At 53.6% G+C, this 119,798-nt stretch overlaps 8 protein-coding genes across 31 annotated transcripts; 5 read left to right on the top strand and 3 right to left on the bottom strand.

Annotated features, from left to right (window-relative positions):
- Positions 1-15,393: 15,393 nt before the first annotated feature.
- Positions 15,394-39,706, bottom strand: NUMBL (NUMB like endocytic adaptor protein). Of its 3 annotated transcripts, none has more exons than XM_045891564.3 (10): positions 39,381-39,706; positions 35,891-35,975; positions 34,155-34,294; positions 33,173-33,247; positions 33,010-33,084; positions 31,924-32,064; positions 25,158-25,347; positions 21,764-22,066; positions 18,586-18,708; positions 15,394-17,297 (listed from the first exon to the last, which is right to left on the bottom strand). In XM_045891564.3, the coding sequence occupies exons 1-10, from the start codon at positions 39,402-39,404 to the stop codon at positions 16,684-16,686; spliced, it is 1,770 nt and encodes a 589-aa protein (XP_045747520.1). In that variant the 5' UTR covers positions 39,405-39,706; the 3' UTR covers positions 15,394-16,683. The 3 variants fall into 3 exon arrangements, with proteins under 3 accessions (XP_045747520.1, XP_045747521.1, XP_045747518.1); XM_045891565.3 differs by having other exon boundaries at positions 15,395-17,297; positions 21,764-22,069; positions 34,155-34,291; XM_045891562.3 differs by having other exon boundaries at positions 15,397-17,297; positions 21,764-22,069; positions 39,381-39,704.
- An 816-nt stretch (positions 39,707-40,522) lies between these two features.
- On the bottom strand, positions 40,523-57,158 carry COQ8B (coenzyme Q8B). Of its 3 annotated transcripts, none has more exons than XM_045891566.3 (15): positions 57,064-57,158; positions 56,543-56,647; positions 56,287-56,406; positions 56,075-56,141; positions 54,430-54,507; positions 51,700-51,822; positions 51,470-51,555; positions 50,067-50,207; positions 49,891-49,972; positions 49,023-49,116; positions 47,013-47,154; positions 46,781-46,888; positions 44,659-44,724; positions 41,806-41,892; positions 40,523-41,381 (listed from the first exon to the last, which is right to left on the bottom strand). In XM_045891566.3, the coding sequence occupies exons 2-15, from the start codon at positions 56,642-56,644 to the stop codon at positions 41,100-41,102; spliced, it is 1,578 nt and encodes a 525-aa protein (XP_045747522.1). In that variant the 5' UTR covers positions 56,645-56,647; positions 57,064-57,158; the 3' UTR covers positions 40,523-41,099. The 3 variants fall into 3 exon arrangements, with proteins under 3 accessions (XP_045747522.1, XP_054367393.1, XP_045747523.1); XM_054511418.2 differs by having other exon boundaries at positions 57,060-57,092; XM_045891567.3 differs by lacking the exon at positions 57,064-57,158 and adding an exon at positions 56,942-56,986.
- A 3,424-nt stretch (positions 57,159-60,582) lies between these two features.
- Positions 60,583-76,754, top strand: ITPKC (inositol-trisphosphate 3-kinase C). 2 transcript variants are annotated; one of them, XM_045891568.3, is made up of 7 exons: positions 60,587-61,841; positions 66,242-66,341; positions 68,809-69,022; positions 69,601-69,805; positions 72,499-72,600; positions 73,228-73,299; positions 75,278-76,754. In XM_045891568.3, the coding sequence occupies exons 1-7, from the start codon at positions 60,756-60,758 to the stop codon at positions 75,479-75,481; spliced, it is 1,983 nt and encodes a 660-aa protein (XP_045747524.1). In that variant the 5' UTR covers positions 60,587-60,755; the 3' UTR covers positions 75,482-76,754. The 2 variants fall into 2 exon arrangements, 1 of the variants encoding a protein (XP_045747524.1); XR_008507343.2 differs by lacking the exons at positions 73,228-73,299; positions 75,278-76,754 and adding an exon at positions 72,164-72,298 and having other exon boundaries at positions 60,583-61,841.
- An 8-nt stretch (positions 76,755-76,762) lies between these two features.
- ACTMAP (actin maturation protease) lies at positions 76,763-83,724 on the bottom strand. Of its 14 annotated transcripts, none has more exons than XM_045891570.3 (6): positions 82,526-83,711; positions 80,607-80,675; positions 80,063-80,187; positions 79,656-79,785; positions 79,491-79,561; positions 76,763-78,729 (listed from the first exon to the last, which is right to left on the bottom strand). In XM_045891570.3, the coding sequence occupies exons 1-6, from the start codon at positions 82,819-82,821 to the stop codon at positions 78,392-78,394; spliced, it is 1,029 nt and encodes a 342-aa protein (XP_045747526.1). In that variant the 5' UTR covers positions 82,822-83,711; the 3' UTR covers positions 76,763-78,391. The 14 variants fall into 14 exon arrangements, with proteins under 14 accessions (XP_045747526.1, XP_064436854.1, XP_064436856.1 ...); XM_064580784.1 differs by having other exon boundaries at positions 83,454-83,705; XM_064580786.1 differs by having other exon boundaries at positions 83,270-83,705.
- A 32-nt stretch (positions 83,725-83,756) lies between these two features.
- On the top strand, positions 83,757-99,197 carry SNRPA (small nuclear ribonucleoprotein polypeptide A). 4 transcript variants are annotated; one of them, XR_010408079.1, is made up of 8 exons: positions 83,757-83,911; positions 84,367-84,461; positions 88,287-88,459; positions 90,491-90,670; positions 92,505-92,678; positions 93,037-93,125; positions 94,873-95,107; positions 99,179-99,197. XR_010408079.1 is itself a non-coding variant. In XM_045891574.2 (7 exons), the coding sequence occupies exons 2-7, from the start codon at positions 84,389-84,391 to the stop codon at positions 95,030-95,032; spliced, it is 849 nt and encodes a 282-aa protein (XP_045747530.1). In that variant the 5' UTR covers positions 83,757-83,911; positions 84,367-84,388; the 3' UTR covers positions 95,033-95,255. The 4 variants fall into 4 exon arrangements, 2 of the variants coding, with proteins under 2 accessions (XP_045747530.1, XP_064436857.1); XR_010408078.1 differs by lacking the exon at positions 99,179-99,197 and adding an exon at positions 96,536-96,677; XM_045891574.2 differs by lacking the exon at positions 99,179-99,197 and having other exon boundaries at positions 94,873-95,255.
- Positions 96,877-99,973, top strand: MIA (MIA SH3 domain containing). The gene is made up of 4 exons (XM_045890381.3): positions 96,877-98,480; positions 98,566-98,699; positions 99,179-99,289; positions 99,622-99,973. Exons 1-4 carry the CDS (start codon positions 98,354-98,356, stop codon positions 99,643-99,645), a joined length of 396 nt encoding a protein of 131 aa, XP_045746337.1. The 5' UTR covers positions 96,877-98,353; the 3' UTR covers positions 99,646-99,973.
- Positions 99,974-100,500: 527 nt separating this feature from the next.
- RAB4B (RAB4B, member RAS oncogene family) lies at positions 100,501-111,784 on the top strand. Of its 2 annotated transcripts, none has more exons than XM_064580788.1 (8): positions 100,501-100,665; positions 101,846-101,926; positions 102,145-102,259; positions 103,646-103,708; positions 103,796-103,950; positions 105,010-105,105; positions 105,210-105,344; positions 111,647-111,784. In XM_064580788.1, the coding sequence occupies exons 1-7, from the start codon at positions 100,650-100,652 to the stop codon at positions 105,323-105,325; spliced, it is 642 nt and encodes a 213-aa protein (XP_064436858.1). In that variant the 5' UTR covers positions 100,501-100,649; the 3' UTR covers positions 105,326-105,344; positions 111,647-111,784. The 2 variants fall into 2 exon arrangements, with proteins under 2 accessions (XP_064436858.1, XP_045747533.1); XM_045891577.3 differs by lacking the exon at positions 111,647-111,784 and adding an exon at positions 108,666-109,037.
- A 98-nt stretch (positions 111,785-111,882) lies between these two features.
- On the top strand, positions 111,883-119,287 carry EGLN2 (egl-9 family hypoxia inducible factor 2). Of its 2 annotated transcripts, none has more exons than XM_045891578.3 (5): positions 111,883-112,719; positions 117,443-117,562; positions 117,952-118,088; positions 118,305-118,372; positions 118,634-119,287. In XM_045891578.3, the coding sequence occupies exons 1-5, from the start codon at positions 111,883-111,885 to the stop codon at positions 118,687-118,689; spliced, it is 1,218 nt and encodes a 405-aa protein (XP_045747534.1). In that variant the 3' UTR covers positions 118,690-119,287. The 2 variants fall into 2 exon arrangements, with proteins under 2 accessions (XP_045747534.1, XP_064436846.1); XM_064580776.1 differs by having other exon boundaries at positions 118,518-118,755.
- Positions 119,288-119,798: the final 511 nt, after the last annotated feature.

Below are 119,798 nucleotides of genomic sequence, written 5' to 3' on the forward strand. Positions count from 1 at the left end.
CTCTTAGCCAGAGGAGACCCTAGATTTCCCTACTCCCCAAAGTCAAGAGCTATTCTGGGACAAGTGGGACTTGGGGAGGTGGTGGAGGCAGGAGTCCCTGGAGGGATGAACGGAGACCTGGGCCTCCAGCTAGGAGCTGGCTGTGGCTGAGCTGGGAGTGGCAGTCCTGGTGGGTGACCTGTGCAGGGACGTGCGGAAGCGACCATGAGCTGTGTGTGCGATGCTGAAATGTCGAGCACAGACCTTCCTACCCCAGTGACCCCTGCCTACTTCCTGGCCGTGGTGATGGTGGTGGTGGTGGTCAGGGGAGTCCAAAATTCTCCTCCCCACAAAAAGAGCAAAAAACAGCCTGGAAAAGCATAAGCTTAGGGTAGGGAATGGTTGGGAGTGGAAGGGCTCATTGGCACCAGAACAAAACAGAACAAACGTCTCTCTGCCTGTCATTTGTCACCCACCTACTAGTGTTAGTGGCTTTTTTTTTTTTAAAGATTTTATTTACTTATTTGGGACACAGAGAGAGAGAGAGGTGGGGAGGGGCAGAAGGAGAAGGAGACTCTGCACTGAGCACAGAGCCGGATGCGGGGCTCAATCCCAGAACCCTGGGATCATGATCCAAGTCGAAGGCAGACACTTAACCGACTGAGCCATCCAGGCGCCCTGATAATCCATTCTGGGATAGTGCAGGCACTGGTAGAGGGGTCAGGACCCAGATGGGGAAGATCAGAGGCTGTGGATGCCCAGAGAAGGCATCTGACCCAGTCTGAGAGAACATCAGGGAAGCCTTCCTGGAGGAAGAGATAGGGTTCCAAACAGTCTGTTTGGGGTTGTAGGTCCCTTTGAGAATCTGTTGAAGCTCTGGACATTCACAGAAGAAAAACAAACAACCGTGGGCAATTCCCATATTCTCATTCCCTCAAGCACCTCTGCCTGGAAGCCCACGTTCATCCCATTTCCTCCCATGACCACCTTGCGGTATAAATGTCCCAGGAATGGGGATAGGGGTTGCCAACAATGCTGGAAAACTTTGAGGTCGAATTCCAGCTTCCCTCTCATCCCACCCCCTGGGGCCTGGAACGTGTACCTTATCCTGTCTAGATCCCCCCACTAATCCTCAGCCCCGGCGCTATGAGGCCCTTGGCACAAATCGGGGACCAACGCATTCTCGTCTGGAATGTCCAGAGGGAAACAGTCCAGGTGGTCGCCGCGCTCACGGGACGAGCGCCACCGCGCCCCCTGACGGTCACTGCGCGCCGGCTCATCCCAAGCCGCTCGTGCCCCCTGGTGGCCGGTGCTCCCACGGTCATCAGTGAACACTCACCGTCAGTTCCAGCCTTTGGTCTGCAAGGATTACTACTAAAAAAATACAAATGATGCATAAATTGCAAACTAGTGGAGGGAAGAGAAGGAGTAAGAAAATGTAAGACAAAACCAAGCCAAATATGCAGCTAGCCACTTCAAAGAAGCCTACATGAGAGGGGATGGAATGCATGGCAAAAAATGGGGACAACGGAATCACAAAATAAGATGGTAGAAGTCAATAAAATATATCCCTAATCACATACACAAAGGTGTATTCTGAGTCTAAACACTTCTGGCTGCCTCCACGGCTTCTACGCACTCATCACCCCCCCCCAACCCCACCCCCAGCTTCCCCCTCCTGCCCCTGCCCCTGGGCTCTCTTCCCTCACACAGTTAGTGGAACTCTGAATACCCAAGTCACATCAGGTCCCTTCCCTGCTCAGAAACTTCCCTTGGCTCCATTTCACTCAGAGTAAAAGCTAGACTCACCACTGTGGCCCCTAAGACTCTGCATCATCTGCTTCTTTCTCCCTGTCTGACCTCATTTCCCCCCCACCCCCGCTTGCTCCTCTCTAGCCACACGGATCTCCTTGTCCTTCCTCTAAAATACCAGACATGTTCTCACCTCAGGACCGTTGCACTGACTGTTCCGTCTGCCTGGAGGACTCTTTCCATTTGGCTCCCTCCCTCATTACCAACGGAGAGTGGATAAATAAACTGGGTATAGTCACACAAGGGAATCCTCAGTAAGAAGGACCTGTAACTACCTGTGACCTCTAACTACCCACACTAATGAGACTGAATTTCACAGTGTGTTGAGTAGAAAAAGCCAGACACTAAAGAGAATGTATTTTCTGATTCCATTTACATAAAACTCAAGGCAGGAAAAAAACCATCTATGCAATCAGATGTCAGAATGATGGTGACCTTGAGGGGAGGGAGCATGGACTGAAAAGAGCCGCGAGGGTACTTCTGGGGGACTGGAAATGTTTTTTGGTCTGGGAGCTGGTGGCACGGGTGTGAAAATTCACTCCGCTGTACACTTAAGGTTTGTACTGTTTTGCACTACTTCAATAAACAGTTAAAACAAATGAACCTCTGGGGCGCCTGGGTGGCTCTGTCGTTGGGCGTCTGCCTCCGGCTCAGGTCGTGATCCCAGAGCCCTGGGATCCAGTCCCACATCGGGCTCCGTCCTCGGCGGGAAGCCTGCTTCTCCCTCTCCCACTCCCGCTGCTTGTGTTCCTGCTCTTGCTATCTCTGTCTCTGTCAAGTAAATAAATAAAATCTTAAAAAAAAAAAAAAAAGAACCTCTGCCTTCCCACTGCTCAGGGTAGGAAGCAGGCCATTTCCAGCTCTCAGGCCCTTCTCTCCCACTACAGGTGCTTTTATATCCACATACCTGCCGCCGCCTCAGCTCCCCCCCACACCCCCCACTTTGCTAAGCCCAACTCCCCGCACTTTTCAGGCAGGCCCCGCAGAGAACTCAGGCCCCACGGAGAACTCAGGCGGCAGGTGGGGGCCGGGCCCAACGCTAGGCGCTGGGGGTGCGAAGGGGAGGGATGGAGCTTCTGGAGGAAGCCAGGGCCCAAGAGGTAAGGTTTCTGCGATGCCTTTGTCCTAAGTCTCGGGGTGGGGGTGACTTTAAAGGGCGCCCCCCAAGTGCTTAGAGCCCAGAGTCTGGAAAATAAGACTCAGCTCTGAACCTTTCCTATAAAGTAGCCATTGGAAATGCAACCTGCTTCTTTGCATGCATTCTCTCTCTCTCTCTCTCTCTCTCTCTCTCTCACTCTCGTCTCTGTGTTTCTGTCTCCCTCCCTCTTTCCCTCCCTCCCAATCTCGCTCTCAAGAAGAAAAAAACCTCACAATTATTTACCTAAAGCTTTATTACATCAGACTGTAACCAAAGGACCCCAGTTCAAACTTTGAATCTTGCCATAAACTTTGAATAAATAATAGTGGGTTTTTTTCTTTTTTGTACTGTAATGTTTATTTTTAAATTCTTTTTTACTGGCATGATTTTATATATATGAGGCTCAAGAAAAGAAAATGTTCACTCTGCATTTTTTGTGTGGCCATTAATATTGTTCGTTTCATTTTCTGATTATTACTGGAAATAATTTTGTCATATAAGGCATGAGGGCACTTGGCAGGCCTCTGTGATATCCTGTTGGATCCGGAAGGGTGTGGTGTGATTTAGGAATGGGGGGAAGGGGGAGTGGGTTCCAGGGGAAATAGGGGGAGGCTGGAGGCCAGGGCAGGGACCCAGGTGGGACAGGCCCTGGGGTCCCCACCACTGAGAGTCTCATTAACAGTGGACACCACAGAACACAGTGTCTGGTTGGCTTGGGGAGAGAGAGGGGAAAGGCCCAGGAGAGCTGGCTGAATCGCAGGCCTTGTGTCTGGACCAGATGACTCAGTCTAAGGGGTTGTGAATAAAGAAGGGCAGGTCAGACCGACCCCCTGCTGTTACTGAGAGCTTCCTGAGCACATTCCTAACTCACTGGGTCCTCAGAGCACCCACCTTATTGATGGGAAACTGAGGCCCAGAGAGAGGAGGCCCCAAGCTGGAGAGAGTGGGACTGGAGCCCAGGTCTCCTGCCTAACCCCCTGCTTGGAAATCTTATTAAGTAAGTTCAGGGCTTAAATCACCTCTGATTATCGCTTTCTCTTCCATTAGGGAAAAAAAAAAAGTACAGAAACATAAAAACCAAACACACATGACTACAAAGCCAGTGGCATTTTTGGAGTGGTAGAAGTCTCATGAATCCTACTTCTGATGGTCATTAACATGACTCTCCTTCTGTCAAAACTCAAAGAACTGTATACACACACACACACACACACACACTCGACTTTCACTGTTTGTAAATAAGAATATTAAAAAACCAAGAACAGAGGTGTGACTCTTGATCTCAGGGTCCTGAGTTCAGGCCCCACCTTGGAAGTAGAACTTATTAAAACAACAACAATCAAGAACAAATACAATGAATGGCTATAAGAAATGTATCGGGAGAGTTGGAAGAGCAAGCTACTCTTATCATGGCGTCCTGTGTTTGAGCCCCACTTTAGGGGTAAAGATTACTAAAAAAAAAATAAACTTAAAAAAAAGAAATATGTTAATTTTCTTAGGTGTGATTAGGCATTGTAGTTATGTAAAGAAATATACCCCCCCCCCTTTTTGATGCTCATTGTATCATTTAAATGAATGTGATGTCTGTCTCTTGTATTTTTTTTTTTTAAATATTGGAAACAATGGGGAGGGGAAAGAGGATGAAACGTCAGAATGTTGTTGGTTCTTGAAGCTGGGTGATGGGCCCATGTGGGTTTACTGTCCCTCTGTTTTTTTGTATCTGGAAATGTTCATGATCTCAGTTACAATTTTTGAAAATAAAAAAGAAGAGCTTCGGGGCACCTGGCTGGCTCAGTTGGTGGAGAGGATCTTGGGGTTGTGAGTTAGAGCCCTATGTTGAGTGTAGAGATTACTTAAAAATAAAATCTTAGGGGTGCCTGGGTGGCTCAGTTGGTTAAATGACTGCCTTCGGCTCAGGTCATGATCCCAGGGTCCTGAGATCGAGCCCCACATCGGGCTCCCTGCTCCGCGGGGGGCCTGCTTCTCCCTCTCCCACTCCCCTGCTTGTGTGTGCGCTCTCTCTCTGTCAAATAAATAAAATCTTTAAAAAATAAATAAAAAATAAATAAAATCTTAAAAAATAATAACAGTTAACATTTCTTTAAAAAGTTTGCTGTCCATTAAGCATACTTTGGAAAATATAGAAAACTAGAAAGACAAAGATACTTTGCCTGCAAATCCCACATCACTATTGTAGTTAACATTTTGATGTATTTCCACTGAGCTCCTTTCTATTTTATTCAGGCTTTAAGAAAATGTGTGTGTGTGTGTGTGTTTTACATAACTGTGTGAGTGAATTGTTTATACAGCCCTACTTTTTCCCTTCTTAAAACGTAAGCTGTTCCCCTGTTAAAACATCTTTGTATAAACACAATTTCTAATGTTTGCACAATGTTTACTCAACGAGGCAGCGTTGCCAGACATTGAAGCTGTTTCCAATTTCCTCCCATTATAAATAATGCCGCGATCCACATCCTTGTACATCCCAGAAGCGGGATTCCTGGGCCAAAGGGTGCGGACTCTGGCAGCTCAGTCAAAATCTCCGTAGTTTCTGCCTGACCCGAAGCTGAAATGACCTCATTCGGTTAAAGTGAGCTCTCACTGCTATTTGTTATTTCCTAAAGGTTTGATTCATGACTCAGGTTCATGAAAGGATGTCTTTTTTTCCACTTGCAGGAAACAGAAATCCATTCACACTAGCTTATGTCAAAAGGGGGTTGCATCAGTCAGCGAGTAAAGTGAACATTCAGCCTGGACTATCTCGCCAGGTCGATTGCTGAGATACAAAATATTTCTGTTTTGGTTGGTAAATCATGCTGCCTTGAGGCTTGCAAATGTCCCTCACGATGACCACTCCAACTGCCCTGGTCCGTCCCCCAGAGCTTCCCAGACCTTCCCACAATGCAGCAAGAAAAGTGTCACTGTCTTGCACAGCAGTGAACCATACTGACTACTCAGTGCCCAAAGTACTGGTTGTTAAAATTTTTTATTAGTCTCATGCAAATAACAGAAAAGCTGACTCAAACGGCTTACGCTATAGAGGGAACTTGTAACTGGAAAATCCCACCCCTTGGGCTGGCTACAGCTAAAGTTGAGACAATAGTTCAGCAATGTCACCGAAGACCCTATTTCTTTTCATCCCCCTGCCCCCGTCTTTCCCTGTGGCAGCTCCCAAGATGGCTGCCAGCAGCCTTCCAGCCACTGGGAACCTCGTTTCTATTCCGAAGGTAAAGGAGAGCACCTCTGGCTCAGATTGCCCTGCCCAAGTAATGAGGCTGACTCTGACTGGCTGGCCGAGGTCACATGACCCTGCCAGATCTAGTCACATGCCCCTCTCACAGCCAATCGCTGTGGCCCGGGAGAGGCGGGGAGCGGAACGCCCAGATTGGCTGAGCCAAGTCACATGTTCCTCACTGGCAAGGTGAGTGGTTAACCCCAGCTGCCGAAGCAGCTGCCGGGGTTCAAATTCCCTTTTTTAGCCAATTCCCGCTGTTTTCTGTGCCCTGTTTCCCATCTGTGAAACGGAGATAATAATGAGGTTCTCCTCCTACGGTTGTTGTGCAGATTAAATTAGTTGGTTAATGCCAAGCACTTAAAATGGTGCTCAGACAGAGAAAGCACTTAAATGTTATCTGCTGTTGCTGTCATTATATGATCATTTTCAGCTCTGGAGGCTGCAATTCTCTGCAAGCTACTTATTTTCTGCACTCCACCCTCTTTCTAGTTACTATTGCTGGGTAACAATCACTCCAAAAACATAATGGCTTAAAACAATAGTCAGCCTATTATCTCTCACCATGTCTGTGGTCAGATTTGGGGGAAAGATCCAGCTGGGCAGTGCTGGCTTGGGCTCTCATATGGTTGCAATCAGTTGGGGGCTGAAGCTGGGACAGAGAAGCAGCTGGGGGCCGGGTGGGCAGCTCTCTCTCCCCATGTTGTTTCAGGGCTTCTCCACATCATCTCTCCGCATGGATGGGTTTGGGCTGCCTCACAAGGTAGTGGCCCCAGGGCATTTGGAATTCTGACCCAGCATCTCAGGCCCCGAGGGTGAGTGTTTCACAAAAGAGTCACAAGTCAGAATACAACCCTCACGGGCGCCTGGGTGGCTCAGTTGGTTAAGCGACTGCCTTCGGCTCAGGTCATGATCCTGGGTCCCGGGATCGAGTCCCGCATCGGGCTCCTTGCTCGGCGGGGAGCCTGCTTCTCCCTCTCCCACTCCCCCCTGCGTGTGTTCCCTCTCTCGCTGTGTCTTTCTCTGTCAAATAAATAAATAAAATCTTTAAAAAAAAAAAAAGAATACAACCCTCACTTCTCAAGGAGAAGGGTGTCGGGGTTCTAGGGAAATATGCCCGATGGAAAACCTTGTTACAGCCATCTTTGGAAATTACAGTTTGGCTCCCATCTTGGTACTAACTTAAAACCCACCCCTGTCCCAACAGTTCCCAGTACCGTCCACTGGGGTCATGGCCTCCACCTCCCAATTCGAAATGGAAATTGTTTATTGAGAAGTTTCAATGCCTGGGGATCAAAACATGACAGTTTCCTTTTGTTTTTTAGTTTCTGCCCCCACCTACTCTCCATGTTAATTTCTTTTTTTCCTGCTGGATAAAGGCTGTAGGGAACCTTAATGACAATTTCACCAGACTCTACTGTTTCTCTCATTTTTGTTCATTTCGTTTTTATAGTTTTTCTTGAGTGTGGCTGACACACAATATTCCATTAGCTTCAGGTGTACAACATAATGATTCAGCATCTCTGTAGGTTACACCGTGCTCACAAGTGTACCTGCCGTCTGTCACCCCGCAACGTTATTACAGTATCATTGACTACATTCCCTATGCTGTATCTTTTATCCCCATGACTTACTCATTCCCTAACTGGAAGCCTGTACTTCCCACTCCCCTTCACCCATTTGCCCATCCCTCCACCCCTCCTCCCCCTGGCAACCATCAGTTTGTTCTTTGTATTTATCGGTGTGAGTCTGCTTTTTGTTTTTTTGTTCATTTGTTTTTTAGATATCACAAATGAGTGAAATCATATGGTATTTGTCTCTATCAGTCTGATTTATTTCATTTTCATTCATTTTAAAACAGAGCCTCGGATACTACATCTTTGTATGGAATGATCGCTCAGGGTTTTGGGTGTGAAAATGGTATTATCATTCTGGGAGCGAATATGCTTGTTCTTAGAGAATACATAGTCTTTAGGAGCCAAGACTCAGGATGGTTCAGCAAAGATCCTGTGTGTGTGAGCATGTGTGGGTATTGAGAGAGAGAGAGGAAACAAATAGCGCGGAATGTTAGCAACTGCTGATTCTAGGTGGAGGATAGGTGGGAGTTTGTGTACTATTCTCTCAACTTTTCCATAGATTTTATCTTTTTTTTTTTTTAAGATTTTATTTATTTATTCATGAGAGACAGAGAGAGAGAGAGAGAGAGAGGCAGAGGGAGAAGCAGGCTCCCAAGGAGCAGGGAGCCCGATGTGGGACTCGATCCCAGGACCCTGGGATCATGACCTGAGCCAAAGGCAGACGCTTAACCATCTGAGCCACCCAGGCGCCCAACTTTTCCATAGATTTAAAAAAATTTTTTAAGATTTATTTATTTATTTTAGAGAGAGAGGAGAGAGGAGGGGCAGAGGCAGAGGCAGAGAGAGAGAGAATCTTCAGCAGACTTCCCACCGAGCATGGAGCCTGAAGCAGGGCTCAATCCCATGACCCTGAGATCATGACCTGAGCCAAAACCAAGAGTCAGCCAGCCGCTTAACTGACTGAGCCACCCAGGCACCCCTAAATTTTTTCATAACAAATATTTAAGGGAAAAAAAAAACAAACTTCTGCTAAAACCCTCAGAGTTCATGAGGGGAGAGAAAGGTCTTGTTACTCTAGGGAACTCGGCCTTTTCCTTTCCCTCCTTCCTTACTCTGCTCCATCTTTTTTTGGGGGGGAGGGGGTTTGCTGGAAGTTGGGCCAGACTTGTGTCCACTCAGTGAATTCTTTGGGTAGGTGGTGGGTTCCAATTGTGGAGACCTTGAACTTAAGCTAATGGGGTAGTTGGCCACTTTGGGACTTAGTAGCAATTCTGGTGGTCCTGGAAAAATCCAGTTCAACATCCTCTTACAGAAGAGGAAGAAGGACAGAGACTCTAGCTGATTCTCTGTAGCCAATGGCTGTGATTCTCACCCAGGGGCAGTGGCTGGGCAACATTTGGAAATTTGTGGAATCATTCTGTGACTCTCACAGTGACTTGGGAAAGGTTTGCTGTGAGCAGCTGTTCTGGAACTTTCTCATCTCAGGATCCTTTTCTTATAGGTATTGAGGATGCCAAAGAGCTTTTATTTACGTGGGCTACAACTACTGATAGTTACTGTATTAGAACTTAGAGAATTTTTTTTAAAGATTTTTATTTATTTACTTGACAGAGCAGGAGTGAGCACAAGTAGGGGGAGCGGCAGAGAGGGAGGGAGAAGCAGGCTCCCCACTGAGCGGGGAGCCCAATGATGCTGATGCTGGGCTCGATCCCAGAACCCTGGGATCATGACCTGAGCTGAAGGCAGATGCTTAACTACTGAGCCACCCAGGCAACCCAAAACAGAGAATTTTAAATATAAGAACCTGAGGCGGAGTGCCTGGGTGGCTCAGTTGTTAAGCGTCTGCCTTCGGCTCGGGTCATGATCCCAGGGTCCTGGGATCCCGCATCATCTCCCTGCTCCGCGGGGAGACTGCTTCTCCCTCTCCCACTCCCCCTGCTTGTGTTCCCTCTCTCGCTGTGTCTCTCTCTGTCAAATAAATAAATAAAATCTTTAAAAAAATAAAAATAAATAAATAAATCAAAAATTAAAAAAAAAAGAACCTGGGGCGCCCGGCTGGCTCAGTCGGTAGAGCATGCAACTCTTGATCTCAGGCTCATGAGTTCAAGCCCCGTATTCCATGTAGAGATTACTTTAAAAAAAGAGGTAAATAAAAATAAAATGAAATCCTACTTCTAAATAAATAAATAAATAAATAAATAAATAAAATATAAGAACCCACAAGCACACATTCCATGAGTGAAATAAGCTAAAAAACATATTGATATTTTTATGGAAATAGTTTGAACTTTGTGAATATGATGTCTCTGGGACCTCCCCAGGGGACCCTGAACCAAACTCTCAGACCTGCTCTAAAGGTCTTCAGATGCCTGGGATGGCTAGGAATACTGGATGTGCTGTAGTGTGTGGGACGGTGCCCCCCCAAGGTCAAAAGTGCTCCTTTGGATGGTGTCCCTTTGGTCCAGTTACCTGTGGCCTTGGTCCCTTATGTACAAACAGAACTGGGGGGGTGGTTCCCTGAACACCCTGTCTAAAATCACACCCCATAGGGCACCTGGGTGGCTCAGTTGGTTGGGTGACTGCCTTCGGTTCAGGTCATGATCCCTGAGTCCCGGGATCAAGTCCCACATCGGGCTCCCTGCTGGGTGGGGAGTGTGCTTCTCCCTCTGATCCTCCCTCCTCTCATGCTCTCTCTCACTCTCTCTCTCTCAAATAAATACATAAAATCTTTTTTAAAAAATCACACCCCATCACTTTTTTTAAAAAGATTTATTTATTTATTTTAGAGAGAAAGAATGCAAGAGCAAGGGGGGTTAGGGTCAGAGAGGGAGGGAGAGGTTTTTTTTTTCTTTTAAGATTTTATTTATTGGGGCGCCTGGGTGGCTCAGTCGTTAAGCGTCTGCCTTCGGCTCAGGTATGATCCCAGGGTCCTGGGATCGAGCCCCGCTTTGGGCTCCCTGCTCGGCAGGTCTGCTTCTTCCTCTCCCACCGCCCCCTGCTTGTGTTCCCACTCTCGCTGTGTCTCTCTCTGTCAAATAAATAAATAAAAATCTAAAAAAAAAAAAGATTTATTTATTCATTTGAGAGCGTACACACACACACACACACACACACACACGCGTGAGCCCAGGGAGGAGGGGCAGAGGGAGCAGGAGAAGCAGACTCCTGCTGAGCAGGGAGCCCTGGTGCGGAAGCTCAGATGTGGGGCTCACTCCCAGGACCCTGAGATCACAACCTGAGCCGCAACCAAGAGTCTGATGCTTAACTGGTTGAGCCCCCCAGGCGCCCCTCACCCCATCACTTTCTATCCCTTCCACTGGTTTACTTCTTTTCATAACACTTCATAACTCTCAACCAGCCATTGTATCACACATCTACTTGTTTATTTCTTTATTTTTTATCCTCTCATTAAAATATCAACTCCAGCAGAGCAGGATTTTTGTTCTCCCCCCGCCCCCCACTGCTCTATCCCTAAATCCTAGGGTAGTACCTGGCACTTGTTTTTTTTTTTTTTTTTTTAAGATTTTATTTATTTATTTGACAGAGAAAGACACAGCGAGAGAGGGAACACAAACGGGGAGTGGGAGAGGGAGAAGCAGGCTTCCCACCGAGCAGGGAGCCTGATGCGGGGCTCGATCCCGGAACTCCAGGATCATGACCTGAGTCGAAGGCAGTCGCTTAACCAACTGAGCCACCCAGGCGCCCCACCTTTTTTTTTTTTTTTATTTTGTTTTTTGGTTTTTTTTTAATTTTTTATTTATTTTGAGAGAGAGAGAATGAGAGAGAACACATGAAAGGGGATAGGGTCAGAGGGCAAAGCAGACTCCCCGCCGAGCAGGGAGCCCGATGCGGGACTCGATCCAGGGACTCCAGGATCATGACCTGAGCCGAAGGCAGTCGCTTAACCAACTGAGCCACCCAGGCGCTCTTTTTTTTTTTTTTTAAAGATTTTATTTATTTATTTGACAGAGAGAGATAGCGAGAGCAGGAACACAAGCAGGGGGAGTGGGAGAGGGAGAAGCAGGCTTCCCGCTGAGCGGGGAGCCCGATGAGGGGCTCGATCCCAGAATCCCGGGATCATGACCTGAGCTGAAGGCAGACGCTTAACGACTGAGCCACCCAGGCGCCCTGAGTACCTGGCACTTGGAAGGCACTCAATAAACATTAAATAGTTTTGAATGAATGGATGAGCACATGGACATATTTTCCCATTAGCCATTGCCCCAGCCAGACTTTGGCTTCCCTGAGGGCAGAGCCTGTGTGTGTCATTGTGTGTTCTCAGCACCTAACATCTGATGGAAGCAAGTATTCAGAAAATGCATGTAAAATGAAGAAAAGGCTACATACGTGAGGGAAAGGAGATCAATGGCTGCCTGGGGCTGGGCGTGGGAATGGGGAATGACTGCAGATGGGCCCAAGAAATCTTTTTAGGATGATGGAAATGTTCTAAAATTGAGGCGTAGTGATGGCTGTACAACTCTGTAAAGTCAACCCCAAATCATGACAGCACTTGAAACGGGTGAAATTTTTGATATGTAGATTATACTTCAATAGAACTATTTTTAAGTATTTTATTTAATTTTTAATTTTTTTTTATTCGAGAGAGAGTGGGAGGGCATGAGCAGTGCGGAGAGTCAGGAGGAGAGGGAGAAGCGGACCCCCTTCCCCCCTCCCCTGCGGAGCAGGGAGCTGGATGTGGGGCTCCATCCCAGGACCCCAGGATCATGACCTGAGCCGAAGGCAGACTGAGCCACCCAGGCACCCCTCAATAAAGCTATTAAATCAAAACAAAGCAAAATGTGTGTTGCGGGAGTAAGTGAATGCTCCCTAAGAGGTGCCTCGCTGGTCATCTGAGCCTTACTCTGTGCCCTGATTGTGGAGGCACCGTGGTGACCCAGATGGCTCTATCCTTGCCTTCACAGGCCGACAGTGACAGCCCGGGGGGAGGAAGGGGTGTAGAGAGCAAAATGGAGTCTCTCATGTCAAGCAGCAGCCTGTGTCAAGCCATGACACAAGCAGTTAAGGTACCGCAGCTAGGAGATATCGTGGGGCCAACATCAGCTGGCACCACAGAACTGATAAGGAGCAGAACCAGAGCAGGTCTGCAGAGACCCAAAACCAATTAAATCCCTTTAAAAAGGTTAGGATTTTGGCAGCAAACTGTCAGACTCTTCAGACCTGACCCCTCTATGTTTGACCACTTAAAAAAGGCAACTGTCACCGAAGGCTCTTGCCCGACAGAACCGAGACCCTTCATGGCTTGAACATCAAGCAGTTAAGTGTCAAGAGCTGACCTGGGCCAGACAGAGGCCTTATCTTAGCTGCGCGCCCACAGACTGACTTTGCTTTTGGTTCGTTCACTTCCTGCACCCCTCTGTTATCTTGTTTGTTGTGCGGGCTTGTCTTCTGTCCTGCTTTGTGAGCTGTGTCAGAAGCCAAATTTAATCACATGGTGAATTGTCATTGAGTTTGGAATCCTGAACCTGCTCCATAATTGTGATTTAACTTTGCTTTATGATTGAATAGAGCTGACACTGCGGAAAGGCACACCACGTGTGTGCGCCTTCATAGGTGCTCAGGACAGGGGGCCAGGCCCGGGAGGCACCCGCAGGGTGGTCAAGGAGGGGCTGGAGGAATGGATGATGGGAGGAGTCAGGGAGCACTTCCTAAAGGAGCAAACGGCTGATCCAGGGCCTGCAGAATGTTGTTCATGACTGCGACGCCAATTTTTTTTAATGCATGCATGCATGTATGTCTGCATTTTAACGCCTTTTCTGCCTTAGCATAGGTCCTGCGGGTCTCTCCTTCCGAGCCCGGGATCGGGCTGGCCGCGAGTTCCCGAGGACATGGCCACCAGGGGGAGCTGCTCTCCCGCGCTCGCGCTGATCCCCGCGGCCTTGCGGGAGCCGGAGATCTGGCGGGGGCTCTGGAGCGCGGGGGTTGCTTGGGGGTGGGGGTGGGGGCCTTTCCGCAGAGACCCCGGCCGCAGAGGCGGGAGAGGCGCGGGGCCCCGGGGAGCCGCAGGGCGCCGGCGCGGTGGGGTCTGTTCCCCCGGCTCGGGGGCGGGGCGCCCCTCGGCTGCGGCGCAGGGCGGAGCCTTCCAAAGAGCCCCGGGGCAAGGGGCGGGGCGCTAGGCACTAGCGCGCGTGGAACGTTCCGAAACAGCCCTCGCTACCCCCCTGGTGCCCGAAGAGAAGGCATCGCGAGGGGAGGAAGCCTCCAGAAAGCAGGGGGAGGAGCACACGTGGCTTATTCCCCGAGGGGTGCGCGGCGGGGCGCGGGGAGCCGCGGTGAGGCTAGGCCGGCCTTTCTAGACAGAACTGGAAAGGGGGCGCTGAACCAGCCTGGGCCGGATGATCCCCGCAAAGTGACCTTGGTGGCAGTGGGGTGGGGATGCCGCACGTGGCGTTAGGTGGGAGGAGGTTCCCAGATAGGGCGGGGGCGTTAACTCTGCATCTCTAGGTCTATTCTGAGAGAGCCCAAGCTTGCAGGAAGTGAAGAGTGGGAGGTTAACCCCAGATCTACGGTCTCTGTGGAGAGAGAAGCACCATGAAGAGCCAGTCTCCGTCGGGTGTGGGAAGATGGGGAAATGGGCCGAGAGGAGCCTGTGGGAGGTGCTCGGGAGATAATGGGCCCGTGGAGCCCGGGGGACCAGAACATCTGCATCTCCGGGGACTGTTGGGGCGGGGGCAGCTGAGAAAGACTGCTCTGGGCACAGGAAAGCGTGGTTTTGGGTAAAGATCAGCCTGTGACAGGGAAGACGGTTTTGACTCTGTCCCGGATTTTCTGTGTGCTGCGTGGCCTCAGTTTCCCCATCAGTCCGAACGCTCGAATCATCTCTGTCCGAGTCCTAGGCCCTTTCTAACCCCTCTCCCTAGTCAGCAGATTGCAGAGTTGAGTTGCTGAGATTGCCCCTTCTGGGCCCGGCCCTGTGCTGTAGCATTGAAGTGACTGAGAGAGATCCACGCTCACCGGTGACCTCACTCACAGTCCAGTGGGGGCCCAGATAGCGACAGCCCAGAATGGGGCAGGGCTAGGACTGAATTAGCTCCAGGAGGGGGGAGCAGGGGGCCCAAGTGGGGAAGGGTGCTCCTGACTCAGCCTGAAGGGGCAAACTTTGAAAGGATTTGTCTAAACTTTACAAGGATTGGAGGGGGGAGCAATGGAAGAGGCTTCCTTTCTAAGAAGAGGTGATATTGGAACCAAGGCCTAAACAATGAGTAGCACTCTCTAGGCAAAGGTGCTGTCAGGAAAGGTGTCATAGGCAGAGGGACCGGCATCTGCAAAGCTCAGAGATGAGAAAGCATGGGTCATTTCCAGCAGAGTCCTTTTTCCCTCCCTGGGGATCCCTGGGTGCCCTGGCAGAACCATCTGGCATAGGTCCCAGAGTTCAGGGTCCACACCTGCTTGATGGGCTGGAAACCCTTAAGGGCGGACCTTAAGCTTATTCCCTTGCAGCCTGGTGGTTTAATGATTGGCCTTGAGGTTGGCCAGGAGCTGGGTTCATCACAGCTTCCCCCGCGGATCAGGTGTGTGGCCTTGGGCAAGTGACTGAACTTCCCAATCCATCAGCTGGGGGTGTAACACTGGGTTTCACAAAATCAGACACCTCATTTTCAAGAGCTATAAAGAAAGCTATATAATTTGTATGTTACCTATTTTAAAATATATAACTTGTAGATGATATCAAGGGACCCAAGAAACAAGAGACTTAAAAAGCAACATGCTGCCATGTCAGATGACACTTTGGCCTAAGTTACAGAAAATGCACTTGACCAAACAAGAATTTTCCAGCTCAATCAAAGATCTGTTCCAAACCTGGTTATTGAAAATTTCCATACTGAACTAAAAAAAATACATAAAAATAGCGTTTCAATACTGAACTGATTAGAAGCATGTTATAATTTTTTGAATTCCTTGGTTCAAAATCTGTAAGAATTAGAAATTGGGGTGATTAATTTTGGGTCCCCTTTAATACCCACCTCTCAAATGCTGGGTCAGCATTCCCTGCTATCATGTTATGACTCAGAGGTTATGGTGCAGGGAGACCCTTTTTACTCCCTCTTGTTTTAAGAGATGGCTCAGGAGGTAAGGTTCTGCCACCACACCATTCCCCCCCACCCCGACACACACCCCGCTGTCCCGAGGGCCATCATTATATTCTTCCTTTATTGGCTGTCCTTGTATAATACAAATCTGTAAGTTTAGATACAAAAAAATCTGGAAATAAAAGATAGAAAAGTACCCGCCAGGCACCCCCCCATTCGTCCCGGACCCCTCCCCAGCGGGCACTGACGTGAGGTAACTGAGCATCTCCTTCCCCTTCCTCCTACCCCGCCTCCTGGGCCCCCAACTTGGCCCCCGCCCCTATGAGACCTTGGCCCAAGGAAGATGTGGCCCCCCCCCCGAGTGGGGGAGAGGGGTGATAGGGGTGAGCACAGCATTGGCAGTGAACGCAGCAGGTGGGCAGAGGGAAGCCCTTTGCTTGTGCTGTGTATGGGAGGGGATGACCAGACTTGGGGTGGGCCCTCGTGTGGGGCCCAGAGGAGTCCCAAAGTGGGCATCCCTTTTCCATCCCACCCAACACTGGAAGGTGGAAGGTCAACAACAGAAACTGGGATGTGTCGCTTGAACCGAGGGCACTCAGTGGGACTGTGGCCATCCCATTGTGTCTGGGGTGGGGGGTGGGGGGAAGGGCATTGCCAGCTTAAGTCTGGCAGTGAAATGGGTCCCGTAGGCAGGCCGGGTCCATCCCTGAATTCCATCCTGTCGCAATCTGGGCGTACAACGTCGGTTCTGTAGTGGTTGTGGGGGGTGATCAAGAGAAGGGGCTAGAGGGGGTGTTGGGGGGGCGCAGCCCCAGGGACCGGGACTAGGGAGAGGTTGGGCCTCCATGCCCATGTGTGGGGCACCCAGAGATGCTGGGGCGGGCAGGGCGGCGCGGGCTACAGTTCAATCTCGAAGGTCTTCTGCAGGTCGCCCGAGAAGGGGTTGGAAGGCTTCTCTACAGCTGGTTTGCCTTCTAATGCTGCCCACTGGGCCTCAAAGGGGTCCAACTCAGGGGCCGGGGCAGGGGCCGGCTCCGGGGGCCAGGGTGCCCCATTGGGGCGTGGGCGGGCCTGGCCCCCGGGGGCAGTGGGCATGGCCGGGGGCGGGAAGGCTCCGGCTTTCCCGAGCAGGGTGGCGGGCTGGGGCTGGAGCTGGGCGGCTGAGCAGAAGGCGTTGGCCACCATCTGTGAGGGTGTGATGCCCACCACGGGCACCCGGGGCATGGGCGGGTAGCCCAAGCCCGGGTAAGCGGGCACAAAAGGGGGCTGCATGTGTGCGGGCGGCAGGAACACGGCCACCTGGGCGGGCGCGGCATCGAAGGGCCCCACGGGGGCGGGGAAGGGCTGCAGGGCGGGGGCCATGGGGGGCACGGAGGCCGCTTGCTGCTGCTGCGCCTTGGCCACCTGGGACACCTCCTCTAGCCACCTCTCGGCCTCCGAAGGGGTCCGCTTATGCCCGGGCTGGAAGGCCGCTGCAGGGGGCACGGAGGACTCACCCCAGGCAGAAGTTCCTAGAGAGAGGAGAGGGGACAGTTGAGAGATCCCTAGGCTGGGGGTTGGACCCTGCAGCTGTGTGCCTTGCATCCAGCTCCACTCCTCACTAGCTGTGTCGACTTCAGGGCAAATGGCTTAACCACCCTGCACCACAGAATGGTTCCGAAGTGCTCAGAAAACATAGTTCTGGGATTCTCAGGTCCTAAGATGGAAGAGTATGGGCGAGACTGACAATCACCAGCCCAGCTTCCCTTCTGATTGGTCAGTGCCAAACTTGTTACTAAATTTTTTTTTTTTTTTTTTAGATTTTTATTTATTTGTTAGAGAGCACGAGCAGGGGGAGCTGCAGGCAGAGGGAGAAGCAGGCTCCCCACTGAGCAAGGAGCCCGATGTGGGACTCGATCCCAGGACCCTGGGATCATGACCTGAGCCGAAGGCAGCAGATTAACCAACTGAGCCACCCAGGCATCCCGTTACTAAATATTTTTAATAGCACCCTTAAGTTCTGATTATTTTGACAATGTATCGTTTTGGGAGGCTAGGATTCTAAGATTGCATGGATCTTTCTCAGAGTGTACTGTACCGTTCCAACATAGTGAGCGAGGTTTGGTGGTTTTAAGGTTGTGCTTTCGAAGATTCTAGAGTTCTCAATTTATACTGTAGTTCCAGGTGCTTCCGTGGTTCTAGGATAAGCTCATGGCTCTAGGGTGATTCCAAGGTTTCGTGGTTCCCAATCTGGAGGTTCTAATATCCTGTGATTCTAAGGCTGTAGGTTTCTAAATTTTATGGTTCTGAGACAGGAAGGTTTAAAACTGATCCCGTGGGGGGCGCCTGGGTGGCTCAGTCATTGGGTGTCTGCCCTCGGCTCAGGTCATGATCCCAGGGTCCTGGGATCGAGCCCCGCATCGGGCTCCCTGCTCAGCGGGTAGCCTGCTTCTCCCTCTCCCACTCCCCCTGCTTGTGTTCCCTCTCTTGCTGTGTCTCGCTCTGTCAAATAAATGAATAAAATCTTAAAAAAATAAAATAAAATAAAATTGACCCCGTAGTTCTAAGTTGACCCCGTGATTCTAATGTTACCTCCTGGTTCTAGGATGAACCCATGGCTCTGAGATGACCCTGGCATTCTAAGGTGATCCAAGGCTCGAAACGGACTCCATGGTGCTAGGATGGTCCCATAGCCCTTAGATGATCCATGGTTCTAAGCTCGTGGGATTCCCAGGTTCCCGGCGTCCGGGAGGTAGCCCGGACCGGGGCTGCAGGCGGGGCACTGCCGGGCGGCTGCTGCAGGAGCTGGGCTGGGCTTACCTGCTGAGGCCGGCGGTGGCCCAGGTGCCGGGGCTCCGGTGCTGGCGAAGGATGAGCTGATCTGTGTGCACAGAGCATTGATGCTTTCACTGTCGCTGCCCCCGGGAGGCTCCATCTCGGGCACTGGGAAGTCAGGGAAGGGTGGAGGTCAGCGAAGAGCCCCGTGCCCTCAGGCGGCCCCCTCTGACGACCTGGGATCGTGGGGTGTGGGGGTCACGGGTCCACTCTGCGGTAACCAATCGGCCATGGCCATACATAGGCTAACTCTGTGCAGATGTTACACCTGAGGGACACAACAGCCAAGTGGTATGGGACATGTGCTGGCCAAGAGTCACAGGGACCCCCACACCAAGGAGGACCTCGAGATCTGGGTATGGCTACAAACCAGAAGAAATATTTTATTTTATTTTTTTTAAAGATTTTTTATTTATTTATTTGAGAGAGAGAATGAGATAGAGAGAGCATGAGGGGGGGAGGGTCAGAGAGAGAAGCAGACTCCCCGCCGAGCAGGGAGCCCTGTGCGGGACTTGATCCCGGGACTTCAGGATCATGACCTGAGCCGAAGGCAGACGCTTAACCATCTGAGCCACCCAGGCGCCCCCAGAAGAAATATTTTAAATGTTTACCAATATATATTAGTTAAAAATATGTCCAACCACATAGACGGCAAGAGGGCTGACTTGTCAGGATGGATGTTGGTCCCATTGTTGTGCACCGGCTGGGGATCACTTGTCCGGCTTTGGGTGGAGAAGCGGGGCCCTGTCCACCACACCTGGCCTGGCCAAGAGCATACATCATGAGGGCAGAGATGCACCTGTTCCAGCCAGCCAGGAAAACCTGAGCGGGTATGGTGGCCTCACAAGGGCTTGGGATGAACAAAGGTGTCATCTGAATAAACAACAGAGGGGCGCCTGGGTGGCTCAGTCGGTTAAGTGTCTGCCTTCGGCTCAGGTCATGATCCCAGGGTCCTGGGATCGAGCCCCGCGACGGGCTCCCTGCTCAGTGGGGAGTCTGCCTCTCCCTCTCCCTCTGCTTCTCCCCCCACTTGTGCTCTCTCTCTCTCTCAAATAAATAAAATATTCAAAAAATAAAATAGTGTCATAAATGCAGAATATTAAAAAAAACAAAAACAAACCACACCAAACAAACGACGGAGAAATACCAGTGGGGTGTGGTGTCTCAGCAAGCGGTTGTCTCCAACGGAACCTGTGTGATGCCCTGATGAGCATCAGAAAGAAATCGGCTGTAGGGCTTCACAGGTGTGATGTGGGGGTGCCCAGGTGGGAAGGGCAGCGGTTTCCAGGTCAATTCTAGGATGACCGGATTAGTCCAAATGCGTGTGCAGCTTTCTGAGGGTGTGACATCTCAGGGTGACCAAAATCCAGGCACGTGGCATCTTGCTTGTGCTTCCCTAGCGTGAGCCAATCCAGCCACCCCCGTGTGACACACAAATGTTTTTGCAAGCGCGTGTGAATCTGAGATGTGACTTTTGAGTTTGCGTGAATCCGGGTGTGTGGTTTGTGAGTGTGTGTACCTCCTCGTGGGCTATCTGGATACGTGCCCAAGTGTGTGGCAATGGAAACATCGGCTTCTGTGACTTCCGAGGGTGTGTGACTTCTGAGTGTGGCGCCTGTGACTCCTATGGATCTGAAAGTTCTGGGGGGCAGGTCACACCCAAGCAAGTGTGCCACTGGTTCCAGGCGCATGAAGCTTCCAAATCAGGGGCGGCCAGGGAGCGTGCTCGTGTCAGGCTGCATGAGGACAGCAAGCGCGAGGGTGTGTGACTGCCGAGGGACGCTGCAGGACAGGGAGCGCTTGTGCGTCACTCTCGACCAGCACTGGCATCTGCTTAGCAGTCACCTTTGGGAGCGGCCCAGCCTTCCGGACACAGATCAACACCTCCCACGCCAGTCCCCGAGGCCATAAGAGGTGGGCGTCTCCGATCTGGCATATGGAAGCAGGAAAGCGGGCCAGACCCCGTGACTTCACGGACAGCTGGGAGGAAAGGCAGCCCTCTTGCCTGTCTCCCTCGGGCAGAACACGGCCCTGGGCCACCTCTCTTCCCCCTTTCCCACGCAGACGTGGCTTTTAGATCATGACCTATGCCACCTCTCTCTCCTTTTTCTGGCCCGTGGCAGACATGAGTAATCAGACACGATGCTTTTTTCCCCACTGAACTCTGCTCGCCTTCCCCCTCACCTGGCCAGACCTCATGGCTAAGAGAGAGCACTGGTCCTTGCAATTCCATCTCCCCTTTAAGAAAAACAGAACAGCTCCATTGCCTCTCCCAGCAGCACCCAGAGCAGACATGGCTAATCGATGATGATGTGTCCCCTCTTTCTTCAGCACTGTCCCTGGAAGACATGGCTGGCCAACGATGATGGGTGCTGCCTCTGCCTGATCCTTTGCCTGCCAGTGACATTGCAAACCCGTCACTGTGCGCCTTGACCCCTGACCCCCATGCTCATGTGTGCTCTTCACCTCCTGTCTCCACTGGCCAAATTCTGGGAGCCCCTCCTTGAGCTAACATAACTTCTGCTGCTCTCTCTTCTCCCTTATCCATGGCAACCTTCACTAATTAATCATACGGTGTGCCACCTCGCTCCTTTTTCTTGCTCATGGCAGACCCTGTCAGGAGATCGTGCCATATGCCGTCATTCTATTCTCCCTGCCTCAGGCAGACATTGTTAACCCGTCGCAATCCTCCCTTTGTCTGAGCCTGTATCCTTCATCTAGCAAGATCTTATGGCTCCAACGGCCAAATGCTTGGAGTCTCAGCCTCCTCCTGAGCAAACAATGGCATCTAGGCAGCTTCTCCCCTCTCCCGAGCCCCTGGCAGACTCTGCTAATCAATCGTGATGAAAGCCACCTCTCTCCTGTCCCTAACCACAGCAGACATTACGAATCGATCGAGGCTTGTGCCATCCTTCTGCTGTTCCTTGCCAACAGTAGACATTGCTAATCAATCATGATTTCTACTACCGCTCTCTCCCTTGCTGGCGGCAGATGCTGCTAATCGCCAATCGACCGCGATGTGTTCCACCTCTCTTTCCTTTCCCCTGGCAGACAGTGCTAATCGATCAAGGTGTATACCACCTCTTCCCGCTCTGGTGTTCACTACGGACGGCGGTATGGGATTGCTCCTGATGTTCCTTCCCGCTGAGCCCCCCGGGCTCACCTGTGCCCTTCACCTGGAAGTCAGTGCGGCGTTGCAGTGTGGATGGCAGCTCATTCAGCCGTAGGCTCAGCTGCCGTTTGAAAGGTGAGTTCTTCTGGCTGAGTGCCGGGAACCCACGGAAGGAGCCCTGGCGAACCAGCTGTTCCAGGGGGGCGTGGCGTCGGGGGATGGCGGCCGCACTGGTGCCTGCAGCCACTGGGGTGCCCGCCTCACCCTTCTCACCGGGGGATGTGGTGGCCGGTGTCGGGGACACGTGCCCAGGCTGGGCAGGGCCGGGCGCCGCAGTTGGGGCAGCTGCTGCCTCTGCTGGAGACATGGGGGAGACAGGTGGTTAGATACCCCACCTAGGCATTCGCTCCTCTCCCACCAAGTCCCCTTGATCATCTTCCAGTGCTGCCTTCCTCACCCACTGTGTCCTGCCTGTCCTCACGACAGGCTGGTCAGAGCCCTGAAATGTCTCTCATCCCCACCACGCCAGTACCGCCTGCCCCAGGAGGCCCTCGGGGATTCCTCCTCCAACCTCACCTTCTGGGTATCTCTCGCTTTCTGTCCCCAGTCTGGCTTTCTTTGCTGCTTCCGCTGTTTTCCCTTCTGAGACCTTCTGTCTCCCTTTCTGATTAATTTAACGAACACGTGTTTGGTGCGTGACGCATGTATCAGGCATTGTTCCAAGTGCCTGGCAAGTATGGAGTCATTCGATTCTCGCAACTACCCAGTGAGGCTGATATGAGCATTATCTCCATTTTACAGATGTGGACACCGAGGCCCAGCAATGGTAAGTGACTCTGCTGAAGCCACAATGCTAGGAAGGGGCAGGCTGACTCCAGTCTGTGTCCTAAACGAATACCCTAATCCTGCCTCTCCCTCTGGCCTGCTCTCTCCACATCATGCTATCTTCCTGTCATTCTGTCTGCAATTCTTTCTCTCCACTTCCCACCATTCTTCCCAACTCAGGTACTTTGCCCCTTCCTCCAGCTGCTACTTAGCATTCTAGACCCAGCTTGGCACACTTCTTCCTCTGGGGAATTTTCCAGATTATTGCAGCCCCTCCATTCTTTGTGGAAAGTGCGCACTGCTCCGTCACTCCTAAATTGGAAGGAGCTCCTTGTCGAAGGGCAAGCACGGTGCCTTGAGGCTGTAAATCAGCGCATCTACAGCGAAATGCTGAGTGTTGTGTTCAGCAAATCATACCACACTCTGTAAACTCTCATTTTGCTGTGTAAGCTGTGAATGCCTTCTACATTGCAAAGTACCTAGAGATGATCACATCCTTTGGAAACAGCAAAACCCTTTGCAAACTCTAAAGTGAATGCACGTTCCTTGTAAATGCCAACAGCCTCTATAAACATCTGTACACTGTGAAGAACTGTGGACCCAGTTTGTTCTTTTGTAAGCACTAAAACATCATATACTCGATCAGGCCCACTGTTAACTTCATTTTGTCATCTGCTTGGCAGATGGTAAAATACTTTACAAATTCGAATAGATGATGTAAACAGTAAAATACTTTGTAATCTGTGAAAAACTTGTAAATTTGTTAAGAGGTATGTAAATGTAATTTATACAAAGAAATATACTCTGGATGCTCTAATATTCTAGTGATAAAAACTTGTTTTCCTAACTTTTTAGTTAGAAATATTTTATTTTAATTTTTTATTTTGTTTTGTTAGAAATATTTTAAACTTACAAACAAGATGTAATCATGGAACACTGAGCCCACATGTTCTCCTAACTTATGCTCCCCACAGTTAACTCATTTGATCTCTCTTCCCTTCCACAATTTTTTTTCCTGTACCGTTCAAGTGCAAATTGTAGGCAACGGCCTTCACTCTAAAACCTCCAGCATATACCTCCTAAGAACAAGGACGGCCTCCTCCAGAACCACAGTACAATTAAATCCAACGTGGGTACAAGACGATGAGCTAATCTGTGGTCCGTGTTCCAGTGTCCCCAACTTTCCCGATCATGTCCCTTAGAGATGCTCTTTATAGATGGAGATCATCTAAGATCCAATTCAGGATCACACCGTGCATTTATTACTACTTGTCAAATCTCTTTAGTCTCCTTTAATCTGGGTCAGTTCACCACTGTAAGTTCTTTGTAAATTTTAAGCAGTGTTTTCCAAAAATTTAAAAACTAGAATCCACATTAAAAAAAAAAAATACTGTGACTCAGAACATAGTATACTTATATTTTAAAAAACACACTGTTTTAGGGGTGCCTGAGTGGTTCAGTTGGTGAAGTGACGGACTCTTGATTTTGGCTCAGGTCATGATCTCAGGGTTGTGAGATCGAGCCCAGTGGAGCCCGCTTGGGGTTCTTTTTTTCTTTTCTTTTTTAAGATTTTGAGAGAGGGGCACCTGGGTGGCTCAGTTGGTTAAGCATCTGCCTTCAGCTCAGGTCTGATCCCAGGGTCCCAAGATCAAGTCCCCAATCAGGCTCCCTGCTCAGCAGGGTGTCTGCTTCTCCCTCTCCCTGTGCTTCTCCCTCCCACCCCGCTTCTACTTTCTCTCTCTCAAATAAATAAATAAAATCTTTTTAAAAAAGTTTTTTTATGAAGCACCTAGAATTTTTCAATTAAAAGAATATATTCTCTGGGTTCTGCTATGGCTCAGACAGTGTTAAAAAATTTTTTTTTTATTTGAAAGAGAGCACAGGCAAGAACGAGTGGGGGAGGGGCAGAGGGAAAGGGAGAAGCAGACTTCCCGCTGAGCAGGGAGCTTGATGCGGGACTCGATCCCAGCACCCTGGGATCATGACCTGAGCCGAAGGCAGACACTTAACCGACTGAACTACCCAGTCACCCCCTTGCTTGGGATTCTGTCTCTTTCTCTGTCTACCCCTGCTCACACTCTCTCTCTCAAAAAAATAAAAAATAAAAACCACACTGTTTTAGAATTTACAAAATATTTGCCACTAACCTAGAATGTTAGAGATTACCAGATATTTTTCTTGATGGCAACCCAAAGTAAGAAAAACCTTTTACACAGTAAGCTGTCTCACACACACAGACACACGCAAAGACATACACTGAAATAAAAGTATCATTGAACTACATTTACCTTAACACATTCAGCTAATCTGATATTTTCTCTTCTTTTCTATTTCGGTTTTTTTCAGTGCCAGCCAGCCACAATCCACCAAGCTGACTTCACAAGCCATTAACTGGCCTTGATACACAATTTGAAATGCCTCCGAGCCTCCCTGACTTAGCAGATAATGGAGCGCTGGTGAGTTTTGCTGGAATCTGTGGCCTGCGCACTATTGCCCAATAGAAGTGAGCTCTGTAAACTGTAACCAAACCCTGTGGTTGGTGCTGTGCTTTGTAAAGTGCAGACTCCCCGGGCTTCTGCCGCTCTCCCCCCAGACTGGATGCCCTCTGGGCAGCACCCACCTTTCTTTTTCTCGGGGGCCTCTCGCTCAGTGGGCCGCCCGCCGCCGGACAGGCGGAAGGAGCCCTCGCGGGCGAAGCTGGTGCGGCTGGCGTCGAAGGCGGCCGTGACCCCGCATTCCTTCTCCCGCCGCTGTTTCCGCTCTAGGCAGGCCGCAAAGGCACAGCCCACGGCGTGGCTCAGCCTCTCGCCCTGTGGGAAGATAGGTCAGGCCGGGCGTGGAGAGGCGGCGTTGTGCAGGCCGGACGCCAAAGCCCTGGGTGCCACCCGCTCGGTGTGTCGGGTGATCCTGGACAAGTCCCCCGCCCCCACCTCGGGCCTCCGTGTGCATCTGCACCCGGAGGGACACAGATGACAGCTCCCAGTGAAAACAGCCAGAAACAAGAGTGCAGTGCTCTATGGCTCCCTTTATATGAAGTTCTAAAACCAGCAAAACTAATCTATGGTGAAAAAAGTCCGAAGCGTGGCTGTTCCTTAGGGGGTAGGGGTGGGGGTGGGAACTCACTGCGAAGGGGCAGGAGGCTTGGTTGGAGTGGGGGAATGTTCTAGGTCTTGATGGGGGCTTGGGTTGCACAAGTGTATGTAGTTGTTAACATACTTGGGTCTGTGCACAGCATGTATTTGACTTTAAAAGAAAATGAGTGGGAAATGAATGAATTCTACTTCACGGTATGCATGCTCGAAATGTCTGGGGGAAGTATTCTGATGTCTGCAACTTTGAAATGCGTAAAAATGGGACGGACAGATGAGCGATAGAGTAAGCGCAGACAGACCTAATGGCAGGATCTGGGTGGTGGGTGTACAGGGGACTGGTTACCATACAAGTCTTTCGGCTTCCCTGCGTGCTTGAAAACATTTTGTCATAAAACGTTGGGGGTGAAAACAACAGGCCCCACTGAGTGCCTACTTGAGAGGCTCCAAGGCCACAATGATGCTGGCTTCCTGCTTTCCATCTGTGTGTTCTCAAGAGATCCACGTCACCTCTTGGTGCCCAAGCCTCCTTGTCTGTAAAATGGGGGCCCTAACGGCACTCACTTAACAGGGTTGTTGCAAGATTTATCCATGAACTAATATATGCAAGGCATACAACACAGGGAGCCAGCCCAAGAGCCAGGCACAGGGAAACACCACAAAGGTGTCCCAGTAAATCTGTCCATCCTTTGTTGGAATCCTCACAATCATCCCAGGAGGTGGATATGCTTATGAACCCATTGTATAGACAAAGAAACTGAACCTTAGTCAACACACCCATTACAATAAGCGAGTGGCAGAATTAGGATGAGAATGAGATTGATCTGACTTCTGTTTCCTAACCACGATGCTCAGCCACCTTTTAAAGATAAACTTGGGGACAAAAGTCCTCAACAAAATACTAGCAAGCTAAACTCACCAGCACAGGAAAAGGGTTATGCACCATGATCAAGTGAAATTTATCCCAGGAATGCAAGGTTGGTTCAACATATGAAAATCAATGAGCATAATACACCACATTAACTGAAAGATGGAAAAAAGCCACACGATCATCTCCATGAATGCCGAGAAAGTATTTGACAAAATCCAGCCCCCTTTCATGATAAAATAAAAAAGTTCAAATAACTTGGAATAGAAGGGAACTTCCTCAACCTGATAAAAAGTCACAGCTAACATCATACTCAATGGTGAAAGAGTGATAGCTTGTCCCTAAGAACAGGAACAAGACAAGGATGCCCATTTTCATCACTTCTATTCAACGTTGTACCAGAAGTTCTAGCTAGAGTAATTAGACAAGAAAAAGAAATAAAGGCATCCAAATTGGAAAGGGAGAAATAACATTATCTCTATTTACAAATGACATAGTCTTATATATAGAAAATCGTAGAGAATCCACGAAGGAACTATTAGTGGTAATAAATGAATTTGGCAAAGTTGCAGGATACAAGATCAACACACAAAAATCAGTTATACCTATCTACACTAACAGCGAACAATCCAAAAATGAAGTTACAACAATCCCGCTTACAATAGCATCTAAAATAATAAAATGGGGGCGCCTGCGTGGCTCAGTTGGTTAAGCATCCCACTCTTGAATTCGGCTCAGATTATGATCTCAGGGTCATGAGATGGAGCCCTGGGTCAGGCTTTGTGCTGGGTGTGGAGCCTGCTTAAGATTTTTCTCCCTCTCTCTCCCTCTGCCCCTCCCCCCCATGTGCATGCTCTCTCTCTCTCTCAAATAAATAAATAAATAAACAAAATAAAATAAAATAATGGTTAGGAATAAATTTAACCAAGGAAGTCAAAGACATGTATGCTGAAAACTAACAAACACTGCTGAAAGAAATTAAAGAAGACCTAAATAAATGGAAATACATCCCATGCTCATGGATTGGGAGATTTAATATTGTTAACAATAGCAATATTTCCAAAATGGTCTATAGATTCAATGCAATCCCCACCAAAATCCCAATAGATTCTTGTAGAAATATAAAAGCTGACCCTAAAATTCACATGGAATTGCAAAGGACCCAGAACAGCCAGAGTCATTTTGAAAAAGAACAAAATAAAAGAACTCACACTTCCTGATTTAAATAGCACTCCAAAGCTACCGTAATCAAAATAATGTGATACTGCCATAAGGATAACATATAGATCAATGAAATAGAATTGAGAGCCAGATATTGATCTACACATCTATGGTCAATTGATTTTCGGTAAGGGTACCAAAACTTCAATGGAGAAAGAACAGTCTTTTTTTTTTTTTTTTTTTTAAAGATTTTATTTATTTATTTGACAGAGAGAGACACAGTGAGAGAGGGAACACAAGCAGGGGGAGTGGGAGAGGGAGAAGCAGGCTTCCTGTGGAGCAGGGAGCCCGATGCGGGGCTCGATCCCAGGACCCTGGGATCATGACCTGAGCCGAAGGCAGACGCTTAACGACTGAGCCACCCAGGCACCCCAGAGAAAGAACAGTCTTATTAGCAAATGGTGCTAGGACAACTGGATATCCATATGGAAAAAATAAAGTTGGACCCCTACTTCACACCATTTACAAAAATTAACTCAAAATGGACCAAAGCCCTAAATGTAAGAGCTAAAACTATAAAGCTCTTAGAATAAAACATGGAGTAAATCTTCATGACCTTAGATTTAGCAATGGATTCTTAGATATGACACCGAATACACAAATGACAAAAGAAAAAAAGATAAATTGAACTTCATCAAAATTAAAAACATTTGTACATCAAAGGACACTATCAAGAAAGTGAAAAGACAAACCACAGAATGGGGGAAATTTTTTGCAAATCATAAAACTGATAAGTATCTAGTATCCAGAATATATAAAAAGTTCTTACAACCCAACAATAAAAAGACAAACAACCCAATTAAAAAAAAAAATGGGTAAAGGATTTGAATAGACATTTCTCCGAAGATATACAAATGGCGAATAAACACATAAAAAGAGTCTCAACATCATTAGACAGTAGGGAAATGCAAATCAAAACCACAATGAGATACCACTTCACACCTACTAGGGTGGCTATAATTTTTTTTTTTTTGACAGAGAAAGTACAAGCAGGGGGAGCAGCAGGCAGAGGGAGAGGGAGAAGCAGGCTCCTGGCTGAGCAGGGGGCCCAATGTGGGGCTCGATCCCAGGACCCTGGGATCATGACCTGAGCCGAAGGCAGACGCTTAACAACTGAGCCACCCAGGTGACCCTAGGGTGGCTATAATTAAAAAAAAAAAAAAAAAAAGGAAAAGTATTAAGTGCTGGCCAGGATGTGGAGAAATTGGAACCCTTGTCCTTTGCTTGTGGGAATATAAAACGGTGTAGCCTCTGTGGAAAACAGTTTGGCAGTTCCTCAAAAATTTAAACATAGATCTAGCATATGATCTAGCAATCCAGCTTCTAGGTATAGACCCCAAAGTATTAAAAACAGGTATCCAAACAAATACTTGCGCACCAATATCCATAGCAGCACTATTCACAATATCCAAAAGGTAGAAACCACCCGAATGTCCATCAGTGGATGAAAAGTTAAACAACATGTAATATATCCATACAATGGAATATTATTCAGCCATAAAAAAGTACTGACATGCTACAATGAGGATGAACTTCAAAAACATGATGCTAAGAGAAAGAAGCCAGTCGCGAAAGACCACATACCGTATGACTCAATTTGTATGAACTATCTAGAAGAGGTAACTCCAGAGAGACAGAAAGACGACTAGCCATTGCCAGGCTTGGGGAGGAGGGTGTGGGGCACAGGGAGTGACGGCTTAATGGGTCTGAGGTCCCTTTTAGGAGCGATGAGAATATTGGCAACTAGAGAGAGGTGATGAACAAACAAGGTTGAGAGCGTACTAAATGCCACTGAAGTGTACGCTTCAATCTGATGAATTTCATGTGAATTGCACCTCAAAAAATAAAGTTACACTTGGGGAATGCTGGGAGTTCTGCTGCTTAATGCTTCAAACCCAAGGTTCAGACGTGGAAGGGAATACAGAGAAGGTCACGCTCTTTACCCAGAGGAGATGGCCTTGCTCTTTTCTTGCTTTGATTCTTACCCCTAAGTACTTTTCAAGATTTTATTTTATTTGAGAGACACAGAGAGAGAGAGAGAGAGAGAGAGAGCACAAAGAGGGGGAGGGGCAAAGGAAGAGGGAGAAGTAGACTTCCCACTGAACGAGAAGCTGGATGCAGGACTCGATCCCAGGACTCTGAGATCATGACCTGAGCTGAGGGCAGATGGTTAACTGACTGAACTACCCGGGCGCCCCCCATCCCAAGTACTTTTCAAATGACAGCAACTGTTCCTCGTGACTGAACACATGTTATGGGATTCTGTGTAGAACTTTCTGGGTGTGATCCTAACGAATGCTTCCCCAACACACCTGTGAGCAGCCACTGCTAACACCCCCATTTCATGGAGGAAGAGACTGAGTTCCTGAGAGGAAAGTGACTCGGGCTTCATGTCCCACAGCTAGGTGGTGTGACACTGAATCCACACTAACCATGTGGCCACATGTTTTCCAAAAATAGCCACAACAAATTTCTGGCAACCGCCCGCTCTTCCAGAATTTTGTCACTCCCCTACCAGAGGTGGAGTCTGTGTTCTCCCCAGTTAGCCTGGGAAGACCTCTGCGAACATCTGGACAAAGAGAATCCCACAGAAGCAAGGCTGTGTGCTTTCCAAGACCAAGACCAAGCAGGTGCGAGCTCTCTCATCTCTCTACTCACTTTGGAGCCGTGTGCCACCGTGTAAGAAGTCCAGCTCTCCTGAACCCCCCTGCCAGAGAGTCCTTGTGGAGAGGTCCTGAGATACGTGAAGAGTGGGGATATCCAGCCAGACTCCTGGGGTTACAGCTCCAAACACCATCGGATTGTAGCAGCAATAAGAGACCCTGGACCCAGGCCCACCCAGCTGAGCTGCATCCAAATCCCTGACCTACAAAACCCCTGAGAGATAATAAATGACTGTCATTTTAAGCCACTAAACATTGGAGCAATTTGTTATGCAGCAACAGATAGCTGATACAACTTAGCCTGCTATGCTCAGGAAACACGCAGTTGCTCGAGGCTCTGGTTTCTGAGATCTCCATGCTAGCCCCTGGCAGGCACTCACCAGTACTGACTAATCCATCCCGACACTCTCACATTGGTTTTCCACATCTGGTTTGAGGTCTGAGAGTGTGTGTATGAGTGAGGAAGTTGGGAGTACTGACCAGTTTTGGGAGTTCGGAGCTCTTGGGGCGGGGATTTCTGAAATACGAAGGAATCCCGTGAAAATCTGAGAGGGGTACGTGTTGTTTTACTTGCAAAGTATCCATTCCCCTTGCTTTTGATAACAGCACCCCAAATTCCCTTTGGGGAGGTCCTCCTCCATATTGGATGTCAGTCTGTGTGCTCCATGCTCCCTGGACCAAGGGGAGGCCTGACCCAAGCCAGGTCAATCCCATGCCTTCTTTTCAGAATTTTAACCTGGGACACTGGGAAGCTGGATTTATCTCTGCAGCAGTGCAGTGGAAGGATCCTCCCTCCTTTATGTAGCTGGAATGAAGATGCGAAGGCTGGAGCATGTGCACCCATTTTGGATCATGGAGTGGAGGCCACACTCCAGTGCCACGACAAGATAAAGGAGCTGCAGTTCTTGATGGGCAGAGAGGAGCCACACCAATCCTGCACTGCCTGCCTCTGGATGTCTTTCACACGAACCAGGGACAAATATCTATCTCACTGAAATGACTGGCAGCTGGGGGTTTTCTGTCACAGCCTCAGAATCCTAACTAAGAGAATGTTTCTGAGAAGACAGTCCATTTGTGGCTTCCATCAGATTCTCGGCAGGGACCTTGATGCAGGCACAGTGAATCGAGGCTAAAAGAAGAGTGCGTACCCTGGGGGTATCATTGAGAAGGGCCCGAGGGACCAGCTGGGGGCAGGAAGCTCTCCAAAACTTGGCCTGGCTGGGGTTTTTATGTAAGCACGAGTTTATGGAGCCCTGCCCAGACCACCTGTGCATGTTACTATATGCATACAACCCTCATAAAAAACAAAAATAAGAAACATGCAGAACTATGGATAATGAGGAAGATGATAATTAATGTTTTCCTGGGCACTTCGGATGTGCCAGCCGTCATTCCAAATACTTTGTATTAACTCCCTCCAGCCTCCCTGAACTCTAAGTTAGGAGCTGTGAGGACACGGGGCACGGAGAGGAGGGGTGAGTGGCTGGCTCGACGCCGCAGGACAGAAGAGTCAGCCAGCTTCCTCCTGGCTTCGGTGATACTCACAGAGTCCTTGAGCGCCAGGAAACAGTGGCAGATCCAGCGGCGGGTGGTCCCATCCCGACAGATGTAGGAGAAAGCCTTGTCCAGGTTGCGGTCAGGGGCACAAAAGGAGACCTTTTCGATGGTCTGGTCTACCAGCAGGTCCTGGATGGTGGCCAGGGAAACCAGGAGAGGAACTTGAACTATCTTTCACGTATTCATTCAGCACTCCCTTAGTGTCTGCTCTCTGTCCTGTCCTGAACGGGGTTGGGGACGCTGCACTCATTGAAACAGAGGTGGGCCCTGCTTGAATGGGGCTCCCCCGTTAGTGTGGGACTCAGGCCCATCACCAGAGAGAGACACGGGCAAGGGGTCAGGGCCGGGACGGGGGAGGCACAGGGACCAGTGGGAGCCATGGGGAGGTGCCCAACTCAGCTTGCTAAGGAGACGGGCCGAGCTTCCTGGAAGAGGTATTAACTAGGCAAAAAGGCAGGGAACGGTCTCTCTGCGCTCGCCTGTGCGAGCTGCCTGTGCAAAGGCATCAATCCTGTTTAGTTGCTAACCTAACTCTTGTCATGTGCTTCTGCCTCCTTGGGCAGTCTCTGGGCCGGGAAATCAACGGTGAGCAAACAGGTGCTCAGATCCTGGCCGCGTGCACTGACAATAAACCCAGAACAGCTAACATCCACTGATCTGAGCACAAATACTGCACCAAGCACCGTTTTACACTGCGTGAACCTACCCTCTCATTTAGGGCAGGCTCCATGTTTATCCTCATTTCACAGATGAGGCAACTGAGGCCCGGAGGGGTTAAATCTCATACTCTGGGTCACCCAGCAGATACGTGGGTGAGCTGGGATCCGAGCTAAGACGGCTGCTCCACAGCCTGTGATCGCACCCACTATCTGTGCCAGCTCATAATAACTGCAGGACTCAGTCCTGAGTTATGACTACGAGGTGTGCCAAGATGTTGTGGGAGCACATGGTCTAGAAGGCCCCGGAGGGAGGGACATCCTGGAGGTGGGTGGGAAGGCGTCCTAAGCCCCGATTCAAGCGGGGGGGAGGTGAGGGGCCCACCGGTGCCCCCTACCACCCCCTCAGGCCTCCTACCTTGGTCTTGTCATCCACCACTCGGAGCCCGTCGGCTGACACCCAAAGGACAGACTTCACGGACTTCCGGCCCATCTGGGGCAGGGGAGGAGGATAAAGGGCCTGGTCAGGGCTGCCTCCTGGGGTCTGAGCTGGCCCCCTCCCGGCTCCACCCCGCACTCACCGCCTTCAGCTTCTTCACGGCATCTTCACACACATGCATCCCCCGGGACTCTTCTACCTCCACATGGCCCAGGTACTTGGCAGGGAGGAGACGGGAGCATGGAAATCAGCACAGTAATCAATACCTTCCCAGTGTCCCCTGAGCAGCTGTGATGCGTAACGCAAGGTCCCTCGCCCATCATACATATGAATCCACTCTGCACCTCAGCCCTGTGAGGCGGGTACTCTGCTCCCATACCAGATATACAGATGAGAATGCTGAAGCAGGCGTTCTCAGATTCCCATCTTGCCTCTATTCCTGGGCCTTAACATGTTACCCTCTTCCTTCTGGACGCCAGTGTCTGCATCTCTGGGCCTCAGGACTGGCCCACCGATGACCGATGGGGTGAGCGTACCCCAGCTCCCTCACCCTGTGGCTGGGATGGCTCTATTTCCCAGCATTCTTCCCTAGGGCTATTGGGGTGCCCACAGCTGCAGGTTAGTGACACACCCTTTATGGGCTGCCTACCCTTCCTCAGCCCCACCAGCATCTCCCACACCTCCAGATGGACCCCTCACACTCCATGTCTGCTTCTGGGGGAAGGGAAACACAGTGGTTGTGACCAGAGCTGATGGGAGCTGAGTTGGGATTTGAACCTGAATCCAGCTGTCTCCCTCACAGAAGCGCAGTGTGTGTTGTGAAGAGTCGTCCAGTGCCTTGTGGAAATGGTGAGCTCCCACAGACTAGGGTGACTCCAGGAAGAAGGTACCCCCCACTCCCCAGGTAATACCTTCCTGGTACAAGAGAATATGTGTTGGGTTTTGATCCCGCCTTTGAGGGGCCCAGACCTTGGGGTCCTGCTCCAGCAGGCTCCACAGCTCTTTGGGAATGTGACCTGTCTTCTGTACAGAACGGGGCCTCAGCCAGCCCGCCCAGCACCAGGGACCCGCGAGCTCACAGCTTCTGCCCGCGCCCCGCCCACATCCCCGCCCCGCCCACTCACCCTGACCGGGAAGCTGCACGTGCCCTTGCGTACCGCGTCCTCGTCTGCTTGCCACTGGTGGGGGCGCGACGCCTCGGGCACGTAGGCTGGTTTCCGCCGCCGCAGGCTCTGTCGTAACTTATTCATGGTGCCCGCCCCTTCTGGTAACACAGGACAGGGGCATGGGGGTTAAGGGCGGGGGCTGGAGGCATGGGCTCCAGGGGGATGGATACAGTGCTCAGGAAACATGGGGTCAGATAACATGGGATTTGGGTTACAGGGTTGGGGGGAATCACTGGGTCAAAGGACATGGCATTCAGGGAACATGCATCAGCAACAGTCAGGGGACAGGGTAAGGCAGGGGAATGCCAGAGTCAGCAGTGGGGCTTCAGAAGAAAAACTTCAGGCCAGAGTGCACGGAGGTCTGGGATGGGGGGGTCATGAATCACAGCTTTTAGCAGTCTGGAGATTAGGGATGTGAAACAGGAGGTATGAGGATCCAAACTAATGGGGAGTCAAGACATTGGAGGGCACAGGGGTTAGAAGGCGTAGCGGCCACGAGTCATGAGGCCAGGGGTTTTAGGGGTAGGAGGTCAGGGGATGAGAGGGTCAGAGAGCATGAGAGTTGGGAGTTGCATGGGTTCGATGTGGGGAGACTCAGAAAGTCCAAGGATTGAGGTCCAGAACGCAAGCCAGAGGGTGTGGGGGCTGGGGGCTTGTCTCTGTCCCTCTGAGATCCGCCCCTCAGTCAACTGTGTCTAGTCGAAGGCAGGAGCCCCCAGGGTGGTGTGCACCTGTGAGCATCAGATGAAGGTGGGGGAGTGGAAGTGGCCACAGTGGAGGTGGGGACAGTCTTCACTGACTGATAAGCCATCCTGACAGTCCCAGGAGGAGCATGAGGGGCCAACCAGGATAGAGCACCACCAGCAGATGGGGCCTCTGTGTGTGTGTGTGTGTGTGCAAGCAAGTGTGCAACTAGTATATTCCTGAATAGTGTCTAGATCTGAGCATACAGCGATAATCTATGAGTGTATTTCTGAAGACTGTATGTACAGAAGGACACAGGTCTGAGAATGGTTGTCTGTGAAAGTGTGTCTGGGAGTGCTGTCTGTGAGGGGGTCAGTGTCCAAGAGTGTGGTTGTTGTCCGTAAGTGAAGGTGCCGGAAGGTTGTTGCTGAAGGGTATCTAAGTATGAGAGTGGTCATGGACTGTGTGTCAGGGAACATTGCCTGTGAGCATGGGTCTGAGCACGAAGCTGTCGTCTTCGAAACGGTGTGTCCATGACCGTTGTTTTTGCAGCTGTGTGTCTGTGTGCGGGTGTGGCTATTGTCTTTGATAGCTGTCGCCTAGGACAGTGTGTGACTGAGTTATCCGAGAGTCCGTGTCTCTGGCCAAGAGTCCCGCTGTTGGTGGTGAGGCCGTGTGTCTGTGGCTTTTGTTTGGGAGAGTGTGTGTGTCAAGAGTGTGTAGCTGTTGTAGAGAGCGTGGGTTCATGCGTGTTGTTCTGAGGGTGTGTCTCTGCCACCGAGTATCTGGGTAGATGTGTGAGAGCAGGAGGTTGTTGTCTGAGAGTGTGTTCATGAGTGTTATTTGTGAGGGTGTGATTGACGGTCACTGAGTGTGCAGGGAAGACATTCGAAGGTGTCCACTCATGAGTGTGATTAAGCCCGTGTGAGCACAGGGACAGTTCCCCCGGTCGTGCGAGGCAGACCCACGCACTCACTCAGCCCTTGCCCTGGCCCCAGCTGGTCACTCACCTGGCTCCGTCCTGGAGGTTTCGGGGGGCCCCGGGGCCCCACAGGGGGCTGGGGGCAGATGCAGCTCAGGCCTCCTGGGTCCGCCCTGCCCAAGGAAGGGAGGAGAAGGTGAGAAACTGGCTTGGGTTGGGGCTCAGTCCCCTACCTCACCCCCTCTTTGGACAACAGCCAACCCCCCCCAATCTCAGGTTCCCTGATGAGAGCCCCGGTTGTCATAGCAACTGTTACTAGGGAGACCAGCCACCTGGTAGCAAGGGCCCAGGAATGAGTAGGTGTGTTTCGGGGGGCATGTGTTGGGGATGTCGTGGCCTCAGGAGGCCCTCAGTACCCAAGGGGATGGTGTGAGGAGGGAGTGGCCTTGACCCCTAGACACATGTCCGGGCTACACATAAACATACTGTCACATGCGTGCATGCATGCAACTCAGGTCTACAGTGGTCCCCGGCCCCTGGGCACAGGTCCGCACGTGTGACTATGCACAGAAACCACCCAGCCGCACACGCCGCATCACACAGACACACGTAAACGGCGTCTGCCACAATCACCAGCTGGTCACACATCCGTGTTCACAGACACAGACGTTTGTCCATGTGAACAGCAAGCCCCAGCCTGCCTGCGCGCTGCCACGAACATCTGGTCACATCAGCTACTGGATGTTTGGTCGCTTCTTGTTTTCTCAGCCACGTACGGAGAGCCGGGCCCGGGCACACGCACCGGAGCAGGACTCCCTCCCAGTGACATCTCCTCAGGCCCCCGCCCGACGCACTCGTGTTGCAGCACCTAGAGTCACACCGGTCAGAGGTCGCCCATGAGCACGGAGTCACGCACGGACACGGTCCCAGCCACACACACCTGTCACACGCGGCTCCACCGCTGCCTGATGACATGTGGTCATGGGTGCACGCAGACACACCGACACGCATTCGGTCCCACCCCGCCACAGCCACAGGTGCTTCACGGTCACACACACCCGGTCACAGGGACACACGTGTGGTCACAGCACCAGCCACACCTAACATGGGGAGTCCTCCCCAGCCAACCACACACAGAGACACGGATGGCCCTGGCCTGTGCGGGAAAGAGGACCAGGCACGCACACTGAAGACATGCATAGAACCACCCAGAAACGACTGTCCCTCGGGATGGCCACGCTCAGGTATGGCCAGACGGTTGCTGGCTCAGAGTTCCAGCCATACGCGTTTCAGAAATGGCCACATGTGCCAAGCCACACAGCATCAGTGTCCACGTTACCCAGCCATACACCCTGGCCATGACACAGTCCCCCAGTGTCCCATCCCCGGCTGCACATGTCGCCGCATCACAAACACACAGCCTCTCTTCACGCAAACACACAGGTCACAGGGAGAAGCCTGTGGCCACATACAGTCGCAGCGCCATGTGGACAGACACACAGTATCTCACACACAGAGACATCAGCACACAATTTCTACGTCACACGTCATAAGCACACAGTGACGAAGAGACAGAGCTCCGAAATGCGGTGACCCGGACATAGGGCTCATAGCTGCGTCTACACAGAAGACACAGTTTCTGGTAGAGCCGTGTACGCAGTCAGGAGAGTCACCCGGTTACCAAATCACCTAGATGGAAACCCATGTGGTCCAGCACGCACACAGGGACACACACACACACCAGAGAGCCACACAGCTATAGACACGCCTACTCTCTCGGGCCACGACATACACTTACGTACATAGAATCACCCAGGGTCGCAGACACGCAGGTCACACACAAATCCAGAAGCCACAATCACCTAGACACCCCCCCCCCACACACAAACACAGTACCTGGTGCCACCACACACAGACACAACTAGAGCTTGAGTCACACACGATGAAATAACCCTCAGTCAGAGGTTCAGACCCCTACTCCAGTCTTTCACCTAAATCCCACGCAGACACAACTATAAATGCCCACAGTCACTTAGTATCAACACACAGAGCTAGATGGAGACATAGATGTGACCATGAACACACAACCGTTGTCCTACACGTCACAAGGCCATCACACAACCGGGCACCATGTGTCTTCATATATAATGGCAGGCACATACCCAGAGTTGCAGGGACAGTTGTGTGTCACATAGACATACGTGTGACCCACGTATACAATCAGTTATAGACGCAACCCACAAACACTCACAAATCACCGGGAGAGTGGCACATGGCCACAGTCATAGACACAACTCCATGTACACAGTCCCAACTCCACCCACAGCTTGTCGCCCACACACTCGCCCAACCCCAGACCCAACACGCACACTGTCACAACCCAGTTAGAGTTACCAAAGCACACACCCAGGGTCACAAAAGACGTCATCACAGACACAACCACACGGTCGCAACCATGCACACGCACACCCAAACGCAGACTAAAAAGTACAGGGTTCTGCACAAGGAGTAGCTGTCACACACACAGAGTCACACAAATGCTGGGGTCACACACAGACACCATCGTACACATTACTGGACACAACCACAAAACACAGACACACGCACAGGATTCCTCAGAGTCACCAGCTCCAGCGCACACACACACGCACACACACACAGCCACGGTCACACAAACACCGGGTCACACTCTTAGCCATCTCCCTATCGCTTGCTTCCCCCCTTCCCCCCAGGTACCACACACAAAGCCGCCGTCACCCGCAGACGCTGCAGACAGACAGGGCTGCACTGGGTCCCTGGGGAGCCGCCCCCCACCCCCAGCCTGAATCTTGGAGCCTGGGGGGCCATACCCAGGAGAGGGAGGCGGCACATTGTCTGCGGGTGGGGCCGCTCCCAGGCAGCTGGGCAGCCCCAGGGACCCTTGACCAAGCCCTTGGGGGTTGCCTGAAATTTCCCTATTTTATTCAGGCTGGGGGGCGGGGAGTGGAGTCCCAGGCACAGGGACCTTGTTTTGAGAAGGGGCTATTCCTGGGACGCCGCCCAAGGATTGGGGGGGATGCTGTGCTCAGGACGTCTCTGAGGCCTGGGTACAGACTGTGCCTGGAATCCCCCCCAGGCCTTGGCTTGGTGGGGAAGCTGTGCCCAGGGACCCCCATCCTCAGCACCTTGCCTAGAGGGTTGTTGTGCTCAGAGACCACCTCAGGCAAGGGAGGGGTAGGGATTGCGTCTGCTCTGGAACGGCCTCCTGGAGGCCTTGGCCTGATGTGGGGTTGTGTCCTGGACCCCATCCCCAAAACCTTGCCCAGGGAGTTGTACCTAGAATCTGTCCCCCTGTCCTTGATTTTTTTTTTGAGGGGCAGGTCTATGTCCAAGGGCCTTGGCAAGAGAGGGCCCGTGCCCCGAACCCCAGTCTCTCAAGCTTTGGCTTTGAGGGGGCCTGTTCTGGACCCCCACCCAGGCCCACCCTCCCCAGCCTTGGCACCCTCTCTCCATCCGGGCGCCGCGGCCGCCTCCCACCCTCCGCCACATCAGCAGCGGCGCCGCCCCCCACCCCAGTCCCCCTCTCCCGCCCTTCTCACGCTGGCCGCCGCGCTGCGGGACATCCAGGGCCCGGGCGCCCCCGCCTCCCGCGGCCCCGGCTGGGCCCGGATCCCCGAGCGCTGCTGCTCCTGTGGCGGCGGCGGCGGCGGCGGCGGCAGCTCGGTCTGACGCCGGCCGGGGCCGGGGGCCGGGGGATGGTGTGGGATGCACGCGCGCGAGCCTGCTCCGCTCCCCGGGAGGATTCCGTTCCGGGGGCGGGGGAGCGCCCCTCCTGCCTGGGCTCCCCGCCCCAGCCCCGCCCATTGGCCCGCCGCCTGCGGGATATGCAAGAAAACCCCGCCCCGGCCCGGCGCCTGGCCGGCGCAAGCCCCACCCCCTGGCCTGCAGGCCACGCCCACACGCAGATATGACCCCGCCTCCCCTGGTGCGGCCACCGCCCCGCCACGCCCATTGGCCAGTCCCTGGCTGAGCCAGCATGTGAGCCTCGCTGAGACCTTCCCCCAGGCCCGTCTAGGCGTGGGCTCTCTTCCCCTCCGTGACCCTTGACCTCAGGTCCCCTTCTGTTCCATGTCCGTAAAAGAGCTGCATCAAGAAGCCCTTTGCCGCCCCACATACCCAAATCTTCCAGCTAACCCCACGGTTCTCCCAGCCCAGCGGGGGCGGGCAGAAGCGGTGACGAGGCACTTTTTGCAAGGAAGGGGAGGGGGAATGAAGAGACCCCGGCGTTCTAGTGCGTGAGCCGTTCGGCTTCGGCGGCGGGGGCGCCGGGGTGGGACCAGGGCGCGGTTCTGGCCACTACTGCATCCCCGCTCCCACTCAGTCCTGTGGGTGGGTTTGGCAAAGCAGCTGGCAGGGGCATTACGGCCCATTAGCGAAGGCGAGGTTGCGAGGTTGCCGGGAGCCGAGGGGAGGGAGCGGGGAGCCTGGGAGGTTGGGAGGGGGGGCAGGCCTTCTCAGCTGCCACAGCCTTTCGAGCAGGTGGTCAGCACGTGCGGGAGGGGCGGGAGGGGGGGGCGGGTGGGAGGGAATGGGTAGAAGGAGGTTCCCGGCAACAGATGGCCCAGGCTGGGCTGGGGCTTTCAGACCAGAGGATGGGAGGGGGCTGGCCATCTGCACCTGGAGGCAGGCTGAGAGCTCCTCCCCCCCAACACCCCCCCTCCCCCCAGCGCAGAGAAAGTAGCCGGGAAGGGGAGCCGCTTTTATTCCCGTCTGAAGTTTCAAACACCCTCCCCAACACATAGAAAAGATGGAGCCAGGGAGAATGGGGAGAACGCAGCTGGTGAAGGGGTGAGGGCAGCAAAGGTGAGGGCTGCCTCCACCAACCACCGCCCCTCCCCTTTCACTGGCCAGATCCGTGGGAGACCTGAGGCAGAATTGAGGGGCTCCCCATCTACATGAGTCTGGATCTGCATGCTGGTGGGCAGGGGGCCTAAGACTCTTAAATGTTGGCAAAAATAAGTTAATCCCTGGCGCAGAGTTCCTGGACGCCCACTTTGGAGTGGGGAGAGCAGGATATGGGGGTGTGAAGGTGGGGGTTCCCTAGCCCGAGGGGTCCCCAGAACCCAGGAAGGGAGTTAGGCAAGACTGGGAAGCCCAAGGTGGGGGGGGGGTCCCCGACCTGCAGGAGAATGGAAAGGAGGCATCACAGCCGGGGATGGCCTGCTTTGGGGCCAGAATCCCGGGATGCTGTCTAACGGGTCTGACCACACGTCCCTTTTGGCCAGGAGGCCACGGGCAAAACAGGCCGCGGGCAGTGGCTACGCCTGGCGACTGGCCCAGTAGCGGTGGTAGGTGTCCTGGAAGAGGTCCCGGCAGGCGATGTGGGCATGGAGGCGGGCGCAGGCCAGGAAAGCCCCTGCCAGCTTGCGGTGCAGGGCGTAGGTCTCCTCGGGCGGTGGGCGCAGCCGCTGCTGTAGCAGCACAGGGATGAGGCCCTGCACTCGGCGGGCGGTGTCACCTGCCCCGAAGTCGTAGGGGCCCGGGGTGGCGAAGGGCTCCCCCAGGATCATCACTGCCTCCACGTGGGCATCCGAGAATGCCTATGGATGGGGGAGAGCAAGAGGCACGCGGCGTGGAGGTACAGCCCTCCACTTAACCTAGAAGGGATGAGCACCCTCGTCTCCCTCATACCCTCAAGTATAAACGCAGGCCCCCTACTCCCTCCGGAGTCATAAGCAGCCTCCACTCCTTCCAGAGCCCCCAGGCCTCCCCAAAATGGCTCTTTACTTCCTCTCAGAGCCTCCAGGAGACCAGTAGCCCTCACTCTAGAACAGAGAAACAGCCTCCACTTCTCCACCCGCAGGACCCACTAGCAGCCGCCTACTCCCTCCCTCTAGAAGAGATAAATGGGGCCCATTTCCCCATAGTTTGTGAGTAGCCAAGCAGCCTCCATTCCCCCCACTCCTCCCCAGAGCTCCCCCCAGGAGAGATAAGCAGCCCCCCAACCCCCACAGTGTTTCCCACCTTGGTTTCAAAGCCCGTGAGGAATCTGAGGTCCCGGGATTTCTGCAGGACCCGGTGTCTGTCTCCACTGGCTGCTGCCATCACCACCTGGGAAATTGGGTGTTTGGCAGAGGTCAGAGGCCAAGGGAGTGGGGTTCAAGGCGGGGTCTTGAAAACTGGCCTGGCCCTCCCTACATTCTGGTCTACTTAAGTCCTCTCCCCTAGGAGCCTCTCCCTCCTCACCTTGTCCCTGTCTATATCTCCCTCAGGACTGTTCCAGAGCCTGGGGGGGGGGTGATGATGGTGGGGGGTCAGGGGGTAGTCAGGGGCTTTTCCCACCTGGCCTAGAATGCAGAGCCTGCCTGGAGGAAAATAAATGTCAAGTGCTATTCGTGGGTCCAAGCACTCAACTAGACAAGGATGAGACCATGGCCCAGAACTCCATCTGAGGTTGCCACCGGGCCGTCTCTGTGATTGCCTGGTTCATGTCTGTCTCCTATCCTGGGCTTGGAGCCCCAGGACAGCAGGGATGCCGGCTGGGTTTAGTCCCAGTCGGACTTGCAGCTCAAGGTCTGGCATTCGGGAGGCCCTTGGTGAACCTCTGTTGGGCGAATGAGCGTGGGGAGAGCAGGAGTTGAGTTGAGGGCGCGGACAGACAGAAGCGAGAGCCAGCCTGCTGGGGCCCCATCCCAGCTCTGCCACTTGCCGGCTGAGAGATTCCGGGCAAGGCGCTTTGCCTTCGGGCCTCCGCTTTCTCATCTGTGAAGCGGGGATGATGAAAGGATCTTCCTCACGGGTGGCTGTCGGGAGGCAGGAGGAGGTGTCTGCGGAGTGCGTAGCACCGGGCCTGCATGTGGGATCCGCCACAGCCACAACCGGGAGGAGCTACCGTTATTAGGATGCGAAAGTCCCTACTTCATGGAACAACAGCAAGGCCAGGCAGGAAAACCTTCACCACTTTCTCGGGAGGAAGGGAAATACAGGATTCAATCTGGCAGTTCTAGTCTGTCTCTGCTCCCCCTGCCCGAGCCTGTCTGGCCATCTGTCAGGCCTGTGGTCCTCAGGGACCGGTGTGGCGGGGCTTTTTTTAAACTGGAAAAGGGTGGGGAGACCGGAGGAGAGCCATGCCAAATAGGCCTGGGGGGGTGCGGTTAGGGGGACACACAAGATGTCCCACCTACCCAGAGAGAGAGGCCTTGGCTCTGTGCCTCAAGTGGCCTGGAGAGAGGGCCCAAGGAGCCTGTGGGGGGTGTGGGGGGGTGGAGGTGGGGTTTGCCAGCTGGTCCTTCCTGCCCTATGTCAGGGGTGGCCCCACCATCCCCCAGTTCCCAAGCCAGAGCCCTGGGCCTTGTCTTCTCTTCCCTTCCCTGGGCTCCCAGCCCCCAGTCTCAAAGGCTACCTGCTTTCCTGAGGGAGTTTTCTACTTCTCTGTCCTACCCCGCTCAAATCCCTTCTGTGGGTCCCCACAGCACCTGGATAAAGTACAGGGTGCAAAGCATGGCTTTTCGGACTCAGAGTGGTTCCTGCTCCACCCCTCACCTGCTGGCCCAGTCAGAAATGAACTTCCTTTTGGTCCTCCAGGACTGATTACTCAAAGTGTGGTCCCTGTACCAGTCGCTTTGGCATCACCTGGGAGTGTGTTAGAAATGCAGCATCTTATGCCGGACTCCAGACCACGATTTGCATTTAATAGGCTCATGTCGGTAGTGGGGGCGGGTGGGTGTCTCATAGACACTAAGTTTGAGAAGCGTTGCTCTAATGGGAATATGCCTTCTCTCCTCTTGGCCTTTGTATGTTTATCAGTCGGGAATACCCTCTTTGCCTCTTCCTGGTTGGTTTCCTCATCCCTCAGGTCTCAACTCTTGATGCCTCTTCCTCCAGGAAACTCTCCCTGACCCCCTAGGCTGGCCCAGCCTCCTCCTCTGGGCTCCACAGTCTCCTGTGCTCCCCCATTCCAGCCCTGACAGCGTCTATCCCTGTCCTGGTCTGTGAGCTCCGTGAAGGCGGAGACTGGGTTGGATTAGTCACTGGGTTGGTATTGCCCAGAACAGGGCTGGGCACAGGGGGTTGTCAGAGAATGTTGGAATTGATGAGTAAATGAGTAGAAGACCCACATCAAATAGTCAATCTCAACAAATTAATGAGATGCCTTAGGTAGGTGGGTGGGAAGGACGGACAACAGATGTTCCTGAGGAGAGAGCTGCCCCCAGGGAGCATCCAGCCAGGGAGGTATGTGAGTGTAAGGCTGAATACCAAGGCCTGGGACAGCCTGGGGTGTGGGGAGGGGGCAGGATGGCCACTGTGGGCCATCCGGGGCTAGTCAGGGTTTGGGAGCTAGGCTCCCTGAGTCTGGATCCCAGGTCTGCTGTGACCTAGAGCAAGTGACTTAACTTCTCTGAGCTCCAGTAACTTCATCTGTAAAATGGGACTAAAAAATGGTCCTAACCCGGGGTACCTGGGTGGCTCAGTCGGTTAAGCATCTGCCTTCAGCTCAGGTCATGATCTCTGGGTCCTGGGATTGGGCCCCTGTGTTGGGCTCCCTGCTCAGCGGGAGTCTGCTTTTCCCTCTGCCCCTCCCCCCACTTGTGTGTGTGCGCGCGCACGCACTCTCTCAAATAAATAAATAAAACTTTTAAAAAATGCTTAAAAATGGTCCTGACCCCATACAGTTGCTCTGTGGTTTAGATCAGTTACCACATGGACAGTACCTCAAACAGTACCTGACATCATATTAAGGGCTTTTTATTTATTAGTTATTACTATTACTATTATATATGATTTCTTAATTCCAGATACTATATTTCTCCTTCTCACCCTTGCCTCAGTATCGGGCTTGAGGCCCTTCAAAGACCCCAGGGTTGGGGGGGGACTCACCTCGATGTAATGGTCTGTGAATTCGGTCCCAAATTCCCGGCTTGCACCAAAGTCCAACAGGGTCACCTGGGACAAGAGATGGTGAAAGGGATGCTGGGAGTCCACCACCACTCCCCACTGTCTGAGGTGGGGGGGACCCAGGTCCATTCCCACACTGTGCCCCTCGTCAGAATCCCTGCCGTGCTGCCTCCCTGAATTCCTGGCCTCCCATCTCCACACTTGCTATCCACCCCCATATGAAACTGAAGGGACCTGGCTTTTATATTGGGTCCTATTTTTCATAGCAATATGTTTTAGGCATAGAAAAAAATCTAAATAATAAAATATGTGGAAAAATAAAATGAACACCTACAAATCCCAGCAGCCCGCTTAAAATATTAAAAATTACCAATCCAGGTGGAGCCTCCCATGGACCCCGGCCTTTTCCAACCTCCCCCTTCCTCTCTTCCAGGGTCACCACTTTCCCGAGATTATCATTACTAAACTATTATTCACTGAAATTCCCATGTGTGCATTTCCACATTCTCTACATATGTGTGCACCTGTGAACAATAAATAGGCATGCTTTGCGTGTTTTAAAACTTCATATAAATGGTATTTATGATAGTTATCCTGCGGCTTGTTCTTTGTGCCCAACATGGTTTTGCAACTTATCCCCATTGCTATGTTCAGCTCTAGCTCATTCATTTTTTTCACTGCTGTGTAAGGACTTCATCGTGTAACTATATCACAGTGCATTTATCTGGCCGATGGACACTGTGGTTGTTTCTGGGTTCTGCTATTAAAAACAGTGCCCAATGGGCACATGTATAAGAGTTTCTCTAGGGCAGTGGAGTTCACACTATTGGTCACAACCCACAGCAAGAAATACAGATTTTATTTGGGCACCAGTACCCAGGCACACCCAACTATAAGGTCAAACAAAAGCATCCCAAAATAATATGGATCCCTCCCATCTGCGACACACTGGCACCTTTTATTCTATGGCTTTAAAACAAAAAATGCTGTTGAGACCCAATAACCTGATGGCAGGACTCATATCACTGCCCTCTCACCCTGAGTAGAAAAATACTTCCCTGTGGTGTGGTGTGAGCCTAGCAGGGACACAAGCTATCTGTGCACTTGGCAGGGAGGGGGTGGCAAGGGACTGAGGCTGGAGACTCAGTGGGTCCACACTGCACTCAGCAAAGGGCTCAGACTTGATCCTGAGGTGGCTGGGGAGCTATGGAAGGGACAATTTGGCCAGATTTGTGTTTTCAAAAGATCCCTCTGGGGACGGAATGGGTACAGGCCACTTTAGAGAGCCATTTGGCAGCCACGCTCACTGAGTCTTTCAGTCCGAACCCTTACCCCAGGCCTTTGGCTACCTGTGTCCTCTGCCGGGAACGCTCTCTCTTTCCTGCTCTTCAGGTGGCTGTCCCCTTCTCACCTCTCTGGTTTCAGCTTTAAGGGCACTTCTTTCGAGAAGGCTTCCTTGACCTCACTGACCTGGTGCCGGGTCAGTCACTTTCCCTGGCTCCCCACGGCCCCCTGTGCCTCCCCCGTCACTGACCACTCTGGCCTGTGCTTCCCCATCATGGTACTAACTGCTCAGTCATCACTGTCTGGTCACAGGTCCCTCCACTAGACTGGGAACTCTGAGAAGGCGAGGATCAGGGTTGTCTTGGTTCCACTGCCAAGAGGCAGTAGATGCTTGGTGTGTTAAATGAATGACAGGTGTGGCAGTGATGACCAACTGGCTTCCAAAAACTGTGCCCCTAGGGAACCACTGCCTAGCGGAGATTCCATTTCCCAGCATCCCTTGCACCTCAACCAGTTCTTATCAATGTGTGACCCGTTCTTATCAATGGAACAATTGTGTCACTTCTGGCCAAAGCAATTAGGCAGGGCGCTACCCTCTTAACCTCTCTTTCCCCTTTCACTGGAAGGAGAGCATTGCAAGCCTTAGGGGATGGCACAATCACAGAAGGGAAGGAGCCTGGGTCCCTGCGTCACCATGTGGAGGAGGGCCACTCCGGCCTGTCATGTGGGTAATAACTACTATTGTGTCGAGCTACTGAAACATAGGGAACTATCTGTTAAAGCAGCTAATGTACCGTGATCCACATCATAAGGAACCAACCTGGTGGCTGGAAGCATCATACAGGAAGTTGGCCCAGTTGGGGTCTGTCTGCATAAATCGGAACTCAAACAGCTCCCGCAGACACAGCCTCAGGAGCTGGAAGCAGATCTGGAGTGGGGAGAAGTAACAGACATCTCAGAGTCATCCGCCCCTATAGAGCCCTCTCTGTGGGTCTGGTCAGCCCTACCAGCCTGGGGACAGTGCCCTCCCTACTGCCCCGAGACCCCCGTACCTGGTTCCGGGTGTCTTGGCTCAAGCTCTGGCACTGGTCCAGGGGGACCCCTCCGGCCAGCTCCATGCCCAGCACCCGCGTTGTGCACAGCTCCTTAATCACGGCGGGCACCCGGAAGAAGGGGTCATCTGCCAACAACTGCCTAGGGCAGGAGGGGGAGGGGCGGGACCTCATGCTTCAGGCCCCTGTGGCCCAGCTCAGGCCTCCTCCTCTTCCTCTGAGGAGTGCTCCAGGAACATGGAGTCTTGCCTTCTATGTCTTGCCTTCCCTCCTCGTGCCTCTCTGTCCTGAGCGATGGCCAACTCCGGGCCGGACTGATATTCATTCAGACATTTCATTCATTCACCCATTCACTCATTCATCAAATATCTCCGTAGTGCCTACTCTGTGCCTACCCCTAAGCTGGGTGCTGCTGGAGCCCCAGTTACCACTTCCCTACCGGAAATATCTCTATGACTTCTGGTTGCCCCAGGATAGAGCTCGATGTATTAAACTTGATGAGCATTACTTTTTCATCAATTTATTAATTAACCCGTCCAAAAAAAGCGTTGCTGATATACAAATCTCCAAGTCTATAGTGATATTCGTTGGCCAATCCTTGGAGTCATTACTCTGAACACCGGTTAGTACTGACTCCTTCTTGGTGTCTGTCCCTGTGTGGGATGATGCTGGGGGACAGAGCAGTGGATGAGCTCTGGGCCTGCCCCTCAGACACCAGAGACCACACTCTTAACAAATATACAAACAGACCAATAATAGATTGAGTTAAGAGTGTCAGTGTAAGACTTGGGAGGCAAAGAATATGAGCAAGATCCCTGGTTGAGACCTGTGGGATGGCTGGGGCTGGGGGCAGTGAGATGGGGCAGGCCAGGGGAATGATCTGGGTTTTATTCTAAAGGCACTGGTAAATCCTGGAGGGATGGGGGCTTCCAGATCCCATACAGGAGTGCCCTGGCCCAGCCCACTTCATACTCTTCTCTTCAGGGTCCCACTTTGGGGCTTGTTATTTTTGTCCTTGTTTGAACCATTCCTCCTGGGCCAGGCCCTGTGCCAAGCATTTAATTAACACAATCCCTTTTGCCCCTCACTCCCCTATGAGGATGATGCTCTCCCAAGGGTGCGGATCCAGGCCACCCAGCCAGTTAAGGGCTGACCTGGGACTGGATCCCACATCTGAGTCCAGGGCCCATGCCTGGAACCACTGCCCTCTGCCGCTGCCCCTTCTCTTGCTCCGTATCTACACACCTTAGCCCAGGACACCCATGGGCCATGCAGTAGAGGACCTCACTGGGTGTAATTAACTGCTGCACACCACGATGCTTCTAAGATACAACCTCATTGTTCCCTTGCAGCTGAGTTCATTCATTTTCGCTGCTGTGTGATATTCTGCTGGTGAATACACCGTCATTTATTTATCTACCTTGCTGGGTGAATTTGATAGATTTGGGTTGTGTCCGGTTTAGGGCGATTGCTGCTCTGAGCATTCTGGAAAAGGCTGACGGCGTATACCGGCCTAAGCGTCCCTACAGCATTTGTTTAGCAAGGAGGGTGGTTATCGGGTTGTAGGAGAATACTGGGCCTTGGTGAAGCCAGACTGTTCTCCGAAACGCTGATCTCAAAGCCCCCTCCTGCCCACAGTGGATAAGGGCATGAGGGATGACCTGGAGCCCTGTTCTCTCCCACCCGTGACAGTGTCAGACCGTTAATGCTTTGCCCGTCCAGCGGTGTGGTGGTATCTCACGGCGTGACGAAGTGCCTGCTGACAAGTCCATCTCCCCCACCAGACTATAGTGGTTGTGCATCCCATTTGCCAGATGAGAAAACTGACAGGGAGAGGAAGTGACATGCCCAAGCTCACAGAGGACACGGGTTAAATCAAGTCAGGAGTGAATGGAGGGAGGGGTGAGCAAATGAGGAGGAAAAAAAGAGTTTGCTGGCTCCACCCCAGGCCTCCACTTCCTGCTCATCCTGGGAGGGGGGCCTGGGGGGCCTGAGGGGGGCTCAGCTCACCTGAAGTTCTGGGCACAAGCTGCCTCACGACGGTAGTCACACTCCCAAGCCAGCTCCTGCTGCAAGGCCTGCAGGCTCTGCTCAGCGAACAGGCCTGAGGGGGCAGCCGTGTCAGGCAGGGAAGGCCACAGCCTGGCCCCAGCATGACAGCCACCCCCCAGGCTTTCCACTCAGGGCTGTCTTCTCTTGCCAGTCAGGTCTCTCGCGGTCTGTGCGTCACAGCCCCTCACACCTGCTCCCTGCCTTTTACCACATCATCTGTCCACACACACCTCCCCTCCGGCCTTCACAGAGCCGCGGCCTCCCCTGCAGTCTCCCTCCTGGGGTCCCTTTCTCAGGCACGCGCACCAGGCCCCAGACATCTCGTTCATGGTCACACGTGCCACCTACCCTGTCTCTTTTTCATAGTCTCTCACACTGTCCTCAGGGCCTCAAAATCTTACTTCCAAGCGCCACACACACACACACACACACACACACACACACACACACACACACACACACACGAGGTCCGGCTTACACTCCCTTCCTGCTTCTGTGGCTCTTTTCCAGACCTCCAGGCCCTCTCTGGGCATCCCGTGTGTCTGTTTCCAAATGTCAGTGTGGGTTTCTGGCTCTGGGTCTGTCAGAATCTCTAAGTTTGCCTTTTCTCACACGTTCAGACTCTCTGGGCTCTCCCTGCCTTGGTGTCCCTTCTTTCTGTCGCAAACACACGGACTTGCACAGCCGCCCACGCTCACACACACACACACACACACACACACAAACGGGCACACCCTGCCCCGAGCTGGCCTCTCCCCCTCCATCCAGCCCCACTTTCTCCCTTCGAGGCATCCCTCCCACGGTCAGGGGTGGAGTGGCGCCTCACCCTCGGGCAGGGCCACGCTCATCTTGAGCACCGCCAGCAGGTTCTGGATATCACTCTGGATGCTCTGGGCCACGCCTGGGTACTGTGAGCAGGGAGGGACAGAGGGCGGGAGTCACGCCTCTGGGACAGCAAGGGGCCCACTCCCACCCCTGCCCCGCCTCCCCGCGCCCCCTCACCTGGATCTTCACAGCCACCTCCGTCCCATCCCTCAGCATGCCCTGGTGCACCTGCCCGATCGAGGCAGCAGCAAAGGGCACCTCCTCCAAAGAGGCCACCTTGGCCTGCCAGTCCCTGCCGAGCTCCTCTTCGAGAACTTTCTGGGGACAGTGGTTGAAACAATCATCGTTGCAGTTATAGGCAGCTGAGTTCACTCCCTGTGCCCAGCGCTTTATGTGAATAAGCCCATTCACCACATGCCGGGCTCGGGGCTATGCTCCTGGCTACTACCCAACTTCACAGATGAGGAGACTGAGGCTCACAGAGAAGTCTCTTGGCCGAGGTGACAAGCCAGGTGCCGGCAGACTGGGAGGCCCAGCCTCAGCCTGTACTCCCAAGGCTGTGTGGGCCAATTTGGGGACTGCTATTATGTACAATCAAGACTGATAATCCTTCATTATACTCCTAGACTGTATTATCAACTCAAAGTTAACGTGATGAAGAAGAGCTAACATTTACAGAGGGCTTCCTGTGGGCTGGGACCTGTCCATAGTGGCTCAGAGAGGGACACTAATGATCCAGGGCCACAGGGCAAGTGAGCAGAGCAGAGATCAGAAGGAAGGCAGCTGGATCGGGATTTCACACCCTTGCCCAGTCACTAGAAGAACAGTCATGTCTTGGGCACTTACTCAGTGCCAGGTGCTGTGCCAACCTATTTACAGACACAATCTCCTTTAATGAAGAAAAATTAGTACTGGGGCGCCTGGGTGGCTCCGTCGGTGAAACGTCTGACTCTTGATTTCAGCTCGGGTCATGATCTCAGGGTTGTGAGATGGGAGCCCCACTTTGGCGCTCGGTGCGGAGTCTGCTTGAGAGTCTCTCTCTTCTGCCCCTCCCTCACTGCCCCCACTCACACACACGTGCTCTCTCTCAAGTAAATAAATCTTTAAAAAAAAAATCTAGTACTAATAACAGCTAGAACTAGGATGTCACTCATGGTGTGTCAGGGGCCCTTTCGAAGTGCTTTACATATACTAATTTATGTAACCCTATGATGTGGGTGTTGCTCTCAGTATGGCCAGTTACAGATGAGGTAACTGAGGCACAGAGAGGTCAGGCCACATGTCTGAGATCACACAGGCAGTATCCGGCAGAGCCGGGATTTGAACTCACAAAGTCTGGTCCCCTAACCACTGCACTCCCAGCCTCTTCAGTAGCCGTGACAAAGCCCTGAGCCTGCCAGGGACTGGTCTAAGCACTCCGCACCATTCTCTCATGTCATTATCTCAACAACTCGCCGAGATGTGTGCTTCAGTGATCCCCATTTTACAGATGGGGAAACTGAGGCTTCAGCAATGAAGCCAGGGGGCTCAGGCAGGTGGAGCCCGCCTCCCTCACCAGCCTTCCCGGCCAGGGCACTCACCAGCATCTGCCAGCGAGGCATGAAGTCGGCGCTCTGGCGGACACGCTCGAAGATGCGCTGCAGCTGAGGGCTGATGAGGCTGTTGTCTGGGGAGACAGGGGGACAAGGGAAGCAGTGAGGGAGGAGGCGAGGAGGGGCCCCTGTGGGGATATCTGAAGTTTGCGCTGGCGGGTGGGTGGGGGTGCGGAAGGAGTGAGGTCAAGGGTCAGGAGTTGAGTGTCATGCTGTACCCTGGATGCTGAGCATTTGGCCAACCTTGAGGGCGGCCCCCCGAACTGTACACAAGGTCTGCACAATCCGCTCGGCATTGGCCTCTGACAGGAAAGGGCTGGAGCCTGGCCGGGAGCTGCTCTCTGGGGTGGCGAGAATAATCATTAGTATTACGACCACACAAAACATCATTATAGCACCACTGCATAACCCCCAGGATGGCTAAAATGAAACTGACAATACCAAGTGTTGGCAAGGATGTGGGGCAGCCTAAACACCCATATTGCTGATGAGTGTCGTGGCACAAGCCCTTTGGGAAGTTTCCAGTAGAGCACACACCTACGGCCAACATAATTTCTCTCCTAGGTATATACCCAGGAAAAGGCATATGTGTGTCCATTGACAGTTATTCCAAGATGGTTCACAGCAGCACTATTCACAATGGTCCCCAACTGGAAATAACCCAATGACTGTCAATAGGATGAACAAAGGCATGCTGGAACGGTCACACAGGGACTCCTACAGCACTGAATAAACCCCTCCATCTACCCGCAGCAACATGGCGGCATCCCGCAGACAGAATGTTGAGCAAAAGCAGCCAGACATGTATGAGGACACGCTGTCTGATTACGTTGGCGTAAAGAGCAAAACCAGTCAAAACTAATCTTGGTGGTCAGAAGCCAAGACAGTGGTTTCCCTTGGTGGGATGAGAAGCCAAGACAGGGCAGATAGAAGCTTTTGGAGAATGAGGGCAGTGATTCTCAAAGTGTGGTTCCGGGAACCCTGAGGGTCCCTGAGACCCTTCAGGAGGCTCTGTAAGATCAAAACTATTTTCATAATCATATTAATGTTAATTGCCCCTTTTTACTCTCATTCTCCCATAAATGCTCAGTGGAGTTTTCCAGAAACTCCATGACCTGTGATGATATCATTGCTCTGACAGCTGATGGAATGCACGTGTGTGTGTGTATTCTTGTGTTCTAAAAATTTGTTTTCTCCTGAAACTAATATTACACTATATGTTAACCAATTAGAATTTAAATAACACTTGAAACATAAAAAAAAAAATCATTTTAATCTCTAATGCAGTAAATATCCACAAATATAACCCCCAAATATAATCCACAAGCAGGTTCTTTGGGGTCCTCATTCTATTTTTTATTGAGATGTAATTCATAAATCGTGTAACTCACCCATTTAAGGTATACAGTCCAATGGCTTCTAGTACATTCAGAGTTGTACATCACCATAAGCAATTTTGAAACATTTTCACAGCCCAAAAAGAAACCCCATACCTATTAGCAGTCGCCTCCCATTTCTCCCAACCACCCCCCACCCCGAGTCTCCGGAAACCATTAATCTGTGGTCTCTATGGACATTTCATATGAATGGAATCATACGGTATGTGACCTGTTGTGTCTGGCTTCTTTCACTTAGGATAGTTTTCAAGATTCATCCACATTGTAGCATGGATCAGTACTTCATTCCCTTTTATAGCTGAATAATATCCCATCGTGTGAATATAGCATGTTTTGTTTATCCATTCCTAAGTTGTAAGGGTATGCAGGGATCCTGAGACCGAAAGTTTGAGAACTGCTGTCTTAGGGTTTCTTGATCTGGGCACACAGATGTATCCACTTTGTGAAAATGAACCAAGCTATACGCTTAGGATATGTGCCCGGCTCTACATGCAAATTATAGGATTATTCAATCAAGTGTTTATTAAGCTTTTATTTATTTGATAAAAAATATTATTGAGCTCTTTATCTAGCTAGGGCTCACCCTGTGCCAGGCAGAATTCCAAGGGTCTCTGGATTCTCTGGCTGAATCCCCACAATTAGCCAAAAAGTAAGAACTACCAATGCTTTAATTTTCAAGGTGAGGAGGCAGGACATTCAGAGAGGTACTGTGCCTGGCCCTGGGTCACACAGCATAGAAGTGGCAGAGCAGGGTGTAGACTCAGTTTGGTCTTACCTCAAGCCTAATCCTCCACTTACACCCACCTTTTTATTTGGAAGAAAAAACAATCCAAATGAACAGAAAAGTCACACGCACAGCACCACGGACACCCGCATATCCAATTCAAACTTTTCACCTTCGGCCTCACCTACATAATTTATCTATGTGTATGTGCCCAAACACTCGCCCTTATTTTTTGCAGACCCATCTGCATGTAGTTGCACACAACCTGTGCTAAAAATAAGGATATTCCCCTACTCAATCACAGCGCCATCATTGTGCCTACGAACATGAACGCGAATTCTCTCCTATCTGCTCTTCAGTCCAAATTCAGATGTTCCCAGTTGTCCCCAAAGTCTTTGATAGTTATTTTTCTCAGGGTGACATTCAATCATGGGTCACACATTCCATTTGTCAGTTACTATGGCCTTAGTCTCTTTTTTATCCAAAATATCCAGACCCATTTTTGCTTCCGGACGTGGGCTTGTTGGGGAATCTTAGCCACCAGTGCTAATCTCCACACATGTCTTTCCATCTCTGTTGTCCACAGACACCCCCCCGCCCCCAACACTCCTATTCTCAGCTTTCCTCTCCTGCTCAGAGTTTTAGGAACTCAACTCCAATTATTTTTTTCACACGATAGGCTTCCACCCATCACAACCGTGAGAGGTGGGTACATGATCATCCATTTTCCAGATGAGAAAACTGGGCTCGGAGAGGTGAAGCCACTCAGCCTAGGTCACACAGCAAAGCCAGGGTCTGAACCCAGGTAGTGTGACACACCCACTCACCTGATGGTAGACGTCCTCCCAGCAGGGACTTCTTGGCTACCTCAGCCAGCGCTCCCAGCCCCAAGCCCACAGCCAGTCCTGGGGAGTGAGAGAGGAGTCTGGGTGCCTGCCTGCCTCCGGGCCTTGTCCCCCGACCCCCTGTTCGCTCTCAGCCTCTCCCTAAGCAACCTGTCTCCCAGCTTTCTGTTGGCAACTCTCTGCTTCTCTCTGTCCCCAACTCCATCTCTTACTCTCTCCCTGCTTGCAGTTCCCTTTGAGGTGCGGCTCCCTCTTGCTCCATCACTCTGTTCACGTCTGTCTCCCGGGTCAGTGGTTCTCACCCCTGGCTGCACATCTGAGTCATGTGAGGAGCTTTGATAAATAAGAGGCTGAGATTCTATGGTCTGAGATGAGCCTTGGAATTTACATACATATTTTAAGCATTCCGGATGATTCTAGAGTGCAACTAAGGGTAAGAAGGCCCCGAAATGATCCCCCTGGGTCTCTGTCTTCCTGTGACTCCCCTTTCTCTGTCACACTTCGTCTTCTTCATGCTCACTTCTCCTTGTCTATGTTGGTTTTTCTCTGTCTCTTCCCCTCCCCCCATCTGGCACATCAGTTCAGGCCTCTTTCTCTCTGTCCCTCCTTTTGATCTTATCTTTTGGCTTTGATTTCCCCTCCCTCCTCCGTCCCCTTGTCGCTAAAGACATCTTGAGTCTCTCTGCCTCTTCCACCGTCACCTTCTCTGCAAATCATCATACGGACATTTTCTGGGTGCTTGCTACATGCCAGGAACCATTACTGATGCCTTATATGCATTAACTCATTTCATCCTCACAGAAGAGAAAAAGAAATTGAGGCTCAGAGAAGTTAAGTAACTCGTCCAGGGTCACAAAGTGAGAATGCGGCAGAATCACCCCTTGAACCCTGGGCAGCCTGGTATCAAAGCTCTTACCAGTGCATTTAACTCCCTCTTTATACTGTGAATTGGTATCTTTAAAATTTGAACCACGATCCACCCTAAAGAAGACATATGCATTATAACAGTAGATATATATATATATATACACAAGATTTTCCTTTATTCTACGTGTGCACCATTCTATTCTTTTTTTATTTTTAGGATTTTTATTTATTTGAGAGAGAGCGAGCACAAACAGGGGGAGAGGCAGAGGGAGAGGGAGAGGCAGACTCCCAGCTGAGCCTGGGGCTCCATCCGAAGACCCTGAGATCATGACCTGAGCCAAAGTCAGACGCTAACCCACTGAGCCACACAGGTGCCCCCCATTCTATTCTTTTTAATGCCGGTTGCAACCCCCCGTATTATTTCATGCAGACTGTGACATGAAGTTTGAACAATCCTGCTGCATAACCTGGGGTCAAGTCACTTCACTTCCCTTTGCCTCTATTTCCTCATTTATAGAGTGGAAATTAACACGCATCAATTCAGTGCAGAGAGATGGAGTGTACATGGGGCCTTCCACATTCCAACCGCTCAATAAATGTTACCTTCCTCTATTTCTCTTGGCTTTGCAGGCCTTTGCCTTCCTTCTCTTTTCCACCTCTCACTCCTCTCCCTGTCTCTGATTCACCCTCTCCCCCTTGCTTCATTCTGTAAACGTGGCCTCCCCTGATCTAGGTCACAATCTCCCACAGTCACACCTACCCCCAAAGTTGGCCAAGCGGCTGACGCGGGAAGCGGGCACCTTGCGTTCTCGAGAGCGGTCGCTCAGCTGGGAAATGGGGAGAAGGTCTGAGGGTGGGAAGGTGAACATAGCGCCCAGGGAGTCCAACCAACCTGCCGCCATACCCTTCCCCAAGCTTGGGAGGCCAGCTGCCTTCAGGGGGTGCTGCTGGGTGGGTGGGAGACAATGATACCTGGGGCCGGGGTGTCTTCCTGACCCGGGCCTCCCGTATCCTGCGAATGTCCTCCTCACCCAGGCCTCTGCCAGGCCCATCCTTATGAAACATTTGGGCCTGAGAACCCCCACATGGCCCCTGCAAGAAAAGCAGATATTGGTAAGGAGTGGAGGACATGGGATCTGCCTGGCCCTTTTGGACCCCTCCCTGTCATTTTTATACCCTAAAACCTCCCTCAGCCTCTCCCCGGGGAGACTCCTCTCCAGCCTCTTACCCACCAGTGGGGCCCAGGCCCCAGGGCCCCACAAGGCAAACCAACAGTCCGGCCCAGCTGTCCACAGGTCCCCCGCAGTAAGCACCCCACCTCCAGCCACATCGCCTGAGGGAGAAGGGGAGGGATTACTCGGGTAGGAGTTGGCACTGACCTCCCTGCTTTGCCCTTGTCTTTGCTAAGCCCTCACATTCCTGTGTGTCCACCCTAAGATTCCCACCCACCAATGACTTCCTTTCCTGTTTAATAGTTCCCCCAGTTTCTCCTGGTTCCCTCTCTGGTTGCTAGGAACCCATAGCTCTTCCTGCGCACCTCCCAAAACCCACTTTCGCCCTGTCCCACTCCCCGCCCTTGTTAGGGTCCTCCCCCGTTGCTAGACACCCACAGATCCTCCAGGGCTACCTCTCCACTCCTCTGAGCCCCCCTCGTTGCTAGGCACCGCCTTCCTCTCTGTTGCTAGGCACCCACAATACCCCCCCCCCCCGCCTGTCCCTGGGCACCTCCCCCCGTTGCTAAGCACCCACTGTTCCCAGGATCCGGGTCCGCTACGAGCCGGAGCCTCTTGCGCTTCCGGGAGTCTCTGCACGCCCGCCCCCTCCAGTTAGCTAGCCAATGGCGGAGTAGAAGCTCACTGACTGGAGCATAGCCCGCCTCGCTGTGCGTGAGGGGCGGGACTAGGGGCGGGGCCTAAGGGTGGGCGTTGAGGGCTGCTGGGATTGTTGGGGCACCGCGGGAGCCGCGCACGTGCCGTTTTATGCCTAGTGGCAGACCTTTCTTTTTGCATACAGCCTTTTTTGCAAACATCCCTTACAAACTCCGCATCTCTTCTCTGCACGAACACCTTGCCAACCTGCTTTCTTATTTTTATCCCCAGCAGACTGGACCTCTCTCCTTTGAACACACATCTTCCCAGCAAACATTTCCCTTGCACTGGGATCCCCTTTGCACATCAACCCTCTGCTTCAAACACCCACATCCTGGCACACAGCTTCTTCCCTTGCACATGTAAACCCCCATGCCTTGCTTGCCAACTGTCTCCCTCTCATATTCTCAACTATCCCGTGTACATAAACCTCCTTACACTCAGCCCCTTGCACACTGGGTCCCTGTTCTCTCATACACCCTGCTCTCTCTCCGCTCCCCGCCCACCTGCGGGATGGTGTGAGTGGGAGCCCTCTGTTTCCTGTAGGCCTGACATTTCCCAGAACACACTCAGCCAAAATTCCCAGTGCTGAGTCAGGAGCCCTGGCATCCCAGAAAACCAGCTCCCAGCCCATCTGGATGTGTGTTTGGGGGCCGGGGGGAGGGCAGGCAAGCCTAAACCCTGCTCCCCCCACAACAGGCTGACTCACCCCTCCTCACAGTCTGGAATAGAAGCAGCTGGCTGGGGCATCTCTCCCACCGCTGGGAGGAGGGATGTGACGCTTTCCTTACAGAACCTCCCCCCTCCCCTCACTGTCTAACCCCTTTTGTTGGAAATCAGACCTCCCTGTCTCTGTCCCAGTGCTATGACCTCAGAAGAGCCCCAGCTCTCTGTACTTCACTTCCCAGCCTGTATGATTTGTTAGGGGGCTCCTGCTATGATTTCTCACTGGTCTGTGAAGAGATGACTCACTTTAGAGCCCTGGGGCTGTGCCCAATGCCCCACCCCCAGATGACTCAATTTCAGGACAAAACACCCCCTGTCACCCTCCAGACATAAGGGTCTGACTCAGGAGCTGGGTGACAGCTCACCCTTGGGGGCAAAACTATATAAAAAGCACCTATGACGATAATTAACCCTACAAGACTGTGGCTGATAGTGCCAAGCCCAGTGCCACATGCTTCCCCTTTATGAGGTCATATCAAAGGCTACAAGCAAAAGCTAGAGGCTGGCAGATTTCTGAGCATCAGTGTTCCATCTGTAAAATGGGGCTGTGGCATCCTGCCTTGCTCAGTGTTAGTGAGAGAAAGAGGTGCAGTGAAATAGTGTCTGTAATGAGCTTGGCACAGGACCTGGTACAGAACAAGAGCTCTATACATAAGAGAAATTTCTTATGGAAAAGTCATTCTTCCCAAATTTCCTACTAAGCACTTATCATGTACTTTTCTAAGCTTTTCTAGGGGACACAGCAAGGAGTAATCCAGGCAAAAACATTCCTCTCTTGGTGCTGGCTTCCAATGAGGGGCAAAATAAACAAAATAAATAAGTATATTTAATAAGGTGACATGTGTTAAAGAGAAAAATAAACCAGGGAAGGGGGGTAAGGAGTAGAGAGATTTTGAGTTTAAACAGATTTTGAGTGGTCAGGGAAGACCTTGCTGAGGAGGTAACATTTGAACAAACACCTGAAAGAGGCAAGGGAGGGAGCTATTGGAATATCGGAGGAAAAAACATTCCAGGCAGAGAGAACAACCAGTGCAAAGGCCCTGTGGTGGAAAATATCTCACAGAAATAGCAAAGCGGCCGATGGGCATAGTGAGTGAGGGGGAAAGACAGAGAGGAGATCTGGGATGTAACTAGAGGCAGATCACTTAGGGGATAGTGAGTCACAGAGAAGACTGTGGCTTTTACTCTGTGGGATGGGAACCATGGAGGGTTGGTTATTTATTTATTTATTTACTTATTTGACAGAGAGAGACACAGCGAGAGAGGAAACACAAGCAGAGGGAGTGGGAGAGGGAGAAGCAGGCCCCCCGCCGAGCAGGGAGCCCGATGCGGGGCTTGATCCCAGGATCCTGGGATCACGACCTGAGCTGAAGGCAGACACTTAACGACTGAGCCACCCAGGCACCCCAACCATGGAGGGTTCTGAGCAGAGAAGGACATGATCCGATTTAGAGAAAATACTCTCAACTTCTGGCCCCTTCTCTCACACCCCCAGCCTCAAAAGCAAGTTATATCATCCTGTAGGGACCAAAAGCCCAGACTTAGATTAATTGGGCCCGAGTTCAAATCTATCCAACTTAGATTTATGATCTTGGACTCACTGCTTTGTCTTTCTGTGCCTGTTTTCCTGTTTGTGCAAGGGAATGATGATGATCCCTACCTCACAAGAGTTGAGGTATAAACTGGTAAGTACAGCACCTGGCACAAAGCAAGTACACAAATGTAAATGCTGTTGCAAATTAATAAAAACTCCCATTACGGTCCTGTGAGGAAATTATCCCCCACTATCCCCTTTTTACAGATGAGAAAACAGAGGCTCAGAGGAGACAAGTCTGCAGGGAAAGAGCATCCCAGAAGTGCGTGCTGGAGCCAAGATTCGAAGCCAGGCATCCTAGCTTCAGAGTTAAGTTCCTGGCTTGCCCCTTATCTAACCTCACTTTGCCTTTAGACAAATTCTTTCACGGCTCTGGGCCTCAATATCCCTGTTGGTAAAAAGGCTTTGCTCTTGGGGCGCCTGGGTGGCTCAGTTGGTTGAGCGACTGCCTTCAGCTCAGATCATGATCCCACGGTCCTGGGATCGAGTCCCGCATCAGGCTCCCTGCTCTGCGGGAAGCCTGCTTCTCTCTCTCCCACTCCCCCTGCTTGTGTTCCCTCTCTCGCTGTGTCTCTCTCTGTCACATAAATAAATAAAATCTTAAAAAAAAAAAATGCTTTGCTCTTGGAGCATCGAACACACATTTTCTGAAACAATAAAATAACATTATGTATCCTCATTTTACAGGTGAAAAATTGAGCCTGGGGCTGGAGCAGGAGGGAGGGAAAGTAAGTCACACAGTGCAGGTAACGCTGCGAGTAAATGGTAGAGGCGGGTCTTGAACCCAGGGCGGTAGGATTTCCAAGTCTTTGGAAGTCAGTCCCTGCTCCGTCCGAAGAATGGGCGAGCTGCTGGACTCCTCATCGAGGGAGGCTAAACTGGTCACTCGAGGGTGTAGGAAGGTCGGATTAGTTGCGGGGGGTCTAGGAAGGGGCCCCACTGGCCCGCAGCCAGGACACCGGCGGCTCACACCCAACCCGGACCAGCTTCGAGAGCTCGGAACGCACCTCCTCCAACAGAAGCGGGCGGGACCAGGCAAGGCCCGTCCCCCCTGCGTCACGTCCGGGGCGGGGCTTCGGGGCTTTCCCGGTTTGCGGCGGGAGGCAGAGTATCGGTTAACCCCTGCGTGGCCGGGCGGGCAGGACTCCGCGGGCCGGAACCCGCGAGTCGGGGCTCCCCAGCCACACCCCTCGCGGGATTTAAAGGGGCAGGAGGGGCCGGGTCGGGTCGAAGCCCGAACCTAGGGAGCGGGCATGAGGCGCTGCCCGTGCCGGGGGAGCCTGAGCGAGGCAGAGGCCGGGGCGCTGCCGGGAGCGGCCCGCATGGGGCTGGAGGCGCCGCGAGGGGGGCGGCGGCGGCAGCCGGGGCAGCAGCGACCTGGGCCCGGCGCAGGGGGCCCGCCGGGGCGGCCGGACGGGGGCGGGCCCCGGGCCCGGACCGAGGCGTCCAGCCTCCACCACGAGCGCGAGAGGGTCGGCCTCGGGCCTGAGCCGGGGACAGACGGACTGGTTGAGCCTGAAGCAGCTGGCCTCGGAGCGGAGACAGAGCGGCCCGGCCAGAAGACGGAGCCAGACATATCCAGCCTCCGGACAGGCCCAGAGAGGAGCAGCCACTGGTCAGAGCTGGAGACAGCCGGTCCCTGGACGGAAACTGGGACGGATGGCTTTTGGACTGGGCCACACAGGTCTGACCTCCAGTCTCAGCCAGAGAGGGCCAACCTCCGGACGCAGCCCGGAGTTGATGGGCCCCGGACAGAGGGAGAAATACATGGGTCACAGACCCAAGCAGAGAGGGCCACGACCTGGGCTGATAACCTCTGGACCCATAAGAACAGGTCCAGCCTCCGGACTCAGCCAGAGGGGGCCGGTCCCTCAACAGAGCCAAGTGCTGATGGCTCCCAGATACAACAGGATGCGAAAACAGCCTGGGAACAGGTTGGCGCTGATGGTTTCCCAACACGGCAAGATACTGTTGGCTCCTGGACACGGCCTGGCACTGATGGTTCCCAGACACAAGATACTCACGGACCCCAGACAGAACCTGGGACAGACTGTTTTTTGGGGGAGTCCCAGCAGGATGGCCAGTTAGAGGAACCAGAACCTGGGGAGTTGGGGACTCACCTATACTCTCACCTGGAGTGTAGCTCCCTGACCCCTGTGCCCCGCCTCATCATCACTCCTGAAACACCTGAGCCTGAGGCTCAGCCAATGGAGATGGGACCTCCCTCCCGGGCTGAGGGGGGCAGTGGTGGCTTCTCCTCTGCCTCCTCTTTCGACGAGTCTGAGGATGATGTGGTGGCCGGGGGCGGAGGTGCCAGCGACCCCGAGGACAGGTCTGGGGTGAGTGGGAACCGTCCTGCCCTTGAGCCACATCCCCACAGGCCCCTTAGCCCAACCCCCCTGCCTTTGCTTTGAGAAGTTCTTTAGCACCACAAACAGTTTCATCTCCAGGTACCTCTTCCATCTGCCGACCTCCTTCCTCTTACAGCCACATTACCAACCCACTCCCAGCACCCTCCTAATCCTTCCTTTTCTCCTCCCCGACTGACTCCAGTCCTGGGGTCTAAAATAGACAGCCACTGGCTGACTTAATGGTGCCCAGGAACTCCTGAAATTGGGTGATCGTGTGAGTCTCTGTGCATATACACATTTTTGCAGTGAGTGTATATGACTTCTGTCGGATCTTCTAGAAAGTATGTAACCTCAGAATCTGGAGAGCTCTAGTATAGGAGGACAGAAAGGGTGGCACTTTTTTTTTTTTCTAAAGATTTTATTTACTTATTTGACAGAGAGAGACACAGCAAGAGAGGGAACACAAGCAGGGGGAGTGGGAGAGGGAGAAGCAGGCTTCCCGGGGAGTGGGGAACCCAATGCGGGGCTCGATCCCAGGACCCTGGGACCATGACCTGAGCCGGAGGCAGATGCTTAACGACTGAGCCACCCAGGCGCCCCAAGGGTGGCACTTTTTACCCCCAGTTTTTAGTCTAGGGCCTGTGGCTATCTTCAGGGGTCATGAACCTTTACCACCCTTTAGCCATTCGCTTTTGTAGGGAGTGAGCCCCCCAGCTTTTATCAGATTCTCAAAGGGCTGTGTGAGCCCAAAATGCTAAGGACCCCCAGCTTGGCCAGGGAACTTCTGGTCTCCCCATTGCCCCCCAGCTCTCCAGGGGGCTCCTTGCAGACTCTTGTTTACATCCTCTACCCTCACCCCCAGCTTGGGTGTGGTTCTTCCCTGGTGAATCAGGAGGGCTGGGCAGTGGGCAGGTTCAGGGAGGGTCAGCACCGAGGCAGGTGTGAGAGCCTCGAGTGGGTTGGCCTGCTGGGTCCTCCCATTCTCCTGGGGCCTCTGGCCGGAGTTGGCCCTGAGCCCCCTTCACCCTACATGCCTCCCTTAGGAACGTGCTTACACATGTGGCCACAGGTGGAGACAGACCTGCCTAAACCTGCCTGTGCCAGAGCAAAGGAGCTGACCCTCTGGTCTTTCTGCCTTAGCTGTTTGCTCCACCTACTCTCTCACATTCTTGGCATCTCAGAACAGCTGATCTGGAAGGGAATGGAAAAAAAAAAAATAGCAGCTAGCACTTGCTTATACCCAGCTCTGTACTAAGCTCCTCGCTCATATGAACTCATTTAATCCTCATGGCAGCCCTATGAGGTAGATACTGTTATTATTCCCATTTTATAGATGAGGAAACTGAGGCCCAGACAGGTCATGACACTCGTCCAAGGTCACACACTTTGGAAGACACAGAGCTGGGGTTCAAACCCTTGGAATACTAGGCACTTTTCTAAGTGTCGTATATGTGTTAACCCCGAATCCTCGTAACAGCACTATGAGATTGGGATTATTATCGTGTCCATTTTATAGATGAGGAAACCGGTTTAGAGAGGTTCGGTCACTTGCTTAGGGTCGGTCAAGCTTGGTTGGAGCCAGGATTCTAACTCTGTTCTGGCTGAGTTTAAAACTCAGTTACTTCAACCTCGGGGGTGTATGGGTGGATCCGTCCCTCACTTGCTTTCCTCCCAGACCTCCCTGTCTCCAGTTTTTCTCCATCCTTCCAGAATCTGCCTCCAAGACCCACTTCTGATCAACTTTTGAAACTTCCCTGCTTCCAGTGCCTTCCATGGCTCCCCGGGGCCTTCCAGATAGCCATCAGTAATTCAGTCCAGTGTTCAGAGCTTCCTGTCTCCAGGCTGCTTCCCATGTTCAGCTTCCCTGCTCCCCTCCTGACCACCTCCGCCGCCATGAAGCCCAAGGGCACAGCATCCTGCCTCCCCTCGTGTTCCTGCTGCCCAGAAAACAAACCCTTGCTTCCTTCTCGCTTAATTTTGAAATCCCATCCGACCTTAAAGTCCTACTACTTTCTTCCTTTCCTCCCCCTTTCCCTTCCTTCTCATGTCCATCCTGTCCTCCTAATCAGACAACCAACAGTCCCTGCGCCTCTGTTATGTGTCCCCCCTGTGTTGGCTTTTCTCGGCAGTGACTGAGACATTGCCCTCATGGGGCTCCCAGGCCAGTAGAGAAGACAGACCCATTGCCATACAGAGAGGTCAGGGCTGGTATGGGGGAAACCGAGTGTTGTAGGAGACCATGGCGGGGGCGGGGGTGTGTGTGATTGGCCGCACCTGGGGTATCAGAGAGGGCTTCCTGGAGGAGGAGGATGGGAGAGGAGACCATCGTGAAGCCATCTAAGAAAGCCCAGATTAACCATCAGGTCTAGGAAAGAGACAAGCTACTGAATCTGCTTCATGATAAAAGACCATTACAACTAACCTTCTTCTTTTTATTTATTTATTTATTTATTTATTTATTTATTTATTTAAAGATTTTATTTATTCATTTATTTGAGAGAGGGAGAGAGAGAGGGAGAGAGAGAGAGCGAGCACATGAGAGGGGTTAGGGTCAGAGGGAGAAGCAGACTCCCTGCCGAGCAGGGAGCCCGATGCGGGACTCGATCCCGGGACTCCAGGATCATGACCTGAGCCGAAGGCAGTCTCTTTAACCGACTGAGACACCCAGGCGCCCAACAACTAACCTTCTTCAATCCAAACGTTTCTGGCGCAGCCATGGTGTGCTAGGCCATGGGCTGGGGACACAGGCATAACCATGACAACCCCAATCCCTGCCTTCAGAGTTCATAGTCCAGCAGGGGGTATAGCATGTAAGCCCAGGGCAGTGGGTTCCGAGTTAGAACCCCAGCACTGTGCTGTGTGACTTAGGCAAGTGACTGCATCTCTCTGAGTCTCTGTTTCCTCTGGAACACAGAGGCAACAATCCTCCCGGGGTTGTGTTTTTAGGATTAAGTAGGTTATGGCTCACCGAGTCTTTGTCATTGTGCCTGGAATGTTCCAGGTGCTTAGTAAACAGGAACCTTTATTAATCACCTCCTCTCCCCGGCTGGCAGCTGGAGGATGGAAGGAATAGCCTTTCCTGAATCCTGCAGTCCCAACACCCTGTGTCTGCTTGACCTTCCCACCATCAATTAGATGTCTGCTGAGTAGCTGGGCTCTGAGCAGGTGGGAGAGAACATGGCTTTGACCCCAGGGTAGTGGGGGAATGGGCCACACAGCTTCCTTCTCTGGAGAGGACCCCTTCTCCTAATACCTGCCTAAGGGCCTGCCATGTGCTTGGAGCAGAGAATGTATTCATGTGTGTGCATGCGTGCTCATGCATGTGAATCAGACGTTGACCTGGTCTCAAGAACCTCTTGACTGAGTCAACCTGATACAACTAAATCTTTGTTTTCAGTTTGCTTTATTGGTTTTCTATCACTTGTTCTCTCTCTCTCTTTGCTTCTACTTATCTTTTTCTTTCCTGGCATTACTTTGTATCTGTGTCTCCCTTTCTGTCTTTCTATTATTTTCTTTGTCTTTTGGTAACCCTGTCTCTGTCTTAGTCAGGCTAGGTCAGGGTTTGCTGTAGTAACAAACAACCCCCAAACTTAGTGACTTGGAAAAACACATGATTATTTTTGTTCATACTGCACATGGACCATGAGCCACTGGTGGGTGAGGGAGCTCTGCTTCATGCTGTCTTCACTCAAGGCCCAGACTGAAGAAGCTTCTATTTCTTTTTCCACACTCCCCACCCCCTTCTACAGCAGGGCAAAGGACACACAGAATCACGTACTGGCTTTCACGCTTCTGCTCACATTTCATTGGCCAAAGCAAGTCAGTAACCTAAGGTCAAGATGGCAGGGATGTCCCTGGAACGGGGAGGGGCTGGAGCCATTTGGTGAGCAGCTCTCATGACTGTCCCACTCTCCATCTCCTGTGCCCATCTCTCTGTCTCTGTCATCACCTTGTCATCTGCTTCTGTTTCTGTCTTCCTCTGTGGTTCAGCCTCCGCTCATCAACTCCTACCTCTATCACCTTCTCCAGAAGGTCTGACTTGGTTTTGGGATGGAAGTGAGGTTTCCAGGTGTTTGGTGTGTGCCTGTGGAGGGGAAGACCTGGGGGGCTGCTTGTTACTGCAGCAAGACCTGGCCTCTTTTTCCTCCTTTGAGAAGGACAGAGAAAAATGGACAGACTCCTCCCCACCTTTGCTGGGGCCTTTGGGGGATCTTGAGATGGCTGAAGTAGTGGGCTTTGCTCACCCCAGTGAGCTTGGGAGCAGTGATCCCAGGAAGCCCCCTGGCCCTGGAAAGACCCCTAGTCCACCTGGTTCCCCTCAGTGCAACACCCCACCCCCTTCCCTCCCCAGCCTTGGCACTGACCCCACCCTGCTCTGCCTCACACAGAACAAACCGTGGAAGAAGCTGAAGACGGTTCTGAAATATTCGCCCTTTGTGGTCTCCTTCCGAAAACACTACCCTTGGGTCCAGCTGTCGGGACACGCTGGTGAGAGCAGGGGTGCGGGGGACGGCAGGGGGCAGACAGGCTGGACAGACACCTGGGCTGGGGAAAGAAAGCTCCAGAGACATTCTCTGTAGTTCAGGTTGCCCCATCTGTCAAATGAGCTTGAGGACAGTCTCCACCTCATGAAGCTGTTATGGGACATGCTCAGGCCTTGGCCGGGCCATCTGTACATCAGGGCTGAGGGCTGTTCCCTATTGTCTCAGTGCCAGGGGAATGGGGAGCAAATCCTCAACCCTGGGCAAAAAATGGTTCTGGGCCCAAATCCTCTTTCTGCACTTTCTTTATGGGGGATCCTGGGCCAGTTACTTTCTCTCACTGGGCCTTGGTTTTCTCACCTGTAATATGGAGATAATCATACCTCCCTTGCAGGCTTAACCGAAGGGTTAAAATAAAAATGTATATAAACGGGGATACCTGGCTGGCTCAGTCGGTAGAGCATGCGACTCTTAATCTCAGGGTTGTGAGTTCAAGCCCCACATTAGGCATGGAGCCTGCTTAAAATAAAAATAAAATAAAATATTTTAAAAAATAATGATAAGCCAAAATGTCTATGAAGATTGAGACACGGCCCCTCATTAATGGAAATAATCATTCCTTGTTCTCTCCTCATGTCCAGAGTATAGTAGGCCCTCAAACAACAGCTCTAATGGTTTTCCCCAGGCCCTCGCATGATGTCTGTGGCACGTGGTAGCACAATGCCCAGCACAGAGCATTTTCTGTAAAGGGCTGGATAATAAACATTCTAGGTTTTGTGGGCCGTATGGTCCCTGTCACAACTACTCAACTCTGTTGTTCTAGCATGAAAGCAGCCATAGATAATACATAAACACGCGAGTGTGTCTGTATTCCAATAAAACTTTATTTACAGGGGCGCCTGGGTGGCTCAGTCATTAAGCGTCTGCCTTCAGCTCAGGTCATGATCCCAGGGTCCTGGGATCGAGCCCCGCATCGGGCTCCCTGCTCAGCGGGAAGCCTGCTTCTCCCTCTCCCACTCCCCTTGCTTGTGTTCCCTCTCTCGTTGTCTCTCTCTCTGTCAGATAAATAAATAAAATCTTAAAAAAAAACAACTTTATTTACAAAAAAGGCTACTGCTGGGGACTAGACAAATTGGGTGGGTCCACCAGCAAAGGAAGACAAAAAGGGAACTTACCTACCTTGTTCATCCCTAGATCTGAGTCATTGAAAAGCCAGGCCCCCCGCCCCAGGGCTGCCATCTCTGTGCGTTCTCATTACTCTAGCTGAGTTAAAATACCAAAAAACCCCTCAAAAGTTAGTGGTGGTTAAAAGAAAACTTAGCGGAATAAAAGGACCATTTTATTACACTCACAGGTTTGGGGTCAGGAATCCAGACAGGGCATGGCAGGGATGCGCCATGGTATCTGGGAACTCAGCTAGGACAACTCTTTTGAATGCTGCAAGGTGGAAACTTTTGAGATTCATTCACTCGCGTGCCTTGCGATCAATTCTTGGCTGGCTCTCAGCCGGGGCTGCCTCTGTGTGGCCTCTCTGATGCTGCTTGGGCTTCCTCACAGTATGGTGGCCTCGGACTAGTCCGCTTTCTTCCAGGGCTGCTCAGGACCACAAAGGCACGCATCTCTGCCAACACAGTGGAAATCACATCTCCTCTTGTGACCTAGACTCTAAAGCCCCAGTGTCACTTCTGTCATCAGCCCTCCCAGATTCAAGGGGAGAAGAAGAATTAGATTCCACTTCTTGATGGGGAGTGGTGAAATTCCAGAAGAACCTGTGGGGCAGCAGCTATTGTTGCAGCCATCTTTGGAGAATATAATCTGAAAATACAATTTGCCCCAATAAGAATTCGTAATTCTAATCTACACAGTCTGCAGGGTCCAGGAAATGCCAGATTTGTCAGTTAACTTAAATTGGCCCCAGGCATCAGCACTGTGGGACTCCAGGCAGAAGCAAATGCAAATCTTTTTTTTTTTTTTTTTTTTAAGATTTTATTTATTTATTGGAGAGAGAGCAGGAGCAGGGAGGAGAGGGAGAAGCAGACTCGCTGCTGAGCAGGAAGCCCGATGTGGGGCTCAATCCCAGGACCCTGAGATCATGACCCGAGCCGAAGGCAGACGCTTCACTGACTGAGCCACCTTGGCGCCCCAAAGCAAATGCAAATCTGCTCTGGAGCGTCATGCTCTGGACTTAGGTTGCACAAAAATTCCCACAGCCGATCATGAGCTCACAATCTAAAATGAAAAGACAAAGGAGGACATAACGTGCTATGAGCAGGACTCCGTTTGGACAAGGAGCAGCAGCAGATCCTGCCCTTTCCATATCGTGGCCAAGACTGTGAGAGTTACAGGGAGGGGGAGAAAGCCTCTCAGAAGGGTCAGGCAAGATGAGGGCAGCCAGGATCTGATGCATCTGGGAGATGAGGCGATTCTCTGGCTGATCCAGCTTCTGACCCTCTTGTTGACTGTGCTGCTTGTAGGGAACTTCCAGGCAGGAGAGGATGGTCGCATCCTAAAGCGCTTCTGTCAGTGCGAGCAGCACAGCCTGGAGCAGCTGATGAGTGACCCCCTACGGCCTTTCGTGCCCACCTACTATGGCATGGTGCAGCGGGATGGCCAGGCCTTCAACCAGATGGAAGATCTCCTGGCGGATTTCGAGGGCCCCTCCATCATGGACTGCAAGATGGGCAGCAGGTAGGTTGAGGGGCAGCCATGGGGCAGAGGTGAAGGGTCAGGGGATGCTCAACCCACTGGGCCACCCAGGCGTCCCTCATTTCACTCTCTTAATAGTTAATCTTTTGACAAACAGAAGCACTTTTAATTTAGGCCAGTGTGCCATTTTTCATTCTGATTAGTGGCTTTGTGTTTAAGAAATCTGCCTACTCCAAGATTGTGTTATCTCCTATGTTTTCTTCTGCAAGCTTTGTTGGTTTGACTTTCACATCTAGATTTGCAATCCATCTAGAATTAATTTTTATACATGGTGTGAGGTAGGGATGGAAGCCACCCCCCCACCTCAATATGGCAGTCCTATTGACCCAGCACCATTTATTGAGAAGACTTCCCTTTACCCACTGAATTGTTGGGCCTTCTTTGTCATAATTTGGGTGAATGTACACACGTGTGTCTGTTTTTAGACTCTGTTCCGGTCCATCGATCTAATTGTCTATTCTTGTGACATGTTGTGGGTTTATAACTTGTCTTGATATCAGAGAGTATGTCCTCCATCTTTGTTCCTCATAGTTTTCTTTGTCACGTCCTCTGTGTCCCAGGACCTACCTGGAGGAGGAGCTAGTGAAGGCCCGAGAAAGGCCCCGGCCCCGGAAGGACATGTATGAGAAGATGGTGGCTGTGGACCCCAGGGCCCCCACCCCTGAGGAACATGCTCAGGGTGCTGTCACCAAGCCCCGCTACATGCAGTGGAGGGAGACTGTGAGCTCGACCTCCACCCTGGGCTTCCGGATTGAGGGCATCAAGGTGAGGGCCAGGAGCTGCTAGCCTGTCGCCAGAGGGCTGAGCGCTAGATCAGAGGCAGGGCCTCTTGGGGAACATGGGTGTCAGGGAAAGCTGGGAAGAAGCAGGATGTCGAGAAAGAGCAGGAGACTGTGGAAGATGAATAGACAGGGGCTCAGGGAAGTTCTGCTGCTTTCTCACCCCTATCAGTGACCAAGTTTTGTTTATCTGTCTCCCTGAGTAGCTCTGATTCTGTCTGCTCCCCTCCCTACGGCCCTGCCCTAATCCGCTCATCTCTCCTGCCCTAGCCTCCCTGGTCTCTCCTGCCCTAGCCTCCCTGGGCTCTCCTGCCCTAGCCTCCCTGGGCTCCTGGGTCCTTGTCTCACCCCCTCTGATCCTCATCCAACATGGTAGCTGGAAGGATCCTTTTTCCCCCATATGGGGAAAGATTTTCATTTTTTCTTTCGTTCCTTTCTTCTTTCTCTCCTTTTTTTGCAAAGTAAACCTAATTGCTTGAAGAGGTATTCACACAGTTCAAAAATCAAAATAATATAAAAGGGTATAGAGGGGAAATCTCTCTCCTAACCCTGCTGCTGTCCTTCCCTCCACCCATGCCGGCTCCTGGAGAACCACCTTATGGTTTCTTCTGTTTCTTCCTGCAGATACAAACAAATGCAATTGCATATCCTAAATTTTCCTCCTCCCACTCTTACGCAAAAGGAAGCATAGCCCTGGAGAGTTTTCCATATCATTCCATAGAAAGCTGCCTGCCTGCCTTCCTTCCTTCTTTGCTCTTCCTTCCTCCCTTCCTCCCTTCCTGTCTTTCTCTGGATGTAATAGCTCTCTCTGGGTGAGACACAGTCCCCTAAAGATGGCCACCTGGGTTTCCACTTTTTGCGATTATAAACAGTGCCTCAGTGAATCACTTTGTACACCAGACACTTTGCCAGTGGGTAGGTTTGCTGTAGACGAGATTCCCAGAAGCAGGAGGACAGTGTCGAAGATGAGGTGCATTGGGGATTTTGCTAGAGATCGTCAAACTCCTTTCCCAGGAGTGGGACCATTGTGCACCCCACCAACGATCCATGAGAGTACCCATTTCCCCACGGCCTCGCCTGAGCTGTCTTTCTGATTTGTACATCTGACTGTCATTCTCCTATTCAAAACCCTTCCATGGCTCGCTAGTCCTCTCGAGAGAATTTCCCTGGCCTAGAGGGCCCTCCAGGGTCTAGCCTCATCTCTCCCCCTCTCTTCCTCCTCGTCTACCTCGTCTTTCATTTGCTTGAAAGAGTCCTGCTCTTTCCTGCCACAGGACCTCTGCACATGCTCTTCCCCCTACTTCCCCCTGATTGACTCCCAGTTGTTTTCCTGTCTCCTTTTATTTTATTTATTTATTTAATTCATTTGAGAGAGAGAGAGAGAGAGCATGGCAGGGAGGCGCAGAGAGGGAGGGAGAAGCAGACTCCCCCACTGAGCAGGGAGCCTGACACGGGGCTTGATCCCAGGACCCAGAGATCATGACCTGAGCCAAAGGCAGATGCTTAACCATCTGAGTCACCCAGGCACCCCTATTTTTTATCCATTATTTATTTATTTATTTATTTATTTTTATTTATTTATTTGAGACAGAACGAGAGAGAGAGAGCACATGAGAGGGGGAAGGGTCAGAGGGAGAAGCAGGTTCCTTGCTGAGCAGGGAGCCCGATGCGGGACTCGATCCAGGGACTCCAGGATCATGACCTGAGCCGAAGGCAGTCGCTTAACCAACTGAGCCACCCAGGCGCCCTCCATTTTTTATTTTTAAGGATTTTATTTATTTATTTGAGATAGAGTGAGAGAGAGAGAGAGATCACGAGCCAGGGGGAGGCGTAGAGGAAGAAGCAGACTCCCCACTGAGCAGGGAGCCCGATGCAGGGCTGATCCTAGGACTCTGGGATCATGACCCCAGCAGAATTTCAGATGCTCAACAGACTAAGCCACCCAGGCGCCCCTCCTGTCTCCTTTTAAATTTCACTTCCTCCAGGAAGCCCACCTTGATTTCTGTCCTGCCAGATCAGGGCCCTCTCTTTACTTCCTCATTATTCTTATTTCCCTTTGTGATGATCTTTATTCCATACCTGCCTCCTTCGCCCGACTGTGTGTCTGTCCTGTCACCTCCGTGTTACCAGCACCCACACGCATCTGGTGCAGTGTGGCAGAATGACTCAGGTGGCTTTTCTGTGCCCCTTTCAGACATAAAAAAAAAAATAACATTAGTGTCATTTACGGAGTGCATCCTTAACTGTGTGCCAGGCACTGTGCCATGCATCCTACACATCCAGTCTCCTCTGATTCTTATACCAGCTTTAGGTGGTAAATATCAACACAATCCCCATTTTCCAGATGTGGGAACTGAGGCTGAGGCCGGGAAAGCGGCTTAAGGCTGCCAGCTAGGAAGTGGCCGAGTCACTGTTCAAAGCCAGACCCACCCCTCTCCAGAGTCCACTTGGCTAGACTGGCTCAACCAGGGGGTTCAAGGTTAGCCTGGGAAGGACCGGTGGCCCAGGAGTGTGCCGTGGGGCTGGGTGGAGCTGGGCTGGCAGGTGGGCTGGCTCCTCCTCCTGAACAGCCAGGGGCTTGGGGATAAGCAGGTGGTCCCAGGAGGTGCCTGAGGCTGCTTGGGGTCAGGCACGTGAAGGAAAAAGTATGACGCTCTGCCTTTGCCCCTTGTCCTGCAGAAGGCCAGTGGGACCTGCAACACCAATTTCAAGAAGACCCAGGAGCTGGAGCAGGTGACAAAGGTGTTGGAGGACTTTGTGGACGGGAACCGTGGAATCCTGGTGAGCGGGACACCCATGCCCCGAATTTAGCAGCTTAAGACCATTGCCATCATCATTGCTCCTAAGGCAATGGTCTTCTGCTGTAGGCCCAGGCTGGCCGATAGTGGCCTGCCTTGCTTACCATCTGCGGTCAGCTGGTGGCTTGGCCGGAGCTGGCTGGACCAGGAGGGTCCTGCTCACATGTCGGCTCACGACTTGGCCACTTGTCTCTCATGCTTCAGCAGGCAAGCCTGGGCGCGTTCTCGGGTGGAAGCAGGTGGCCCAGAGAACGAGTGAAAATGCAAGATGTCTCGATGGCTCAGAATGGCCACCATCATTTCTGCCTCGTTTTTTTGGCCAGAGCAAGTCCTCGGACCAAGCCGAGGTTAAAGGGACTCAGACTCCACCTCTTGGTTAGAGGAGCTGCTAGGAATTGTAGATATTCATGTAATGTCCCAACCATACTCTGCTCTGTGCCATCCAGAGGCATCCAAGCCTCCGCCCACCTTGCATTTTCCCTGCGGCTCCCCTGATCCCATCCTGGCAGGGTTCTGCCCGCTCCTTTGGGGGTATAGGATGTCCGTTCTCGAGGCGGGGAAGGACCCACAGAGTCCCTGTGCTAACCAAGAAGTGCTCCTTCTCACACAGAGAAAGTACGTGGCTCGCCTGGAAGAACTCCGAGAGGCTCTGGAGAACTCCCCCTTCTTCAAGACCCACGAGGTGCGAGCCCCAGGTGTTGTGGGAGCCGAAGGCCCTGTGGGGGGCTGGGGGGGCAGGGGGGTGTCAGCATCTGGGTGGCACTGAAGAGAAACCGCTGACAGAGTTACAGGGCAGAGCTATTAAGAGGAACCCCCATGTTTTGGGGTTTGCTTTTTAGGGTAGGCAGCAGAGTGGGTTTTAGGGAGATGGGATAGTTCAGAACATGGGCTCGAGCCAGGGGGTCTGCAAAGAAGGCTGTTTGTCACTGGGCACGCGACTTACCCTCTAGGGCCTCAGCTTCCTCCTAACACAGGGAAAAAATGGTTTTTTGTTTATTTATTTGAGAGAGAGAGTGTGAGAGTGAAAGAGAGAGCATGAGCAGGGGGAGCGGCAGGCAGAGGGAGAGGGAGAAGCAGTCTCCCCGCTGAGCAGGGAGCCCGACGTGGGGCTTGATCCCACGACCCTGGGATCATGACCTGAGCTGAAGGCAGACACCTAACCAACCGAGCCACCCAGGCGCCCTAACTTCTTGCTCTTAAGATTACTTTGTAATCGGGCGCCTGGGTGGCTCAGTTGGTTAAGCGACTGCCTTCGGCTCAGGTCATGATCCTGGAGTCCCGGGATCGAGTCCCGCATCGGGCTCCATGCTCGGCAGGGAGTCTGCTTCTCCCTCTGACCCTCCCCCCTCTCATGTGCTCTCTCTCATTCTCTCTCAAATAAATAAAATCTTAAAAAAAAAAAAAAAGATTACTTTGTAATCATAATTATTTCCAGTTACCAGTGTCTGCCTTCCTGTTTGGTGGCTCTCACCCCCTCTGCAGCCTGTGTCTCTTTGGAAACATTCATTTCTCTGGGCTGTCGCAGGAAGTCTGTGAAGTGGTGACCTCAGTGCGTGTGGGTGTCCTCTCCCTCCTCTCTCCAAGCTCTTCCACCACCCCCGCTCAGGTCCCCCTCACTTTTTTTCCCGGCGTCCCCGACTTCCCGTAGATCCCTGATCTGGGAGTTGGGCCTCCGGGTTCAAACCGCGGTCTGCACTCCCCAGCCCCCTGAGCCTGGGACCTGTCTCCCGACAGGCAGGATGGGCTAGCAGAGCCCCTGCCTCCTGGGTGGGGTGAGGATAAGGCGGGTTAATACATGGAAGGGTGGCCCATGGTCCACCCTCAGTATTCGCCAGCCGGGACTATCCTGTTCATTATCATCAAATGGCACCCTCATGGTCCTCGTCTCTGCCCTTGGGCTCTAAGCGCCACGTCCCGAAGAGGAGGCCCAGGGATCTCATCTCTTCTGTGCTCCTGTTCGGTTTCACCCACCTGGTGACTTAGCATTTTAAAAAGTGAGTTGCCAGCACCTAAAACATAAGACTTGACCCGAGTAGGGACATCCGGTTTCCCGGGCCCGCTGGGAGATGTGGCCCCAGCTGGGCCGCTCGCCGTACGCCAACAGCCAAACGGAGTGGGGCAGCGACTGCCTCTCCTGACAGCCACCTGCTCACCTGCCCGGTCACCTGGGTTCTCTGGGAGCAGTGGGGTTTGAAACCCGACTAGAAAAGGGGAGGGCCTTGCACACCTGGAGTTCCATGAAGGCAACGAAAGTACTATTTCTAATTTTAACCCTACCCGCCCCCACCAGCATCTACCGAGGGCTGTGTGTCCAGCACCGCAAGGCACTTGGAGAGCGTGTGTGCGTCGTGGAATGCTGCCAATGACCTTAGCAGCTAGGGGAGGGGGGCTCTTAGCATCCGCACCAGCAGCAGTCCGCGGGGGCTGAGCGCTTCTTCCACGGGGGGAGGCGTCGGGCGCTCTTGACCCATGCGAGATCCTGCAGGCACCTGCGTTTGTACCCCAGCGTGAAAAAGGGTAAAAAGGCAGAGCCGGGATTTGAACCCAGACAGCCGGGCTCCGGAGTTCATGCTGTCAAGCGCCCTGCTCAGCTGCCTGTTGGGGAGGGGGCCCGAGCCGATGCCCGTTCTCCCGCTAACCTCCGAGCTCTTTCCCTGCAGGTGGTGGGCAGCTCCCTCCTCTTCGTGCATGACCACACCGGCCTGGCCAGGGTCTGGATGATTGACTTCGGCAAGACAGTGGCCCTGCCCGACCACCAGACGCTCAGCCACCGGCTGCCCTGGGCCGAGGGCAACCGCGAGGATGGGTACCTCTGGGGTCTGGACAACCTGATCCACCTCCTTCAGGGGCTGGCCCAGGGCTGACCCACTTGCCCACTGCCAGGTTTATTTATTGGATGGTGCCTGTCTGGCTGGCGGTGCCCCGAGACTGGCCACAGGGGGTGGGGTGGGGGCTGATCGCGGGGATGGGAGAGGTTGTGTTTTAGAGCACGCGAGACCAGAGCGGAAGGTCCGAAGGGCCTGGGAGACCAGGTAGCGTCCGGCCCTTTCATGGTAGGGAGGTTTTAAAGACTGGAGCAGGGGTGTGACATGGCCACATCCCATGGTGAATCAGAACCAGACTGGGTCCTCCGACCAGCCAGGAAAGTTTCTGAGGGGCTGCTGGAGACCGTAACTAAACCGTGAGCCCTGACAGAACACAGTTCAGATGCCACAGGGCACCTGCGTGACATGGTGCCTCTCGCCGTAGGAATGACTGTTATCACGGCCTCCTTGCCAGCCCCCTCCGGGCCGCAGGCTGGCTCCCGGAGGCCTGGGGAAGGTCAGCTTCATCCCTGGTGCGCCGGAGAACCAGCCCTCACCGTGCACAAAGGCAGGGGCCACCTGTCTGCCTGGGAGAGTTCTGGCCCCATCCGTTCATCCGGGAGCCATTCCAGCGCTGACACTCGGGGGAGGGTGTGACGCCATGGGGCTGGGCTGAGAGCTGCTGCCGTGGGGCGGGACCCGGTTCTCCCTGTCCTGCCCTCCCCTGGCCCCATGGGATCCTCCCTGCTCTTGGAAGAACTCTGCTGACCCCCCTGCAGAAGCCAGACCATAGCCACGTTGCGTGCCCGGCACTGTGACCGGCACCACCTCGCGCCTCGGGCACCAGCCTCAGCCTTGGGACCTCCTCCTCCCACCCCTTACCCCCTTTCCCTTGCTATCCTAGCCGGCTGGTGGCGGGAAGGGCTTTCAGCCACGGAAAAGCAGGTTTGGGAAGCAGAGCTGCCTTCCTCCAGGGGTGCAGGGTAGGTGGGGCCGCTGGCTGTGGCCCCGGGGCTCGCGGCCTGCTCCAAACCAGAGACCCTAGCGCCGCCATGCGTGGGTGACGCCCCTCCATCCCCCTCCTCCTGCACCTCTGCCTTTGGCTTCCTAGCTTCAGAGGCTGGGAACCAGGCACCTCCCTCTTCCCTAAGCTGAAGCTCGAACGTGTCTTCCAGGCCTGAGGAGGTGTGCTCCTTTTCTACTGACCACCTTTATACTTACTTATCCGAGAGAGGTAGTCGTTAGCTGGGGCAGCGTTCCGAACAGGAGGCAGAATCCCTTCAAGTGCTTTCCCCTCCATGACGACGCCCCAATAAATCGCACAGTCGGTCAACTTTATGGACTTTTTTCTTTCTTTCTTTTTTTTTTAAAAATATTTTATTTATTTATTTGACAGCGAGAGACACAGCGAGAGAGGGAATACAAGCAGGGGGAGTGGGAGAGGGAGAAGCAGGCTCCCCGCAGAGCAGGGAGCCCGGTGCGGGACTCGAACCCAGGACCCTGGGATCATGACCTGAGCCGAAGGCAGACGCTTAACGACTGAGCCACCCAGGCGCCCTGGACTTTTTTCTTTTATGTCTGGGGTGTGTGGGCTCAAAGCTCCCAGTTTCACCATTAGTGCCAGGTGGGGGCATGGGATCATGAGTGGTTTGGGATGCAGAGCAAGCCGGTTCATCCAGTCAGCATCCACCCAGCAGCTGCTCTTGTGCCTGGCTCCGTGTTGGATGACGTGGGGAACAGACTAGTGACCCAGACAGCTCCCAGCTGCACCCTCACGGCCTCCCAGGACAGTGCGCCAGACAGCACCAACCAGGGTGTCAGGGCTGGGGTGCTCTGGTGCAGAGGGGCCAGGGCGGGGGTGCTCCTCTTTGGGTGGGGGGGGGACACCACACTGTACAGCATCTCTAAATAAGACCCTTTGCCTGGCACTGGGTACACAGGTGACCAAGACGGACCTGTTCCTCCCTTTCAGAGTAGAAGCAACAGGTCCTCATTCAATCAATAACCTCTTTCTCCACCCACAGCTGTATAGCTACTAACCGCCAGGTTTGAATCCTGGCCCTGCCACTTGCCAGCCATGTGACCTCAGGCCCGTCACCACACTTCTCCAGGCCTCAGTCTCTCCATCTGTAAAATGGAGGAAGATCTAGTCCCTTCCTTTCGTGGTTGGAGAATTTGATGAGTTAAAATGAGCAAAGGGGTTGGCACATAGAAGCACATTCGGTTCTAAATCAGAACAAGAGGTGGGGGAGGGGCCGCGCCTGGGGCTAGGGAGTCTTCCTGAGGAAGATGAGCCAAAATAGAGAATTAAGTAGTTATCCTCGGCAGAGGGTTGGGTGCAGGGGAATAGGGCACTCTAGCGACCTGGAAGGCCAGTGTGGCTAGCGGCAGAAAGCATGATGAGCTGGGGCTGGGAGAGTTTAATCCCTATCCTGTGAGCAACTAGGAGCTGCTGGAAGCTTCTCTGGAGGCGAGTGGTTAAGCCCCGGTTTGCATTTTGAAAGGCAAGGCTTCCTAGGCTCCGTGGGAACAGACGCTGGGGGGCAGCAAGGGGTCTGGTGAGGCTCCTGCAGGTGTCCAGAGAGAGGCGGGTCCTTTAGAAGAGGCTGGTCACCAGTGAGAAATGGCTGGATGCAACACTGAGGTGAGGCAGCCAGGCAGGACCTGTGGGCCGAGCTGTGGCCAAGTCTCTTCCCTGGAGAGGGAGCTTGTCTGGTTGGCTCCCGGCTTGAACCCCAGCCACACATCAGGAGCCCAATACTGGGGGGGTGGGCGTGGGAGAAGGGGATTGGGACCGGACGGACGGGTGGGAGGGGGCCTCCGCGTGGAGGATCTCTGGCTGGAGGTCCTTGGGAACGGAGCCCACACTTGGCGGGCTCTTGCAAAGGGAGAAACCGGAGCACCCTTCACGTGGTGACAGAGCCCAGCTGTGGCCGTGGCCCTGTCAGCCGGCCTCAGGGCTGCAGCGGGCTAGTGGCTGGAGTCCCCCGGTCTGAGGAGCAGGGCCTGGCCACAGAGGCCGGCCCGCACCCCGCCTGCAGGCACCACGTACGCCCGGCCGTCGGCGGCCCGTGACGGCGAGAAGTCCGTCAGCTGTAGGTTGCTGTCCCGGACCTGGTCGTAGTCCCACAGCTGGTAATGCCAACTCTTGCCCTGCTTGGAGAGGAGGTAGACGGCTCCTGGGGAGCCTTCCTCTGGCAGGGCTGGTGGCTGGCGGGGCATGCTGGGCACTGGGTGGAACAGACCTGGCAGCTCGGGGTCCTCAGAGTAGCCGAGGCCTGGCACGGCCCGCACACCCAGCAGGACCCCTGGGAGGAGAGGGGAGGCTGTGAGCGGGAGCGAGCGCGGACTCGGTACTGGGGCTTCGCCAAGCTCCCCCCACGGCCCTTCAGGGTAGCAGTCGGCAGGGCGACGAGCACACAGCGGAGCTGGCACTGGACCCAGGGTGTCTGGCTCCAGGGCTGCGGGCTTTGAAGTCCTGCCTCCTACAACCCAGTAGCCCAGGGAGGGGAGATGCTGTTCAACAAAGCAGGCACCATCACCCAGTGGTTTCCTGCTGTCTAGTAAAAGGAAGCTCAGAGAAGCCCTTGAGGCCATGGACCCAGCATGGGGGAGCCTCCAGGCCACCTAGCATGCAAATCAGCCTTCTTGCAGGCAGGCAGAATGAGGCCAAGGCCGATGGATGCCAGCGCTGACGGACACGTGCAATGTGCCTGCGCCGGTTAGACTTTTATATGCTTTGCCTGCTGTCACCCCGATTTCCAGATGGAGGAAGGAAGGCCCAGAGTCACAGAGCCCGGAAGTGGCTGGAGCAGATCTGGAGCCCAAACTGTTTGATCCTGAAGTCTGTGTTCCGAGCTTGTTTGTGGAAACCCTGACTGGCAGATACTGAGGCACCTGCCACCTGCCAGGTCCCTACTAAGCATCCTGTAGGGATGGGGACAGCCCAGCCCTGGTCCCCACCTTGAGTACGGGAGAAGTGCCAGTGTCAGGTTGAAAGTGCGGGAGGTGATGAGGGGGCTGGGGACAAACAGGGTGAGCATACAGGAGTATGGGAGGGGAGACCCACCTGTGCTCACTGCCCAGTGGGCCTTGTGGCCCTTCCTCTGACACGGCTCGTGGTTGAAGTCCTCGTCGTAGCTGGTGCCGGGGGGGTTAAGGCCAAAGCTGTGGTGTGGCCCTGGGATCCACCCTTCTCCATCCCCACCCAGCTCCCCTCTGGGCCGTGGGATACGGGATGAGCATGGGGTGTCCGGAGACAAGGTGCTGCAGGACACGGGCTCTGTTGGGACCGCCCAGGCCACCGTGGAGCTGCTCAGCCTGGCAGCCCAGTGCCTCCCAGGCCAGCTTGCCCATGTCGGCCACTGCAGGGGTGACAGAGACAGAAGGATCGCTGTGTGCCTGGCTGCAAGCCGTGGGCTAACTGGGGATCGGCACCTCGAATCATCACTGCAACTGCCACGTCTTTGTACAAATGCAGAAAATGAGGCACAGAGAGGGTAAGCTGCTTGTCCCCAGCCACCCAGCAGGAAGGGGCAGCGCTGGGCTGGGAATGAAGACAACCTGCCTCCAGAAGGGCCTGAGGACTGGAACAGGGTCCCCTCACAGGACTGGCTTGAGACCCTTCTGCACCCAACTCACCGGAGAACATCTCTCCCTGGGCCGTGTAGCCTCTCTCCACGGCCATCTGCACAAGTCTCTCCAGGGGGATGCCACTGGGTGGTGCCAGCAGTGTGCCTGCCATCCACAAGGCCACCAGCCCGCACCTGGGGAGAGACAGGCCCAGTCGCTCAACCCCTAAGTCATGTCTTTACCAAGCCCCCTCTGCCCTGGCAGCTGGAGTGTAAGGAATAGGTCGACTCTGCTGGGGGAGTTTCCCTTTTCCCAGGCCTGGTGGGCTGCAGGGAGGGTGGGAAGGTAGGGAGAGGTCACCTGGGCTTCCAGAAGGAGGAGGTGCTGAAGTGGAGTCAGAGATAAGACGGTTCACTTGCTTGCTCACTTGTTCATCCATTCCAACAGTTTACTGCGCATGCACCCGGGACCCCACCCTCCAGCCGCCCTTTCCCTCCCCTCTGCCTCTTCCCAAGATGCCTGGGAAGAACCCACACCTCCCACCCGACAAATCGGTCCTCAGGAAGCATAGCAAAGGCAGAGAGGGATCGGAGTCACAGATAAGGGCACATACTGAGGGCCTTCCTGGATGAGGGAGGGCAGGTCGGCACAGAAGAGGATCCATTGCAAGTCACTTCTGAAACTGAATCAGAGCGTGCTCAGGTCACATGGGAACCAGCTCCTAGATCCCCCCTTGAGGTATGACTGGGAGTGGAGTGTTGAGGGATGGGGAAAGGAACCCAGGTCTGGCTGTCCTAAGGCTGGAGGGCAGCTCCAGGCTCTGATGCTGACTTCCTTCTCCCTGATGAGGCATGTCTCCCTTCCCGAGCCTCCGAGTCCTCATCTGCTCAGTGGGAATCATCCTTCCACCTGCTCCTTCTCTTGGTTATTGAAAGAAGAACAGATGTGCAAAATGTTTGCAACTCAGAGCCAGAAAAATGGATTTACTAGAGGAAATTTCTCAAAGCTGGGGGGGGGTGTCTCTATACCCAAACCCTTCCTGTGATTTTTTCCCTTCTCAAGCCTGTTCTATAGGGATGAAAATCCCTTAACTCAGCCTAGAGTAGAACCAGTAAGAGGGTGCTCCACAGACCTAAGAGATCACCTGGATAGTGAGCTCTTGCAGGCCTGCCCAGCCCCACCCTTGGGGAAGTCACTCAGAAAGGTTTGATCTGGATGAGGCCCCAGGGCTCAGGAGGGGCTGGGCAACATGCGTATCCAGTATTTCTGTTCCAAGGCCAGTGAAAGAGCAAGGCTGGGCAGAAAACCCAAAGCTCCTGGTTCCCAGTTGGAAGCACCGTCCTGATGGAAGATGATAGCACAGCGGTTAAAAGCATGAAGGCCTGCTGCCAGAATGCCAACTGGGCTCAGAATTCTAAGTGCTGTGGGTAAGGGACTTCAGCTCCATGAGCCTCAGTTTCCTCATCTGGAATATGATAATAGTTCCCATCCTACAGAATCACTGAGAGGATGAAATCAATATCTAAACACACTTAGAATAGTGCCTGACAAATGTCCTAACCAAACATATTAGAAACTTGTCTAGAGAGCTAGAAGTTTCTTCCCTGAGTCTGGGCAATTCACTCATTGTTACACCGGGTCACCACAGCCCCAGCCTGGGCCTAGCCCCCTCCCGCCTGGATCTCTGGGTGCTCCAGCTTCCTCCTGAACCCCTTTACTGTCTCACCACCTCCAGTCCCCACAGGTAGCCTCCCTCCCTGTGCAAGGCCTTTCCGAAGCTCCCAGTGCCCTCAGGATAGTCCACCTCCCTCCACGTGGCGCCCGTGCCCTGTGTGATCTGGGCTCTTGTCCACCTGTTGAAACCCCATGTTTGGGGTGCCTGGGTGGCTCAGTCGTTAAGCGTTTGCCTTCGGCTCAGGTCACGATCCCAGAGTCCTGGGATCGAGCCCCGCATCGGGCTCCCTGCTCCGGGGGAAGCCTGCTTCTCCCTCTCCCACTCCCCCTGCTTGTGTTCCCTCTCTCGCTGTGTCTCTGTCAAATAAATAATCTTAAAAAAAAAAAAAAAAGAAACCCCATGTTTACCACCTCCCCTGTCCTGTTACAGAAATATTTGCAGATCCTTGAGAAGAACACCTCTCCATTTCAGCCTGCAACTCTGCACGGGCTGTTCATTCTCCTCATCACACCCGGGACAGTTCTCAGGCCCCCTTAACCCCCAGCCTTGGCCAGGCCCGCCCTGGGGGCTCCCTCATTACAGCTCTGACCACTCTGGGCTGTCACTGGTGAGGGAGGGATCTGTCTCTGCCACTGGACTAGGTGCCTTGAGGGCAGGATCTCTCTTCTTTGGTGAAGGCGTGCCCTGAATGGGTCTAAGTAGGGAGCTGAGGCACACAGGCTCTTTGACCTTGAGGAAATGGGAAACCCCAAGAGAAGACGGCTGAAGTGACCTGGGGACAGGTGGTTCGGTGATGGGAAACCCCAAGAGAAGACGGCTGAAGTGACCTGGGGACAGGTGGTTCGGTGAGACCCTACCGGTCCTTGTGCAGCTTCAGGAGCCTCTTCACGTCATCTCTGCTCCTGGGGACTGGGCTGGCCTTCTCTAAGGCCTCCTTCAGGAGGTGACTCTTCTCTAGGCCGAAGACGTGGGGGGGAGCCAGTGCCCTCACAGGGGGTGGAGGTGGGGGGATAGGGGCCTGGGGACTTGAGGGGGATGGAAAAGCTAAATTGGGGACATTTGGGGGTAGAGGAAGTGGAGTGATGGGGGCTTGGGGAACAGGGGTTTGTGGAGGGGCTGGGGGCTCTATCGGAGGAGAGCACGGAGAAATCATTTTGGGGTCTATGGCATGCAAGTGCTGGAAGGTCAAGAATCGGGGCGGGATGGATGCTCTAAAATGAGTTAGTCACAGGGATGGACGTTCTGAAGGTTTTAGCGCGGAGTTCCAGAACTTGTGTGCTGAGCAATGAGCCCGAAAGGACCAGGACTGATATTTGGAACCATGGAAGCAGGGGGTTAACAGGGCGGGTCCTTTATCCGGAACTAGATTTGTGGTTTGGGGCTGGGTTGCAAGGCTCAAGAAGGGGGATTTAGTTAAGGGTTACTGTATAACCCCGGAAAGGTTTGTAAAACTCCGGAGTCAATTTTGGGAAAATGAATGCTCGGATCTGGGGTGGGGTGCCTAAAGAGTGGGGTTTGGGGGGTCCAGGGCTAAAGACTAGGGAATTTTGGCTCTGTAACCCCTCACATCCCAGGCCCGAGCTCGGAACCTTGGAGCTGACCTTTGAATCAGAGGTCAGGAGATCAAAAGGACACCTGGCAGGGAGAATGGCTTAGTCGTGGAGAAGGTCCTGGAATCAGCGCAAAAGGAAAAGTCCCCTCCATTGGGGAAGGGTCAGAGATCGGAGGACGCTGAGAGCCGCGATACCGCCGGGATAGGTAACGGAGCCAGAAAGTAAAACGCACCTCCCCTTCCAGCAAAATGGCGGCCGCAGCACACATTTTTCCCATATCACGTGGCGGGACTCGCCACTCGTGCCCGCCCCCATAGCGTCACGTGATGAGAGAAGGCGGGGCGGTGGGTGGGAAAGGAGAGGCTTTTAAAGGACCGCCCCCCCGGAAGAGACTGAAGCGCGAGCGACTTCTCCATTGGCATGAAGCGCGTGAGGGGCCGCGGCCTTCGCTGATTGGTCCGTAGACCCTCAGTGCCGGGTCGGGCGGGGTTTTTCAGCCGAGGCGGGAACCCAAATGTCGTTTTTGATTGGCAAGGTTTGGGGGCGCGACTGACTCTGATTGGTCAAGGTACTGAGTTTCCGCGCGGGATTGGCTTGCGGAAAGATAAAGGCGGGACCAGGAGAGGAAGCTTTGGTAGTCGGCTCTCAGAAACGTAGGAGGTGACTCTTGCAGGAGCTGCGGCTCTGTTGGTGAGTAATCTCGGGCAATGGCGGCCATCGACGCCGGGCGAGCGGAGCGCTTGCCACCTGGGCCTTCTCGTGCCTCGTGTGGGGAAACTATCTTCCCGCTGCGCGAGGTTAGGGCGCTTCAGTCGTGTCTTTCCTTAACTGACTCGTACATCCGGGTTTTTTTCTGCTGGGCCGTCCTTTGAGCTCGTGGGCCAATGGGGTTCGCCACTTAGAACGCTCCGCCTACTGGGTCGCGTAGAGCATCTTGGGACTCGTAGTAAACATCTCGAGATCTCCCTCTACCACGCGGGGAGCAGAAGCTGTCCAGCTTTCGCTTTGTTTTCCAAACTGTGCCTCCTTCCGCCTCTCCCGACTTCCTCCTGGGAGGAAGATCCCTGAGCAGCCCGTTAAGCCCGTTTTGGGACAGAGGATTTGGAGAAACCCAGGGCTGAAGTTACCTTTTTTCCTTCTTTCAGCTCTACCTCGGCATCTATCTCCATGGCAGTTCCCGAGACCCGCCCCAACCACACTATTTATATCAACAACCTCAACGAGAAGATCAAGAAGGATGGTGAGTTCTGGGGATAGTCCAGACTCCAGGTTACCTCGCACGAGCCGGCCCCCTCTTGCATACCACGCCCGCATTCACTTCTCTTCCTTCGCTTTCTCCAGGCAAACCGTCAGTTAATCCTTCAGCCTTTGCACACACTGCTTCCTGTGTCTTTAACGCGCCTCCAGTCCATCTTGTACTCTGGCCATTAGCCTGGTCACTGTTGTTCGTCTTTGAAGGTTTCAGCTCACAGGACTCCTCCAAGAACCCTTCGGCGTCCCCTTTCCCCTCAGGTGCCTGCCTCTGACTTCCCAGAGGCGCTGGACATGTCCCGCTCAAGCCCTGATGGTTCTGGGCTGTTACGGGGTTGTCTGCACTGGTGTGTGAGCTCCATGAGAGTAAGCGCTGGGATGGTCTTGGTCACCGTCATGTACTCAGTGATCAGCCCACTGTGGAGGTGTTTGATTTCAAAAAGGAAATGAAATAAGAGTTAGATGGCTAACACCATCATCAGGTACTGATATGTACATCTTTATTAAGTTAAATTCTCACAATATTTCAGGAAGGAGCTGTTACTTCTCTTTCTCAGATTAGGAATCAGACTCAGGTGATGTGACTGGCCCAGGGTCACACAACAAGGTAAAGTGGTGGAGGCCACCAGTGTGGAATTCTGCTTAAGAACTCTATTCTTGACATTGGACGTATTTTTCCATTTTCTTTATCACCTTTATTGAGTTTCATTTTCTATATTTGAAAATTGAGGGCGCCTGGGTGGCTCAGTTGGTTAAGCGACTGCCTTCGGCTCAGGTCGTGATCCTGGAGTCCCTGGATCGAGTCCCGCATCGGGCTCCCTGCTCGGCAGGGAGTCTGCTTCTCCCTCTGACCCTCCCCTCTCTCCTGCTCTCTCTCTCTCATTCTCTCTCTCAAATAAATAAATAAAATCTTAAAAAAAAAAGAAAATTGAACAAAGCCTTAGTACTTTCTTTGCATGGATGTTACATGGATTACATTAGCCAAACATCCATGCAGTGCTTCCTTTTATGGTATCCAGTCGTTAGTAAGGGCTGGATAAAATTTATCGCTTATTATCCCCTTAAGAAAATTCTTGGGGTGGGGGTGCCTGGGTGGCTCAGTCGGTTAAGCGTCTGCCTTCGGCTCAGGTCATGATCCCAGGGTCCTGGGATAGAGCCCTGCATCGGGCTCCTTGCTCAGTGGGGAACCTGCTTCTCCCTCTCCCTCTCCCTCTGCCTGCCGCTCCCCCTGTTTGTACACTCTCTCTGTGTCAAATAAATAAATAAGGGGTGCCTGGGTGGCTCAGTTGTTAAGTGTCTGCCTTCGGCTCAGGTCATGATCCTGGAGTCCCGGGATCGAGTCCCGCATCGGGCTCCCTGCTCGGCAGGGAGTCTGCTTCTCCCTCTGACCCTCCTCCCTCTCATGCTCTCTGTCTCTCATTCTGTCTCAAATAAATAAATAAAAAAAATCTTAAAAAAAAAATAATAAAAAATAAATAAATAAAATCTTAAAAAAAAAAAAATTCTGGCGGGGGTGGAGAAAATTCTCGGGGAGAACCAAAGGAGTTTGCTGGAATTAAGTTTGAGCTGTTGAAGAAAACCAGACAAGCCATGTAAATCCCCTTGTGCCTTTAGAGTATCGTGCCCAGCCAGTACTCTGTGGTGCTGGGGAAACACTGGTGACAGACAGTCCTGGTCCTGCCTTCATGGGGCCACAGTCCAGTGGGGAGGGCAGACCTGCTTCCAGACAGTGGTAGCCCAGAGTAGCCATGGCCGTGATTGGGGAAGCATAGGCAGAGTGGTCAGGACTGGGATGGGGCATCCCGACAGAGGGGTTTGTTCTCTCTCATAGAAGAGGAGACGTTTCAGAGAAGCCTTCCAGGTAGGGGAAGCACAGTGTATATGTCGTGGTGAGGGAGAAGAGTGTTCCGAACCTGGACCAACATGTGCAGATGTCTAGTGGCAAAAGAGAGCCCAGGCCATTCTGGAAACGACAAGCAGTTTTGTGTGACTGAGGCTTGTGACACAGGGAGAACCTTTCAGTGAGCAGTGCACTGATGGTTTGTGGGATCTTATGGGCGGGTGGGCCGTTAGACTTTGTCCTGAGGCCATCAGGGAGCCAGGCGAGGGACACAGTCTGGTGTGAGGACAACGTATGGAGGGTGAACTTGAGTGGGCGGAAAGGGAGAGAGGCCCAGAGTCCAGGGGAATGACCGAGGCCCAAACTGGGTTCATGGGGGTGGAGAGAAACACCAGAAATGGCATCAGGAGAATTTTGGGCAAATTTTGCCAAAACACATTTTGCTTCCCTCTTTACCCCACTATTTTCTTTTCTTCCCTCACCTAGTCTTTCAGCAGGTGTCTTCAGCTCAGATGCCTCCTTTGTTTTGTTTTTTGTTTTTTGTTTTTGTTTTTTAAAGATTTTATTTATTTATTTGAGAGAGAGAGAGCACGAGCAGGGGGAAGAGACAGAGGGAGAGGGAGAAACAGACTCCCTGGTGAGCAGGGAGCCCGATGCGGGACTTGATCCCAAGACCCTGAGATCATGACCTGAGCCAAAGGCAGACGCTTAACCGACTGAGCCACCCAGGCATCCCTGTTGTTGTTTTTTTAAGGATTTTATTTGTCAGAGAGCACAAGCAGGGGGAGTGGCAGGCAGAGAGAGGGAGAAGCAGGCTCCCCGCTGAGCAGAGAGCCTGATGTGGGGCTCGATCCCAGACCCTGGGATAATGACCTGAGCCGAAGGTAGACCCCCAACTGATTGAGCCCCCCAGGCGTCCCTCAGATGCCTTCTTTGCATAAGATTGTTTTTTTTTCTGTCAGGTGTGGTGGTAGTTTGTTTGTGAGATATGGTGGCAGGGGGTTCAGATGGACTTGGGTCCCCGTCCCCGCTCTGTAGCTTCTTCCCAGTACCTTCAGGGCACTCCTGAGCCAGCAGTGAATCCTCTGAGTGCCTGTTTCCCTGTTCGTAAAATTGAGACCGTTCTGGTCGCTGTCTCACGAAGTGGTGGTGAGAACTTAGTGAAGTTTTTTCCGTAAAACATTTAGTGGTCTCTTTCTTCATGCAAATGTTCTTGGTGAAGCCTGGGTGCTAGAATCTGCACTGAGCCTGGGGCCACTGCAGTAAGCCAACTGGAGGGGCTTGTAGTTAAGGATAGCCAAACAAGGAAGCAAATGTGAGGTCAGGAGGTGGGAAATACTGCAAAGGAAAAGCAAGTAGGGTGCAAGGAGTGGGGAGAGTGACAACGGGGCACCTTTGTTAAGACAGGATGGTCGGGGGCGGCCTCTGAAGTGGGAACACTTTTACTGAGAGCTGGGTGACTAGAAGGAGGCAATGGTGTACACATCAGGAGAAAGGTCCTTGTGGTGGAGGCAGCAGCCGGGGCAAAGGTCCTGAGGCAGCATCCGGGTACCGGCCCGGGAAAGGGCTATGAGACCAGTGTGACTGGAGATAGGGGCGGTGGGGTGGAAGGTGGGGGACCAGGTTGGAGAGGTTGGCCAGGGCCACCTCACACAGGCCTGGGTCAAGGTGCTGGTGACGGGGAAAAGCACGCTCACATTTATCGAGCATTTGTCATGGGCCCTTTGTTACATGGGCCTCCTGTTCTTCATCCAGCAGGAGGTACCCGTACCCTCCATGCTCTCAGAGGAGCCCCCACAACCCACCCCTGCTGGTATTGCTGGCCCTTGAGGGGTTCCCGACCTGTGGCAGCGTGTCAGGTGGCTGATGGTTTCCCTCCTGGGCCTCGCTCGGCTCTGAAAAAGGAACTCAGCCCCCAGGACAAGGTACCAAGACCTCCAGTCACCCATGGGCCTTCCCTTCCTCCCCCTGCAGAGCTGAAGAAGTCCCTCTATGCCATCTTCTCCCAGTTTGGCCAGATCCTGGATATCCTGGTTTCCCGAAGCCTGAAGATGAGGGGCCAGGCCTTTGTCATTTTCAAGGAGGTCAGCAGCGCCACCAACGCCCTGCGCTCCATGCAGGGTTTCCCCTTCTACGACAAGCCCATGGTGAGTGCCGCGGCAGACTAGGTGGGTCTGGACCTCCTGTCACTCGTAGTCCGGTCCCCTAAAGTCAGGAATCTCTCTGGCTGTTGGTCAGCGTTCACTGTTCTTTGTACTAGGGCGGGGGGGGGGGGGGCGCCAAGTGACCGGGGGAGCCCCCAGCCCTGCCCTTTCAGACCCCAGATGGTGACGACCCAGAGGGGCCAGGGCTGGGATAGGGGAAGTGCACAGATCTTGGGGGAGCTTAGGAGAGGCACTTCACCCAGTCTGGGGGTTCAGAGAAGGCTTTCTGGATGTGAGGCTCAAAGGAGAAGGACTAGCTGGGGGAGGCGGGGGAGAAAGTGTTAGATAACTGGGAGCATTTGTAGTTGAGGAAGTGGGTCAAGTTGGTTTGGCTGGAGCGAAGGGTGGGTGTGGGGTGGGGGTGCTTGGGAGCCATGGAAGGGTTTAGGGAGATGCCTCTGGCTGTTGGGGAGAGTGAATTAGAGGCGGGAGGTTAGGGGAGGCTGGGTGTGAGGGAGCCCTGGCCAGGACCAGGTTGGGGGCCATGAATGGGTAGAAATGGGTGGGTTGCAGGGGTTCAAGAGACCAAGTGGACAGCCAGCGGGGCTGCATTCTGGGCGGTGGGGAATGGCTTAAAGTTCCCGCCCTGAACTAGCATTCCTGCCGTATCACTGGCAGCCATCTTTGGTTCTTGGGGCCTTTTTCCTTATCCCTCTATCAGTGGAGTTTCACCTGATGGGACTATGCCTCCTTGAACCAACTCCCTTGGGGAGGGAACAGCAAATGCTGGTATGTCCAGGTCCCAGGCGGGTCACCTCCTGTGGAAGACAGTGGGCCCTGGGAGCCGTGGGGTAGCCTGGAGCCCTACCGTCGTGTGGAGGGGGCACGAATGTGCCTGCTGTCACCTCTGGGTGTGAGCCCAGACTTAGTGCATCTTCCATTGCTTTTCTGGAACAGCTGGGAACTCGCTCTTGAAGTATAAAGATCATAGTGTTACCGTGTTGATCCTCCTCCCCTGCTCCCCAAATCACCGCGCGGAGCATTTCAGACACTCATGTGAGAGTGAGTTCTGTGAGGGAGTCTGTCAGGCCTGCCTTCAGAACCTCTGCTGCTGCCTGCTTCTTCCTCCTCCCCTGTGGCTTTCCTGGTCTCTGCTTGGACCCCTGCTCCCCACAGGCTCTTCTCCATGTGCAGTCCCAGGGCTGCTTCCAGCACACCCGGCAAATGTCCTCACTCTCTGCTTGGGACACTCCATGGCTCCCAGCTTTTCCCAGGGAAAAAACCCAAACTCCTCCCTCCTCATCCCCATTGATCTTGAACATGCTGCACACCTTGTCTACTGTTCCCTTTGGTAGAATGCTTTTTTCCTAGATCTTCCTCTCTGTCTCTACACCAGTGTCACTTCACGGAGGCCTCTCTTAGCCACACTCTGAAATTTTCGATTCTTACCTTTTTTTTTTTTTTTTTTTTTTTTAAGTGGGCTTCACGCCCAACCTGGGGCTTGAACTCGCAGCCCTGAGATTGAAAGTTGCATGCTCTGAGTCGGCCACTTTTTAATCTTCTTCGTGTCTTTCTCACCACATACAGCATGAGGGCAGGGGCCTTTGTGGGCTGTACCCCCAGAATAGAGGTTTTCCATAGACTGCTGAGCATGAGCTTTAGCCTGGGGGTCTAAACTCTTGTGTGATTGGAACCCCCCTACATAGTGTTCCTGTCCTGGCCCTATTTTCTTGTGCTTCTGCCTTTGGCCTGATGCTCAGGACTGTCCCATCTTCCCTTCAGAATCCCAGCAACCCACTGACGGAACACCTAATGCGTGCCAGCGACTATTCCAAGCACTTAAGCTCATTTAGTCCTTACAGTCATCCTTTCAAGTGGGAAATTTCCACAGTCCCCATTTTACAGATGAGGACGTTGAGGCCAAGGGATTTCCATAACCTTACTCACTGAGCCTCTGGTACAGGTCTGCTTTTGCACCCAGGCAATTTGGCTTTGAGATCGACGCTCTTCACCCTTCTGCTCTCTGTTTGGCAGCGCATTCAGTATGCCAAGACTGACTCGGATATCATTGCCAAGATGAAGGGCACCTTCGTGGAGCGGGACCGCAAGCGGGAGAAGAGGAAGCCCAAGAGCCAGGAGACCCCAGCGGCCAAGAAGGCCGTACAGGGTGGGGCAGCCGCCCCCGTGGTGGGGGCTGTCCAGGGGCCTGTCCCGGTAAGCCAGGGCCCAAAGATGATGCCCTCTCCCCATCAGGCCTGCCTTAGCCTTGTGGCCTGGCATGTGGGCACAATGGGTGGGGGAGGTCTCTCCTTGGGGTTCTGGCCCCCTCCCTTTCCATTTCCTTCCAGAACTTGTGTGCCTCTCTCTGAGGGATTGCGCACTTGGGTGATGGACTCTGCACTTGGAAATGCCTCTGTGCTTCCCCAACTTTTTCAGGAGCTTTCTTTCTCTGTGTCTCTGTCCCTTGGTTTCTTTCTCCCATTGACCTTAATCTTGTTGCCTATGTCTTAATGTCTATGCAGAAAATCCAGAGGAAGCCACGAACCAACTTTTTTGGATTAATTAGTGAATTTAATTTATCAGGTTTACCAGAGAGAAGGTCAGTGTGGAAGAAGTCAGTTTTGTTTCTCTGTGCTAGCAACAAACAAGTAGACTCCAAATTTTAAAATAGCTCAGGATTAAATCCAGCGAAAGGTGTGCAAAAACCACCTACTAAAAGTATAGAACATTCACTGAGAGAAATGGGAGGTGAATTCAGCAAATGGACAGGCGACTCAAAACTTGCTAAGATGCCAGTCCTCCAGATTGGCCTAACACTCAACACAATTCCAATCAAAATGCCAGCAGGAATTCTGGGGACATTGGCAGTCCATTTCCACAGGGCTGTGGAAAGGCAAGGCAGGTAAGGAGAATGAAGCTGGGGGGCCCGCTGTAGGCATCAAGATAATGTGACATTGGCCTAAGGGGATGGAGATGGACCAGGTGGCAGAAGAGAGTCCAGAAATAGGTCCACATAGGCATGGTTTCTCAGCCGGTGAAGGCTCCACCGAGGTCCAGTGGTGAAAGGACTTTTTTTTTTTTTTTTTTTTTGCTAATAAATGGATGAATTGAATGTCTGTGAGGCAAAGAATTAGTCTTACTTCAGCTATATAAGTTAATTTGAGATGAATCCGTAGACCTCAGTGTGACAGCTAAAACAATAAAGCTTCTAGAAAGAAACAGGAAAATCTCTTCATGACCTTTGTGAGGGCCCGAGAAGTAGAAACGCCCCGTTTTCTAAATAGAATCGAGAAAGCACGAAGTACTTCAGAAGAGCTAGGCGAATTGTATCTGCTCCTTACTGCTGGGTCTCCACGTTGGCTTTTCTGCCCGGGTCACACACTGTTTGTCCGGCTTTCACCAGTGCCAGGTCACTTTCTGTCTGGCGTCAGCAACGGGCCCGGGGTTCCTGCCCAGCTTCCCTCTTCTTACCCAATCCCCTCTTCTGCACCCAGCTTTTTGTCTACCTTTGAGTCCTCAGCTGTGGTTCCCACGCCACCGGCAGCCCCGTCTCCCCTGGGGGCATGAGCTATGTGCCTTCGGGCTGGCTCCCTTCCATTTCTCTCCACATCTGCCCTGTCCAGCCCTGTCCATTTCCGCCTTCCGCTCTCTGTTCCTCTTTTCGCTGTAGGTCTCTTTTCTCCCCCCCCCTTCCCAAGGAAAAGTATGACTGCTCATTACAGTGTTTACTTCCACTCCTTTTGTTAACAGTCATTAGCATTTTCCTGTCTTTTTTTTTTTTTTTCTATAGTGATGAACAGTTGGGTCACGTTGGCTAGTTTTTCTACGTTAAAAAAATTTTTTTAAGTTTCTAGTTTGATATCTGCCTTGAGCCTGGGTCAGTTTTGCTCCATCCATTTTCCTTCGGGTGACCTTTGTCTCCATGGGTGCCTTGGGCTTTCTCCCCTGTGTCTTTCACACCCTGGATCTCCTGACACCCTCTGGTCCGCTCTGCCTCCTGCTGACACCAAACCCGCCCCCCTCAGCCCTGCCCTCCGTCTCTCCGCAGGGCATGCCCCCGATGACCCAGGCACCCCGCATCATGCACCACATGCCTGGCCAGCCTCCCTACATGCCGCCTCCTGGCATGATCCCCCCTCCAGGCCTGGCTCCTGGCCAGATCCCGCCAGGGGCCATGCCCCCACAGCAGCTTATGCCGGGGCAGATGCCGCCTGCCCAGCCTGTAAGTGTCTCCTTCTCCTGGGGTCTCATAAACAGCTAGAACATGGGAATAGAAAGGGACGGGTGGGGGGGTCTGTTGGAGGGAAAGAGAGGGATTGTTGGAGGAGCTTCGGTCAGGGTGAGGCTGGAGCGGCGACCAGAACCTGGTTTGATTCGGTGAACTTCTGCGGAGCACCCGCTGATGGATACAGCAGTGCTCTTAGTGGCTTGCAGGCTGGTGGGGGCAAGGTGGTGTAGACAGGCAACACCAGCGATGTCAGGTGAAGGGGGCAGAAAGAATTCAAGCGGGGTGGGGGTGGGAAACAGGAAGGTACTAGGTACCCCTAGACTCATGGGCTCTATCTATCACTTCCTTGCAGCTTTCAGAAAATCCACCAAATCACATCTTATTCCTCACCAACTTGCCCGAGGAGACCAACGAGCTCATGCTGTCCATGCTTTTCAACCAGTAAGTGGGGCCAGTAGCTTTGCAGGGGCCAGAGGGCAACGGCCAGGAGATGGCACCATGGGGCCAGGCCTCGGAGTTCTGCTGTGGAGCCCTGAGCCTGCTTAGGATTTGCAGGCAGGACAGTGACTAGAGGCCTAAAAGGTGGAAACTGAGGCCAGGCCCACAGCCTGCGGAGGTATGGTGGTGGCAAGCCTAGGGTCTAGCAGTGCGGGACCTTCCTCGACTTAGTGAGGGCTGGGGGAGTCCATGGGCCTCCTCTTTCCAGCCTCTAAATCAGAAAAATGCTTGGTGTGTATAAAATAACGGCAAGGGGTGCCTGGGTGGCTCAGTCGGTTAAGCGACTGCCTTCGGCTCAGGTCATGATCCCGGAGTCCCGGGATCGAGTCCCACATCGGGCTCCCTGCTCGGCGGGGAGTCTGCTTCTCCCTCTGACCCTCCCCCCTCTCATGTGCTCTCTCTCTCTCTCTCTCTCACTCACTCTCTCAAATAAATGAATAAATAAAATCTTTAAAAAAAAAAACAACTTATCGGGCGCCTGGGTGGCTCAGTTGGTTAAGTGACTGCCTTCGGCTCAGGTCATGATCCCGGAGTCCCGGGATCGAGTCCCACATCGGGCTACCTGCTCGGCAGGGAGTCTGCTTCTCCCTCTGACCCTCCTCCCTCTCATGCTCTCTGTCTCTCATTCTCTCTGTCTCAAATAAATAAATAAAGTCTTTAAAAAAATAAAATAAAATAACGGCAAGGTGGCATCGAGCACTGGCTAGAGGCCCAAATCGGCTGCAAAATCAAACTGTGTTGGTGGGAGATGGGGAAGATTGAAACCTCACGTGCTGGTAATGGGGTGTAACCACTATGGCCGTTGCGTTCAGTGAAGCAGGGGGTATGTGCTCACCTGGTGACCCTGCTTCTAATCTTAATATCCTAAAGATACTCTTAAGGTGAGTCCCAAGGGATGTGGATGGACCTCATTCCTCCGGGTGGTGGGGAGTTGGAGACAGCCTGGGGAAGAGGGAGAGGTCAGACGCGCTACTCGCCGTGACCTGCTCTGGGGCAGTTGGAAGAGTAGAGCAGCACGGATGGTTCTTTGTAACACGACAGGGAATTTTGAGAAACTCCGTAAGACAGAAAAAAACAATATCACACGTATATCCTTCTGTAAAACAATACGTACTTTGTAAGAACAGCGGCAGAAGGATCATAAAAAGTCAGGGTAGTGTTTATTTCTGCAACGGGGTGGGTGGGTTATGATTGGGGAATGACATGGGGGCAGTGTTCTGTTTTTTTTATTTTTTTTATTTTTCAAAGATTTTATTTGAGACAGAGAGAGCGCCCCCAGGCAGGGGGAGGGGCAGAGGGAGAGGGAGAAGCAGACTCCCCGCTGAGCAGGGAGCCCAATCCGGGGCTCGATCCCAGGACCCTGGGACCATGACCTGAGCCGAAGGCAGACGCTTAACGACTGAGCCCCCCCAGGCCCTCCTGTGTGTCCTGTTTCTTGATCTAAGTTGTGGTTGCATAGACATGGGTGTTCATGTTAAAATGTTTCCTTAAATGACACGTTTACATTGTGTGTACTTGTTTATGTTGGGGTTCCTCAGCTTCACACTGTGTGCATTTGGGGCTGGATAATCCTTTCTTACTGTGCATTGTAGGATGTGTAGCAGTATCCCTGGTCTCTCGGCTCCCGATGCCAGAACATTTCGGGGGAGATACCAGATCTGGATCCCTGAGGTTTCTTCCCTTCTTCCAGGTTCCCTGGCTTCAAGGAGGTCCGACTGGTCCCCGGGCGGCACGACATCGCCTTTGTGGAGTTTGATAATGAGGTGCAGGCAGGGGCTGCTCGTGATGCGCTGCAGGGCTTCAAGATCACCCAGAACAATGCCATGAAGATCTCCTTTGCCAAGAAGTAGCGCCTTTTCCCCCTGCCTGCCCCTGCCCCCTGTTCTGGGGCCACCCCTTCCCCCCCTTGGCTCAGCCCCCTGAAGGTAAGTCCCCCTCGGGGGCCTTCTCAGAGCCGTGTGTGAGTGAGTGGTCGCCACACAGCATTGTACCCAGAGTCTGTCCCCAGACATTGCACCTGGCGCTGTTAGGTTGGAATTAAAATGGTTTTTTTTGAGGTGCGGTTTTTCACAACCATCTGTCGTTTTTATTTTCTTGTCGTCTGTGCCGCCTTTTGCACATCAGAATATTCTGGGTGTTTGGACCTCTTAGCATGCTGGGGTTTGCAGCCTTGGGAAAACACAGAATAATGTAGTAACTTTGTCTACTTCAGGCATCTTTACTAGTTTGGAAAAATTTCTGTTTGGTCTCCATCAGCATTCAGAGCAGGAAATTGAAACCCAGGCTGCCGTGTGCAGTTGCGCAGGTTGTGTACTACACAAGGATGCCACCCACCTTTAAGGGGGCACTATTTACTTTGTAGATTCGTATGTTTTTTCCTAACTTGATAGTGTTAAGAAAGGTTTTTCTTTGCCTTTTTTGAATCTTCACAAAAATGCCTTCTGTCGTAGCAACAGTCCCCAGAAACCACGTTAGATACTTCAGGAAGAAAAGGAAGGGAACCGGGTGCTCAGAAATTCATTGGAAGGATAGAAGGAGTGGTAGCCTGGGTTTGAGACACTTGAGTTGAAGTTTGCAGTCTCTGATTGAGCTGCAGTGTGGACTTCAGGAAGGCGCCAATGCTGCTGATGGAAGTGCCCGGCCCACATGGGAAGCCACTGACCAGGCACAAAGGGTGTGGCCACTTCAAACACCGCTAATCTTCCCTACTGGCCGCCCGCCAGCCAGGAGCCTCGGGCAGGTGGCTGAACCACGTCCTGCAGTCCCCTGGCTGCAGGGGAATCTAGGAAATGGAGTTTCTGATTGGACAGTCATGTAATCTACCTGAAGCTATGGATAAGAAGGGAGATCAAAGGAGGGACCTTCTTTAGCAGTCTCTTAACAAACCTGATTCTGGAAAAAAAAAATTTGTTTTAAAGATTTTATTTATTTATTTGAGAGAGAATGGGGAGGGGGGGGCAGAGGAAGAGGGACAAGCAGACTCCCTGCCGAGTAGGGAGCCTGACAGGGTACTCGATCCCAGGACCCTGAGATCATGACCTGAGCTGAAGTCAGACGCTTAACCAACTGAGCCACCCAGGCGCCCCTGGAAATTTTTTTAACTGACTAAAAAATACACATATTGCTTAAGACCCTTTCTCAGGTCATGTACATAGAAAACTGAGATCATTTGCCAGAAGTAGAAAATTGACCACAAAAATAAATATTAGAAGAGCGTTCAATTCTTTCTGGTCATCTTCCGTAAAGGCTCTAAGCCCAAGCCTGCTCATGCTATGCTCGTTTCTGTTAAAGAGGAACATCATCCACGTTTGCAGTGATACTTACAGCACCAAATACAGTCTTTCTCCTTGTAGGATCCGAAAGACTGAAAGGAGAAAGGGATTGTTGTCTCCGCTGAGAGGCAGGCCTTATTGCCGATGGCAAGTGGAAACGCCTCGCCCACCACATTGGCAGCCGCAGGTTCTGTGGTCAGTAGATCCTGGTTTTTATTGTCTGCCTGGTGGACCCCCTAGCTGTTCCCCATGAGCAGCTGATGTCCCGGCTCCGAGCTTCATTTTCTTCCCAGGTAAGGGAAGAATTCCTGTATGTTAGTCCTGTGGTATTCATGCTAGGTACACACCACCATGGCCAACATACACCCACTGTCAGGCCCCCAGGAAGCACCATAAACTCAGCAAATACTTACCGAGTACCTATCGTGCTAAACACTCTTCTTGGCACAGGACACGCAGTGGTGAATGAAATCGACAAGCCAACTGCAAAAACTGCGTTCTGATAAAACAACTGGGGTGGTGGGGCTGGGGAACAGTCCCGGGTGATCAAGGAAAGCCAATCATCAGATGTGACTTTGGAGCAGGGCTGTTTCTCCCATCCACAGTGGCGGTGCTGGGTATTGGGTGCGTGGAGATGGCTGAGGTCCAGGCTTTGCCCCTGATGAATTCTTCCCCACCCCCAAGCCCATGCGGCCCAATCCACTTCCCCCTCACAAAAGTTTGGACTCGAGGCCATAGGTGAGAATGCCCGAGGCCGGGAGATGGCCACCCAGGAGAATGACCTTGGGCACGGGGATCTACTGGAGACGCAGTTTTAGAGGTTGAGACTTGAGTTCAGATCCCCCCTCCGTTTTCTCCTGACCTTCGGCAGCAGACAACTCCACACGCAGTGAGTGACGGGTGTGGGCCTGGAGCCAAATCTGACCCCTCCGTTCCCCGGCTCTAACCTTGGGCAAGTTTCTGAAGGCTGTCCCCTGCCATTTCCATGGCAGCCCTCTTAAGGTGATGTAGAGTGTCCCTTTGAGTTAATAAGATAAAAATTAGTGCTGAGTGCTCTTTATTTATTTTTTTAAAACATTTTACTTATTTATTTTGACAGAGAGAGAGAGCAAGAGAGGGAACACAAGCAGGGGGAGTGGCAGAGGGAGAAGCAGGTTTTCCGCTGAGCAGAGAGCCCGATATGGGGCTCGATCCCAGGACCCTGGGATCATGACCAGAGCCGAAGGCAGATGCTTAACAACTGAGCCATCCAGGTGCCCCCCTGAGTGCTCTAAATAACTTAGCTTTCCTGGTCCCTGTTTTAGTAAGGCGAGGCTCTTAGAAGAGAAATCGCTCGGTCCAGGTCACCCAGTCAGGAAGTGGCTTGTGAAGATAAATAGGGATTATAGTAGAGCATTGCAAGCCATAAGCCCCAGCATAAAATACTTGGTTCTTGAGAGTAGGGGCTGTTCCTGGCGATCAAAAGGCTGCCTTGTTCTGTCCTTGAGCACAGGAAATTCCAAGGTAGTTTCTGTACTAGCTCCCTGTTTTTTGTTCTTGGAGGGGCAGTGGAGGGGCCCAGGTACCCAAGCAGCCTCAAGAGAAGATGGAATTAAATATCTCAGCCTGCCTGTCTGGGCCTCTGATTGTTGAGGGGGCTGGGGGTGGCTGTCACTTGGAGTGGCCTGGGCTGCTTTGGGCCTATCTGGGTGTTTCCTTGGGCAGGCAGCCCTCACCCTGTCCTTGAAATGGTTCTGGCTGGGTAGCAGCCTCTAGGTGTTGTGGGCGAAATTTGGGACTGGTTAAGGGCGGAGACAGGACTGAGAACACAGGTTTCCTTGTGTTGCTGGAGAGAGGGAGGGCAGAAGGAAATTGGAGACCCCATTTCCCCCTCAGTCACTCTCTTGCTTGGAGTCCACGATGGCTGGGTTGCCAGTGTTCCTCGGTGTCCTCATTTTGCTGTCTGCCTTCCCGGGGCCTAGTGTCGGGGGCCACACCATGCCCAAGCTGGCTGACCGCAAGCTGTGTGCTGATGAGGAATGCAGCTGTAAGAGTTGGGGGTTGGGGGGCCTGGGGGCTTCGCTGCCAGCCCATGTGGGGGGTGCTGTCATTCCCTTCTATTCCTTCCCCAGACCCCATCTCCATGGCCGTGGCCCTTCAGGACTACGTGGCCCCCGACTGCCGTTTCCTGACCATACACAGGGGCCAAGTCGTGTATGTCTTCTCCAAGCTGAAGGGCCGAGGGCGGCTCTTCTGGGGAGGCAGTGTGAGTCTTGGGAGAACAAAAGAGGAAAGGATATGGGGCTGGGGTGGGAGTACACCCTAATTTTCCACCCAAAGGGAAAATTTGAGGGGTGGACTGAAATAGTTGGGGGGGGGGCAGGGGTATTGTGATCTACTTGGTTTTTACCTTGTTGAGCCATTATGGGGCACCCACTATCGTGCCAGGCCCTGTTCCAGACCCTGAAGATACAACAGCGAATGATCCCTTTTATTCTAATGGAAGGAGACAAGCCATCAAAAAATATCAGCAAATACGTGCTCCTCTGAGAATTAATACACACTGACTGGGTGGCTACTTCAGGTGGTCAGGGAGGGCCTCCCTGCAGTGACTGTAGGCTGAGATCTGAGTGACAAGCATGGAGCCAGCCATCTGGAGATCAGGAAGAAGAAAAGTGCTATGATCTTCAGCAGGAACAAGTTTGCCATCTTCCCAGACCCAGGCTTTGCCTTCTTCCTCTCCAGGTTCAGGGAGATTACTATGGAGATTTAGCTGCTCGCCTGGGCTATTTCCCCAGTAGCGTTGTACGTGAGGACCAGACCCTGAAACCTGGCAAAATCGATGTGAAGACAGATGTGAGTGTCTTGGGGGCTGGCAGGGATCCAGAGGGAGGACCCTGGGGTTGTGATGATTGACAAAGATACTCCTGCTTTTGGCGCCCTGGCAGCGTGGCTGTGTGCGCTAGGACAAATTCCCTGCCTCGGTTTTCTTATCTGTAAAATGGGGAGTGATTTTTAAGTCCCTGTCAGATTGAGAGGTGCAAAGATCAGGGAGCTCTGGCCTAATTTGCATAGCACGTGTTTGGCCAAACCTGGCCCCCGTCGCCACAGCCTTTGCTAAAACCACTAGATCCTTTGTGGTACGACCGCTGATTTTCTCCGCACTGTTTTCCCTTTCTCTTTTTCAGAAGTGGGATTTCTACTGCCAGTGAGCACAGCCTACCACTGTTCCTGCTGTTTTTTTCTTCCAGGCTTTATGCAAATATATCAGCCAAGTGCAAAATGCGGGTCTCTGTGGTCTTTATGGGGGGGGGGGGGGCGGAAGGAGGTGTAACAAAGGAAATGTTTCCCCAGGTTCCTGAATTTAGCCAGTCAGCCCCCTGACTGTGGTAACGTCAGTGGTTGCTAGGCAGAGTTCCACTGACTAAAAGCTCTTTGCTCCATGCTGGGTACCGCAGGTGGGCTCCTAAGCTTAGATATCACACACAAACAAATGAGAAGGCGGAATAACCCAAACAGCCCGGTTGCGGGTTTTAGTGTCCTCTCTGGACCAGTGGGAGTGAGTTGAACTATTGGGAATGAGCCAACCGGACCATGAAGAAGACATAAATCACAGAATAGAGGTTTTCGTGGAAGATCATCTGCAAAGGGAGGTGGGAGGTTAGCCTGCGCGTATCCCCCCCACCCCCGAGTTTTCGTCTTTTTTGCCTTTGAGGTCAGAAAGAGCGCTCGCCAGCTCAGTATCCGCTCTTCTTCAGGGTCTTTCTGTCAATCCTGTCCATGCCCCCTTTGCAGCCATGTCCCCGCCCCCAGGTCCGCTCCTACCCAATCCAGAGTCTCGACTCTTCACCCGTACTCCTGACCAAATCCGTTTCTCAGCTCGGCTAAACATCTCTGTACGGTCCATTCCCACCTGCTCCGCCAATCGCTCGTCTTGGTCCCTCCCCCTCTGACCCGTCCCCTCTCACGCCGCCAATCCGCGCCTTCTGTTCCGCCTCCTGGCCGTCGAGCTCGCCAATCCCTGTCTTGGGGAAGCGTGGCCTGGTATCCCGCAGCCCTAGCGGGTCGCGCCGTAGGGGGGTGGAGGCGGAAGTGGCGGCGCCGGCCCCGGGAGTAGGAAGGAGCCGGGGCTGCAGCCGGAGTGGAGTGGCTGCCAGCCGAGGAGCAGGCGCGGCCGCGGCGCCATATTGCGGCCCCAAGCGGCCGCGACCGAGTCATGGCCGAGACCTACGGTGAGGGTGGTGGGCCGAAGTCGGGGTCTGGGGTCTGGGCCCAGGGAGGATGCGGCCTTTGGGGAGTGGGGCGGGGCCTTAGGTGCCAGGGGGCGGGGTCTGGCATGGGGCAGGGCCTAGTGGATGCTGGGAGGGGTTTAGTGGGTCCGAGGCTGAGCTCCATCGATTTGGGCGGAGCCTGAGGGTCTGGTGTGTGGGTTAAATAGATCTGGGGCGGGATTTGAGGCAGCCAGCCTTGATGGACCTGCGCAGGCCTGGAGGGAAAGGGTGAGTCTTAATGTGTCGGGGCGGAGCCTGAGTGGATGGGGTGGGGCTGACTCTGTGAATGGCAGGGCTTGAGGATGGTGGGCTGGGAGAACCCTGAGGGGATGCTGTGGGACCCCGGGACTGCTCTGGCTTGAGAGGTCTGCAGTGGGGTTGGGGTTGAGTTGTCCTTGAATTAGGTGGTGGGAGGGACTGGTGGCAAGGGGTGGGGCTTAAACTTAAAAACAGGGGCAGTACCTTGGGTAGAGGGAGGGACGGAGGGACCGAGAATTGGAAAATCTGGATGGATGGATGAAGAGGAGGTGGGAGGGCAGGGTGCGGTAGAAGCAGCAGTAGTTTAAGAGTAAGAAGGAGCTACATTCCTTCAACAAGTAGAGAAAAGCCGAGGGAACAAGTGTAAAGACCCTGAGGTGGGAACCAGCTTGCAATTTTCAGGAAGTAGACTGAAGGCCAGGGTGGTGGGAGGTGAAGTCATGAGGGGCAAGGGCAAGGCTGTAGTCCTCGGTAAGATGGCTCTCAAGAGGCTTTAACAAGGTAAGAGCTAAGCTTTTGAACTCTGGAGCCAGCTGACCTGGGTTCGAATCCCAGCCCTGCCCAGCTATGGGATCTTGGGCAAGCCAGTTAACCTTTCTGGCCTCAGTTTCCTCATCTGGAAGATGGGGATACTTGTTAGTATACCTCCCTCGTAGAGTTTTTCTGAGGAATAAGTGAGCTTGCTGTAGTAAAGAACTTTAGAACTGTGCCTGTTACGTGGTAAGCACTGTATAAGAATTGTCTGTTATTGTTGTTACTGTTGCTCTGTTTCTGCCTGTGTCTGTTTGTCCCCTTGTAACTGTGATGGTCTCTTGGTTTCCATGTTTTGCCCTGTATCATTCTCTCCATATGGGTTTCCCTGATCTTGGCTCCATCTGCTCAGACTTCCTCTTCAAATTCCTGGTGATTGGCAGTGCAGGAACTGGCAAATCATGTCTCCTTCATCAGTTCATTGAGAATAAGTGTGAGTTTCTGGGAGTGGTCCCGGGAGCACTGAACAGTGGGTGTGGGCATGGCGGGGGCAGGGGCAGGGCTGGCTGCCTGGCCCTCGCCTTTGCTAGATCCTCCTTGATCCTCAGTCACCCCAGCAACGAGAATGGTTTTGTACAGGCTGAGGAGGCCTGGGAGGACAGGGAATCTTCTGAGCCCCTGCACTGCCTCTTCTCTCCCTCCCACTCCCAGTCAAACAGGACTCCAACCACACAATCGGCGTGGAGTTTGGATCTCGGGTGGTCAACGTGGGTGGGAAGACTGTGAAGCTCCAGATTTGGGACACAGCTGGCCAGGAGCGGTTTCGGTAGGTGGGCCGGGCTCCCAAGGGAGAGGGGCAGAGGAGAGGGGAGAGAAAAAGAGAGGAAGACGGAGTCACAGAGCCGTGTGCAGTCACTTGGAGATCTGACAGGAGCACAGGGACAGTGAGAGGGCAGGCAAGGCCGAGGGAGAGAGACAGAGACTGAGTGCAGGTGCCTATAGCCAGAGAGAGCAGGGGTCCTGGAGAGAGAGCAGGGGTAGCCAGGGAAAATGAGGTCGAGAAAGAAGCATAATGAAGGGAGAGACCCATGGACCCTAGAAAGACTGCAGTAGACCGACCCATATGGGTGGAGGGATGGAGACTTGGGCCTGGGGAGAGGCGTTTGGGATGGGGGCAGGCGACAGAGGTGGAAAGAGAGAGATTGAAAAAGAGGCAAACTAGAAAAGAGATACACTCAGAAAGGGACAAAGAAGGACAGAGACTGAGAAGAAGAGCAAGGGAAGGTTGATAAAGAGACACAAAGAGAAACAGGTCAGAGCTAGAGACCGGGAGGGTGGGACAGGCGGAGCCAGAGAGATGGAGAAATGGGTGTGTGTGGCGGAGGGGAGAGAACCATGTGGGGCTCAGCACACAGTATGTCTTCAGGAAATGGCTGCAGACAAGGTGGTAGATGCGTGGAAACCCTGAGTCTGAGAAACAGAGACAGCGAGAAGAGGGACATGAGGAAGTCGAGTCCATGGAGAGGTGTGGGCCCGGGCCAGCACATAGTAGCTGCTAAGTTAATATCGGTGTGTTGCTCTGCTGTGTGAGCGAGACAGACAGGGCGAAGGTACGTGGCATGTGCTGGGTTTGCAGTACGTGTTCAGTGAATGCTTGTGGAATGATTGCCTGAGTTCGAGGAGGAACAGACAGGTGACACAGAGATGCAGGCTGTCGGCCACCCTGGGAACGGGGCCTCCCCGAGACATGGCAGGAGAGGGACAAGCAGATGTCATCAGAGCACTTGACCAGGACTGGGCAAAGGGGAGATGGCAGGAAATGAGGAAGGAGCGAATGCGTGAGGAATCAAGAGTGAGGATGAGAGAACCAGAGCCAGAGCGACAGATAGACAGACCTAGGGAATGAGAGAGACACACACGTAAGAGAGAGAGACAGAAAGACGCAGACCAATGAAGAGATACAGAAAGACAAGGACACACAGAGAGTCCAAGACAGGGAGACTCTGACAGAGGCAGACAGACAGCTAAGGGAGACAGAGATTGAGGGAGACAGAGAGACCAGCAGAGAAGGAAATTGTGAGACCAGACCGCCGACAGCTTTTGGGGGGATGGGCCAGCAGTAAAGGGGGGGCCTCCGAACCACCAGTCTCTCTCCGCAGAGGGGGGCAATCTCAGGGCAGTCGGGGGTGACTGGGTCCCCCTGGCCCCACAGGTCGGTGACACGGAGTTACTACCGAGGGGCGGCTGGAGCCCTGCTGGTGTATGACATCACCAGGTGGGTGCACCGAGAGGGTGGGGCAGGGCCTGGGCGGGGCCCCTATCCTGGGCCTGCCTCCCTCCCTCCTCTCTCCCTTCTCCATAGCCGGGAGACGTACAACTCACTGGCTGCCTGGCTGACGGACGCCCGCACACTGGCTAGCCCCAACATCGTGGTCATCCTCTGTGGCAACAAGAAAGACCTGGACCCTGAGCGTGAGGTCACCTTCCTGGAGGCCTCCCGCTTTGCCCAGGAGAATGGTGAGGACCCTGTGGTGGGCCAGTGGGGGAGGGGCCTCAGCAGAGGGGCGGGGGCTGTTCACTGTGGCCCGTGGGCCTCAGGGCTGTCTGTGGCTGTGCCTAGCAGGGGAATGTGGAGATTGAGGGTCTGGGTTCAAATTCGAGTGTTGCCACCTGTGAGCTGTGTGACCATTCTGGTCCCGTTTCCTTGTCAGGGAAGTGGGAATCACAATGTTTCTGCCTCGCGTAGCGTGGGCTGGTTAAGGGGGTCGGGCACTGGAGAGCCCTCTGGACTGCCTGGATGCTTGATTAATGTTGGCTGCTAAGAAGCTTTCCACCAGTGCAGGCTGTTGGCGTAATGTGGAGGTTGCAAACTCCAATGGCCCGAGAGGACAGGCCTATTTTGGGAATAAGGGAGATAGGACAGGGTAGACCCCAAGTTAGCAGGCACTAGCCTTAGGGGCGTGGACAGGACCGACAGCCACATCAAAAGGTGTGTGAGTATAAACTCATTTGGAAACTTCGTGTTGGCCAAACACCTACTAGCTTAGGGTTTGTCCGTGTCCCACCAGTTGGTAACCTCCAGATTTGGAGGATGTTTTGCCAATCCGAAAGATGTGGGCTTGAGTCCTGCCTCTTACTTTCTGTGAGGCCTTGTCATGTGGCTGAAGGGTGGACTGTGGTGGGCCTGGGCCTGTCCTTGATGGTGCTGGGGACATAGCATTAAAGACACCCTGGGCCCAGCTCTCGTGGGCTCACAGTCCAGTGGGTGGGGAAGGGACCCTTTCCAAATAGTGACAGCCCCGAGAGGTCAGGGCTGGGATAGGGGAAGCACAGGGGGCTGTGGAAGCCCAGGGGGCGGGGAGGGCACCTGATCTGTGCAGGCAGGTCAGGGAGAACTTTCTGGAGGAGGAGGTGTGTAGGCGGGAACCGCCTGGGGAGGGGGACCCTCCGTGGCAGGGCAGCAGCCTGGGCGAGGGCCTGGAGTGAGGGCAGAGGTGGAAGGCTTGAGGAGCAGAATGAGAGGTGGCAGGTCAGAGTCAAGGGGCGGGTGGGGACTGACCGAGGCCTTGCCCCCAGAGCTGATGTTCCTGGAGACTAGCGCCCTCACGGGTGAGAACGTGGAAGAGGCTTTCCTGAAGTGTGCCCGCACCATCCTGAACAAGATCGACTCAGGTGAGGCCCCTGACTGCCCAGAGTGGGAGCGGGAGCGGAAGGCAGGGCCCAGAGGTCCCCAGGGGACCAGTCCTGACCTCTCCCCTGCCGCCCCCTGCCCCCAGGCGAGCTCGACCCTGAGAGGATGGGCTCAGGCATTCAGTACGGGGACGCCTCCCTCCGCCAGCTGCGGCAGCCTCGGAGTGCCCAGGCCGTGGCCCCTCAGCCCTGTGGCTGCTGAGACGTGTGTGCAGAGCCAGGTGGGAGCTTGGGGCCCGGGGACGGCAGGGGTGGGGTCCTGGCAAGGGGGACTACGGAGCAGAGACAGAGACATAGAAAAGGAGAGGCGATGAGAGAAAAGAGTGAGAAAGATGCAAAGAGAGTCGAGTGAAAGGAGCCATCGTCCTGGCCTCGGGGATGTCCTTTCCATCTTGCCACCAGCTCACGGCCCTGGATCTCTGACCCAGCTGTTCATAATTCAGCAAATATCTATCGAGTGTCCGCTGTGTGCCAGGTCCTGTTCAAGCAGTGGGCCAAACAGTCCCTGCCCTCGTGGAGCCAACATGCTCTTGGGAGGAGACAGGCAATAAACAAGACACATGAGAAAATGACGTGGTAGTTAAGAAGATAAGAGCCATGGAGAAAAATAAAGGGAAAGCGGGGGGTAGGGAGGTGAGGAGTGGAGATTTTCGATGTTGAGGGAAACCCTCACTGAAAAGGTGACAGTTGAGCAAAGACCTTAAGGAAGGGAATGGGGGGGGTATCATATGGGTCCCTGGGGGATGAGTGTTCTAGGCAGAGAGAACAGCCAATGCAAAGGCCCTGAGGTAGGGGCATGCCTGGCCTGGATGAGGAAGTCCATGGAGGCCAATGTGGCTAGAGTGGAGTATGTGTGTGCATTGGGAGGCGGGGGAGGTGAGAAGGAGTTGAGGTCAGGGGTGGGGGGAAGCAGATCGGATAGGGCCTTGTTGTCCATAGGAGGTTCTGGGTTATACCGTGGGTTGGATGGGAGCCATGGGAGGGCTCTGAGCAGAGAAGGGACAGGACCTGATTCAGGTGTTCCCAGGATCCCTCTGGCTGCATACAGAGGAGAGGAGGGGGTGGGCAGGAGTGGTTGCTGAGAGACCAGTGAGAGACTACTGCAGAGTCAGGCTGAGAGACAGTGGTGGACAGGATGGAAGGGTGGTGGCGGGCAGAAGAGGGACTGAGACGTGGCTAGGTTTGTATCCTCCCTGGTCTCTGTCTCCAGTCTTGTCCCCTCTTGATGTAGCCACTGGGTCTTTCTAAAGCACACATCTGATCCTGTCCTTCCCCCGTTTAAAACCACCCATGGCTCCCAGGGTCCATGGGACAGAGCCGAAGCTCCTAGCCTGGTGTTTGCCCTTGTTAGCCTCACCTGCCTCAACTCACACCTCTCCCCACCACTCAGGCCGCTGCAGGCACCCTGGAGTTCTTCCCATTTCTCTGGGTCTTTGTTCATGCTGTTCCCTCTGCCAGGAACACTGTTCCTTCCCTCTCTTCCCTCCTCCCTCTCCTCCAGGAGGCCTTGCTTCCCCTATGCTTGGTCCACACTCCTTGCTGGGCTTGCAAGGTCCTACAGGATGAGGTCCCATCCCCACCTCTTTGAGAGCGTGTATGTCTTGCCAATTCTCCCCTGTGCTTCACGCCCCTGCCCCCCTCCCCTGCTTCTAGCCATTGGCGGCTCCAGGGTGGCTGTGGGGAAAAGTGCTCAGACCTTGGATATACTTTGAAGGCAGAGCCAACATGATTTCCTGATGAATGGATATGGCATTTGAGAGAGAGGAGTCAAGGGTGAGTGTTTTGGGCAGCCCTGTTTCCTTCATGCCTCTGCATCTGCCGTGCCTCAGTGGACGTGCCTGTCCTCCAACCTCCTTTCTTCTGCCAACTGCCCCTCATTATCTGATCTTTGCCAAATGATTCTTCCTGCAGGATACCTTTATTAGCTTCCCACATGGGGTCCCTACCTCTAGCCGGGTGGTTTCACAGCTGCCCCCTACTTTTTAAAGCATTCAGCTCTGAACCCTTGATCAGTGCTGCGTTTGTCTTCCCCATCTGAGAAGGGAAGGAGGTGACAGGTCAGAGATTCCAGAGCCGGGCTGCCTGGGTTTCAACTCTGATTCTGTCATTTCCTATCTGCGTGACTCTGGGCAAATTATTTAATCACTCTGGGTTCTTGGTTTCCTCACCTGTAAAATAATAGTACCTACCTCCTCTGGGTGTTGAGAAGATTAATTACATCAATACATGTAAAGTCCTTAGCACAGGGCCTGACACTTTAAGACTTGATAAATGAGGGCTGTTTGTTATTTTTCTTTTGACTATCCATTTTAAAGAGTCTGGGCTGTGTAGAAATGGATGGGTATGTATTCGTCACCTGAGGGCTTTAGTATAGCATCCATTTCAGAGTTTGCCCTCAGTGAATCAAATGGAGTAAGAGCGCTTTTTCAAACGTTGTTGACTGCACTCTGCAGGAGAAAATACATTTTATATGTCTCAATCTGATACAGTTACACACACATAAAGCTGAAACATATTTTCCTAGCACTAATATTATGTTTTTGTTGTTTTTTTTATTGAGGTGAAATTCATATGGCGTACATTAGCCATGAAAATGTTCCAAAACATTTTCGTTGCCCTAAGGAAACCCCATACTCATTAAGCAGTCACTCCCCATTCCCTGCCCCCCTCGCCAGCCTCTGACACCCACCAGTCTGCTTGCTGTCCCTATGGACCAATACTCTTTTTAATTTAATTTAGTTTTATTTTATTTTATTTATTTATTTGACAGAGAGAGACACAGTGAGAGAGGGAACACAAGCAGGGGGAGTGGGAGAGGGAGAAACACGCCTCCTGCCGAGCAGGGACTCCGATGCGGGGCTCGATCCCAGGACCCTGGGATCATGACCTGAGCTGAAGGCAGACACGTAACAACTGAGCCACCCAAGTGCCCCTGGACCAATACTCTTATTACATATGCTGCCCCTCTGATATTTTCTATTTTATTCTATTTCATTGAAAAATTGCCCAAGGCAATTTTCCCAACTGATTTCCCAACCCGCTAATGCAGTGCTGCACATTGAAATCACCTGGAGAGCTTTAAAAGAGTCTGATGCCTGGGCCTCACCCCAGAGATTCTGAAGTGATTTCCGGATTTCTAGAAGCTCCCAGGTAATGCTATATGTAGCTGAAGCAACAACCACTAACTGAAGGTGTTGCCTCAGTTTGGAAAACACTGGAATGAGCCAGGGCAATCCAGGAGCATAGAGGGACACAGAGATACCAAGGTGGGGACGTGAAATTTAGATACTAAGATATCCCTCTGCAGACTTAAGGGATCAGCTCTCTGAGACAAACAGGGAGATGCAAGGCCCTCAGAGACAGCCCCAAATTACCTGCAGACGAGAAACAGAAAATCAGACAATGTAGAAACTCTGGAAGAAAGAGAAAGGTATGGACAGACAGACACAGATAGGAGGGCAGGAAGATACCCAGAAAAGGGACAGAGACACCAGCCAGGCAGACCCAGGGTCCCTTTAGTTCACCACACACTTTTCTTTCAGCTCACCCGTTCTCCAGGACCAGCCCTGCCCTTCTGGCTGGGGCCCAGACCCAGGCCCTGGGAGGCCGAGCCCCTCACCTGTCCTAGCCCCAGAGAAGCTGCCCCGCCACCTGTCCCCCTTCCCTGGCCTGGTGGGGCCTGGCTGAGGGGCAAGACTGAGCCACGGGGGAAGGGGGAATCCGTACCTGCTGCTGCTTCCTCTGTCTTGGCTAACCTCTGTCCCCCCGGAACCCCTAACCATACTCAAAGAGTTCCCAAAGCCTGAGACCAGGGCATTTGGCCCCAGCTCCCCGCCATTGCGAGTACGTGTTATTTATTGCCTGGAGGCCTGTCCAGTCCCCACTCCACCCCCATAAAGCATTGTTTACACCTGTGTCTTGGCCTCTGTTATTTTGGGGGGATTGGGAGGGAGGGGAGACAGAAGAGGTCCCTGATGGAAGAAGAACCACGTGTCATGGTGTGTGGGGGTCATGTTTCTGGATTGGCTGTGGTGTGGGGGGACACCATGACTCAGGTGGTGTTGTGGAGGGAGTCTGTAACCGCACCGTGTTGTGACAAGGCATGCTGGGGGCCCACCTGTGTAGCACTGATGTCCTGTGCTTGTGACGGTGTGTATGACAGCATCTGTAGGAATATGTCCTGGTGTGTGTGACGCTGTTGCTCGTGACTACTTTGTGTCCTTGGTGATTGTACCCATGAGGCTGGTGTTGTTTGGGACCAAGTCCAGGGAATGAAAATTCAGGCCTATAGGTGATCTCCATGCATCCTTGATGCTTGAAGGTCCCAGGCAGTGTCTGATTGTTGCGTGTGTGACTGTGCGTTTATGCCCCTGAGGTCTGTGTGTGTCTTGTGTGAATTTGGCACCCCTGATACAGCTGCGTGTGACCATGAACCCTGAGTATGCCCCTGAGGACCTTGTGGGCCTTTGTGCAACCCTGACTTGTGCATACTTGAGACCGGTGTGTATCTCTTTTGTGTCGTGGTGAACTGACGAAACTCGCAAGTGCTCTGCCAGGGACAGGTGCAGCCCCCTCAGGACACTCCCACTTCTCTGCCATACCCAAGTCAGCAGTAGCCCACCCCCAGGGTAGGCCTGAGCCCCCACAACCCCCTCCGCCGCCGCCGCCGCCCTGGCGGTGGTGGAGGGGGCGGGGCATTTAAATGACCTCATCTGCATAGTCCTTCCAGGCTGGGTCGCCCAAACTGTTCTTAGACCCGAGGCTGTTAGACAAATGTCTTCTCTGCGTACTCTGCGTAGCTTTCCTAGGTTGCTTTATTCGGGTTCCCACAATTGTCCCGGAAGGGCAGGTTGGAGCGGGTCATACTGTGGCATCCCTTCCAGTCTAATCTTCCTCTCTCAGGGATGTTCCGCACTTTTTTCCCTCCGTTACAGAAAGTACTTAAGTAAATTACTTAACTAATGTGCGCATTTACATACATTTCTCAACTAACTGCGCAGACATTTCTCTATCGCAGCCCTATTTTGGGGCTGCGAGAAGGAGGGGCTGTCCATGTAAATAACATCATTTGCATGCCACTCTCCCGCCCCGCTGAGCGTCATTCTCCGGCGGTCGGGACTCTGAGGGGTGGGCCGGCCTATGCAAATAGACGTATTTGTATGCCACTCCCACGCTGCTTGGCCTAACCGCGGAACTCCCCCCGCCCTTCCCCGATCCTGCCCTTTCTAACAGCCTTTCTCCCATAAGGGGCGGAGTGCAGTATGCAAATGAGCCTCCTGTTGGCGGCCGACCCATTTCCCCTATCTTGCGGGGGGGGGGGGTGTTCTGAACTTCCTTGCTCCGCCCCGCGCGGCTCGCGCCTGCGCACGCACCGTCTCCTCCGGGGGCGCGGTCACGTGCCCACCGGGCGAGGCGGGGGCGGAGCGTCGCGGGAGGTGGGGGCGGGGTATGGCGCGCTGTGCGGCGCTGGGCGGCTGGCACAAACGACGGCGCCGGGGCCGGAGGAAAAAGCTCGGTGAGGAGAGCTCGGGGAGGGAAGAGAACGGGGCGAAGAAGGCGCTCGAGCTCGGGCGCCGGCGCAAGCCGGGCGGGGTGTGGGGGCGCGCGCCGGCCCGGCGTGGCGGAGCGCGGCGACCCCGGGGAGGGAAGGGTGGGGGTAGGGCGTGGGGGAGGGAACGCGCCGGGCACGTTGAGTGCCGGCCGTTGGGGGGTTGGGGTGGGGGAGCGCGCGCCGGCGGGTGGGGAGAGGGAGGGGGTTCGTGGTCCGAGCGGTCCCTAGGCCCGGCTTCCGTCGCCTACAGCGCCCCGAGCGGGGAGGCCCGCGCCGAAGGGGCTTGGGAGGAGCCGCCTTCTCCCGTCCTGTCCCCGAGTGCGTGCGCCCTCCCCCGCCCTTTCCCCCGTTGCCGTGGACCCTCCTCCCGCGGCTGCCTTCCGTCTGTCTGTCTGTCTTAGGCCCTCCCTTCCGTCTGGGTGTGTGTCAGCCGCCGGCGGGCTTCCTCCCGTTGGGCTTAGGTTGACCCCTCCGCCCCGTTCTGTCCGGCTGTCTCAGGCCCGCCCTCCCAGCTTCTTCCCGGTCGGCTTTTCCGTCTCTGGGCCCCCCATTCTCTTTGTCTCTGGGCTCCCCGGTTTGCTCTGTGGAGCACCCCGTTCCAGCCGTGTGTCTCTGGAATCCCCAGGCAGATCTCCCGCTCCCCACTGCTCTAGCATTCCTTTTCTACTTGAGGTCCTCTCCGTCCTTTCTGTTTGCTGTGTCTGAGGATGCTCTCCCACAGCCCCCACCGCAGTCCTGTGTCTTTGGGTCATCTCCCCAGCCTCGCTCCTCCGGCTGCCTCCCTCACTGCCTCCTCTCTCCTTGTCCCCCTCCCCAAATTCCCATGGTCTTCTCCCCAGTGTGACCTCAGATTTGGGGGGACCGTGTAGCCAAATCTGACTTCCTCACTGCCCCTGCCACCCCTCACCTCTACCCCACTCCGAGTGCCTCTAGCTCTTCTCACATTCCTTTTTTTCCTCTCTCCCCCTTCAGCCACCCTGACGGGTCCTTTCCCAAGCCCCTAGGGGCGGCAGAGGACTTGGGGACCAGCGAGCACCCCCAGGGCGTGAGAAGAGCCTCTGCTGCCTGCCCTGCCTCACCCTGCCCTACGCCAGGCTCAGCCGCCCCGGCCCCCGGCTGCATCAAGTGGAGGAGGCGGAGGCGGAGGAGGGTGGCACCATGGGCCCGGGCCGTGCCCTCCATGCCCGGGGGATGAAGACGCTGCTGCCATGGACAGCCCGTGCCAGCCGCAGCCCCTGAGTCAGGCTCTTCCTCAGTTGCCGGGTTCTGTGTCGGAGCCCTTGGAGCCTGGTCGGGCCAGGATGGGGGTGGAGAGTTACCTGCCCTGTCCCCTGCTACCCTCCTACCACCGCCCGGGAGCGCCTGGTGAGGCCTCGGCGGGGAGTGGGACCCCCAGGGCCACAGCCACCTCCACGATAGCCAGCCCCCTTCGGGAGGGCTTCGGCGGGCAGGATGGTGGTGAGCTGCGCCCACTGCAGAGTGAGGGCGCTGCAGCACTGGTCACCAAGGGGTGCCAGCGACTGGCGGCCCAGGGCGCCCGGCCTGAGGCCCCCAAACGGAAGTGGGCAGAGGATGGTGGGGACGCCCCAGCACCCAGCAAGCGGTCCTGGGCCAGGCAGGAGAACCAGGAGGCAGAGGCTGAAGGGGAGGGCAGCATGGGCTGCAGCAGTGGCAATGGCGAGGCCAGTGCGGGGCCGAGGGAGGAGGTGCTGCCCGCCGCGCCTGAGCGCCTGGCCCTGGACTATATCGTGCCCTGCATGCGGTACTACGGCATCTGTGTCAAGGACAGCTTCCTGGGGGCGGCGCTGGGTGGCTGCGTGCTGGCCGAGGTGGAGGCCCTGAAGCGGAGCGGGCGCCTGCGTGACGGGCAGCTGGTGAGCCAGCGGGCTATCCCGCCGCGCAGCATTCGCGGGGACCAGATTGCCTGGGTGGAAGGCCATGAGCCGGGCTGCCGAAGCATCGGGGTCCTCATGGCCCACGTGGACGCTGTGATCCGCCACTGCGCTGGGCGCCTGGGTGGCTACGTCATCAACGGGCGCACCAAGGTAAGGCTGTGAGGGCCTTGTGTGGAGGGGGCCCCCAGCACCTGCTTGGTGGGCACCTGGTGTTCTGAGTATCGGCGCCCTTGGAGATAGGCTTGTGGGGTTACTAAAGGACTTGGGCAGCTCCAGTGGAGTGAGTGTTGGTGCTGGAGTTTGATTGGGGCTCTCCCTCCCTGTGGGGACTTTGGGGGTCTGTGCACTTTCTCTTTCCCCATTCGCCTCTCTTTTCATCCATCCCTGTCTCGTCTGTCGTTTCAGTCGCCTGCCTCTGGCCTGTCCTCTGGTCTGTCCCTTCTGTCTCCCAGGCAGGAGAACCAGAAGGCAGAGTGGGGAGGGTGGCAGTGGTGAGGCCCGTGCCAGGCTGAGCGAGGAGGTGCTGCCCGCTGTGCTTGGCGCTGGACTGCGTTGTACCCCCTGTGCCACACTGTGGCATGTGGGGCCGGGACAGCTTCCTGGGTGCCTGGGTGCTGGCCTTGCGGGAGGGGGATCCTATCCTTCATCTTCATTGTGCTTCCCCATGCTAATGCCTGTCCTGTATCCTTTCTGTCCATCACTGTATTCTTGTCCGTTCTGATCTGTTCCCTTGATTCTCTCTTCTGTGTCTTGTCTTGGTACCGTTTTCTTGTTCTACAGTAGTTTATGTATATATATATTAATTTTTTTTTTTTTTTTGGAACCTGGGCTTTTTTGAGAACGCTGAAGCCACAGACCCTCTTTTAAGAAAAATGCTCATTTGTCTAGCTCATGGGCAGTCATCAGCGCCTCCTGAGCCTCCAGCTGCCCATTTGAGAACCTAGGGTCAGGAGCTCTGCACAAGACAGTGGTCTTTTGGGCCTTTCTGGCTTTCTGACACAATAATTTTCTTCATAGAGGGGTGAGAGAGCTCTGGCTTTGAGTCCAAGCCTAGTGTCATTTGGCCAAGGCCCCGTAGGGAGTGCCTACTGCACGCCAGTGACGCCTGGCTGATGGCAGGGCTGTTTGCTTCCCTGCGGGCATGAGGCCGTGCTCCTAATGTCTCCTCCCTCCTCCCTCTGATCCCATCTTGGGTTCTGCCTCTGTGCAGCTTCTGTCTCCAGCTGGAGCTGGCTCAGGGACCCAGGCTCCCTCGGGCCGAGGCCAGCATCCTCTCCACCCAGCTCGGACTTGTCCTACTTCCCCCTCCCTCCCGTTACTTGATAGCTGGAGAGCCAGAGGAGGCCCTTCCCTGGGCTCTGCTCCTGTGCAGGCAGGAGAGATGAGAGATGAGTCTCCTGGCCACAAGGTGCTCAGCATCTTCACCCTAGGTCACCCATCCTCGCAGGAGGGAGTTTGAGGGGAGACCGTGAGAACTGAATGCCCAGGGCAGCACACTTTCCTCAGCCTCAGTTTGCTTATCCACAGGATAGGAAAATCAGCTAAGTCCCCAGCTAGTCTTTGGCAGTTTTAGGAGGGGAGGGCAAAGTAGAGTGAGCAGATCTTTCCCCTTTGGTGCCTTGGATGTGGTTGGGGCTAGGGCCCCAGCTAAGATTGGGGGCTGCGGGGGCGTTGGGACTATTTTAGCTCCGGGTGAGTTCTCTTGTCCTGGGAGGATAAGAACAAACCTGGCTAGACTGAGCAGGGCGGGGGGAGCCGACCCAGTCACTGGAGTTCCTCTCACACTCCCCCCACCCCACCCCCCCGCTCCGGTGAGATGCCCACTCCGGTGAGATGCCCACTCCAGGCTTCCCCACCTACAACGTGCAACCTCTGGACTCCCTCCCCAGGCTCTGAAATAAGAGTGTGGGGTTCCACGGTGGGGGGGCACAGATCACCAGTGTGGCTAGGGCCCGCAACAACCTGCCTGTTGGTCGTTCCTGAATGGAGCTCCTATGTTCTATTCTCCCAGCTGTCTCTAATCCCTCTGCTCAGCTGACCTGCAGGTGGGAGAGAGTTGACTCCCACTGGCATCAAGGACAACCATAGGGGACCACAGGGAGGGCCTGGCTGGCTTGGTTGCCCCTTTAAGAGCAGCGTGGAGGTGGGGCCTGCTATCATTGGCTCAGTCCCCAGTTTCTGACGTGTGTGTGTGTGTGTGTGTGTGTGTGGTGTGGGTGTGGGTGTGGGTGTTGGGGCTTTTGGCACATTGTCACAATAGCCTTTAATTCTTTAGTCTCCTGGCTCTGATACTAGCTGCCCCTTCCCTGAGATGGGAGGGTGAGGAGCAGGCTTTCATGTCCTTCTGCTTGTTGTCCCTTTCCCTTGTGGGGGCAGGAAGTAGGTACTTCTCTGGGGCCAGAGGATGCCCCCCCTCCACCAAGGTGTGTATGGGGGGGGATTGGTGGAAGTTTAAAGGGCCTCTTTCTGTGCCTAGGCTTCATGCACAACTCCCCTTCCACTCCAGAATACAGGTGCTGCCCCTGCCTGCATGGTGGGAGACCCTGTGTGAGGGTGTGCAGGGCAGGATGCAGTGGAGTCCCTGAGACCCAGAGGAGTGCTTTCTGTAAGCAGCTACTGCCTGGGCTCTAGGGACACACGCCTGGCCCCAGGGGCTTCCCCGGGACTGCCCGTTGGGCCAGTACTAGGTAAACAAGTACCTGGACTGATCTCACATCTAGAGGGGTGGATGGAAAATCAGCCTTCAGCCGGAGTATTCAGGTGCCCTTTGATCTGAGATGTGAATAACAAGGAACACCAGGGGAAGTGTGTTCCAGGCAGGGGCAGAGGCTCTGTGGATGAGCTTGGCCTGGTCAGAGAGCAGTTAGGAGGCCTGAGGGGCTGGAGCAGAGTGAAGGCAGTAGTTGATATTGGTGGCCTTGGAGGCTGAGGCTGTGAAAATAGGAAATTGATGTTTTGCATTTTCTCGGCATGTGATGGGGGTCTTGAGGGATTTGAGTGATGAGCTGGAGGAAAGGGTTTCTGGCTGCTGTGTGGAGATGGATTGTGGGGAAGAGGCTGCAGCCCTGGACCCCTCTCCCCACCCCATCCTTGTGCAGAACCAGCAAAATCTTTGCTTGGATTCTATCTGGGGAGGGCTTGCCGGTCCTTCATCAGTGATTCACTGATTGCAGGCCACCTGGGCTTAGCCACGTTCTTTTCTCCCAGTGAAGTGGTTGCTCAGAGCACTGACCCATTTGCAGGGAGTGAGCAGCGCAGAGATTGTCCTGAACCCCGGGGATGTGGGGGCCAAGGTCTTGCCCCGGTGCCGCCAGAGAGAAGCCTGGCTCTCCACTGCTGGGTGGTCTCAACCGGCTGCAGCCCTCCTGGCCTCCATCCCAGGGCGCATGCTGTGGTCTTCGGGTACGCGCACGTTTAGTGCAGGGCTGTGGACTGCTCGTGCCGGGTGAGCCCCGGGAGTAACGTGTTGGAAGAAGGCTGAGGATTGAGTTGACCTGGGCTCCCCGGGAGTGCTAGGCCAGCCTCCTGGCCATCTTTTTGATCAGGAATGTTTATCCTAGGGCTGTTTCTCGGGGCTGTGGCCCACAGGCGTAGCTGAGCGCGAGTGGGGAGCAGCCGGCGGCGGTCTCTGGTCCGGAATGAGCATGGCTCAGGGTGTCAAGACAGATGGTCCAAGGAGCTGGAGGGTCTGCACACCAGTACTCCGTTAGCCTTATGCAGCCCTCCCAAGTGGCTTTGGGCAAAGGGTAGGACAGGGACTTTTTTTTTTTTTTAATGTCATTTCAGCCTGTGCTTTGGCTTTCCATCACGTGGCAGGCACTCTGCTTGGTGCTTTCCCGAACATTTGTCTGACTCGATTCCCACAACTGCCCGTGAAGTAGTTTATCAGCTCCATTTCACGGATGAGGAACCTGAGACAGGAAACGAAGTGTCCCGCCTGATATTACAGCTGGTGTGGCAGCACTGGGCCTTGAACCTGGGAGTTCGGTCTGAAGGAACGCTGGGGCCCTTTCCCTCGCTCCACATCCGCTTTTCTGTCAGCTCCCTGATGGGAAACAGGCCGGAGCAGCTGGGGCCGAGGCCTCGGGATGGCAGCCACCTGGGAGAGGTCAGAACCCTGTGGCTAGACCTGTACACACACAAGCCAGGGTCTGTGGGGGTCAGGAATGTCCAGGTCTGTAAACAAAGGAGGTGTTTATTAGTCTGTTTAACGGATAAGGCTGTGATGGAATTGTCAGGGGCTACCCAGCAGTTTATCCTTGGAGTGGGGGTTAGAGCTCAGGTTCTGGTCACACTCAGGGTTTTGGTACTTGTTTATATGTGTAGGAAATACATTTATTTAGTGCAGATTCTTTGTAGTCAAGGGCAGCAGTTCTCAAGATTGCTGTACATTAGAATTATTTGGGGAACCTTTCAATATTCCAGGCTCCACCTTAGACCAAGTATTTCCGAACCTCTGAGATGGGCCTGGGCATCAGCATCCCAGGTGATTCCATGCTGAAGCCAAGGTCAGGAACCCCTGGTGCAGGGCTGTGAGGCCACATCCCTCCATACCAGAAAACATGTAAATTGGTTTTATTCTGAAAGGTCTGGTGGGGGGTAGGGTCAGGTTATCTTTAAAAAACAAGATCCTCAGTTACTCATCGAGCCCCGTCTGGGTGCCCGGCTTTGGGCACGTGTGTGTGGGGAGTGGGCTCTGGAGGCCCAAGAGCTGTGGCTTGGCTGACCAAGAAGTAAGTCTGGGGGCTGGAGCCCTTGGGAAGAGTCTGGGGAGAGACGAGGGGCCGGGAAGGGTGAGAAAGAGGAGGTAACGGTTGCTTCCCCGAGTATCTCTTCCTCGCCCCGTAAGCCCACTCCCATCTGTTTCTGCCAGGCCATGGTGGCGTGTTACCCAGGCAACGGGCTGGGGTACGTGAGGCATGTCGACAATCCCCATGGCGATGGGCGCTGCATCACCTGCATCTATTACCTGAATCAGAACTGGGATGTCAAGGTAGGGCTTGGGGGGTCAGGGTGGGGGCGGGAGTGAGGGTGAGGCGGCTGCATCAACTCCATTTTGCGCTCCCAGCTCAGCTTCTGGCATTCTCCACGGCGGGGCAGTGCAGTGTCGGCCTGCTGGCTGGCTCTTCCTGGGAAATGGCACCTCCTTGTCTCCAGCTGACCGGGTGGTGGCAGCACCACCCTTTCCCATTTCCTGTCTTTAGTAGCTTCCTGCCTGGCTCCATGGTGACGCAGACTCTGGGCTGTCACTCACTCTGAGAGCCTGAGTGGTGGGAGGGGGGGATGTGTGCGGTTGCCACATCCAGAGCCCAGGGCGGTGCAAGGCAGAGGCTCCAGGCTGGACCCGCCAGCCTCCTGCCTCATCCTCTGGCCTGCCCCTAGGTGCATGGCGGCCTGCTGCAGATCTTCCCTGAGGGCCGGCCTGTGGTTGCCAACATTGAGCCCCTCTTTGATCGGTTGCTCATTTTCTGGTCTGATCGGCGGAACCCCCACGAGGTGAAACCAGCCTATGCCACCAGGTATGATCGATACTTGTGGGGGTGTGCTCAGGCGTCCCGCTCTGTGCCGACGAAGTCCTGTCAGACCCCAGGAGTGGCTAGGAAGTGAAGCACTGACGGGCCCAGGTGGAACAGAACCAGGCCCAGAAGGGTGGACTGCAGTGTCATTGTGGATGTGGTGGCTGGGATTGAAGGAGAGTCATGCTCACTGCCCTTCGGGGCTGCTCTGGTCCCCAGGTACGCCATCACCGTCTGGTATTTTGATGCTAAGGAGCGGGCAGCAGCCAAAGACAAGTATCAACTAGGTACCTGCTTCCCCAGTGGCATCCCGTCCCTCAAGCCCTTCCTGTTCCATGTACCTCACAAGGCCTCAAGTCCCCTTAGCCACCTCGTCAGTCTCTTCCTAAAGTTTGCAGCTCTTTTTTTCTCCTCTCTGCCCATTTTCCCTAGGCAGCCCTCTCTCGGGCACCCCCAGCATGCGGGCCTCTCCTCCATCTTCCCACATTCTTCTTGGCCTCTGCGTCCCTTCCCTGGTGACCCCCTGTCTCCTCTCGCCTCCCCCCTAGCGTCCGGACAGAAAGGTGTCCAAGTACCTGTGTCACAGCCGACTACGCCCACCTAGTGGCCAGCCCCAGAGCTGCATGGACAGACAGCCTGCCCTGTCTTGGGGAGAGCCTTTGGCCCTGTGCTGCTGGCCCAGCCCCCTGCCAGTCTCGGTGCCTGCTCCTTCGCTGCCACCACCGCTGCTTCCGGCTTTGCCTCCAGCCTGCCTGGTGTGGAGAGCTCCGTCTGACGCTGAGGACCAGGGAGGAGAGACCTCTGCTGGCCTGTGATGGGGGCTGGGGCTGTGACCTGGGCAGGGGCCGGTGTCGGGAGCCACCATCACTGGCACTGGGGCCCGGTGGCTTGCCCTGTCCGGTTGTGCTCCTCTCAGACGGGGAGAGCTGGAAGGAGCCATTGCCACCTCCCACCAGGCTGCGGGATCGGGGGTTGGGGATGTCATGGCCTCTTGCTGGCAGAGGTTCTTGGGGGGGACAGTATCCCCAAGCCCCCCACTCCTCCAGCCTGGAATGTGAAGTGACCCCCCAACCCCTATGGCCACGGCACCTTCTGGACTAGGCTGCCCCTGCGTGGGCAGGAGAAAAGGTGCTGGGAGGAGCATGGGTGTGAAGAGTCCTGTCAGCCAAGAAAGAAATAAAAGTTTACCTCAGAGCTGCAAACGTCTGATTCTCTCGCTCCCTCTTATTGGTAAGGAGACCTGTCCATCTGCAGTTTGGGGCCTTTATTGACCAAAGGGGGAAAGGAGGTCCGGGAGCCGGTGAGCAGAGGGCAGCTGAGCCCGACCACAGCGGGCCACCAGGCGGAGCTGGAAGGCTGGGGGGGATGTTGCCCAGGCCAGTGCATTGCAGGGTGAGGTCGATGTTGGTGGGGCTCCCCACAGGGAGCAGGCAGAACCGCTGCAGGATGGCGGTGAAGAAGAGGAAGATCTCAGATCGCGCCAGGCCTGCGTCCAGGCACATCCGTTTTCCTGAGGAGACAGGGATGCAGGGTGGGAACCATGCACCCCCGGGGCCTGCCCAGCCTCGTCTCCTCCCTTCCTGGCCCAGACCTGGGGCAAAGGGCATGAAGGCATCGTTGCTCTGGAACTTGCCCTTGTCGTCCAGGAACTTGGTGGGGTTGAAGCAGTCTGGGTCTTTGAACCGGGTGGGGTCCCGGTGTGAAGACACGAGC

The sequence above is a fragment of the Mirounga angustirostris genome, unplaced genomic scaffold (genome assembly GCF_029215605.1).
Source record: "Mirounga angustirostris isolate CCGP_5_RB_7025 unplaced genomic scaffold, mMirAng1.0.hap1 SCAF_16, whole genome shotgun sequence".
NCBI classification, from domain to species: domain Eukaryota; kingdom Metazoa; phylum Chordata; class Mammalia; order Carnivora; family Phocidae; genus Mirounga; species Mirounga angustirostris.

Coding starts and splice junctions, on each gene's coding strand:
- NUMBL (XM_045891562.3), bottom strand. CDS start 39,404: ATGTCCCGCAGCGCGGCGGCCAGC. Junction 35,976..39,380: donor CCCGCAGCGCGGCGGCCAGC/GTGAGAAGGGCG, acceptor TTCCTTGGGCAG/GGCGGACCCAGGAGGCCTGA. Junction 34,295..35,890: donor AACCTCCAGGACGGAGCCAG/GTGAGTGACCAG, acceptor CTGTGTTACCAG/AAGGGGCGGGCACCATGAAT.
- COQ8B (XM_045891566.3), bottom strand. CDS start 56,644: ATGTGGCTGGAGGTGGGGTGCTTACTGCGGGGGACCTGTGGACAGCTG. Junction 49,973..50,066: donor AGGTGGCTGTGAAGATCCAG/GTGAGGGGGCGC, acceptor CCCTGCTCACAG/TACCCAGGCGTGGCCCAGAG. Junction 47,155..49,022: donor GCTTGTGCCCAGAACTTCAG/GTGAGCTGAGCC, acceptor CTCCTGCCCTAG/GCAGTTGTTGGCAGATGACC.
- ITPKC (XM_045891568.3), top strand. CDS start 60,756: ATGAGGCGCTGCCCGTGCCGGGGGAGCCTGAGCGAGGCAGAGGCCGGG. Junction 69,806..72,498: donor TCCGGATTGAGGGCATCAAG/GTGAGGGCCAGG, acceptor CTTGTCCTGCAG/AAGGCCAGTGGGACCTGCAA. Junction 72,601..73,227: donor ACGGGAACCGTGGAATCCTG/GTGAGCGGGACA, acceptor CTTCTCACACAG/AGAAAGTACGTGGCTCGCCT.
- ACTMAP (XM_045891570.3), bottom strand. CDS start 82,821: ATGATTTCTCCGTGCTCTCCTCCGATAGAGCCCCCAGCCCCTCCACAA. Junction 79,786..80,062: donor CCAGGGAGAGATGTTCTCCG/GTGAGTTGGGTG, acceptor TCACCCCTGCAG/TGGCCGACATGGGCAAGCTG. Junction 79,562..79,655: donor GGACACCCCATGCTCATCCC/GTATCCCACGGC, acceptor CCCCGGCACCAG/CTACGACGAGGACTTCAACC.
- SNRPA (XM_045891574.2), top strand. CDS start 84,389: ATGGCAGTTCCCGAGACCCGCCCCAACCACACTATTTATATCAACAAC. Junction 88,460..90,490: donor CCTTCTACGACAAGCCCATG/GTGAGTGCCGCG, acceptor TCTGTTTGGCAG/CGCATTCAGTATGCCAAGAC. Junction 90,671..92,504: donor CTGTCCAGGGGCCTGTCCCG/GTAAGCCAGGGC, acceptor GTCTCTCCGCAG/GGCATGCCCCCGATGACCCA.
- MIA (XM_045890381.3), top strand. CDS start 98,354: ATGGCTGGGTTGCCAGTGTTCCTCGGTGTCCTCATTTTGCTGTCTGCC. Junction 98,700..99,178: donor GGCTCTTCTGGGGAGGCAGT/GTGAGTCTTGGG, acceptor CTTCCTCTCCAG/GTTCAGGGAGATTACTATGG. Junction 99,290..99,621: donor AAATCGATGTGAAGACAGAT/GTGAGTGTCTTG, acceptor TCTCTTTTTCAG/AAGTGGGATTTCTACTGCCA.
- RAB4B (XM_064580788.1), top strand. Junction 103,709..103,795: donor CTGGTGTATGACATCACCAG/GTGGGTGCACCG, acceptor CCTTCTCCATAG/CCGGGAGACGTACAACTCAC. Junction 103,951..105,009: donor CCGCTTTGCCCAGGAGAATG/GTGAGGACCCTG, acceptor CCTTGCCCCCAG/AGCTGATGTTCCTGGAGACT.
- EGLN2 (XM_064580776.1), top strand. CDS start 111,883: ATGGACAGCCCGTGCCAGCCGCAGCCCCTGAGTCAGGCTCTTCCTCAG. Junction 112,720..117,442: donor TCATCAACGGGCGCACCAAG/GTAAGGCTGTGA, acceptor TGTTTCTGCCAG/GCCATGGTGGCGTGTTACCC. Junction 117,563..117,951: donor ATCAGAACTGGGATGTCAAG/GTAGGGCTTGGG, acceptor GCCTGCCCCTAG/GTGCATGGCGGCCTGCTGCA.